The sequence below is a fragment of the Oncorhynchus tshawytscha genome, linkage group LG13 (genome assembly GCF_018296145.1).
Source record: "Oncorhynchus tshawytscha isolate Ot180627B linkage group LG13, Otsh_v2.0, whole genome shotgun sequence".
Taxonomy (NCBI): domain Eukaryota; kingdom Metazoa; phylum Chordata; class Actinopteri; order Salmoniformes; family Salmonidae; genus Oncorhynchus; species Oncorhynchus tshawytscha.
In genome coordinates this window covers 14703387-14831891 of record NC_056441.1, presented here as the reverse complement: position 1 = coordinate 14831891, position 128505 = coordinate 14703387, and the positions used below count along the sequence as shown (strand labels likewise).

The 128505-nt window shown below is 45.5% G+C and overlaps 1 protein-coding gene across 3 annotated transcripts; it reads left to right on the top strand.

Moving 5' to 3' along the window:
• The first annotated feature begins 40528 nt into the window (after positions 1 to 40528).
• Positions 40529 to 122037, top strand: LOC112259968 (cyclin-dependent kinase 6). 3 transcript variants are annotated; one of them, XM_042295221.1, is made up of 9 exons: positions 40529 to 41444; positions 42227 to 42568; positions 49286 to 49421; positions 57483 to 57650; positions 60243 to 60293; positions 91116 to 91225; positions 120824 to 120874; positions 120967 to 121102; positions 121249 to 122037. In XM_042295221.1, exons 2-9 carry the CDS (start codon positions 42345 to 42347, stop codon positions 121396 to 121398), a joined length of 1026 nt encoding a protein of 341 aa, XP_042151155.1. In that variant the 5' UTR covers positions 40529 to 41444; positions 42227 to 42344; the 3' UTR covers positions 121399 to 122037. The 3 variants fall into 3 exon arrangements, with proteins under 3 accessions (XP_042151155.1, XP_042151154.1, XP_024290456.1); XM_042295220.1 differs by having other exon boundaries at positions 42015 to 42568; XM_024434688.2 differs by lacking the exon at positions 60243 to 60293 and having other exon boundaries at positions 40534 to 41444; positions 42015 to 42568; positions 121249 to 122036.
• The last annotated feature ends 6468 nt before the right edge of the window (positions 122038 to 128505 follow it).

Here is a 128505-nt window from a genome sequence, read left to right as displayed (position 1 = left end):
GTTAATACAGGGTTAGTGTGCAGCAGCAATGGCGTCTGCACTGCATACGAGCCTCGCCCCTTTAACACATTCCACGTTCCCTCAGCTATCTTGCCCACGCACTCACCATGTGACCTACGACCGGGCCAATGACAGGAAGTAGAGGATGTCAAATCCTGCTCCCAAATAACTCAGATTCTCTTCTGTTCTCATCCACAGTACTGAACCACAGTACTGAGTCTCAGCTTGACTTTCTCACATCTAGCACTCCCTCAATACAATATATTGTCTGTCAGAAATATGCATAACTACTGCATGTCATTAGGACCATGTTGTTTGGTGTAGTGGCCTTTTATGTACAGTGATTTATCATATATTATTAATACAATACACCCTTATCATGATGTCATGGTTTTCCTTCCACAGACATTGAAGAATAATCACTTTTCCTGCACTATTACATAGAAATTGTCATACTAGATAAGCCGACTTGTTATAGGCTCACAAGTCAGTGCTTTATTTCTTTTGACCCAACTAAAAGGCTGTGAAGGCAGAAAGGGGCTCTGAGAGGAGACAGAGGGTGAGGTGAAGATTTCTGAGAGGAGACAGAGGGTGAGGTGAAGTGTTCTGAGAGGAGACAGAGGGTAGAGTAAAGGGGTTCCTATGAGGAGACAGAGGGTGAGGTGAAGGGTTCTGAGAGGAGACAGAGGGTAGAGTGAAGGGGTTCCTATGAGGAGACAGAGGGTGGAGTGAAGGGTTCTGAATGGAGACAGAGGGTGGAGTGAAGGGTTCTGAATGGAGACAGAGGGTAGAGTGAAGGGTTCTGAATGGAGACAGAGGGTAGGTAGAGTGAAGGGTTCTGAGAGGAGACAGAGGGTAGAGTGAAGGGTTCTGAGTGGAGACAGAGGGTAGAGTGAAGGGTTCTGAGTGGAGACAGAGGGTAGAGTGAAGGGTTCTGAGAGGAGACAGAGGGTAGAGTGAAGGGTTCTGAGAGGAGACAGATGGACGAGTGAAGGGTTCTGAGAGGAGACAGAGGGTAGGTAGAGTGAAGGGTTCTGAGAGAAGACAGAGGGTGGAGTGAAGGGTTCTGAATGGAGACAGAGGGTGGAGTGAAGGGTTCTGAGTGGAGACAGAGGGTAGAGTGAAGGGTTCTGAGAGGAGACAGAGGGTAGAGTGAAGGGTTCTGAGAGGAGACAGATGGACGAGTGAAGGGTTCTGAGAGGAGACAGAGGGTGGAGTGAAGGGTTCTGAAAGGAGACAGGGGTGGAGTGAAGGGTTCTGAGAGGAGACAGAGGGTGGAGTGAAGGGTTCTGAGAGGAGACAGAGGGTGGAGTGAAGGGTTCTGAAAGGAGACAGGGGGTGGAGTGAAGGGTTCTGAGAGGAGACAGAGGGTAGAGTGAAGGGTTCTGAGTGGAGACAGAGGGTAGGTAGAGTGAAGGGTTCTGAGAGGAGACAGAGGGTAGAGTGAAGGGTTCTGAGTGGAGACAGAGGGTAGAGTGAAGGGTTCTGAGTGGAGACAGAGGGTAGAGTGAAGGGTTCTGAGAGGAGACAGAGGGTAGAGTGAAGGGTTCTGAGTGGAGACAGAGGGTGGAGTGAAGGGTTCTGAGTGGAGACAGAGGGTAGGTAGAGTGAAGGGTTCTGAGAGGAGACAGAGGGTAGAGTGAAGGGTTCTGAGAGGAGACAGAGGATAGAGTGAAGGGTTCTGAGTGGAGAGAGGGTAGAGTGAAGGGTTCTGAGTGGAGACAGAGGGTAGAGTGAAGGGTTCTGAGTGGAGACAGAGGGTAGAATGAAGGGTTCGGAGAGGAGACAGAGGGTAGAGTGAAGGGTTCTGAGAGGAGACAGAGGGTGGAGTGAAGGGTTCTGAAAGGAGACAGCAGGTGGAGTGAAGGGTTCTGAGAGGAGACAGAGGGTGGAGTGAAGGGTTCTGAATGGAGACAGAGGGTGGAGTGAAGGGTTCTGAATGGAGACAGAGGGTAGAGTGAAGGGTTCTGAATGGAGACAGAGGGTAGAGTGAAGGGTTCTGAATGGAGACAGAGGGTAGGTAGAGTGAAGGGTTCTGAGAGGAGACAGAGGGTAGAGTGAAGGGTTCTGAGTGGAGACAGAGGGTAGAGTGAAGGGTTCTGAGTGGAGACAGAGGGTAGAGTGAAGGGTTCTGAGAGGAGACAGAGGGTAGAGTGAAGGGTTCTGAGAGGAGACAGATGGACGAGTGAAGGGTTCTGAGAGGAGACAGAGGGTAGGTAGAGTGAAGGGTTCTGAGAGAAGACAGAGGGTGGAGTGAAGGGTTCTGAATGGAGACAGAGGGTGGAGTGAAGGGTTCTGAGTGGAGACAGAGGGTAGAGTGAAGGGTTCTGAGAGGAGACAGATGGACGAGTGAAGGGTTCTGAGAGGAGACAGAGGGTGGAGTGAAGGGTTCTGAGTGGAGAGAGGGTAGAGTGAAGGGTTCTGAGTGGAGACAGAGGGTAGAGTGAAGGGTTCTGAGTGGAGACAGAGGGTAGAATGAAGGGTTCGGAGAGGAGACAGAGGGTAGAGTGAAGGGTTCTGAGAGGAGACAGAGGGTGGAGTGAAGGGTTCTGAAAGGAGACAGCAGGTGGAGTGAAGGGTTCTGAGAGGAGACAGAGGGTGGAGTGAAGGGTTCTGAATGGAGACAGAGGGTGGAGTGAAGGGTTCTGAATGGAGACAGAGGGTAGAGTGAAGGGTTCTGAATGGAGACAGAGGGTAGAGTGAAGGGTTCTGAATGGAGACAGAGGGTAGGTAGAGTGAAGGGTTCTGAGAGGAGACAGAGGGTAGAGTGAAGGGTTCTGAGTGGAGACAGAGGGTAGAGTGAAGGGTTCTGAGTGGAGACAGAGGGTAGAGTGAAGGGTTCTGAGAGGAGACAGAGGGTAGAGTGAAGGGTTCTGAGAGGAGACAGATGGACGAGTGAAGGGTTCTGAGAGGAGACAGAGGGTAGGTAGAGTGAAGGGTTCTGAGAGAAGACAGAGGGTGGAGTGAAGGGTTCTGAATGGAGACAGAGGGTGGAGTGAAGGGTTCTGAGTGGAGACAGAGGGTAGAGTGAAGGGTTCTGAGAGGAGACAGATGGACGAGTGAAGGGTTCTGAGAGGAGACAGAGGGTGGAGTGAAGGGTTCTGAAAGGAGACAGGGGGTGGAGTGAAGGGTTCTGAGAGGAGACAGAGGGTGGAGTGAAGGGTTCTGAGAGGAGACAGAGGGTGGAGTGAAGGGTTCTGAAAGGAGACAGGGGTGGAGTGAAGGGTTCTGAAAGGAGACAGAGGGTAGGTAGAGTGAAGGGTTCTGAGAGGAGACAGAGGGTAGAGTGAAGGGTTCTGAGAGGAGACAGAGGGTAGGTAGAGTGAAGGGTTCTGAGAGGAGACAGAGGGTAGAGTGAAGGGTTCTGAGTGGAGACAGAGGGTAGAGTGAAGGGTTCTGAGTGGAGACAGAGGGTAGAGTGAAGGGTTCTGAGAGGAGACAGAGGGTAGAGTGAAGGGTTCTGAGAGGAGACAGAGGGTAGGTAGAGTGAAGTGTTCTGAGAGGAGACAGAGGGTAGAGAGTGAAGGGTTCTGAGAGGAGACAGAGGGTAGGTAGAGTGAAGGGTTCTGAGAGGAGACAGAGGGTAGAGTGAAGGGTTCTGAGAGGAGACAGAGGGTAGAGTGAAGGGTTCTGAGTGGAGAGAGGGTAGAGTGAAGGGTTCTGAGTGGAGACAGAGGGTAGAGTGAAGGGTTCTGAGTGGAGACAGAGGGTAGAGTGAAGGGTTCGGAGAGGAGACAGAGGGTAGAGTGAAGGGTTCTGAGAGGAGACAGAGGGTGGAGTGAAGGGTTCTGAAAGGAGACAGCAGGTGGAGTGAAGGGTTCTGAGAGGAGACAGAGGGTGGAGTGAAGGGTTCTGAAAGGAGACAGGGGTGGAGTGAAGGGTTCTGAGAGGAGACAGAGGGTAGAGTGAAGGGTTCTGAGTGGAGACAGAGGGTAGGTAGAGTGAAGGGTTCTAAGAGGAGACAGAGGGTAGAGTGAAGGGTTCTGAGTGGAGACAGAGGGTAGAGTGAAGGGTTCTGAGAGGAGACAGAGGGTAGAGTGAAGGGTTCTGAGTGGAGACAGAGGGTGGAGTGAAGGGTTCTGAGTGGAGACAGAGGGTAGGTAGAGTGAAGGGTTCTGAGAGGAGACAGAGGGTAGAATGAAGGGTTCTGAGTGGAGACAGAGGGTAGGTAGAGTGAAGGGTTCTGAGAGGAGACAGAGGGTAGAGTGAAGGGTTCTGAGAGGAGACAGAGGGTAGAGTGAAGGGTTCTGAGTGGAGACAGAGGGTAGGTAGAGTGAAGGGTTCTGAGAGGAGACAGAGGGTAGAATTAAGGGTTCTGAGTGGAGACAGAGGGTAGGTAGAGTGAAGGGTTCTGAGAGGAGACAGAGGGTAGAGTGAAGGGTTCTGAGTGGAGACAGAGGGGGTAGAGTGAAGGGTTCTGAGAGGAGACAGATGGGTAGAATGAAGGGTTCTGAGTGGAGACAGAGGGTAGGTAGAGTGAAGGGTTCTGAGAGGAGACAGAGGGTAGAGTGAAGGGTTCTGAATGGAGACAGAGGGTAGGTAGAGTGAAGGGTTCTGAGAGGAGACAGATGGAGAGTGAAGGGTTCTGAGAGGAGACAGAGGGGGTAGAGTGAAGTGTTCTGAGAGAAGACAGAGGGGGAGTGAAGGGTTCTGAATGGAGACAGAGGGTGGAGTGAAGGGTTCTGAAAGGAGACAGAGGGTAGAGTGAAGGGTTCTGAGAGGAGACAGAGGGTAGAGTGAAGGGTTCTGAGAGGAGACAGATGGTGGAGTGAAGGGTTCTGAAAGGAGACAGGGGTGGAGTGAAGGGTTCTGAAAGGAGACAGAGGGTAGAGTGAAGGGTTCTGAGAGGAGACAGAGGGGGTGGAGTGAAGGGTTCTGAGAGGAGACAGAGGGTGGAGTGAAGGGTTCTGAAAGGAGACAGAGGGTAGAGTGAAGGGTTCTGAGTGGAGACAGAGGGTAGAGTGAAGGGTTCTGAGAGGAGACAGAGGGTAGAGTGAAGGGTTCTGAGTGGAGACAGAGGGTGGAGTGAAGGGTTCTGAGTGGAGACAGAGGGTAGGTAGAGTGAAGTGTTCTGAGAGGAGACAGAGGGTAGAGTGAAGGGTTCTGAGTGGAGACAGAGGGTAGGTAGAGTGAAGGGTTCTGAGAGGAGACAGATGGACGAGTGAAGGGTTCTGAGAGGAGACAGAGGGTGGAGTGAAGGGTTCTGAAAGGAGACAGGGGGTGGAGTGAAGGGTTCTGAGAGGAGACAGAGGGTGGAGTGAAGGGTTCTGAGAGGAGACAGAGGGTGGAGTGAAGGGTTCTGAAAGGAGACAGGGGGTGGAGTGAAGGGTTCTGAGAGGAGACAGAGGGTAGGTAGAGTGAAGTGTTCTGAGAGGAGACAGAGGGTAGAGTGAAGGGTTCTGAGTGGAGACAGAGGGTAGGTAGAGTGAAGGGTTCTGAGAGGAGACAGAGGGTAGAGTGAAGGGTTCTGAGTGGAGACAGAGGGTAGGTAGAGTGAAGGGTTCTGAGAGGAGACAGAGGGTAGAGTGAAGGGTTCTGAGAGGAGACAGAGGGTAGAGTGAAGGGTTCTGAGTGGAGAGAGGGTAGAGTGAAGGTTTCTGAGTGGAGACAGAGGGTAGAGTGAAGGGTTCTGAGTGGAGACAGAGGGTAGAGTGAAGGGTTCGGAGAGGAGACAGAGGGTAGAGTGAAGGGTTCTGAGAGGAGACAGAGGGTGGAGTGAAGGGTTCTGAAAGGAGACAGCAGGTGGAGTGAAGGGTTCTGAGAGGAGACAGAGGGTGGAGTGAAGGGTTCTGAAAGGAGACAGGGGTGGAGTGAAGGGTTCTGAGAGGAGACAGAGGGTAGAGTGAAGGGTTCTGAGTGGAGACAGAGGGTAGGTAGAGTGAAGGGTTCTAAGAGGAGACAGAGGGTAGAGTGAAGGGTTCTGAGTGGAGACAGAGGGTAGAGTGAAGGGTTCTGAGAGGAGACAGAGGGTAGAGTGAAGGGTTCTGAGTGGAGACAGAGGGTGGAGTGAAGGGTTCTGAGTGGAGACAGAGGGTAGGTAGAGTGAAGGGTTCTGAGAGGAGACAGAGGGTAGAGTGAAGGGTTCTGAGTGGAGACAGAGGGTAGGTAGAGTGAAGGGTTCTGAGAGGAGACAGAGGGTAGAGTGAAGGGTTCTGAGAGGAGACAGAGGGTAGAGTGAAGGGTTCTGAGTGGAGAGAGGGTAGGTAGAGTGAAGGGTTCTGAGAGGAGACAGAGGGTAGAATTAAGGGTTCTGAGTGGAGACAGAGGGTAGGTAGAGTGAAGGGTTCTGAGAGGAGACAGAGGGTAGAGTGAAGGGTTCTGAGTGGAGACAGAGGGTAGAGTGAAGGGTTCTGAGAGGAGACAGAGGGTAGAATTAAGGGTTCTGAGTGGAGACAGAGGGTAGGTAGAGTGAAGGGTTCTGAGAGGAGACAGAGGGTAGAGTGAAGGGTTCTGAGTGGAGACAGAGGGTAGGTAGAGTGAAGGGTTCTGAGAGGAGACAGATGGACGAGTGAAGGGTTCTGAGAGGAGACAGAGGGTAGGTAGAGTGAAGGGTTCTGAGAGAAGACAGAGGGTGGAGTGAAGGGTTCTGAATGGAGACAGAGGGTGGAGTGAAGGGTTCTGAGTGGAGACAGAGGGTAGAGTGAAGGGTTCTGAGAGGAGACAGAGGGTAGAGTGAAGGGTTCTGAGAGGAGACAGATGGACGAGTGAAGGGTTCTGAGAGGAGACAGAGGGTGGAGTGAAGGGTTCTGAAAGGAGACAGGGGGTGGAGTGAAGGGTTCTGAGAGGAGACAGAGGGTGGAGTGAAGGGTTCTGAGAGGAGACAGAGGGTGGAGTGAAGGGTTCTGAAAGGAGACAGGGGGTGGAGTGAAGGGTTCTGAGAGGAGACAGAGGGTAGAGTGAAGGGTTCTGAGTGGAGACAGAGGGTAGGTAGAGTGAAGGGTTCTGAGAGGAGACAGAGGGTAGAGTGAAGGGTTCTGAGTGGAGACAGAGGGTAGAGTGAAGGGTTCTGAGTGGAGACAGAGGGTAGAGTGAAGGGTTCTGAGAGGAGACAGAGGGTAGAGTGAAGGGTTCTGAGTGGAGACAGAGGGTGGAGTGAAGGGTTCTGAGTGGAGACAGAGGGTAGGTAGAGTGAAGTGTTCTGAGAGGAGACAGAGGGTAGAGTGAAGGGTTCTGAGTGGAGACAGAGGGTAGGTAGAGTGAAGGGTTCTGAGAGGAGACAGAGGGTAGAGTGAAGGGTTCTGAGAGGAGACAGAGGATAGAGTGAAGGGTTCTGAGTGGAGAGAGGGTAGAGTGAAGGGTTCTGAGTGGAGACAGAGGGTAGAGTGAAGGGTTCTGAGTGGAGACAGAGGGTAGAATGAAGGGTTCGGAGAGGAGACAGAGGGTAGAGTGAAGGGTTCTGAGAGGAGACAGAGGGTGGAGTGAAGGGTTCTGAAAGGAGACAGCAAGTGGAGTGAAGGGTTCTGAGAGGAGACAGAGGGTGGAGTGAAGGGTTCTGAATGGAGACAGAGGGTGGAGTGAAGGGTTCTGAATGGAGACAGAGGGTAGAGTGAAGGGTTCTGAATGGAGACAGAGGGTAGAGTGAAGGGTTCTGAATGGAGACAGAGGGTAGGTAGAGTGAAGGGTTCTGAGAGGAGACAGAGGGTAGAGTGAAGGGTTCTGAGTGGAGACAGAGGGTAGAGTGAAGGGTTCTGAGTGGAGACAGAGGGTAGAGTGAAGGGTTCTGAGAGGAGACAGAGGGTAGAGTGAAGGGTTCTGAGAGGAGACAGATGGACGAGTGAAGGGTTCTGAGAGGAGACAGAGGGTAGGTAGAGTGAAGGGTTCTGAGAGAAGACAGAGGGTGGAGTGAAGGGTTCTGAATGGAGACAGAGGGTGGAGTGAAGGGTTCTGAGTGGAGACAGAGGGTAGAGTGAAGGGTTCTGAGAGGAGACAGATGGACGAGTGAAGGGTTCTGAGAGGAGACAGAGGGTGGAGTGAAGGGTTCTGAGTGGAGAGAGGGTAGAGTGAAGGGTTCTGAGTGGAGACAGAGGGTAGAGTGAAGGGTTCTGAGTGGAGACAGAGGGTAGAATGAAGGGTTCGGAGAGGAGACAGAGGGTAGAGTGAAGGGTTCTGAGAGGAGACAGAGGGTGGAGTGAAGGGTTCTGAAAGGAGACAGCAGGTGGAGTGAAGGGTTCTGAGAGGAGACAGAGGGTGGAGTGAAGGGTTCTGAATGGAGACAGAGGGTGGAGTGAAGGGTTCTGAATGGAGACAGAGGGTAGAGTGAAGGGTTCTGAATGGAGACAGAGGGTAGAGTGAAGGGTTCTGAATGGAGACAGAGGGTAGGTAGAGTGAAGGGTTCTGAGAGGAGACAGAGGGTAGAGTGAAGGGTTCTGAGTGGAGACAGAGGGTAGAGTGAAGGGTTCTGAGTGGAGACAGAGGGTAGAGTGAAGGGTTCTGAGAGGAGACAGAGGGTAGAGTGAAGGGTTCTGAGAGGAGACAGATGGACGAGTGAAGGGTTCTGAGAGGAGACAGAGGGTAGGTAGAGTGAAGGGTTCTGAGAGAAGACAGAGGGTGGAGTGAAGGGTTCTGAATGGAGACAGAGGGTGGAGTGAAGGGTTCTGAGTGGAGACAGAGGGTAGAGTGAAGGGTTCTGAGAGGAGACAGATGGACGAGTGAAGGGTTCTGAGAGGAGACAGAGGGTGGAGTGAAGGGTTCTGAAAGGAGACAGGGGTGGAGTGAAGGGTTCTGAGAGGAGACAGAGGGTGGAGTGAAGGGTTCTGAGAGGAGACAGAGGGTGGAGTGAAGGGTTCTGAAAGGAGACAGGGGGTGGAGTGAAGGGTTCTGAGAGGAGACAGAGGGTAGGTAGAGTGAAGTGTTCTGAGAGGAGACAGAGGGTAGAGTGAAGGGTTCTGAGTGGAGACAGAGGGTAGGTAGAGTGAAGGGTTCTGAGAGGAGACAGAGGGTAGAGTGAAGGGTTCTGAGTGGAGACAGAGGGTAGAGTGAAGGGTTCTGAGTGGAGACAGAGGGTAGAGTGAAGGGTTCTGAGAGGAGACAGAGGGTAGAGTGAAGGGTTCTGAGTGGAGACAGAGGGTAGGTAGAGTGAAGTGTTCTGAGAGGAGACAGAGGGTAGAGTGAAGGGTTCTGAGTGGAGACAGAGGGTAGGTAGAGTGAAGGGTTCTGAGAGGAGACAGAGGGTAGAGTGAAGGGTTCTGAGAGGAGACAGAGGGTAGAGTGAAGGGTTCTGAGTGGAGAGAGGGTAGAGTGAAGGGTTCTGAGTGGAGACAGAGGGTAGAGTGAAGGGTTCTGAGTGGAGACAGAGGGTAGAGTGAAGGGTTCGGAGAGGAGACAGAGGGTAGAGTGAAGGGTTCTGAGAGGAGACAGAGGGTGGAGTGAAGGGTTCTGAAAGGAGACAGCAGGTGGAGTGAAGGGTTCTGAGAGGAGACAGAGGGTGGAGTGAAGGGTTCTGAAAGGAGACAGGGGGTGGAGTGAAGGGTTCTGAGAGGAGACAGAGGGTAGAGTGAAGGGTTCTGAGTGGAGACAGAGGGTAGGTAGAGTGAAGGGTTCTAAGAGGAGACAGAGGGTAGAGTGAAGGGTTCTGAGTGGAGACAGAGGGTAGAGTGAAGGGTTCTGAGAGGAGACAGAGGGTAGAGTGAAGGGTTCTGAGTGGAGACAGAGGGTGGAGTGAAGGGTTCTGAGTGGAGACAGAGGGTAGGTAGAGTGAAGGGTTCTGAGAGGAGACAGAGGGTAGAGTGAAGGGTTCTGAGTGGAGACAGAGGGTAGGTAGAGTGAAGGGTTCTGAGAGGAGACAGAGGGTAGAGTGAAGGGTTCTGAGAGGAGACAGAGGGTAGAGTGAAGGGTTCTGAGTGGAGAGAGGGTAGGTAGAGTGAAGGGTTCTGAGAGGAGACAGAGGGTAGAATTAAGGGTTCTGAGTGGAGACAGAGGGTAGGTAGAGTGAAGGGTTCTGAGAGGAGACAGAGGGTAGAGTGAAGGGTTCTGAGTGGAGACAGAGGGTAGAGTGAAGGGTTCTGAGAGGAGACAGAGGGTAGAATTAAGGGTTCTGAGTGGAGACAGAGGGTAGGTAGAGTGAAGGGTTCTGAGAGGAGACAGAGGGTAGAGTGAAGGGTTCTGAGTGGAGACAGAGGGTAGGTAGAGTGAAGGGTTCTGAGAGGAGACAGAGGGTAGAGTGAAGGGTTCTGAGTGGAGAGAGGGTAGGTAGAGTGAAGGGTTCTGAGAGGAGACAGAGGGTAGAATTAAGGGTTCTGAGTGGAGACAGAGGGTAGGTAGAGTGAAGGGTTCTGAGTGGAGACAGAGGGTAGGTAGAGTGAAGGGTTCTGAGAGGAGACAGAGGGTAGAGTGAAGGGTTCTGAGTGGAGACAGAGGGTAGAGTGAAGGGTTCTGAGTGGAGACAGAGGGTAGAGTGAAGGGTTCGGAGAGGAGACAGAGGGTAGAGTGAAGGGTTCTGAGAGGAGACAGAGGGTGGAGTGAAGGGTTCTGAAAGGAGACAGGGGGTGGAGTGAAGGGTTCTGAGAGGAGACAGAGGGTAGAGTGAAGGGTTCTGAGTGGAGACAGAGGGTAGGTAGAGTGAAGGGTTCTGAGAGGAGACAGAGGGTAGAGTGAAGGGTTCTGAGTGGAGACAGAGGGTAGAGTGAAGGGTTCTGAGTGGAGACAGAGGGTAGAGTGAAGGGTTCTGAGAGGAGACAGAGGGTACAGTGAAGGGTTCTGAGTGGAGACAGAGGGTGGAGTGAAGGTTTCTGAAAGGAGACAGAGGTTGGAGTGAAGGGTTAAACACCAGTGTTATTAGTCTGGTTTGGCCAGTGCTACACTCCCTACGGTGACAGCAACTCTGGACAGAGAAAAGCGGCGACACTACCTAGGCCTTCACTCTACTACACATGCACACACACTGATTTGGTGAACGTCTGGCGTTGTCCCTGTGCTGGAAATGGAAACTGTGAGAAAGAATGAGATAGTTACCTTTAAAAGAAGGATATAAAGAAACAAAACACATTATTAACAGGTGGTGGGCCTCAGCCTTGGTCACCTACATCTCTTTAGAGACACTCTTGTCGGATGGCTGCTGCGAAGATTATGTAACACACACACACTCACACATGCTCTCTCTCTCATTTTCTCTCTCTCATTCCCTCTCTCTCTCATTTCCTCTATCATTCTTTCGCTCTCTCTCTCTCTCTCTCTCTCTCATGTCCTCTATCATTCTTTCCCTCATTCTTTCCCTCATTTCCTCTATCATTCTTTCGCTCTCTCTCTCTCTCTCTCTCTCTCATGTCCTCTATCATTCTTTCCCTCTCTCTCTCTCTCTCTCATTTCTCTATCATTCTTTCTCTCTCTCTCTCTCTCTCTCTCTCATGTCCTCTATCATTCTTTCCCTCTCTCTCTCTCATTCTGCTCTCTCTATGTCTCTCTCTCATTCTGTATCTCTCTCCCACACACAACCCATCATCTCATAACCTCCACTGTAGTGAGGTCATACACCACCAGAAGTGTGAGGCAAAACAGGCTGTGTCAACAGTGGTGTTACAAGCAAGTCCTTAGTGCAGCCATTTCCCTATTAATATAGAATAAACATACAGAGTATAGAATGCATTCACAGAAACACACACACAGTTTGTTTGTCGTACACAGTTTAGCAGATGCTATAGCAGGTGAAGCAAAATGCGAACACACACAATATATGCCCACACACACATCCACTCACACATATAACTCGGGTCTCCCTCACGTGGCTCTACCCTGGTCTCCTCAGAAGACAGGGCCCGACAGTGAAAGAAACGTGTTGTTGGGAAACACACAGGTGGTCCAGGCCAAGTTTTCACTGGGATGATGTAATGCAAAGAAAGGTTTTTCCAGCTATGCAGTGGCCCATACAGATTGGAGCATTAGCCGCCCGCCAGACTGAAGGTAACGTCCTCAATGGCACCCTGTTCCCTACATAGTCCATTACACCAATAGGGCTCTGGTCAAAAGGAGTGCACTATATAGGGAATAGGATACCATTTGGGACCCATCCTGAGACAGCCAGAAGTCATTTGGCTCAGGCCTAACTGCTCTGTCACCAAACTATTCAGCAAGACAAGCCAGATGGGATTGGTTTTGTCTCTACAACCACACAGACATACTGTAGACACACAGACAGTTTGACAGACGCATATACACGCATGAACACACACATGCTCACGCACACACAATATACATGTTCACATATACGTACAGATGGAGGATCTTCATTTTATCACCCTGTCGCAGGAGACCTTAAAACCTGTAGTGTATTTGAGGTTTAAAAAGGCATACGTTTGTAATTTCCACTTTGAAAATAGACTTTCCCTGACAAAAAATGTATCAACTCCTACAAAAATGTCCATTAATTATAATCCACATAATAATTCACATTCCCTGTTCCTTCCCGCTCTCCGTAGCCGATGTGAGTAACATCTTTAAACATTCACAAGGCCGCAGAGTCAGACGAATTACCAGGATGTGTACTCCGAGCATGCACTGACCAACTGGCAAGTGTCTTCACTGACATCTTCAACCTCTCCCTGACCCAGTCTGTAATACCAACATGTTTCAAGCAGACCACCATAGTCCCTGTGCCAATAACACCAAGGAAACCTGCCTACATGACTACCGACCTGTAGCACTCACGTCTGTAGCCGTGAAGTGCATTGAAAGGCTGGTCATGGCTCACATCAACAACATTATCCTAGAAACCCTAGCCCCACTTAATTTGCATACCGTCCAACAGATCCACAGATGATGCAATCTCTATTGCACTCCACACTGCCTTTTCCCACCTGGACAAAATGCTATTCATTGACTACAGCTCAGCGTTGACCACCATAGTGTCCTCAAAAGCTCATCACTAAGCTAAGGACCCTGGGACTAAACACCTCCATCTGCAACTGGATCCTGGACATTCTGATGGGCCGCCCCCAGGTGGTATGGGTAGGTAACAACACATCTCCCACGCTGAGCCTCAACACGGGGGCCCTTCAGGGGTGCGTGCTCAGGCCCCTCCCATGACTGCATGGCCAGGCACGACTCCGACACCATCATTAAGTTTACAGTCGACACAACAGTGGTAGGCCTGATCACCAACAACAATGAGACAGCCTATAGGGAGGAGGTCAAAGACCTGGCCGTGTGGTGCAAGGATAACAACTCCTCCCTCAACATGATCAAGACAAAGGAGATGATCGTGGACTTCAGGAAATGGAGGGCCGAGCACGCCCCCATTCTCACTGACGGGGCTGTAGTTGAACAGGTTGAGAGCTTCAAGTTCCTTGGTGTCCACATCACCAATGAACTGTCATGGTCCTAACACACCAAGACAGTTGTGAAGAGGGCACGAGAACGCCTATTCCCCCTCAGGAGACTGTAAAGATTTGACATGGGTCCTCAGATCCTCAAAAGGTTCTACAGCTGTACCATCGAGAGCATCCTGACTGTATGCATCACCACCTGGTATGGCAACTGCTCTGCCTCCGACCGCAAGGCACCACAGAGCGTAGTGCGTACGGCCCAATACATCACCGGGGCCAAGCTTCCTGCCATCCAGGACCTCTATGCCAGGCGGTGTCAGAGGAAGGCCCTAAAAATGGCCAAAGACTCCAGCCACATTAGTCACAGACTGCTCTCTCTGCTACCATATGGTAAACGGTACCAGCATGCCAAGTCTAGGTCCAAATGGCTTCTTAACAGCTTCTACCCCAAGCCATAAGACTCCTGAACAGCTAACCAAATGGCTACCTAGACTATTTGCAACAGTCTTGAAGGAGTTCCCACATATACTGAGCACTTGTTGGCTGCTTTTCCTTCACTCTGCGGTCAAACTCATCCCAAACCATCTAAATTGGGTTGAGGTCATGTGATTGAGGAGGCCAGGTCATCTGATGCAGCACTCCATCAAACCCTTGAGTAAGTAGGTGTCTCCAAACTTTTGACTGGTACTATACATATTACCTCAATTACCTCGACTAACCTGTGCCCCGGCACATTGACTCTGTACCAGCACCTCCTGTTTATACAGTGCATTCGGAAAGTATTCAGATCCCTTGACTTCTTCCACATTTTGTTACGTTACAGCCTTATTCTAGAATGGATTAAATAATTTTCCCCATCATCAATCTACACACAATACCCCATAACGACAAAGCAAAAAATGTTTCAGACATTTTTGCAAATGTTTTTTTTTAAATACTGAAATATCACATTTACATACTGTAAGTATTCCATTTACCCAGTACTTTGTTGAAGCACCATGGGAGCGATTACAGCCTTGAGTCTTCTTCAAATCAAATCAAATCAAATTTTATTTGTCACATACACATGGTTAGCAGATGTTAATGCGAGTGTAGCGAAATGCTTGTGCTTCTAGTTCCAACAATGCAGTAATAACCAACAAGTAATCTAACTAACAATTCCAAAACTACTGTCTTATACACAGTGTAAGGGGATAAAGAATATGTACATAAAGATATATGAATGAGTGATGGTACAGAGCAGCTTAGGCAAGATACAGTAGATTGTATCGAGTGCAGTATATACATATGAGATGAGTATGTAAACAAAGTGGCATAGTTAAAGTGGCTAGTGATACATGTATTACATAAGGATGCAGTAGATGATATAGAGTACAGTATATACGTATGCATATGAGATGAATAATGTAGGGTATGTAACATTGTATTAGGTAGCATTGTTTAAAGTGGCTAGTGATATATTTTACATCATTTCCCATCAATTCCCATTATTAAAGTGGCTGGAGTTGAGTCAGTGTCAGTGTCAGTGTCAGTGTGTTGGCAGCAGCCACTCAATGTTAGTGGTGGCTGTTTAACAGTCTGATGGCCTTGAGATAGAAGCTGTTTTTCAGTCTCTCGGTCCCAGCTTTGATGCACCTGTACTGACCTCGCCTTCTGGATGATAGCGGGGTGAACAGGCAGTGGCTTGGGTGGTTGTTGTCCTTGATGATCTTTATGGCCTTCCTGTAACATCGGGTGGTGTAGGTGTCGTGGAGGGCTGGTAGTTTGCCCCCGGTGATGCGTTGTGCAGACCTCACTACCCTCTGGAGAGCCTTACGGTTGTGGGCGGAGCAGTTGCCGTACCAGGCGGTGATGCAGCCCGCCAGGATGCTCTCGATTGTGCATCTGTAGAAGTTTGTGAGTGCTTTTGGTGACAAGCCGGATTTCTTCAGCCTCCTGAGGTTGAAGAGGCGCTGCTGCGCCTTCTTCACAATGCTGTCTGTGTGGGTGGACCAATTCAGTTTGTCTGTGATGTGTAAGCCGAGAAACTTAAAACTTGCTACCCTCTCCACTACTGTTCCATCGATGTGGATAGGGGGGTGTTCCCTCTGCTGTTTCCTGAAGTCCACAATCATCTCCTTAGTTTTGTTGACGTTGAGTGTGAGGTTATTTTTCTGACACCACACTCCGAGGGCCCTCACCTCCTCCCTGTAGGCCGTCTCGTCGTTGTTGGTAATCAAGCCTACCACTGTTGTGTCGTCCGCAAACTTGATGATTGAGTTGGAGGCGTGCGTGGCCGCGCAGTCGTGGGTGAACAGGGAGTACAGGAGAGGGCTCAGAACGCACCCTTGTGGGGCCCCAGTGTTGAGGATCAGCGGGGTGGAGATGTTGCTGCCTACCCTCACCACCTGGGGGTGGCCCATCAGGAAGTCCAGTACCCAGTTGCACAGGGCGGGGTCGAGACCCAGGGTCTCGAGCTTGATGACGAGCTTGGAGGGTACTATGGTGTTGAATGCCGAGCTGTAGTCGATGAACAGCATTCTCACATAGGTATTCCTCTTGTCCAGATGGGTTAGGGCAGTGTGCAGTGTGGTTGAGATTGCATCGTCTGTGGACCTATTTGGGCGGTAAGCAAATTGGAGTGGGTCTAGGGTGTCAGGTAGGGTGGAGGTGATATGGTCCTTGACTAGTCTCTCAAAGCACTTCATGATGACGGAAGTGGGTGCTACGGGGCGGTAGTCGTGGGTATGAGGCGGCAGGGTAGCCTAGTGGTTAGAGCGTTGGACTAGTAACCGGAAGTTTGCAAGTTCAATTCACCGAGCTGACAAGGTACAAATCTCTTGTTCTGCCCCTGAACAGGCAGTTAGCTTGACACACCTGGAGTTTCTCCCATTCTTCTCTGCAGATCCTCTCAAGCTCTGTCAGGTTGGATGTGGAGCGCCGCTGCACGGCTATTTTCAGGTCTCTCCAGAGATGTTTGATCGGGTCCAAGTCCAGACTCTGGCTGGGCCACTCAAGGACTTTGAGTGGCTTTGTACATAGGATCATTATCCTATGTATTCTCCGGCACCAAACGGTCTTGCCAAATTACAGGGCGTATAATGCTGACCAGCCCAAACACAGGACAAACAGTCCGGAGAAAACAACAACGAGAACACTCTGGGTTAGGGTTAGGTTTTCATCAAGGATCTCTCTGTACATTGCTCCGTTCATCTTTGCCTCTATCCTGACTAGTCTCCCAGTCCCTGCCGGTGAAGAACATCCCCACAGCATGATGCTGCCACCACCTTGCTTCACCATAGGGACAGTGGCAGGTTTCTTCCAGACATGACCCTTGGCATTCAGGCAATGGAGTTCATTCTTGGTTTCATCAGACCAGAGAATCTTGTTTCTCATGGTCTGAGAGTCTTTATGTGGCTTTTGGCAAAGTCCAAGCGAGCTGTCGTGGCTTTTACTGAGGAGTGGCTTCCGTCTGGCCACTCTACCATAAGGCCCTGATTGGTGGAGTGCTGCAGGGATGGTTGTCCTTCTGGAAGGTTCTCGCATCTCCACAGAGAAACTCTGGAGTTCTGCCAGAGTAACCATCGGACTCTTGGTCACCTCCCTGAACAAGGCCCTTTTCCCCCGAATTGCTCAGTTTGGCCGGGCGGCCAGCTTTAGGAAGAGTCTTGGTGGTTCCAAACTTCTTCCATTTAAGAATGATGTAGGCCATTGTATTCTTTGGGACCTTCAAATGCTGCAGACATTTTTTGGAACCCTTCCCCAGATTGGGGAAGGGCCCAATCCAGTCTCGAACCTTCAACCTCAAGGCTTGGATTTTGCTCTGACATGCACAGTCAACTGTGGGTCTTTCCAAATTATGTCCAATTAATTGAATTTACCACAGGTGGACTTCAATCAAGTTGTTGAAACATCTCAGGGATGATCAATGAAAACAGGATTTAAATGGTCTCATAGCGAAGCGTCTGCATACTTATGTAAATAAGGTATGTCTGTTTTTTATTTTTCATAAATTTGCAAAAAATTCTAAAAACCTGTTTTCGCTTTGTCATTAAGGGCTATTGTGTGTATGATGAGGGGGAAATTAATTCAATCAATTTTAGAATAAGGCTATTATGTAACAAAATTTTGAAAAAGTTAAGGGGTCTGAATACTTTCCGAATTTACTGTACTCTCGTTATTGTTATTTTATGATTGTTCTTTAATTATTTGTCAATTTTCTCTTTTCTTATTTTTTTATATTTTTTTATTTGGATTCATTTATTGTTTATTTAGTAAATATTTTCTTAACTCTTACTTTTTCTTAAAACTGCATTGTTGGTTAAGTGCTTGTAAGTAAGCATTTCACTGTAAGCTCTACACTTGTTGTATTTGGCGCATGTGAGAAATAACATTTGATTGAGGTAATTATGTATCCTGCTTTGGGGCTGTTTTTCTACAAAGGGACCAGGACGACTGATCCGTGTAAAGGAAAGAATGAATGGGGCCATGTATCGTGAGATTTTGAGTGAAAACCTCCTTCCATCAGCAAGGGCATTGAAGATGAAACGTGGCTGGGTCTTTCAGCATGACAATGATCCCAAACACACCGCCCGGGCAACGAAGGAGGGGCTTCGTAAGAAGCATTTCAAGGTCATGGAGTGGCCTAGCCAGTCTCCAGATCTCAACCCCATAGAAAATCTTTGGAGGGAGTTGAAAGTCCGTGTTGCCCCAAAACATCACTGCTCTAGAGGAGATCTGCATGGAGGAATGGGCCAAAATACCAGCAACAGTGTGTGAAAACCTTGTGAAGACTTACAGAAAACGTTTGACCTCTGTCATTGCCAACAAAGGGTATATAACAAAGTATTGAGATAAACTTTTGTTATTGACCAATTACTTATTTTCCACCATAATTTGCAAATAAATTAATTGAAAATCCTACAATGTGATTTTCTGGATTTTTTTTCTACTTTTGTCTGTCATAGTTGAAGTGTACCTATGATGAAAATTACAGGCCTCTCTCATCTTTTTAAGTGGGAGAACTTGCACAATTGGTGGCTGACTAAATACTTTTTTGCCCCACTGTGTAGGCAGAGTTATTAAAGTGTCTATGCATAGATAATAACAGAGAGTAGCGGCAGCGTGGGGGGGGCAATGCAAATAGTCTAGGTAGCCATTTGATTAGCTGTTCAGGAGTCTTATGGTTTGGGGGTAGAAGCTGTTTAGGAGCCTCTTGGACCTAGACTTGGTGCTCCGGTACCGCTTGTCTATGACTAGGTTGGCTGGAGTCTTTGACCATTTTTATGGCTTTCCTCTGACACTGCCTTGTGTAGAGGTCCTGGATGGCAGGAAGCTTGGCCACGGTGATGTACTGGGCCGTACGCACTACCCTCTGTGGTGCCTTGCGGTCGGAGGCCGAGTAGTTGGCATACCAGGCAGTGATGCTCTCGATGGTGCAGCTGTAGAACCTCTGAGGATCTGAGGACCATTGCCAAATATTTTCAGTTTCCTGAGGGGGAATAGGTTTTGTTGTGCCCTCTTCACATCTTTCTTGGTGTGCTTGGACCATGTTAGTTTGGTGGTGATGTGGACGCCGAGGAACTTGAAGCTCTCAACCTGCTCCACTTCAGCCCTGTCGATGAGAATGAGGGCATGCTCAGTCCTTTTTTTCCTGTAATCCACAATCATCTCCTTTGTCTTGATCACGTTGAGGGAGAGGTTGTTGTCCTTGCACCACATTGTCAGGTCACTGACCTCCTCCCTATAGGCTGTCTCGTCATTGTCGGTGATCAAGCCTACCACTGTTGTGTCATCAGCAAACTTAATGATGGTGTTGGAGTCGTGCCTGGCCGTGCAGTCATGAGTGAACAGGGAGTACAGAAGGGGACTGAGCACGCACCCCTGAGGGGCCCCCTTATTGAGGATCAGCATGGCGGGTGTGTTGTTACCTTCCCTTACCACCTGGGGTGGCCCGTCAGGAATTCCAGGATCCAGTTGCAGAGGGAGGTGTTTAGTCCCAGGTTCCTTAGCTTAGTGATGAGCATTGAGGGAACTATGGTTTTGAACTCTGTCACTCTAAGCATGACGGTGCCTTTCATGACCCAATCAAAGTCCCTTTCCTCTGAAAATATGATATGGCATTTTACTTCTTTACCACTTACAGTACATGACGTAACTTGCCAGCATTCGTTGATGACTTTACAATTAGACAAGGTTTGATATGAAACACGTTCGCTTTAAAACGGTTGCTACAGATGGTGACATACAGATGTACGATCTTAATTTGAGCCAGTTTGCCACAGCATGAAATGGAATCCTGCTGCAACAGGAAATGTGAATTATTTTGTGTATTATGGACATTTTGTAGGGATTGGTCCATTTTTCATTCTGGCAAATTAAGTCTGACATTTTAAAGTGGAAATGACAAACTTTAGTAGCCTTTTCAAATCTTGAATACTCTACAAGTTTGCATCAGCAAGAAAAGGGTGATCAAATTAAGATCTTCATCTGTAACAATTACTGACATAGACAAGGTGCTTTTTTCTTACCAGTATGGCAACACTTAACTTCACAATATGTCATAACAACGAAGGGTTGCCATGCAACCAATCTGGATAATTTGCATGTGTTGGGTTACACTCTGAGAAAAGGAGGGCATTTGTTTTTCTTGTAATGTCAATGTTACCAGTCCCTGTTTTCTTACAGTATGACATAATCCAATGAAAACTGAGCTCTGGAGTCAATCTAGATGTTCATTACAGAATAGACTGAGAAACATATTACAGCCGTATTGATCAATTGGTTTAATTAAAAAGAGTGCACAACACAACCCCCCTTTAATCCTATCTATTTTCATATGAATGACACCAATAAAATAATTAGTTACGACATGAGATATGAACATGGTAATGTAGCCAGCCTATAATCATCCTCTTACTGCACCAGCAGCTCTACACATAGTTTCTCATGACTGCCTTAACATCCCTAGCTGATTTGGTGCTGTGTGCGCAGATTACTCTACAAGCCTTAAATGAACAAATCTGTCAATTATTATTTGTCCGTTTTTTCTGGGTCGTTGGTTAATTTTCAGCGGAATGTGAGGAGCAGCTGTCACCTTAACACATGAATGGAGCGATGAGGAGTGGGGAGGTCTGGGGAGGAGCGGGGAGGGAGGCATCAGACTGTATCAACAGTAGACAGCTGGGCTGAGAGGGGATAATGACAGACCAGTTAATCATTAATGAACCGTTAAGGAACAAAGAACACATCGAGAGAGAGAGAGAGAGCGAGAGAGAGCGAGAGAGAGCAAGAGAGAGAGAGAGACAGAGAGAGCGAGAGCAAGAGAGAGAGAGAGTGAGAGAGAGAGAGACAGAGAGAGCGAGAGAGAGACAGAGAGAGAGAGAGCTAGAGAGAGAGAGAGAGAGAGAGAGAGAGAGAGAGAGAGAGAGAGAGAGAGAGAGGCTGAGAGAGCTAGAGAGAGAGAGAGACAGAGAGAGAGAGAGAGAGAGAGAGATAAATTAACAACTATCTAGTAGAACCATGTAGTCCTGAGCATTCCATTTCCAGTACACTCCTAGAACCTAAAAGAGTTATTTGACTGTCCCTATTGGAGAACCCTTTGAAGAACCCTTTTGGTCCCAAGTTTTACCCTTTTGGGTTGAATGTATTGAATGTATAGGTAGAATCCTTTCCACAGAGGGTTCTACATTGAACCCTATTATCTATTTATAGCCCTATGGGCGCTGTTCAAATTGTAGTAGTGCACTATAAATAGAATAGGGTACCATTGGGGACGCATCCGAGAGCATAGCGCCTCTGGCAGGGCAGGCTAAAATGAGGCTGGCTGGGCTGGATGGACGATCCCTGCATGCCACTTGTTGATGAGAACTTTGATGTTTGGGGTGTGATTGTGTGTGTGAGGGCAAAAGTAAATACAATGGCTGAAATGTGAGGGACTCACTGTGGTGATAATGTTGGTGGTGGGGGATGAGATCCGTTTGTTTATAGTCATTGTGATGCTTGAAGGAAATTCATTTGAATCACAAAAGCCGAACAGTTGATTGCATTCCTGCATGACTACACACAGTATTTGTTGTTGTTCTCTAATGTTTGTTGGGAAACTGTTTGACCCCTGAACTCTGGAGAGTCAGGGCAATTAACCCTAAAAAGAGGGAGTGGCTATCAATCCCAGTAATGTAGATGTGGTTAATGATGGCTGATAAATAAGCACTTGTTCTTTGCTTTTATTTATGTTGTGGTTCTAAAAGTGTTAATATAGGAGGTGGCAGTCCAACGTCAGCTTTAGCTTTCACAGTGACAGCCAGGGAAAGGCTTGATGGTATCGCTACCAGATTATCCAGTTGCTGGATTTCAATGGAACCTGTTCGTGTTTACAAGCTGCTGCCTACACAACCAAATATCTTACTTGCACAACCTTTCTGGGTTTGATGAATTTGAACTCTCGCACTTGATGCAGATTCCATAGTGATGTATATATCTTCAACCTATGAATGATAAACAGTCCATATCAGTCATTACTGTACTGCAATCTGAACCAATACTCCTAATTCCTACACTATTGCCATCATGTGATTTACAGTAAATGTGGCTGTTTTAACAGATAAAATAATGAGAATAATAGTCAGTGAACAAGTCACGGAGGATGAGCAGATGTTCGGGATGGGGACTCATTTAAATGTTACACAACCCTCTCTTCGTTATGGGGTGGCAGTGTGTCAGTGTATTTTGCAGAGGTGGCAGGTGTTCCTTCAGTCCCTTAAAGAGCAGGTTTTTATGTCCCTCCTCAAGTTAGTTGCTTGGTTTCCATGGAGATCCCCAACAGAAAGAGGCTTGTTTTGAGGGGCCTGGGCCGGGAAAGGGAAGGCTTTTCTAGCTGCCTGCTCTCTGGACTTCAGTTTGGCTTGGAAAAAAGGGAAAATCAAGCCAACAAGGAAAACAACCTAACATCGTCTCCTGGTGTTATGCTGGGTATATAACAGTGGTCTTCTCTGTAGATGACATTTTTTGCTGATTGTTTACACACTGAAAGTGAACGCTGAGACAAAAGCATCAAACACTTAACTTTTGTAACCATGCCTTTAACAAAGGCACCAAAAGTACAAACACATTTTCTGCTTTGACTTTGTTTGCAATTCTGCAACACACTTGCAAAACACTACACACTGTTTCTTACATTAGACACGTTCAAGAATGAAATCTCTTGCAATCATTGGGAAAACACTTCTATTCAAAATGCAAAACATACCTGAAATTGGCAACACACACACACACACACACACACACACACACACACACACACACACACACACACACACACACACACACACAAAACACTTATACAGTAATTGAACACCAATTAGTCTGTGCCTTACCACTACAAATAGACCTCAGGTAAGATCACCTCTTTGGTGGGAACTTTACAAACATGGAGGCGGTGAGAGCAAGAGGAAGAGGTAGAGGAAGAGGAAGAGAGAGAGGAGTAGGAGGATGAGGACGAGGACAAGAACAAAGAAGGGGACCAGGCAATAGACAGAGACATATTTCAGACGACATTAGGGCCACTTTGGTGGCCCATGTCATAAATCATGGCCTGACGATGAGGGAGGCAGAGAGTCCAGCCCAACCTGAGTCGCTACACGGTAGCATCCATAACATGGACATTTAGACTGGAGAACAGGTATGTCTTCAACTTTCTACACTAGACTGTACCTATGTAATTGTTGCACATCATTCTGCATCACAGTACATTACAATGTAGTCCTACAATATTAGGTCTATGCTCCTCAGTGAACCAAAAAATAGGTATAGTGCTATGAAGTACATGTAATACAGTTTTGATGTTACTGTGTACAGTATGACAGTATAGTATGTAAAAAAAATAACCTAACCAACAACATCATATTGCATTTTCTACAGAACTGCCAGACGACCTCCTGAGGGTGGAAGGCAACGTCTGTTCACCCATCAACTGGCCATTGTCAAGCTAGTGTTGGCAAACAACACCATCCGCCTACATCAACTACGAGAGCAAATCATCACACAACATTCCATAATATCAACCGTGTCAGTATGTCAACACTCTGCTGCATCTTGCATCAACACCAACTTCTGAGGAAGCAGCTGTACAGGGTTCCATTTGAGAGGAACAGTGTTAGAGTCAAATACCTTCACAATGACTATGTGCAATTAAGTGTCGTTGTACTATACTGTAATACAGTAATGGCAGTAGATTGTGTTCCATTGGCACTGCATAGATACATTCAGACCAAGCAGTACGTGACCTAGGCAGGTGCCCCCATTCTGTAGCTTGTAGTTTTGACAGTATGTGACCTAGGCAGGTGCCCCATTCTGTAGCTTGTAGTTTTGACAGTATGTGACCTAGGCAGATGCCCCATTCTGTAGCTTGTAGTTTTGACAGTATGTGACCTAGGCAGATGCCCCATTCTGTAGCTTGTAGTTTTGACAGTATGTGACCTAGGCAGGTGCCCCCATTCTGTACCTTGTAGTTTTGACAGTATGTGACCTAGGCAGGTGCCCCATTCTGTAGCTTATAGTTTTGACAGTATGTGACCTAGGCAGGTGCCCCCATTCTGTAGCTTGTAGTGTTGACAGTATGTGACCTAGGCAGGTGCCCTCATTCTGTAGCTTATAGTTTTGACAGTATGTGACCTAGGCAGGTGCCCCCATTCTGTAGCTTGTAGTGTTGACAGTATGTGACCTAGGCAGGTGCCCCATTCTGTAGCTTGTAGTGTTGACAGTATGTGACCTAGGCAGGTGCCCCCATTCTGTAGCAGGTGCCCCATTCTGTAGTGTTGACAGTATGTGACCTAGGCAGGTGCCCCCATTCTGTAGCTTGTAGTGTTGACAGTATGTGACCTAGGCAGATGCCCCATTCTGTAGCTTGTAGTGTTGACAGTATGTGACCTAGGCAGGTGCCCCCATTCTGTAGCTTGTAGTGTTGACAGTATGTGACCTAGGCAGGTGCCCCCCATTCTGTGACCTAGGCAGGTGCCCCATTCTGTAGTGTTGACAGTATGTGACCTAGGCAGGTGCCCCCATTCTGTAGCTTGTAGTTTGACAGTATGTGACCTAGGCAGGTGCCCCATTCTGTAGCTTATAGTTTTGACAGTATGTGACCTAGGCAGATGCCCCATTCTGTAGCTTATAGTTTTGACAGTATGTGACCTAGGCAGGTGCCCCCATTCTGTAGCTTGTAGTGTTGACAGTATGTGACCTAGGCAGGTGCCCTCATTCTGTAGCTTATAGTTTTGACAGTATGTGACCTAGGCAGGTGCCCCCATTCTGTAGCTTGTAGTGTTGACAGTATGTGACCTAGGCAGGTGCCCCCATTCTGTAGCTTGTAGTTTTGACAGTATGTGACCTAGGCAGGTGCCCCCATTCTGTAGCTTGTAGTTTTGACAGTATGTGACCTAGGCAGGTGCCCCATTCTGTAGCTTGTAGTTTTGACAGTATGTGACCTAGGCAGATGCCCCATTCTGTAGCTTGTAGTTTTGACAGTATGTGACCTAGGCAGGTGCCCCCATTCTGTAGCTTGTAGTGTTGACAGTATGTGACCTAGGCAGGTGCCCCATTCTGTAGCTTATAGTTTTGACTGTATGTGACCTAGGCAGGTGCCCCCATTCTGTAGCTTGTAGTGTTGACAGTATGTGACCTAGGCAGATGCCCCATTCTGTAGCTTGTAGTGTTGACAGTATGTGACCTAGGCAGGTGCCCCATTCTGTAGCTTATAGTTTTGACAGTATGTGACCTAGGCAGGTGCCCCCCCATTCTGTAGCTTGTAGTTTTGACAGTATGTGACCTAGGCAGGTGCCCCCATTCTGTAGCTTGTAGTTTTGACAGTATGTGACCTAGGCAGGTGCCCCCATTCTGTAGCTTGTAGTTTTGACAGTATGTGACCTAGGTAGTTGCCCCCATTCTGTAGCTTATAGTTTTGACAGTATGTGACCTAGGCAGGTGCCCCCATTCTGTAGCTTGTAGTTTTGACAGTATGTGACCTAGGCAGGTGCCCCCATTCTGTAGCTTGTAGTGTTGACAGTATGTGACCTAGGCAGGTGCCCCCATTCTGTAGCTTGTAGTTTTGACAGTATGTGACCTAGGCAGGTGCCCCCATTCTGTAGCTTGTAGTTTTGACAGTATGTGACCTAGGCAGGTGCCCCATTATGTAGCTTGTAGTTTTGACAGTATGTGACCTAGGCAGGTGCCCCCATTCTGTAGCTTGTAGTTTTGACAGTATGTGACCTAGGCAGGTGCCCCCATTCTGTAGCTTGTAGTTTTGACAGTATGTGACCTAGGCAGGTGCCCCCATTCTGTAGCTTGTAGTTTTGACAGTATGTGACCTAGGCAGGTGCCCCCATTCTGTAGCTTGTAGTTTTGACAGTATGTGACCTAGGCAGGTGCCCCCATTCTGTAGCTTGTAGTTTTGACAGTATGTGACCTAGGCAGGTGCCCCATTATGTAGCTTGTAGTTTTGACAGTATGTGACCTAGGCAGGTGCCCCCATTCTGTAGCTTGTAGTTTTGACAGTATGTGACCTAGGCAGGTGCCCCCATTCTGTAGCTTGTAGTGTTGACAGTATGTGACCTAGGCAGGTGCCCCCATTCTGTAGCTTGTAGTTTTGACAGTATGTGACCTAGGCAGGTGCCCCCATTCTGTAGCTTGTAGTTTTGACAGTATGTGACCTAGGCAGGTGCCCCATTATGTAGCTTGTAGTGTTGACAGTATGTGACCTAGGCAGGTGCCCCCATTCTGTAGCTTGTAGTGTTGACAGTATGTGACCTAGGCAGGTGCCCCCATTATGTAGCTTGTAGTTTTGACAGTATGTGACCTAGGCAGGTGCCCCCATTCTGTAGCTTGTAGTTTTGACAGTATGTGACCTAGGCAGGTGCCCCCATTCTGTAGCTTGTAGTTTTGACAGTATGTGACCTAGGCAGGTGCCCCCATTCTGTAGCTTGTAGTTTTGACAGTATGTGACCTAGGCAGGTGCCCCATTATGTAGCTTGTAGTTTTGACAGTATGTGACCTAGGCAGGTGCCCCCATTCTGTAGCTTGTAGTGTTGACAGTATGTGACCTAGGCAGGTGCCCCCATTCTGTAGCTTGTAGTGTTGACAGTATGTGACCTAGGCAGGTGCCCCCATTCTGTAGCTTGTAGTGTTGACAGTATGTGACCTAGGCAGGTGCCCCCATTCTGTAGCTTGTAGTTTTGACAGTATGTGACCTAGGCAGGTGCCCCATTATGTAGCTTGTAGTTTTGACAGCATGTGACCTAGGCAGGTGCCCCCACTCTTTAGCTTGTAGTTTTGACTGAACGTGTCTGAACCAACCCATCCCCCACCCCCACCCCCATCCTTGTGTCAAAATGTAGACATTGTGGTCCTGTGTTTTGAGTTACACCATATTCACGGTACAGTGTATACATTTTCTGTAACAGAGAGTCCTGGAGTTTTATGTAGCTGCACAGCCTCATGAGTTAATGTTCATTGATGAAGCTGGATTCAATCTAGCTAAAACCAGGCGTTGGGGCTGAAATGTTACAGGACAAAGAGCCGTTGTGAATGTCTCTGGGCCGCGAGGGGGAAATATCACAGACCCGTTGTGAATGTCTCTGGGCTGCGAGGGGGAAATGTTATAGAGCCGTTGTGAATGTCTCTGGGCTGCGAGGGAGAAATGTTACAGAGCCGTTGTGAATGTCTCTGGGCCACGAGGGGGAAATATCACCTTGAGCACCGCCATTAGTCTGCAAGGAGTTCTCCATCACCGCACCACCCTCGGTCCCTACAATACTGCACACATTATCATATTTCTGGATGCACTACATAATGCAGTTGTTCAGAACGGACCAGAGCAGCCCAGGTTTGTTGTCATCTGGGATAATGTTAGATCCGACCGGGCTGCTCTGGTCAGGGACTGGTTCACCAACCACAATAACTTCTCAGTTGTATACTTACCCCCTTACTCCCCATTTCTCAATCCGATTGAGGAATTATTTTCGGCTTGTCGTTGGAAAGTGTATGACCGCCAACCACATGCCCGCCTGCCTCTATTGCAAGCAATGGAAGAGACATGCGGAGACATTGAGGTGGGGTCAGTCCAGGGTTGGATACAGCAAGGCAATATTTTCCCTGTTGTCTAGCCAGGGATGACATTGTTTGTGATGTGGATGAGGTAGTGGCCAGACCCTAAAAGAAGACGGGATCCATAAACCACCATTATTTTACATGTAATTAGTTTACAGTAACATTTTGTATTGAGTACTGTAATTCTTTGTGTTTTTTTGTTCTAAAAACATGCAATGGCAAAAAAAATAAGCTGTATATATTTTTTTCTGAAGCATTTCTATTTTTGTGTTCTTTGAAATGGTACCTGTGTGTATCATTCTGTTGCAAAAATGCCATTTTGAAAAAGGATTGTTAGGTTTTGATTGCAGAGTTTCATTTTGACAGAGGTGAAATGTTTATCGCCATGTGTTGTGTCTTATTTGGCTTGTGTGTAGAGTTTTGACACAATGAACCAAATTCCGCAACAAGTGTGTAAGAAATCGCGAAAGACTGGACTGTCCCAACCTCATCAGTCATGCTTGGATGCCCTCAAATCCATTTTTTTAAATGAACCCATTTGACATATAGCGTATGTAAAGATTTTACGGCATCATTCAGCTAGGAAATCATGATTGTTTGATAAGAAGGTATGCTAATTGAAGACCATGACTACTAAGGAAAACCCCTCTGCACTTACTGTATAATAGGCCAAGGTATCCAATATCTTTATGGGGTCCTTACCAGTTGTGAGTCAGTCTCATGGTGACAGCTGTGTTTCTTTACAATAAAGTCTCCAATCACTGCTGGACTTCCCCTTCAGTTGTCATACTGTGTGTGTGTGTGTGTGTGTGTGTGTGTGTGTGTGTGTGTGTGTGTGTGTGTGTGTGTGTGTGTGTGTGTGTGTGTGTGTGTGTGTGTGTGTGTGTGTGTGTCTCTGCTTGTGTGTGGGTGTGTTTGTGTCTCTGCTTGTGTGAGGGTGTGAAAGCTGATCTGAGGGGCAGCAGTTCTGGAGTACAGGGCTTGTGTGTAGACGAGTGGTCCTGTGTGTGGGTGTGTGTGTGGTCTGGGAGTCGGCTATCATTCTCCCCTGGATGGTTGAACAGCAGCTGCTGCCCACCCAAACCTCTCTTGGGGCAGTGGATCACACCGTTTAGGTGACAGTGTCCCCTATGTAGTGCACTACTTTTCACATGTAGACCCTGGTCAAAAGTCTAAAATAATGCACTATATAGCAAAATAGGGAGCCATGTGGGACACATAAAGGGTTTTAAACACCTAAGGTGTCCCGTGGACATCTACACCACAATAGATAACCCATTCATACTTAGTTGCTCACCTGTTACTTAGGGCCAGATTTAATCACATCTGCCAAAGCACTGCAGTGTCTTTGTGTACTAAATATGTCTGATTTCTGGAACGTTCTACCTGAGAGGAGAGTTTACCCAAAACTATTATCAAACTCCCTTTAGTTGCAGTCTGCCCAAGGATCTCGACAACCCTACAGGCAATAACATGACTTAACACATTCAAGCAAACATTTCCAATAATAGTACTTGTTTGAAATAGAAGCCTTACAATAATAGAAGAGTTGTCTTTTCAAACGTCAAACATTTCATGGACCTCAAACAGACATGGCTACATGGAGTAAGCCCCATAATTAGTACAGCAGTCTCTCAAAATGTTTGCTTGTGTAACGCTCGTCGTTGGGAGATAGAGAGGAGGACCAAGGTGCAGCGTGGTAAGTATTCATATTCTTTTTTAATGAAATCGAATACTCAAACAAAAACAACAAAACACCAGAATGAAACGAAAACAGTCCTGAACGGTGAAATACAAACACCGAACAGAAAATAAACACCCACGAAACACAAGTGGGAAAAGGCTACCTAAGTATGATTCTCAATCAGAGACAACTAACGACACCTGCCTCTGATTGAGAACCATACCAGGCCAAACGCAAAAACACAACATAGAAAACAGAACACAGACAACCCACACAAATCACGCCCTGACCAAACTAAAACAAAGACATAACAAAAGAACTAAGGTCAGAACGTGACAGATTGCAGTTGTTTTAAAGCTGGAATCCTTAATGGAGAAACAGCCACTTCCTCTTACATCATTCCACAACCGATAGAAGAGAACAATATGTGCTGCAGGTCCCCCATTTGTACCATGCTGAGCGACGCTCCTCAGCTCAGCAACAAAAACAATAACTGTGGTGGTGGGCGGCCATTAGCACTGTTTCCCCCTACTGCAGACTCCATCTTTTACCCATAAGAGTCTACGCCCTGTCTAAGCCGGGAGAGGGTGGGCTATACTAAGCTATATAGAATTGTTTAAGAAGGTCATAACAAGGATCATTTTGCTATTTGATTTTAAATGTTAAGACCCTTTGAAGTATAAACAAATATATAGGGCCTCCCCAGTGGTGCATCGCAGTGCTAGAGGTATCACTACAGACCCAGGTTCAATCCCGGGCTGTATCACAACCGTCAGCGATTGGGATTTCCATAGGGTGGCTGTGTTATATAAAAAAATATGTTTATTAAACATAAGTATTCAGACCCTTTGCAATGAGACTCAAAATTGAGCTCTGGTATATCCTGTTTCCATTGATCATCCTTGAGATGTTTACAGAACTTTATTCCACCAGTGGTAAATTCAATTGATTGGACATGATTTGGATAGGCATACACCTGTCTATATGGTCCCACAGTTGACAGTGCATGTCAGGGCAAAAACCAAGCGATGAGGTTGAAAGATTTGTCCTTGGAGCTCTGAGACAGGATTGTGTCGGTACAGATCTGGGGAAGGGTAAAAAAAATGTCTGCAGCATTGAAGGTCCCAAAAAAAACAGTGGCCTCCATCATTCTTAAATGGAAGAAATTTGGAACCACCAAGACTATTCCTAGAGCTGTCCGCCCGGGTAAACTGAGCAATCGGGGGAGAAGGGCCTCGGTCAGGGAGGTGACCAAGAACCCGATGTCACTCTAACAGAGCTCCAGAGTTCCTCTGTGGAGATGCGAGAACCTTCCAGAAGGACAACCATCTCTGCAGCATTCCACCAATCAGTGATTTATGGTAGTGGCCAGATGGAAGCCACTCCTCAGTAAAAGACACATGACAGCCTGCTTGGAGTTAGGTGGTTAGGTGCCAAAAGGCACCTAAATACTCTCAGTCCATGAGAAACAAGATGATCTGGTCTGATGAAACCAAGATTGAATAAACAAACATTGGCAGTAGAATGACCTTACTGAAGAGCTCAGTGACTTTCAACGTGGCACCGTCATAAGATGCCACCTTTCCAACAAGTCAGTTTGTCAAATTTCTGCCCTGCTAGAGCTTCCCCGGTCAATTGTAAGTGCTGTTATTGTGAAGTGGAAAAGTCTAGGAGCAACAACGGCTCAGCTGTGAAGTAGTAGGCCACACAAGCTCACAGATCGGGACCGCCAAGAGCTGAAGAGCGTAGTGTTTAAAAAAGTGTTTTCCTTGGTTGCAAAACTCACTACCAAGTTCCAAACAACTGCCTCTGGAAGCAACATCAGCACAAGAACTTTTTGTTGGGAGTTTCATTAAATGGGTTTCCATGGCAGAGCAGCCGCACACAAGCCCAAGATCACCATGCGCAATGCCAAGCGTCGTCTGGAGTGGTGTAAAGCTTGTCGCCATTGGACTCTGGTGCGGAAACACATTCTCTGGAGTGATGAATCATACTTCACCCATCTGGCAGTCCGTCAGACGATTCTGGTTTTGGCGGATGCCAGGAGAACGCTACCTGTCCCGAAGCATAATACCAACTGTAAGTTTGGTGGAGGAGGAATAATGGTCTGGGGCTGTTTTCATGGTTCGGGCTAGGCCCCTTAGTTCCAGTGAAATTATATCTTAACACTACAACATACAATGACTTTCTAGGCATGTCTGTGCTTCCAACTTTGTGGAAAAGTTTCAGCATGACAATGACCCCATGCACAAAGTGAGGGCCATACAGAAATGGTTGGTTGAGATCGATGTGGAGGAACTTGACTGGCCTGCACAGAGCCCTGACCTAAACCCCATCAAACACCTTAGGGATGAATTGGAACGCCGACTGCGAGCTAGGACAAATCGCCCAACATCAGTGCCCGACCTCACTAATGCTATTGTGACTGAATGGATGCAAGTCCCCACAGCAATGTTCCAACAGCTGGTGGAAAGTCTTCCCAGAAGAGTGGAGGCTGTTATAGCAGCAAAGGGGGGACCAACTCCATATTGTCCACATACTTTGGTCATGTCGTTTACTTCCACACATTTTTTCAACTGGTTCCGGGGGACCTTTTGACAAGTATTGTGAGTCCTGTGGTTATTCTAGACCAAAACAACAGACATGTATGTGTTCAGTTTAACGTTCTGGGTGTAGTGGGTGAGAAGTCAGGCGTAGGAAGCAGAGAGTTCAGGGTAGTGCTAATTTAATGCACAAAACGGCGAACATAAGCCAACCCCACGAAAACACAGGGTGTACAACAAAACAAACGCCCCAAACACGGGGACTTAAACTGTCCAGCAAAACCCACGAAATGGGAAACACGTAACCCACAGACGTGCACACAAGTAACAGGCTGGCTAATAAAGCCCAACTAATCAGCAAATACACAACAGGTGTAACCAATAAACAGACAAGGAGGGGGAGGAAAGAATCAGTGGCAGCTAGTAGGCCAGTGACGACGACCGCCGAGCGCCACCCGAACGGGAAGGGGAGCCAACTGCGGTATGAGTCGTGACATTCAGGAGAGTCTCACCTTTTCACAGGGGGTCATATTAGTGTGTACTGTTCAGACTCTACATACAGAAGTTGGCAGATTGGCTGTACCAACCTCAGACGAGTCTCAAGATGCCTGTCACCTTTCACCGCAGATGCGGAAGTGTGACAATGGCGGATCAAATCAAATCAAATCAAATTATGTTGGTCGCATACACAGATGTTATTGCAGATGTAGCTAAATGCTTGTGTTCCTGGTTCCAACAATGCAGCAATATTTAACAATGCACAACAATACACAAACATTTTAAGGAAAAGAATGGAGTTAAGAAATATATAAATATTTGGAAGAACAATGTCGGTGTGGCATTGACTAAAATACAGTAGAATAGAATACAGTATATACATATGAAATGAGTAAAGCAGTATGTAAACATTATTAAAGTGACTAGTGTTCCATTATTAAAGTAACCAGTGAGTCTATGTCTATGTACAGTGTATTGGGCAGCAGCCTCTAAGGTGCAGGGTTGAGTAACCAGCTGGTAGCCGGCTAGGGATGGCTTTTTAAAAGTCTGATGGCCTTGAGATAGAATCTGTTTTACAGTCTCTCAGTTCCAGCTTTAATGTACCTGTACTGCCCTTGCCTTCTGGATGGGAGCGGGGTGAAAAGGCCGTGGCTCGGGTGGTTGATGTCCTTGATTATCCTTTTTGCCTTCCTGTGACATCGGGTGCTGTAGGTGTCCTGGAGGGCAGGCAGTGTTCCCCCGGTGAAACTTTGGGCAGACCGCACCATCCTCTGGAGAGCCCTGCGGTTGTGGGCAGTGCCATGGCCGTATCAGGTGGTGATAGAGCCCGAGAGGATGCTCTCAATTGTGCATCTGTAAAGGTTTGTGAGGGTCTTAGGGGCGAAGCCGAATTTCTTCAGCCGCCTGAGGTTTAAGAGACGCTGTTGCGCCTTCTTCACCACACTGTCTGTGTGGGTGGACAATTTCAGATCACCTGTGATATGTATACTGAGGAACTTGAAGCTTTTCACATTCTCCACTGCGGTCCTGTCGATGTGGATAGGTGCGGGTTCTCTCTGCTGTTTCCTGAAGTCCATGTTCCTTTGTTTTGTTGATGTTGAGGGAGAGGTTATTTTCCTGGCACTACTCCAACATGGCCCTCAAATCCTCCCTGCAGGCTGTCTCGTCATTGTTGGTAATCAGGTCTACAACTGTTGTGTAGGCCTGATTTTGTAGGCCTGATTACCAACAATGACGAGACAGCCTACAGGGAGGATTTGAGGGCCATGTCGGAGTAGTGCCAGGAAAATAACCTCTCCCTTGATGATTGAGTTGCAGGCATGCGTGGCCACCTAGTCATGGGTGAACAGGGAGTACAGGAGGGGGCTGAGCACGTACCCTTGTGGGGCCCCTGTGTTGAGGATCAGCGAAGTGGAGGTGTTGTTTCCTACCTTCACCACCTGTTGAACAGGGCAGGGTTCAGACCCAGGGCCCTGAGTTTAATGATGAGCTTGGAGGGTACTATGTTGTTGAAGGCTGAGCTATAGTCAATGAACAGCATTCTAACATAGGTATTCCTCTTGTTCAGATGGGAGAGAGCAGTGTGAAGTGCGATGGCGATTGCATTGTTTAAATGTCTTACTCACGTTGGCCAGGGAGTACGAGAGCCCACTGTCCTTGGGAACGGGCCGCATGGCTGGTTTTGTCTATGTAACCCGTGATTGTCTGTAGACCCTGCAACATACGTCTGGTGTTTGAGGTTTTGAATTGTGACTCCACTTTGTCTCTGTACTGACGTTTTGCCTATTTGATTGCCTTACGGAGAAAATAACTATACTGTTTGTATTCAACCATATTCACAGCCACCTTGCCATGGATAAATGTGGTGGTTCGCGCTTTCAGTTTTGTGTAAATGCTGCCATCTATCCACGGTTTCTGATTTGGGTAGGTTTTAATAGTCACAGTGGGAACAACATCCGCTATACACTTCCTGATGAACTCAGTCACCGTGTCAGTGTATATGTCGATGTTATTCTCAGAGGCTTCCCAGAATATATCCCAGTCTGCGTGATCAAAACAATTATATTATTTTTTAAATTTTTATTCCCAATTTCATGGTATCCACAGGACTATCTTGTCTCATCGCTACAACTCCCGTACGGGCTCGGGAGAGACAAAGGTTGAAGGTCATGCATTCTCCGATACACAACCCAACCAAGCCGCACTGCTTCTTAACACAGCACGCATCCAACCCGGAAGCCAGCTGCACCAATGTGTCAGGGGAAACACCGTGCACCTGGCAACCTTGGGTTAACGTGCACTGTGCCCGGCCCGCCACAGGAGTCACTGGTTCTTGATGAGACAAGGATATCCCTACTGGCCAAGCCCTCCCTAACCCGGACGATGCAATGCCAATTGTGCATCGCTTCACGGACCTCCCGTTCGCAGCCAGTTACGACAGAGCCTGGGCGCAAACCCAGGTTCTCTGGTGGCACAGCTGGTGCTGCAGTACAGCGCCCTTAACCACTGCGCCACCCAGGAGGCCCCTAGATTATTATAATTGACCATAGGAAAAAAGAACGACATGGTACTGCGATATGATACTGCAATGCGGATTTGAGTGAATTGTGCCCTCAGACGTTCAGATACAGTAAGTTTGGTTATTACCAAAGCGTGAAAGTGGACTAATACAGTGAGTGTATCAGTCAAAGAGAAGAGTGAAAGCTAGGGTGCTGGTACATGAGGGTGAGAACCACATGGCTTATAAATGCACTGAAATCTATCTAGTGCGACAACAAGATTATTTTTATTCAGTCAACTTCAGTTATACAAACAATGCATAGTTATACTGTAGGTCATTGACCTGAGACCCAACCTTACAGTAGATATCTAGTTTATCCCAACAGAAGGCAGGAGAGATGATCATAGTTATACTGTAGGTCATTGACCTGAGACCCAACCTTACAGTAGATCTCTAGTTTATCTCAACAGAAGGCAGGAGCGATGATCATAGTTATACTGTAGGTCATTGACCTGAGACCCAACCTTACAGTAGATCTCTAGTTTATCTCAACAGAAGGCAGGAGCGATGATCATAGTTATACTGTAGGTCATTGACCTGAGACCCAACCTTACAGTAGATCTCTAGTTTATCTCAACAGAAGGCAGGAGCGATGATCATAGTTATACTGTAGGTCATTGACCTGAGACCCAACCTTACAGTAGATCTCTAGTTTATCTCAACAGAAGGCAGGAGCGATGATCATAGTTATACTGTAGGTCATTGACCTGAGACCCAACCTTACAGTAGATATCTAGTTTATCTCAACAGAAGGCAGGAGCGATGATCAAAACATAAGCAGTAGAGCTGGTGAGTTTTCCAACTAAGAGGTTGACGACTTTATCTCTCCAGCCAGGCTTATGATATCACTGTATCCATGCTAAGCCTCGGGTTAAAGAGACCAACTGTCTAATCACCACAACGTTCAGGCCGCTAGAAGGGTGTAAATTATGTCTTATCCATAACTACCTAACTCTCTTGCCAAGATTTGTCATAAGGTGACAGTGACGGGGACGGGGACGGTGTTGTCTGAAAACAATAGACTTGTTTTTTCATAGTATATCTCATTGAGGGTCAAAATCCAAAAGGGTGTGTCTGGTTTACAAACTACATTCCATTATTTCTGTGAAAACTATACTTTCATTACAGATTCTGTGGTATAGTGTACATGTTGGTACAAAGGTATTCACTGTGACTAATGTTGTGTTTGAACTGTCGTGTGGGAGTATTTAAATGATTAACATGGCGGTAGAGCAGGCTTCTTCTTCTTCTTGAGGGACAACAGAGAAGTTATTGAGGACTAAACTCAAGGAGCATTTAAATCACCTACTTTGTTTATCAGCTTGTGTTCCACCATTACTGTTGTTCTACACCTCTGTGTGATTACACCTTTACCTGTATTTTATAACACACAGTGGTGGAAAAAGTATCCAATTGTTATACTTGAGTAAAAGTAAAGATTTCTCAATAGAAAATTACTAAAGTAAAAGTGACTCACCCAGTAAAATACTACTTGAGTTAAAGTCTAAAACTTGAGTAAATGTCTAAAAGTATTTGGTTTTATATATAAATATACTTAATTATCAAAAGTAAAAGTAAAAGTACAAATCATTTTCAATTCCTTATGGTAAGCAAACCAGAAGGCACCATTTTCTTGTTTTACAATTTACGACTAGCCAGAGACACACTCCAGCACTCAGATATAATTTACAAACAATACATTTGTGTTTAGTGAGCATCCAGATTAGAAGCAGTAGGGATGACCAGGGATGTTCTCTGTTTAGTGAGCATCCAGATTAGAAGCAGTAGGGATGACCAGGGATGTTCTCTGTTTAGTGAGCATCCAGATTAGAAGCAGTAGGGATGACCAGGGATGTTCTCTGTTTAGTGAGCATCCAGATTAGAAGCAGTAGGGATGACCAGGGATGTTCTCTGTTTAGTGAGCATCCAGATTAGAAGCAGTAGGGATGACCAGGGATGTTCTCTGTTTAGTGAGCATCCAGATTAGAAGCAGTAGGGATGACCAGGGATGTTCTCTGTTTAGTGAGCATCCAGATTAGAAGCAGTAGGGATGACCAGGGATGTTCTCTGTTTAGTGAGCATCCAGATTAGAAGCAGTAGGGATGACCAGGGATGTTCTCTGTTTAGTGAGCATCCAGATTAGAAGCAGTAGGGATGACCAGGGATGTTCTCTGTTTAGTGAGCATCCAGATTAGAAGCAGTAGGGATGACCAGGGATGTTCTCTGTTTAGTGAGCATCCAGATTAGAAGCAGTAGGGATGACCAGGGATGTTCTCTGTTTAGTGAGCATCCAGATTAGAAGCAGTAGGGATGACCAGGGATGTTCTCTGTTTAGTGAGCATCCAGATTAGAAGCAGTAGGGATGACCAGGGATGTTCTCTGTTTAGTGAGCATCCAGATTAGAAGCAGTAGGGATGACCAGGGATGTTCTCTGTTTAGTGAGCATCCAGATTAGAAGCAGTAGGGATGACCAGGGATGTTCTCTGTTTAGTGAGCATCCAGATTAGAAGCAGTAGGGATGACCAGGGATGTTCTCTGTTTAGTGAGCATCCAGATTAGAAGCAGTAGGGATGACCAGGGATGTTCTCTGTTTAGTGAGCATCCAGATTAGAAGCAGTAGGGATGACCAGGGATGTTCTCTGTTTAGTGAGCATCCAGATTAGAAGCAGTAGGGATGACCAGGGATGTTCTCTTGATAAGTGTGTGAATTGGACCATTTTCCTGACCTGCTAAGTATTCAAAATTTAACGAGTACTTTTGGGTGTCGGGAAAATGTATGGAGTAAAAAGTACATAATTTTCTTTAGGAATGTAATGAAATAAAAGTCCAAGTTTAAAATATAATTAGTAAAGTAAAGTAAAGTACAGATACCCCCAAAAACGACTTAAGTTGTACTTAAAGTATTTGTACTTAAGTAGTTTACACCACTGATAACACATTTACCTCTTGAGTTATAACACATTTACCTCTGTGTTATAACACAATTACCTCTGAGTTATAACACCTTGACCTCTGAGTTGACACCTTGACCTCTGTTATAACACGTTTACCTCTGAGTTATATCACATTTACCTCTGAGTTATAACACATTTACCTCTGAGTTATAACACATTTACTTCTGAGTTATAACACATTTACCTCTGAGTTATAACACCTTGACCTCTGAGTTGACACCTTGACCTCTGTTATAACACATTTACCTGAGTCATTACACATTTACCTCTGTGTTATAGAGTCTTTAACTCTCTGTTATAACACATTTACCTCTGAATTATACCACCTTTACCTCTGAATTCTAATACATTTACCTCTGAGTTATAAGACCTTGACCTCTGAATTCTAACTTTATTTCCGAGTTATAACACATTTACTTCTGCGTTACAACACATTTACCTCTGAGTTATAACACATTTACCTATGAGTTATAACACATTTACTTCTGAGTTATAACACATTTACCTCTGATTTATTACACATTTACCTCTGAGTTATAACACATTTACCTCTGAGTTACAACACAATTACCTCTGAGTTACAACACAATTACCTCTGCGTTATAACACATTTAACTCTGAGTTACAACACATTTACGTCTGAGTTATAATACCTTGACCTCTGAGTTATAGCATCTTTACCTCTGAGTTATAACACCTTGACCTCTGAGTTATAATACCTTGACCTCTGAGTTATAGCATCTTTACCTCTGAGTTATAATACCTTGACCTCTGAGTTATAACACCTTGACCTCTGAGTTATAGCATCTTTACCTCTGAGTTATAACACCTTGACCTCTGAGTTATAACACCTTCACCTCTGTGTTATGCATGAATCTATAGTAATAGAATAACCACAAACAACAAATGCATAGAAGTAGAAGAGATGAATGCTGATGAATAATGAAATTAACATTCATAGACTTATAGATAGGAGATTCCCAAGCGTATGTGCCCTGTGTTTACAATTCATCTTTGCAGAGTATTTTTGAGTAATGATTTTTGAGAATAATGTGAGAAAGTTATTCATGTTTCAACGTTACAATCGCAATGAGCATGGTAATGTGTGTGTGCATGTGTGTCTGTACTTACTTACCACACACAACAGAGGAACTTCAATGGTTTGTTTTTCAGCTCAAGAAGGAGCATGCATTCTAATGTATTAGATCTGGGGGATGGCTCTCTCAGCGTTCATGTAAAGCAGACAATGATGATGCTACAATAGAAATGTCCACGTTTATAGTTATTGGTTCAGAATGCGTTGCCTGTATTGTGTGCTTTCTTTGTAATGCTAATGATGCATTTTGGATTGGCTAGGGTGGGTGGGATTGGCTACTTCAGACTCATTTTGCCCTCCAATCCCCCCCCACCCCAGATTTACTTTTTCCATTGAAATCAAATTACATTCCACATCCTGATCTTAGTTCCTTTTTTATGTCTCTATTTTAGGTTGGTCAGGGCGTGAGTTGGGGTGGGCATTCTATGTTTTGTTCTATGTTTGTATTTCTATGTGTTTGGCCTGGTACGGTTCCCAATCAGAGGCAGCTGTCAATCGTTGTCTCTGATTGAGAACCATACTTAGGTAGCCTGGTTTCGCCCTTGAGTTGTGGGTAGTTGTTTTCTGTTTCGTATCTGTACCAGACAGAACTGTTTCGGTTTCATTCGTTCACGTTGTTGTTTTTGTATTTTTCAGTGTGCTATTAAAATAATGATGAACACGTACCACGCTGCACCTTGGTCCTCTCCTTCTTCCACCAACGACAACCGTTACATGACAATCAAAAGTCTTACATTCTCAAAATGATAGCAGTACACAAGATAACTTTCTGAGGAAATGTTTGCTGGAACTTTCGTCTCCTGCTCTGATCTTCTCCTTTAAAGAAAGGTATGATACTAAGGCATCTTTCATGTGGATAATCTGACATCAAGTCTCGTCATGTTATGCTCCAGTCTAAACTATAAAGGTTCAGGTTGGACCAGGAACCAGAAAAAAGTTTTTTTTTAATGGTTTTGACGAGAAAGCATACAGCTTTTGTCAGATTTTACTTTTTGTAGCAGCTTAAGAGAACTTACTCAGCAGGTTAGAATAATTAACATAGCAGGTTAGGATAATTAACATAGCAGGTTAGGATAATTAACACAGCAGGTTAGGATAATTAACACAGCAGGTTATGATAATTAACACAGCAGGTTAGGATAATTAACACAGCAGGTTGGGATAACTAACACAGCAGGTTAGGATAATTAACGTAGCAGGTTAGGATAATTAACATAGCAGGTTAGGATAATTAACGTAGCAGGTTAGGATAATTAACGTAGCAGGTTAGGATAATTAACACAGCAGGTTAGGATAATTAACGTAGCAGGTTAAAATAATTAGGTTAATATTAGAAAAATGGTTAGGGTTAGCAAAAATAAAAATACCCAAAAACCTTTTGAAGTAAATTTGACAAAAGCTGTATCCTGTCTAGGCATGACCCACAGCTATAGGCTACTTTGTGACACTTTAATAGATTTAGAATAAAATAAAAACATTCTAAGTTATTGTGGTTATATAAGCTACCAGATACTAAATCTATTGTCACTGATTGTCACAAAAGCCCATGGATTCATTCTAAAGAACATGTAAAAAACAGAATATCCATTGACATGCATAACAAACAAAAAAGTTATTGTTGATTTAGTTTTTTATTATTCAATTATATATCGTATTATCACACCTGAAAGAGGCCTAACAGAAATCTCATAACAGTTTTGGATAAATCACTTTTCATCCCAATTTTGAAAGACACATAACACTTATGTTCATCGATATTATTTTATGTGCCATAAATTATAATAATATACATATTTTAATTGGATAATTTACATACCGGTATTTATTTTTTCCCAAAATGAATATCACCCAGGCCAGGGATGGGCAACTTTGATGGGGGCCACAAAAAAAACTCATCATGGGGGGCATCTCACATGAAGATGAAGCATTGAAAACATTGAAAATGACCACCCTCGAAGGGGTGAGTGCCTTGCGAGAATCCATACAGTCATTGAAGGAGAATCACCCCCTGACACAACCCAAGTCACAAGTCCTTGAACCGAACCTGACCTTATGGGCCAAAGGCGAGCTTGTCACCCTTCTTCCCCGCTGGTGTATTGTCAATGGAATCGTTTTCAATGGCCCGGATAGATCAAATGTTCCATTAAAATAAACGTTTCTTGCCGCCCAGATTTCCCCCCTGTGGTGCTGCTGGTTTTGACTCTGAGGTAAACCCGAGAGAGAACTATGAATGATAAAGAACCAAGGAGGGCAACATAACGAAAAAGGAGGCGGTTAGTCTTTGTAGTCGGGAGGAATGCGGAAATGTTCCTGCTCTGTGTCAAACTTATCTGAAGGGGGTCAAGGCACATTCAGCCAGCGTGGGAAAGCGAAGAAGAGACGGAGCTCACAGGCAAGCGTTGCATATCCAGGGATACATGGGGAAAAGAGTTAAAAAGGGGAAAAACTGAGAAAAGCGTGGCTTGGAGAATATATCACGCTTTTGTCCTATGACCCCCCCAAGTTGCAGTAGGCACTGTGTTTTTCTGTAAAAAAAAAAAAAAAACTCCCCCGTATTATAGTTGCTTTGCTTGAGCTGCAGTTGCAGAGGTGGTGAGCCTACTGCTGAGGGATGGGGGTTACAGAAGCTGCTCCATCCGACTACCTGTGTGGCCCGGCGTGACAGTGAGGGATCTGTGATGTGTTGTGTTTTAGTGTGAACACTTATCCAAAGGGGGCATGTTTCATAAATTCATGGACACGACCAATTGCGAATTTCACTGATAACATAAAATAAGGTAGGCTGAAATATTCATATTTTACTTTTTGTGTAGAAAAATGTATTTTGCATGAATGTACTTATTGTGATATTTTAAAAGCATGAGTTGCCAATTACGATGCTGCAATGTTTTAATTGTTGTAGGCTATTTTAAATGTTTATATATATTTTTAAAAAGTTGCCGTGCAAAAAACGCATAGCGAACAAGTTGCATTATTAAACCACAACACTATTAATGACATGGAAAATGAGAGATGTGGTTAAATGGACTATAGGAAGTTCAGACAATACAATCAGTAGACAACCACGTGCTCGCAAAAGTTTGTCGCCTATAATAAACCATAATAGACTGGAACATTTGGGAAAAGATATCGGAGGCTGGAAAAAATATTTGTATAATAATTATAACTGAGTTTGCAGAGTTTATATTGTATTCATTCAAGTTGGTTTGCTTGTTTTTCTGACTCATTCGTCTACATATCTGTGATTACGCATGAACAGAAAGATGACCTTATTGTTGTAATATGTACTGCATTCTGCATTCTGCAGAGAACTTATGTAAAATTGTTTTAAAAAACATTTTTTTTAGAGATGCCAGATGTGTGATGTGAGGTAACTAGGAGGACAAGAGATTCATACGCGTAATGAAGTGGGAGTGGATCAAGTAGAACGCATCGGGGTTCTCGTGTTGATAGTCGGAATAATACTAAACTTGATGACACAATGTTGTGGACCTCCGTTTAACCAAAAACAGACAGACATATACGATGTCTCTGCTACCTCTGTCTTCCTTTAATTTAGGCATTGCCCGCGCCAACAACTATTTTCTGTGAGGATGGCTTTGTAATAACCCTGGTTCGTTACGTTCGTTGGGATTCCCCGCAATATTCTCAACAAGAAAAAGAAAAAAGACGCAAAAATGGACAAAGAAAGTGTAGCACAACAGTACGAGCCCGTCGCCGAGATTGGGGAAGGAGCGTATGGAAAGGTGTACAAGGCACGAGATTTGAAGAACGAGGGACGCTTTGTAGCCCTAAAACGAGTTCGGGTACAGACGGAGGAGGAAGGGATGCCCCTCTCGACCATCCGTGAGGTGGCGGTACTGAGGCAACTGGAGGCATTCGAACACCCCAACGTGGTCAGGTAAGAAGAGATGGAGGGGGGTGCATCTAACAATCTCCCAGATGTTGCATTATCTTTTCAACCATATGCTATTATAACCCCTGATATGTATCTCTTTAAACAACCTGCTCTCAGAGCATTTAGTATGATCTGTATGTAATTCCAAGACACTCCATTTAGTATGATATGTTACATTTGATATGGTTACATGGGTGGATGGGTGGCCATATAATGCCAACGTCTACTAAACTATATGGAATAGTTTTAAGCCGGGGGTGGGTTGGGATGTGGGTGGGTTCTACTAAACTATATGGAATAGTTTTAAGAAGGTCTTACCAAGGATCACTAACTATTTGATCAAGAATTTTAAGACCCCTTGAAGTATGAAAAAAAAAAATTGGATGACATTTTTTTTTGTTGGCCTTACTGCTATTAGCCCATACAAATGCATTGAATAACAAATTCACTACATGGAACGATAGCTAGTCCCCCCCCCAAAACATCTGTAGGAAGTTTCTTCTGAAGCGTTTGTCCTATAGCTGAGCGATATAAGAAAGATCAGGAAAGTTAGTCTTTTTTATTTGTACATTTTTGTAACCCCATATCTTTGGCACTAAACAGTCTATATACTGTAAATACATTATATACACATATATATAAAACATTTGTGGACACCCCTTCAAATTAGTGGATTATTAGTGGACTATTTCAGCCACACCCATTGCTGACAGATGTATAAATAACTTTTGCTTTAGACAAGTCTTGTGAGGCCCGTGGTTGTCCTAGAGCAAAACTGGCATGTACGTGTTCGTGAGAGTCTCATATTTCTGCAGAGGGGTCATATTAATGTGTATCCCAAACTGTTGGGACCCTACAGACAGAAGTTGGCAGATCGGCTGTACCGACTTCAGATGAGTCCCACTTGTGGGGGTCGTAGAGCAAACAGAGAACACCATCGTGTTCGTGATCTTTCCATAGAGGGGTCACAATAGTTTGTAGGCCAAACCGTTCAGGCGCTACAGACAATTTTGTCAGAAGAGCGATTTTCGGGATGCCTCCTGGTCTAGCTCTGTCACCTTCCACTGCAGATGAGGAAGTGCGACAATGGCGGATGTGGTAGATTGACACGCATCACAATGCAAAACAGATATTTCTGTCTTAAACTGACAGATTTGTATGGAGATTTTTGTATTATACTAATTCGATTTATGCGGGGTGCGGACATCGACTCTTGGGGTTAACCTAACTCCTAAACTTAACCTTAACCCTAGCTAACGTTAGCGAGCTAATGTAAGCCATCTAGCCATAGGGCAGCAGGTAGCCTAGTGGTTACAGTGTTGGGTCAGTAATTTAAAGGTTGCTGGCTCAAATCCCTGAGCTGACAAGGTAAAAATCTGTCATTCTGCACCTGAACAGTTAAACCACTGTTTTCCAGGCGCTGAAGATGTGGATGTCAATTAAGGCAGCCCCCCACACCTCTGAAGTTGGGTTAAATGCGGAAGACACATTTCAGTTGAATCCATTCAGTTGTACAACTGACTAGGTATCCCCCTTTCCCTAGCCACCTAGCTAGAGTTTGTAACATATTGTACATTTAGCAAATTAGTAACATATTGTATTAGTAACATATAATACAAATTGTAATTCCTAACATACAGTATCAGACGAAATAGGTGATGGACATCCACAAATGAGTACACACCATACGAAACATAATATATTATACTAAATGGAGTCTTTCAGATTGAAAGATTTAAAAAAGGCTCTGAGACCACGTTGCAACCAACAAACTACTGCATAATGCTTTGCAAGCGGTATATGGAGTTGCCTTATTGACCTTTGGAAAAGTTGTTGTTTTGACCCCATTTTGATCCTGGTGATAGTATAGTGCCATACAGTAGATTGTTCATTATGTTTAATCCAGCTTGGTGTGTCTGGAAGGTTTCTTTGTGTGCAGCACCTGTGATAGACATTCTTGGGTGATATCTGTTCACCAGATTAATCAACCTAAATAAGTCATGGGTAAAGTCATCCCCATCGCTGGTTAGAGTGGAATTTCACAGAAAAGTCAATGAACTGCTGTTGGGAAGTCAATGAACTGCTGTTGGGAAGTCAATGAACTGCGGTTGGGATTGATAAGAAAGAACCATTTTGTGCATCGAGTCACACTAAGAGATACTGTATTGGGCTGATTTTGCCCCCATTCCAGTAGTCTACATATAAGATGTGTTGTTTTTAGTCCTCCAGGCCACAAGACAACATACAGGGGTTGTTATGCTTTGCAACTGTATCCTCCCATGGTCCAATTTGGAGGTCAGTTCAGTTCGGCAGAGAAACCACGTCATTTACCGGCCCAGCTCAAGGTCTAACCTTGCCATTTAGCATATAATGAGAGATTGAGTACTTTTGTATGAAACTTTTTAATAATACTGTACAAATGTTATTCTAAGCGCTGTTTGTCACACTACAGCCTCTATTATTCTCTTCAGCTGAATAAATTCATCTATTCTTCATAGAGATTCCACACATCGAAGGTTCGACAGATTTAAATGATGACACAATGTGTCCTTACTCCCTATACTTTGTGGTATGTTAATTTCTCCCATTCTGTAAAATTCTGGTTCCTATACGTTAGCCCAAGCTCAAATCCACACCAAAGGGCATCTGGTCTGGTCTCTCTGTAAAGCTAAACAACGCGGGAGAGAGTGAGCGCTGAGCAGGGTGCATTCTGGACCTACTGTGTAACTACAGGCCAGCCAACCCCTGGATGTTTAAGAATGACGCCCATTAGTCATCCCATATGTTCAGTGTCTGGCGAGAGGCTGCATTGTAGTGGAACAATCACGGTTCTGAGGGGCGTTTAACCCCAAGTTTCCAACAGGGTGGCTCGCTCGTTCTGTGACATCATGGGCGTATGGCAATAATACCTTGAATCCTCAGTGCAGGATTTACAAGCCTTTGTTAACAGGGGGTGTGGCACAGTGCATATTCCCTTTAGGCTACAAGGGGAAAAGAAAAGGACTACCAGGTGGAGCAGCTTTCCCATGCTTCACTTCAAGACAATTCACAGAGATTACACAGACATCAACTGCAATTTTACTGTTATTACTACAGACCTATTGACTCTTTCGAAATATTTGAAGCTATTGAAATACGGATTCCACTGTAAATATGACACATTTTTTATTAAATCTAAGAATTACTGCATAAAAGATATGTGGGATACGGACCTTATTGGCCCCATAGTGTCATTGAAACAATGATAGAGCGATGTCAGTGAGTGGATAAATTCCATCCACGTTCTTGTCACACACACGGATTGGTTGCCATGGTGAGAGATGCTGCTCAACCACATCTAGGGGTCGGTCATGGGCAGTCCAGACTGCTTCAGTTGCCATGACGCATCACGCGTTGCCCTGGTGCTCCTGAAGGAATCTTTGTCGTCGTCCTCGGCTCTTTGAGGTTGACACTGGACGTCTTCTCTAGGCTTTCACCAACGCTTCCCCATGGCACAACTGCCCAAATAATCTGTATGTTTGGGCTCGGTTTGTCACCTAGTAAAAATACACCCACAATGTTAATGTATTGTGTTGGATGCTCAGGAGTCGCCAAGGGTTTCCCTCTTAAAATAGATATAATGTAGCTACAACATTATTATTGGCGTTGTCAGGATGGAGGCTAAAGTATAGGGTTAGTGAGCAGGAGGCTAAAGGATATGATTAGTTAGCAGGAGGCTAAAGGATAGGGTTAGTGAGCAGGAGGCTAAAGGATATGATTAGTTAGCAGGAGGCTAAAGGATAGGGTTAGTGAGCAGGAGGCTAAAGGATATGATTAGTTAGCAGGAGGCTAAAGGATAGGGTTAGTGAGCCGGAGGCTAAAGGATATGATTCGTTAGCAGGAGGCTAAAGGATAGGGTTAGTGAGCAGGAGGCTAAAGGATATGATTAGTTAGCAGGAGGCTAAAGGATAGGGTTAGTGGGCAGGAGGCTAAAGGATAGGGTTAGTGGGCAGGAGGCTAAGGGATAGGGTTAGTGGACAGGAGGCTAAAGGATAGGGTTAGTGGACAGGAGGCTAAAGGATAGGATTACTGGGCAGGAGGCTAAATGATAGGATTACTGGGCAGGAGGCTAAAGGATAGGGTTAGTGGGCAGGAGGCTAAAGGATAGGGTTAGTGGGCAGGAGGCTAAAGGATAGGGTTAGTGGGCAGGAGGCTAAAGGATAGGGTTAGTGGGCAGGAGGCTAAAGGATAGGGTTAGTGGGCAGGAGGCTAAACATGCCTAAAGGAAATGGGTCGGAACTACACAACAACAAAAGTATGTGGACACGTGCTCGTAGAACATCTCATTCCAAATCATGTGTATTAATATGGAATTGGTCTCCTCTTTGCTGCTGTAACAGCCTCCACTCTTCTGGGAAGGCTTTCCACTAGATGTTGGAACATTGCTGCTGTAACAGCCTCCACTCTTCTGGGAAGGCTTTCCACTAGATGTTGGAACATTGCTGCTGTAACAGCCTCCACTCTTCTGGGAAGGCTTTCCACTAGATGTTGGAACATTGCTGCTGTAACAGCCTCCACTCTTCTGGGAAGGCTTTCCACTAGATGTTGGAACATTGCTGCTGTAACAGCCTCCACTCTTCTGGGAAGGCTTTCCACTAGATGTTGGAACATTGCTGCTGTAACAGCCTCCACTCTTCTGGGAAGGCTTTCCACTAGATGTTGGAACATTGCTGCTGTAACAGCCTCCACTCTTCTGGGAAGGCTTTCCACTAGATGTTGGAACATTGCTGCAGGGACTTGCTTCCATTCAGCTGCAAGAGCATTAGTGAGGTCGGGCACTGATGTTGGGCGATTAGGCCTAGCTCGCAGTCGGTGTTCCAATTCATCCCAAAGGTGTTCGATGGGTTTGAGGTCAGGGCTCTGTGTGGGCCAGTCAAGCTCTTCCACACCGATATCGACAAACCATTTTTGTATGTATCTCGCTTTGTGCCTGGGGGCATTGTCATGCTGAAACAGGAAAGGGCCTTCCCCCAAACTGTTGCCACAAAGTTGGAAACACATAATCATCTGGAATGTCATTGTATGCTGTAACATTAAGATTTCACTTCACTGGAACTAAGGGGCCTAGCCTGAACCATGAAAAACAGCCCGAGACCATTATTCCTCCTCCACCAAACTTTACTGTTGGCAATATGTATTGGGGCAGGTTGCATTCTCCTGGCATCCTCCAAACCCAGATTAGTCCATCGGACTGCCAAATGGTGAAGAGTGATTCATCACTCCAGAGAATGCTTTCCACTGCTCCAGAGTCCAATGGCGGCAAGTTTTACACCACACTAGCCGACGCTAGGCATTGTGCATGGTGATCATAGGCTTGTGTGCGGCTGCTCGGCCATGGAAACCCAAACTCGCAACGAACAGTTATTGTGCTGACGTTATTTCCAGAGGCAGTTTGGAACTCAGTAGTGAGTTTTGCAACCAAGGACAGAACTTCTACTTTGCCACTGAGCCGTTGTTGTTCCTCAACGTTTCCACTTCACAATAGCAGTACTTACAGTTGACTCTAGCAGGACAAAAATTTGACAAACTGACTTGGAAAGGTGGCATCCTATGACGGTGCCCCGTTGAAAGTCACTGAGCACTTCAGTAAAGCCATTCTACTGTCAATGTTTGTCTATGGAGATTGCATGGCTGTGTGCTCTATTTTTATATACCTGTTTGCAACAGGTTTGGCTGAAATAGCAGAATCCACTCATTTGAAGGAGTGTCCTCATACGTTTGTACATATAGTGTATGCCTGCTTGATGTGTAACCTTGTCTGAGACCTGAAGCGTTTGCGTTTGCTCCCCGATATATTGCCTAGGCTTTAGCTCAGTGGACTAAGAGGTCTTGTGGCATCAAGGAGACCTGGATTCAAGTTTCACGCTTTAATGTCACGTGCACAAGTACAGTGAAATGCCTTTCTTGCAAACTCTAAACGCAACAATGCAGTAATCAATATCAGCCTGGCCGGTTACAGTTGCATGTTTTTAATAAGGAGAATGCCAAATCAATCACTCTGTCAAGGTGTTCAACTCTCAACGGATCCTATTGTGGTTACTGTACTGTGTAGTCCGCTATTGCACACATACTGGAATAAGGGCTAGGAGATCATGTTGCCAAAATGTCCATCAGTCACGAGTAAGGAATTTCAGATCGGTTCCTTTCGTTTAGCTAACAAGGCCCAGTATGTGAAAGCATTGCTTGCATTCTTTCAAAACTGTCAGGAAAACTAGTCTGGGCCTGGTTTCCCAAAAGCATTGTAAGGCTAAGTTCATTTTAGAACCATAGGATCCTATGCTTTGGATGATTTTGGGAAATTGGACCCTGGACAGTTAACTGACACTATGAACAAATCCCCCCCCAACTGAAGCTACATTGTTTAAATAGATTAGATCTCTCCCAGGTATTGAATTATGCTAGGGATCCTATCAAGTGTCTATCTATATTTCAGAAGCCAGTTTAGATGGGAAAATATGGTTTGTCATAGATGGTGGTTATACATGAAAATACTTTGTTATTCCTCTTAAATTAAAGACGGATGACTTTATAACCTCTATTTACTTGTGAACTACTTTATGGACTACTTGTGATCCTTTTACAAACCCTTTATAGATAATTTTATATAAGTGTTACCATAATATCTGACTGACATTAACAATGCTAAGCAGCAGTATTCACTCTGCCTCTCTCTCTCTGCAGACTGTTCGATGTGTGTACTGTGTCTCGGACCGACCGTGAGACCAAGCTGACCCTGGTCTTTGAGCACGTTGACCAGGACCTGACCACGTACCTGGAGAAGGCACCTGATCCTGGGGTGCCACCTGAAACTATCAAAGTGAGTCTGTCTAGGGGCAACTTCTTAGTAACTTCACACTAAATTGAAAATGCCCTACTCTATTCGTAAGGTCTATGAATATGTGGACCTTGTTTTTGCAAAGTATCCTGGGAATATTTCTTCCTGGCCCAGACAGGAACCGAGGATGGAACTCCCAAACATCAGACAGCATTCAGGCTTTTTGAAGGGCAGCACATGTGGCATATTGGGTCCTAATTAGAGGGCCTCGGCTTTTCTATTTTCATTCTGGTCCCTCACTTCACTCTGTATCTAAAGGAGGAGACGCTGTGTGTGTGTTTTATTTGTGTGTGTGTGCGTCTGTGAGTGTGTGTAATCATATGGATTGACAGAACTAGGTGACACTGACAGAAGGCATTTCTTTATGTGCAGTGTCTCATCGTGTGTCCAACCTCCTATAGGCTAAAAAATTGCCTTCAGGGCCAAACACACTAACAAACCATAAGTCATCTTGAATATCAGACTAATCCGGAAGTAATCCAGTTATTTGCTGGGGTGCATCTGAAATGTCATCCTATTCCATGTACACTGTATAGTGCACTACTTTTGACCAGGGCCTATGCACTATGTAGGAAATAGGGTGCCATTTGAAACACAGACCCAGTATCTGCAAACAGTAGGAAGCGGAAGTGTTGGCAACCTCTTTCCCTCTCGACAGTTAGTCTCTCTCTCTATTTATTAACCTCTTTCCCTCTCGACAGTTAGTCTCTCTCTATTTATTAACCTAACCTTAGCCAAATACATTTAAACTCAGTTTTTCACAATTCCTGGCTTTTAATCCTAGTAAAAATTCCCTGTCTTAGGTCAGTTAGGATCACCACTTTATTTTAAGAATGTGAAATGCCAGAATAATAATAGAGAGAATTATTTAATTCAGCTTTTATTTATTTCATCACATTTCCAATGGGTCAGAAGTTTACATACACTCAATAAGTATTTGGTAGCATTGCCTTTAAATTGTTTAACTTGGGTCAAGCGTTTCGGGTAGCCTTCCACAAGCTTCCCACAATAAATTGGGTGAATTTTCGCCCATTCATCCTGACAGAGCTGGTGTAACTGAGTCAGGTTTGTAGGCCTCCTTGCTCAGTTCTGCCCACAAATTTTCTATAGGATTGAGGTCAGGGCTTTGTGATGGCCACTCCAATACCTTGACTTTGTTGTCCTTAAGCCATTTTGCCACAACTTTGGAAGTATGCTTGGGGTCATTGTCCATTTGGAAGACCCATAATCTGTCTGAAAACAATTGTTGGAAAAATTACTTGTGTAATGCACAAAGTGGATGTCCTAACCGACTTGCCGAAACTGTAGTTTGTTAACAAGAAATTTGTGGAGTGGTTGAAAAACGAGTTTTAATGATTCCAACCTAAGCATATGTAAACTTCCGATTTCAACTGTTCATACTACCTCAACTAACCAGTGCCCCCGCACATTGACTCTGTACCGGCACCCCCCTGTATATATTGTTATTTTTTACTGATGCTCTTTAATTACTTGTTACTTTTATCTCTTATTCTTATCCGTATTTTTTTAAACTGCACTATCAGTTAGGGGCTCATACGTAAGCATCTACAGGTCTACACCTGTTGTATTCGGCGCATGTGACTAATCAAATTTGATTTGATTTGAAAGCAAGCATGGAAGACCACTTTTTGAGCGGGAGAGAGATCCCATTCCATTTCCTTTTGGAAAAGCTGACCACGACTCCATTTTGTTGCTCCCTGCCTATAGACAGAGACTAAAACAGGTAGCTCCCGCGCTCAGGTCTGTTCAACGCTGGTCCGACCAATCTGATTCCACACTTCAAGATTGCTTCAATCACGTGGACTGGGATATGTTCCGCGTTGCGTCAAACAACAACATTGAAGAATACGCTGATTCGGTGAGTGAGTTTATTAGCAAGTGCATCGTATCCACAGCAACCATTAAAACATTCCCAAACCAGAAACCGTGGATTGATGGCAGCATTCGTGTGAAACTGAAAGCGCGAACCACTGCTTTTAATCAGGGCAAGGTGACCGGAAACATGACCGAATACAAACAGTGTAGCTATTCAAACAAGCTAAGCGTCAGTATAGAGACAAAGTAGAGTCGCAATTCAACAGCTCATACACAAGAGGTATGTGGCAGGGTCTACAGTCAATCACGTATTACAAAAAGAAAATCAGCCCCGTCGCAGACCAGGATGTCTTGCTCCCAGACAAACTAAACAACTTCTTTGCTCGCTTGAGGACAATACAGTGCCACTGACACGGCCCGCTACCAAAACCTGCGGACTCTCCTGCACTGCAGCCGACACGAGTAAAACATTTAAACGTGTAAACCCTCGCAAGGCTGCAGACCCAGACGGGATCCCCAGCCGTGTCTTCAGAGCATGCGCAGACCAGCTGACTGGTGTGTTTACGGACATATTAAATCAATCCTTATCCCTGTCTGCTGTTCCCGCATGCTTCAAGAGGGCCACCATTGTTCCTGTTCCCAAGAAAGCTAAGGTAACTGAGCTAAACGACTACCGCCCCGTAGCACTCACATCCGTCATCATGAAGTGCTTTGAGAGACTAGTCAAGGACCATATCACCTCCACCCTACCTGACACCCTTGACCCACTCCAATTTGCTTACCGCCCAAATAGGTCCACAGACGATGCAATCTCAACCACACTGCACACTGCCCTAACCCATCTGGACAAGAGGAATACCTATGTGAGAATGCTGTTCATCGACTACAGCTCGGCATTCAACACCATATTACCCTCCAAACTCGTCATCAAGCTCGAGACCATGGGTCTCGACCACGCCCTGTGCAACTGGGTACTGGTCTTCCTGAAGGGCCACCCCCAGGTGGTGAGGGTAGGTAACAACATCTCCACCCCGCTGATCCTCAACACTGGGGCCCCACAAGGGTGCGTTCTGTGCCCTCTCCTGTACTCCCTGTTCACCCACGACTACGTGGCCATGCACGCCTCCAACTCAATCATCAAGTTTGCGGACGACAGTACAGTGGTAGGCTTGATTACCAACAACAACGAGACGGCCTACAGGGAGGAGATGAGGGCCCTCGGAATGTGGTGTCAGGGAAATAACCTTACATTCAATGTCAACAAAACAAAGGAGATGATCGTGGACTTCAGGAAACAGCAGAGGGAGCACCCCCCTATCCACATCGACGGGACAGTAGTGGAGAGGGTATTAAGTTTTAAGTTCCTCGGCGTACACATCACGGACAAACTGAATTGGTCCACCCACACAGACAGCGTGATGACGGAAGTGAGTGCTACGGGGTGGTAGTCGTTTACCTCAGGAGGCTGAAGAAATTTGGCTTGTCACCAAAAGCACTCACAAACTTTTACAGATGCACAACCACCGCCTGGTACGGCAACTGCTCCGCCCACAACTGTAAGGCTCTCCAGAGGGTAGTGAGGTCTGCACAACGCATCACCGGGGGCAAAATACCTGCCCTCCAGGACACCTACACCACCCGATATCACTGGAAGACCATAAAGATCATCAAGGACAACAACCACCTGAGCCACTGCCTGTTCACCAGAAGGTGAGGTCAGTACAGGTACATCAAAGCAGGGGCCAAGAGACTGAAAAACAGCTTCTATCTCAAGGCCATCAGACTGTTAAACAGCCACCACTAACATTGAGTGGCTGCTGCCAACATACTGACTCAACTCCAGCCACTTTAATAATGGAGAAATTGATGTAAAAAATGTATCACGAGCCACTTTAAACAATGCCACTTAATATAATGTTTACATACCCTACATTACTCATCTCATATGTATATTGTACTCTATACCATCTCCTGCATCTTACCATCTTTATGTAATACATGTATCACTAGCCACTTTAAACTATGCCACTTTTATATGTTTACATACCCCACATTACTCATCTCATACAGTATGTATGTACTGTACTCGATACCATCTACTGCATCTTGCCTATGCCGTTCTGTACCATCACTCATTCATATCTTTATGTACATATTCTTTATCCCTTTATACTTGTGTGTATAAGGTAGTAGTTGTGAAATTGTTAGATTAGATTACTTGTTGGTTATTACTGCACTGTCGGAACTAGAAGCACAAGCATTTCGCTACACTCACATTAACATCTGCTCACCATTTGTATGTGAAAAATAAAATTTGATTTGATTTTTATTTTCAACATCCAAACAGCAGCTGGAGCGATGAGGGACAATGAAAAACGATCAAGTACAAGATGACAGTGGCACCGTCCCTTTTATTTCCATGACAGTGGACACTGCACAGTAACACTCCTCCAGACCAGAGGACACCAGATTGCAGACCCCCACCCCCAGACCCACCGTATGGTAATTGATCAAAGAGGCTCCGGGAATCAAATGAGCTGGAAGGACATGAAGCAGCCGGTCTCTGTCCCGCAGCCTCCCCCAACCTAACGCTGGGCTAACGCTGGGCTTCGTGCCCCTCTACCCCCTCCTCCACCCCCAGATCCCCCGTCCTTCCCCGTCTCCAGGCCTGGCCCTATAAAGGCCTGGTTAATGAAGCATTACACTAACTGGCAGATGTCCTGTATTGTGACATGGTTACAAAAAACAATATGACTGCGTCTTGCTTATTAGCATGACAACAGGGACTGCACTAGGGGATGCCATGTTTTCACTGCTTTTTCTCTGGGCTACTTTTTTCTTTTTTTTCTTGGGTATCGCTTGCCTTGTGTTTCCTAGCTAGCTATCTCTGGTGGAGGTGCTGTCATAGACAGTTAGTGTGTTGGGCAACTCGTTGCTCTGTGTCACGTCCTGTCACATTGGTTTGCAACAGGTCAGGTGTTTTCTCATACCATCTGCAGACTGGAGACTAGATATTAATGTCAGTCTGATAGTTTGACATTATCCCCAGCCCTACAAACTATTAATTGTTATTAACAACTCAAATCTATTAACTCTTGACAAGCAACGGCTTGTCATTCATCATTCATCTTCACCTGTATCATCTACTACTGAATGACTGTTATAGGAATGAACAGAAGCAGGGAGAGGAGATGAAGTGCCATGGGGGCCTTGTTGTTTGTATGTTTGTCCTCAAGTCACACTTCTGAGATAATTGGGGTTTTGTAGGAAATGCTGTTGAAAGGAAACATGTCGCAAATGGCCATTTAAAGCAAACAGAGAGGAACTCATGGGGGTGATGCCATTGTATCAACTCACTAAATAACTGCCGCTGTCTGTTGGCCTCCTAGTTTACGGGTGGACGGAGATGCAAAAAAAGAAGGCCTGTTTACGCTCTCTGGCTGACCTGCGCAAGGGACTCTCAGACACACTGCCTACGCATGCACACACACACACCGCACACACACACCGCACACACACACCGCACACACACACCGCACACACACACACCGCACGTGCACACACACACACACCGCACTCACACACCACACACACACACCACACACAAACACACCGACACACACACACACACACCGCACACACACACACCGCACACACACACACACACACACACATTCCCTCTGCCCTGTCTGTTCTCTATTCCGTGCAGAGGCTCCTGTCCCCTCCCCTTAGCCCTGGTCAGCCCCGCCCGTTTGAAAATGTTTTCTGCTTGAGTGTGCAGACCATTGTTTCACCTCTTTTAATCACTCACCAGCTGCTAGGGTCAGAGAATGGAGCCCCTCCCCAGGCCCAGGTCCATGTCACTTGTGAGGTCTTGGCGACGGGTTTCAGGGGGGGGGGGGCACCGCTGCCTGCTGCAACCCCAGCAGTAGGCCGATTCATGTCGAGACTGGGAGAGAGAGTCCCTCTTTCTCTCTCTTTTTCTTTCCCTGTGTTTCTTTTTTAATCTTCCCCCATCTCTCTGTCTCTATCACTCAAACAGCCCCCACCTCCGCTATCACCATCAGTTCAGTCCTTATGTTGTTGTGCAAGTTCCACCAGAGAGTGGGTCGTTGAGCCCTTTCAGTTTAGCCCTCCTCTCAGACTCTTCCTTCAGTTTAGCCCTCCTCTCAGACTCTTCCTTCAGTTTAGCCCTCCTCTCAGACTCTTCCTTCAGTTTAGCCCTCCTCTCAGACTCTTCCTTCAGTTTAGCCCTCCTCTCAGACTCTTCCTTCAGTTTAGCCCTCCTCTCAGACTCTTCCTTCAGTTTAGCCCTCCTCTCAGACTCTTTCTTTCTCTCTCGTTTTAACTTTATTTCTCTCTCCCTGGACTGAGTGCTTGTGGGCATTAGGGCCACTGTGGGGCCATTCCTGGCTGCAGCTAGAAAGAGTGGATCTTCAATGAACAATCCACCTCAGCTCCAGTCCAGCCAGATGCAGGAAGAGAGGGAGGGAGGCAGAGACAGGCCCACCACCAACAGATCAAGGGTGTACCCAAACGGCACCCTATTCCCTATGTAGTGCACTACTTTTGGACCAGGGCCCAAAGATCAGAACTACACCCTCACAGCAACGTGTATTTCCTGCTCTGCTCTCCCTCCACAATTTGTGTCAGTTATCAACATCTGCCACACTTGGGATTCAAAGGGATACGTTCTCTTTTCTTCCTCGTCGACAAGCTGCTGCACCACATGCAAGGCCTCAGTGATTTCACTTCACTCTGTGGGACTCTTCATTTAGGTTTTCAGTGTTCTGAGACACGTTGGCTGATTTAGAAGAGAAATAAACGATGTTTCTTACTATCGTTACCTTACAGATTACAGTGATGTGCATACTGTACACACATGATGATGAAGATAACGGAACCATCCAACACCAATGTGCATCAACCAAAACACAGATTTTAAAAATGACATTTTGTTTTAGTACGTTTGAACCCTCTATGTCAAGGATATCATGTGTCTTTTTTCAGTGTCCATGTGTCCGTAAAATTTTATCCATGTGTGTTGTTGAAAAATCCATGTCATGTTATACCTGTTAAAACTGTCACTGTGTCTGTGTCCATGTGTCATGACTGTGTCTGTGTTGTCAACCTGTTAAGACTGTGTCTGTGTCCATGTGTCATGTTGTACCTGTTAAGACTGTGTCTGTGTCCATGTGTCATGTTATACCTGTTAAGACTGTGTCTGTGTCCATGTGTCATGTTGTACCTGTTAAGACTGTAGCTGTTTTCGAATACCCATACTAAAATACTGTATACTACATACTTAATGAGTATATACTACATACTATATGCTATTAGTTTACAGTATACTAAAATTAACTAACGGTATCCTTGTAGTTGAGTGTACTAGTGCTTCGATGTGTCTACCGGAATTTGATACTGTTGCTTTTCAACTTCTTGCTAGCTTGTTAGCTTGTTAGCTTGTTGCAAGACGTTTTACGACTTCTTTAACAATGTCCATTGAGAACGCACAAAGACTATACCACTTAGCTAAGCTAAGAATTACGTGAAAAATCAAGTCAATAAATGTTGGGTTGTTTAGTTAGATAGCATATAGTTAATATACTGGCAAGTTTGAAGTATTAGTAGCCAACTAACGTTAGGCAGATAGCTAACATCTGGTGCATACAAGCAACTACTGTAATGAAATGCTATGCAGTTTGTAAAGCTAGCGAAGCTAACAAATTGTCAAATTACATTGCCCAACAATTTCTTAACGTTTGTTATAATTAGTTAAAGCAATGAATTTGTATACTCTCTCGTCGGACTTTGGCTGCATATTTTCCGCCATTTTCTTCAAATCTGAAAACGTTGTGAAGCCACGCCCATTTTCTGAAGAGTTGCATTTATGGGCCCTAAACGCACGGAAATGGTGTTCACTGCTAGAGTACTTCGTATTTTGACGAATGTAGTACGACATCCGTAAACTTTTAGCATACTACATATATTCATACTATGAACAATAAGCATACTACATACTAAATGTATGCCACAAATAGTATGGTTAGTGCTGTTAGTGTGAGCATTCGAACACAGCTTGTGTCTGAGTGTCCATGTGTCATGTTGTACCTGTTAATACTGTGTTGGAATGTCCATGTGTCATGTTGTACCTGTTAAGACTTGTCTTAAGACCTGTCTGAGTGCCCATGTGTGTTGTCTTAACAGGATATGATGTACCAGCTGCTGCAGGGACTGGACTTCCTGCACTCACACCGTGTGGTTCACCGGGACCTGAAACCCCAGAACATTTTGGTCACCAGTGGAGGACAGATCAAACTGGCCGATTTTGGCCTCGCCAGGATATACAGCTTTCAGATGGCCCTGACCTCTGTGGTGAGACCTTACTGTTATAAACCTGTTATAAACTGTTATAACACGGATGATAAACACATTTCAGATGGAACTGACCTCTGTGGTGAGAACCTTACTGTTATAGCACAGATAATATACACATTTCAGACGGAACTGACCTCTGTGGTGAGAACCTTACTGTTATAAACCTGCTATAAACTGTTATAACAATGATACTATACACATTTCAGATGGAACTGACCTCTATAGTGAGAACCTTACTGTTATAAACTAGAACATAAACTCTTATATCAGCCAATATAGATGATGTACTGAGTAGAGACTATGCCTGACCAGGATATTAGTGCTGAGCGATTAGAGCTTTTTGAGGTTGATTCGGTTTCAGTTATTTTTTTAAAAATAATCACAGTTTTCAGTTTCGGTTCAATATATTTTTTAGCATGAAATGCACTATGCGTTATGAATAAAACATGTAATAGTGACTGCACATTACTGCTTATCACTTATTAACCATCGTTTATTCATATTACTTTAATCAAATATTTCAGTTGTTTTGTATATTATATATTTGTTTTATATGATGACTTTATTATTTAATTCCAAGTCATCATCTCATCTCTATAGAGCTGCTGCCTATGTTGTCTGACAAATTCACTGTTTTAGTAGTTCTTCAAAGTAAATAAGGCATACTTTTATGACTACTGAATACCACCTATCAATCACTTAGATTAGATAATGTATTTTCAGGTAGAGATACTGTACCTCGCAAAGCAAATGCTCTTTATCTGTCTCGATAGCGCGTTCCTCTCTTCTCTCCCTCTCCATGTCTGCCCCACACCAGAGAGGAGGTGGCAAAGCGAGAGGTTTCACTCCCCCAAAAATATGTCCAATATAAACCCAATGTGTTTCTATGGGCTTATTTTGGACCTAGCTTCTGCCTTTCCGTCTTTGGGACAACGACTCCCATTGTTAGGGCGGAGATATGAGCATCAGTCAACACTCTACCCCATATTGACAAAGCAAAAACAGGATTTTAGAAATGTTTGCAAATGTTTTAAAAATATAGCATTTACATAAGTATTCAGACCCTTTACTCAATACTTTTGTGAAGCACCTTTTGGAAGCGATTATGTTCTTGAGTCTTCTTGGATATGACGCTACAAGCTTGGCACACCTGTATTTGGAGAGTTTCTCCCATTCTTTTTTGCAGATCCTCTCAAGCTCTGTCAGGTTGGATGGGGAGCGTTGCTGCACAGCTATTTTCAGGTCTCTCCATAAATGTTTGATCGGGTTCAAGTCCGGGCTCTGTCTGGGCCACTCAAGGACATTCAGAGACTTGTTCCGAAGCCACTCTGCGTTGTCTTGGCTGTATGCTTAGGGTCTTTGTCCTGTTTGAAGGTGAACCTTCGTCCCAGTCTGAGGTTCAGAGTGCTCTGGAGCAGGTTTTCATCAAGGATCTCTCTGTACTTTGCTCCGTTCATCTTTGCCTCAATCCTGACTAGCATGACTAGCATGATGACTAGCATGATGCTGTCACCGATTATGGTCATTGTAGTTAATTACCACATTTTCTTCGCAAAACTATGTTGAATATTGGCCTATTGGAAACTACGACTCCCTACTACATATCACAGTTTTGGTGTGATCTGATTTCTTTCTAGAGAAAGTGCGTATTGAGCTCATAAAAAAATGTATTTCAAATAATTGAACCGACGTCGGTCAGTTAGTTGTTTAAAAAACAAACCTCTTGTGGCGAGCATCTTAAAGGAATAATCCACTTAAAACCACAAATTCCTATGATTTACATAAATAATTCAAATATGTGAGAACAATCTGTTGTGAAAAAAATATAGCATTTTGTCGTTATAATAAGTTAGTAAGCAATATGTCAAAATTTGACTACCCACAATGCAATGCTCTCTCTAGAAAAGCTGTTTAGCTCGCTAGGTAGCTATCAAGAAAACATAACCACACGCAAATAATACCAAAGTCAATATCAGCATGTGAAGTAGTTAGCTAGTTGTAATCCCTAAAACAAACTTCACTATCAGTTTAGGAGTTACAATATCACCATGTTCAACCTGGTAGTATAGATTGCATTTCTAGCACAAAGCTGTGTGAATCAGGTTGCAATGGCAACGCTCAAGGGCCCTGCGAGCCTGCAAGCAGGGAGAGGAGAACACAGTTTTGCGCCATGGTAGTTGAAGGAAGAAAGGATATGAATGTGATGGTGCACTCTGCACTTTGGGGACATTTAAACAAAATATATACTCTGTTGTGATGATATAGACAGATGGATTTGTTCTGGAGAAGTTTGCTCGTACCATCTATTGGCTTATTTGGCCATCTGGACTGCAGGTAATTGTTTTAAAAGCATTATGAAATGTGAGAGTTTGTTATCCCCTATCTCCAGTGACGGGAACCTTGTCTTGATGACGTATCACGTCACATTTCATTTTCAGGGTGGATTATCTCTTTTATACCAGTACACACACTGTGCTCCGTTTTTATGACAACCCCCAATAAGTTCCTGCTTTAACGTTATAGGATAGAATAGACTATATCATGTCAAATACATAGTTCACATACTTACAAAACGTTTTTTTTCCTCAGTTGGCACTTTTGGGACTATTCCAGTTTTACAGGGCAAACCAAAACCTGAAGGTATTTCACATACTGCTACATAATGTATAGCCAGACTGATTCCTCTTCCTACAGTTTCACTAGCCAGACTGATTCCTCTTCCTACAGTTTCACTAGCCAGACTGATTCCTCTTCCTACAGTTTCACTAGCCAGACTGATTCCTCTTCCTACAGTTTCACTAGCCAGACTGATTCCTCTTCCTACAGTTTCACTAGCCAGACTGATTCCTCTTCCTACAGTTTCACTAGCCAGACTGATTCCTCTTCCTACAGTTTCACTAGCCAGACTGATTCCTCTTCCTACAGTTTCACTAGCCAGACTGATTCCTCTTCCTACAGTTTCACTAGCCAGACTGATTCCTCTTCCTACAGTTTCACTAGCCAGACTGATTCCTCTTCCTACAGTTTCACTAGCCAGACTGATTCCTCTTCCTACAGTTTCACTAGCCAGACTGATTCCTCTTCCTACAGTTTCACTAGCCAGACTGATTCCTCTTCCTACAGTTTCACTAGCCAGACTGATTCCTCTTCCTACAGTTTCACTAGCCAGACTGATTCCTCTTCCTACAGTTTCACTAGCCAGACTGATTCCTCTTCCTACAGTTTCACTAGCCAGACTGATTCCTCTTCCTACAGTTTCACTAGCCAGACTGATTCCTCTTCCTACAGTTTCACTAGCCAGACTGATTCCTCTTCCTACAGTTTCACTAGCCAGACTGATTCCTCTTCCTACAGTTTCACTAGCCAGACTGATTCCTCTTCCTACAGTTTCACTAGCCAGACTGATTCCTCTTCCTACAGTTTCACTAGCCAGACTGATTCCTCTTCCTACAGTTTCACTAGCCAGACTGATTCCTCTTCCTACAGTTTCACTAGCCAGACTGATTCCTCTTCCTACAGTTTCACTAGCCAGACTGATTCCTCTTTCTACAGTTTCACTAGCCAGACTGATTCCTCTTCCTACAGTTTCACTAGCCAGACTGATTCCTCTTCCTACAGTTTCACTAGCCAGACTGATTCCTCTTCCTACAGTTTCACTAGCCAGACTCCATAGTCTCAATCAGGATATGTCTGATTAAGCCAGACTGCTCTTTATTATCAGGTATTTACTGTAGATGACAGTCAAGTTTTGTATTGGGAGTTGGATTGTGTGCGGTACATTCCCAGTGAGGCTATTCTTCCTTTTGATATCAGGTATTTAGATAAGAGGTGAAATAACAGAGGTTATGAATTGAGACTGTGTTACTTCCCAATGTAAAGCATCATTTTATAGACTCCTTATCTACCTCAGCCCACTCCAAAACAAAATACGTTCACCTGGTACAAACGACTGAATTCAGGCCCTTACTCTGAAAACCTCATCTCTCTCTTTCACCTCCTCCCTTCTTCTCTCCTTCCCTCTCTCTGTCCATCTTTATCTCATTTTCTTATCCTCTTTTTCTGTCGTTTAGTGCACTCTTTTTTTAACCAATTGGGTGAACGTCCACTTACTGTATGTGTGGTTGCGTCCCAAATGGCTCCCTATTTCCCTTCTAGTGCACTACCGTTGACCAGGGCTGATAAGGCCCATATTGCACTATAGACATATAGTGAATAGGGTGTTATTTGGAATACAGATTATGTTTTACTGAGCTGGTCGACCATTGAGAAGAGAAGTATCCTGAGTGGGAGGTGAAAGGGAGACTATAAAACATTGGTACATGAGGCCACAGAAGGACAGAGCGAGAGAGAGAGAAGGCTCTCCTGAGACACAGATGAAAAGTGGCTAATGTGATGTAGCGGGCACTGAAAGGGCACCAGTCGGCAGGCAAGAGAGAAGAACAGTAAACGATATGGTGTAAAGTGAGAACGAAAGGAACGGCCGAAGAGAATCCCTGAAGTGAAGTGGACGTGACAAGGATGAAATGGATAAAGAGAGAGGGAGCTACGGGGGACAGAGAGAGATTGAGTCAGAGATCCCCTCCTCCTTCCTTTCTTCCGTCAAGGCTTTGAAGTGGGACTGTCTTGCACAGCCAGATCGCTCCAAGTTGACTTAGAAATTGTCTTGAGGACGTCAGGAAAGGCCTTCAAAATTACCCACTGGGGGCAACAGTGAGCAATATTACCTGGACAGGGGTGGCGGATGGGTGTTGGCCCGTGACTTCAGATCTGAAGGTCACATGTTCAATCCCAGTGGTAGACACTTGTTGTTTTAACTCTATCCCAAACCTTAACCCTTAACTTAACCATTCAGAATGAACACCTACACTTGTTGTTTTAACTCTATCCCAAACCTTAACCCTTAACTTAACCATTCAGAATGAACACCTACACTTAATGTTTAACTCTATCCCAAACCTTAACCCTTAACTTAACCATTCAGAATGAACACCTTAACATAATGTTTAACTCTATCGCAAACCTTAACCTAACCATTCAGAATGAACACCTGAACATAATGTTTAACTCTATCCCAAACCTTAACCTAACCATTAAGAATGAACACCTGAACTTAATGTTTAACTCTATCCCAAACCTTAACCCTTAACTTAACCATTCAGAATGAACACCTTAACATAATGTTTAACTCTATCCCAAACCTTAACCTAACCATTCAGAATGAACACCTTAACATAATGTTTAACTCTATCCCAAACCTTAACCCTTAACTTAACCATTCAGAATGAACACCTTAACATAATGTTTAACTCTATCCCAAACCTTAACCTAACCATTCAGAATGAACACCTTAACATAATGTTTAACTCTATCCCAAACCTTAACCCTTAACTTAATCAAATCAATCAATCAAATTTGATTTATAAAGCCCTTTTTACATCAGCCGATGTCACAAAGTGCTGTACAGAAACCCAGCCTAAAACCCCAAACAGCAAGCAATGCAGATGTAGAAGCACGGTGGCTAGGAAAAACTCCCTAGAAAGGTAGGAACCTAGGAAGAAACCTAGAGAGGAACCAGGCTCTGAGGGGTGGCCAGTCATCTTCTGGCTGTACCGGTTGGAGATTATAAGAGTACATGGCCAAGATGACAAGCAGGGTCAAATAATATTAATCACAGTGGTTGTAGAGGGTGCAACAGGATAATGTCAGTTGGCTTTTCATAGCCGATCATTCAGAGTTAGAGACAGCAGGTGCGGTAGAGAGAGAGAGTCGAAAACAGCAGGTCCGGGACAAGGTAGCGCTTAACCATTCAGAATGAACGCCTAAACTTAATGTTTAACTCTATCCCAAACCTTAACCTAACCATTAAGAATGAACACCTAAACTTAATGTTTAACTCTATCCCAAACCTTAACCCTTATCTTAACCATTCAGAATGAACACCTACACTTAATGTTTAACTCTATCCCAAACCTTAACCCTTATCTTAACCATTCAGAATGAACACCTAAACTTAATGTTTAACTCTATCCCAAACCTTAACCCTTATCTTAACCATTCAGAATGAACACCTACACTTAATGTTTAACTCTATCCCAAACCTTAACCCTTATCTTAACCATTCAGAATGAACACCTAAACTTAATGTTTAACTCTATCCCAAACCTTAACCCTTAACTTAACCATTCAGAATGAACACCTTAACATAATGTTTAACTCTATCCCAAACCTTAACCCTTAACTTAACCATTCAGAATGAACACCTACACTTAATGTTTAACTCTATCCCAAACCTTAACCCTTAACTTAACCATTCAGAATGAACACCTACACTTAATGTTTAACTCTATCCCAAACCTTAACCCTTAACTTAACCATTCAGAATGAACACCTACACTTGTTGTTTTAACTCTATCCCAAACCTTAACCCTTAACTTAACCATTCAGAATGAACACCTACACTTAATGTTTAACTCTATCCCAAACCTTAACCCTTAACTTAACCATTCAGAATGAACACCTTAACATAATGTTTAACTCTATCCCAAACCTTAACCCTTAACTTAACCATTCAGAATGAACACCTAAACTTAATGTTTAACTCTATCCCAAACCTTAACCCTTAACTTAACCATTCAGAATGAACACCTTAACATAATGTTTAACTCTATCCCAAACCTTAACCCTTAACTTAACCATTCAGAATGAACACCTACACTTAATGTTTAACTCTATCCCAAACCTTAACCCTTATCTTAACCATTCAGAATGAACACCTACACTTAATGTTTAACTCTATCCCAAACCTTAACCCTTATCTTAACCATTCAGAATCCCATGACTCCTGATCCGAAGGTCGCATGTTCGTTATTAGTTTTCATCTGTATTGTTGTGTACCACTTATTTTCTTTGGTGCAAATAAATTTAACCTGACCATATTCCCAGCGATAGACACTCATTTTTAAATATATTTTTTTAATCCTATCCCAAGCCTTAATGATTAGTTGATTATTTGAATCAGCTTTGTAGGCCTAGGGCAAAAACCAAAATGTTCCCCCCTTTGAGAAACCCTGACTTAACCATTTGGAATGATGCGGAGCAGGAGGAGAACACCAGGGTGTCAAAATCTACAACATTTTAGTTGGGAGCAACTTCGAAATTTGACGTTTGAAGAAACATGGAAAAATGTCAGAATCTGAAGTTAAATTGGTAAAACTGTGAGATGTTGTTGGGTTTTGCACTGGGCTCTGATGTCCAGATGTAGCAGGACAGAGGAGAACATACGGGGCTCTAAACGGTCTGAAAGGGAGCGATGGGAGCAGGGAGAGATGAGGCGTTTTAGATCAGCAGACCTTAAGGGTATTTCAGGACTACCTGAGGACATTCAGGACTACCTGAGGACATTCAGGACTACCTGAGGACATTCAGGACTACCTGAGGACATTCAGGACTACCTGAGGACATTCAGGACTACCTGAGGACATTCAGGACTACCTGAGGACATTCATTTGACATTATCTGTGGGAATTGTGATGTGAATAGATATTATATATATATAGTATTATGTTACTAATACAAAATAATGTCTAGAGTAGACATTGTTTTATTTCTAAATGTTTTAGCATCAACTTTGCTAAGCACTACCTAGAGAAGTAAACAGACAGTCAAGTTAAGATCCAATGTGTTACCTGGCCTGGCCAGACTCAGGCATGCTGTCAGTCATGTGGTCTCCCTCTGTGGTTCTATTTCCTTGTCAAAAACTGGTGTTTGACTTGCTTTATGACAGATGAGACATGGTCACTTCATGTTGGTTTGTCAGTTAGAGCTTCTGTTCAGGAAATTCACCTGGGAATCCACCTTAGGCATCGGGGACAGAAATACTATGTGTGTGTGTGGGGTGGAGTGCAACATGAGCACGGGACCTTTGTTCCAGATTATTGTTGCTGTGTGTGTGTGTGTCTGTCTGGAATCCCCCTATCTCCCTCCCCAGTGCTGTGTCTCCTCTGACACAGATAAAGAATGCACTGCCGTTACTGTACTCTCACTATGCAAAAACACAACCCATTCACAGTGCTAGACGTACCCACATACACGCACAAACAGACACACACACACTCAAACACACGTGTGCACACCAACAGACACACACACGTCACATACACACACAAACACACACACACACTCAAACACACGTGTGCGCACAAACAGACACACGTCACATACACACACACACAGGCGTGCTAACACATGCACACCGACACACACACACAGGGGCATTCAAACACAAACACACACGCACACAGACACACTCAAACACACACACACACTCCTAGCAGGATTTCTCCCTTTTTTTCTGACAGTAAAGTATGGTACCCACCAGTGACCAATAAACTAGGAGAGACTCGTTTAGACATGAAGATGCACAGTTACAGGCAGAAGGGGCAGCCAAGCAGCCCAGGTACATACAACTCATTACTACACCTGGCTCCCCTTAACTCATTCCAAACTACCAGGAACCTGAGAAATGCCGTCTCTGAATAGAAGAAGATATGACTATTCTGTCTCCATCACAGTCAGGATATGATTCATAGTCTGCTTTCTAACAGAGTAGATGAGAGCTGAACAACTGATACTGGCAGTTGACGGTTTATGAGAATTTAACTTCTCTTTTATGTGTTGTATGCATGTGTGTGTGGTGGTGCTGCTCCCCTCAGAGGCCCCCTGATATTTCCTGCCATTGAGTCCCACCTCTACCCCTCCACCATCCACCACTGAGTGAAAGGGTGACTCATGGACCACCCATCGGGTGGCGCAGAGGTGCAGATCAGGCTGACCCGGGGAGTAGCCAGGGGTTCGATGTTTGGTTGATTGTTTTATATTGACCTCAGCCTCCTGACACCTGATTGTCTGTCTCTGAGTGACAAGCTGATTTGTAAAGCTGTAGAGTTAAGCTGACGGCTTAGGAAAGAGGAAAAGAGATAACCAAGTGCTTTTTCCTCCCATCAAACTGAGGACTATCAACCTTTTGCTTTTGTCATAAGATACCTGCATAAGTAGCACATTGCGGGGGAAATGTTTTTAAAAAAACAAAATATTTTGGCTCCTAAATCAAAAGCTTTGACATCTTGTTCCCCCATACCAGACCTAACCCCTAATGGTCTATTTCCTCAAAGCATATTTATAACAATATAGCGCCTCATCATTAGAATTGATTTGGCCTGTGGGGGTTTCCTGACTGTCTGTCCATTCATACCACGGCCAGTCATTGTAATGGGAATCAGACTGATTGGATTGTCCCATGAAAGCCCTTAAGCTAGGTCTCTTTCTCAGGCGTACACACACACACACACACACACACACACACACACAAATGCTCTCAGAGATGCATTGTGTGTGCTGTGTTGCTTCAGGGATAATTTATTCAGACTGATTGTTGTTACATATTTGCAGCTACCAGGATTAACTGTGGTCGTTGTAATACCCAGGGTGAAGAGACATAGAGACAGGTGATAGTGTGGGTTATGTTTCTCAACATAGATGCTAATATTGGATCCTGTCAATATACCCTTTTGAGTTACAGGTCACATTTTATGACTTTAACTCTCATCCCATAGTTTCCCCTTAAACCAGACTGAATAGGAATAATGTTGTCATTCTAATGATGCATCTATTAAGATACCTAAATATGTGCTCTTGCATAGCGTGACATGAATACGCTACAGATATGCTATGGATATACTGTATTTCATTAACCTTTAATAAAGTTGTTCGGGATCTGTTCTAACATGTTCATCAAATGCTTCTAGATGTGTAATGAATGTGTTATGGACGTGTAGTCAAAGTAATCTTTACCAATTCCTCTTTTCATTTTTCCTAGCCTGGTCCCAGATCTTTTTGGACTGTCTTGCCAACTCCTTTTGCTATCGTCACAGAGTTGGTAAAACAGTGAAAACAGATCTGGGACCAGGCTACACTTTTTCTGTCTGCCATGATTGTTGTGAGTAGCACGGCTCCACAACAAGTAGTGCTGTTGCCGTGGGAGTCATCTGGCCAATGAATTCCTCATGTTGGTAATGAATGACTTCCTCAAGTTGGTAACACCTAGTGACCGACCAGCCGACCACCGCTCAGGTCAGCTGGCTGCTTGCTGCTCCAACCCGCTGGCTTGCTCGCTAGCCTGCCTCATTCTGAATGTTCTTTGAATGTTCCCTAAGGATGAAGTAGCCTGGTCCAAGATCTGTTCTGGTCATACAGCACAATAGGATCTGGTACCAGTCTACAGATAAATTATATCTGTGGCAGGAAGATGTGATTACTGTTACTCGGTGATGAGTCATACAAGCAATGATTTATTTATTTGACATTTTGCATGATGAAACCTCTTGATGTACAATCTCGTTTTCAAGAGTAAAAGAAAGTCAATACAATTCTTAGCAATAAGAATAATATGGCAACTACTGTCTAGTAATAACAACAATTAAATAATAATAATACAAATATAAAAACTAGTATAAAAAGTTGTTGTACAACTACTACTACTAATACAACTAATAAAAACTACTGCTACTACTACTAATACAACTAATAAAAACTACTGCTACTACTACTAATACAACTAATAAAAACTACTACTAATACAACTAATAAAAACTACTGCTACTACTACTAATACAACTAATAAAAACTACTGCTACTACTACTAATACAACTAATAAAAACTACTGCTACTACTACAACTAATAAAAACTACTGCTACTACTACAACTAATAAAAACTACTGCTACTACTACTAATACAACTAATAAAAACTAATGCTACTACTACTAATACAACTAATAAAAACTACTGCTACTGTAACGGTTCTCTTGTGATGAAGGAGAGTCGGACCAAAATGCGGCGTGTAGATTGCGATCCATGTTTAATAAACAAACGTAAAACACGAATCGATACAAACACTACAAAAACAAAGAACGTAATGAACGTAACGAAAACCGAAACAGCCTATACTTGTGAAAACTAACAAAGACAGGAACAAGGACACTAAGGACAATCACCCACGAAACACTCAAAGAATATGGCTGCCTAAATATGGTTCCCAATCAGAGACAACGATAAACACCTGCCTCTGAGAACCACTTCAGACAGCCATAGACTTAACTAGAACACCCCACTAAGCTACAATCCCAATACATACACACCACATACAAAAACCCATGCCACACCCTGGCCTGACCAAATAAATAAAGACAAACACCATTATACTTTGACCAGGGCGTGACAGAACCCCCCCCCCCTAAGGTGCGGACTCCCGGACGCACCTCAAAACAATAGGGAGGGTCCGGGTGGGCGTCTGTCCATGGTGGCGGCTCCGGCGCGGGACGTGGACCCCACTCAATCAATGTCTTAGTCCCTCCTCCTCGCATCCCTGGATAGTCCACCCTCGCCGCCGACCATGGCCTAGTAGTCCTCACCCAGAACCCCACTGGACTGAGGAGCAGATCGGGACTGAGGAGCAGCTCGGGACTGAGGAGCAGCTCGGGACTGAGGGGCAGCTCGGGACTGAGGGGCAGCTCGGGACTGAGGGGCAGCTCGGGACTGAGGGGCAGCTCGGGACTGAGGGGCAGCTCGGGACTGAGGGGCAGCTCGGGACTGAGGGGAAGCTCGGGAGTGAGGGGAAGCTCGGGAGTGAGGGGAAGCTCGGGAGTGAGAGGAAGCTCAGGCAGGTTGATGGATCTACCAGATCCTGGCTGGCTGGTGGTTTCGGCAGATCCTGGCTGACTGGCAGATCCTGGCTGACGGTCGGATGCTGGCTGACTGGCGGATCCTGGCTGACGGTCGGATCCTGGCTGACTGGCGGATCCTGGCTGACTGGCGGATCCTGGCTGACTGGCTGGGATCCTGGCTGACTGGCGGATCCTGGCAGATCCTGGCCGACTGGCAGTTCTGGCGGATCCCGGCCGACTGGCGGATCTGGTTGACTGGCGGATCTGGAAGTTCTGTTGACTGGCGGATCTGGAAGACTCGGCTGACTGGCGGATCTGGAAGAGTCTGGTTGACTGGCGGATCTGGAAGAGTCTGGTTGACTGGCGGATCTGGAAGAGTCTGGTTGACTAGCAGATCTGGAAGAGTCTGGTTGACTGTCAGATCTGGAAGAATCTGGCTGACTGGCAGATCTGGAAGAATCTGGCTGACTGGCAGATCTGGAAGAATCTGGCTGACTGGCAGATCTGGAAGAATCTGGCTCACTGGCGGATCCTGGCCGACTGGCGGATCTGGAAGAGTCTGGTTGACTGGCAGATCTGGAAGAGTCTGGTTGACTGGCAGATCTGGAAGAGTCTGGCTGACTGGCAGATCTGGAAGAGTCTGGCTGACTGGCGGATCCTGGCAGACTGACGGATCTGGCTGCTCCATGCTGACTGGCGGCTCTGGCTGCTCCACGCTGACTGGCGGCTCTGGCTGCTCCATATAGGCTGACAGCTCTGGTGGCTTCTTACAGACTGGCAGCTCCTTGCAGACTGGCAGCTCCTTGCAGACTTGCAGCTCCTTGCAGACTGGCAGCTCCTTGCAGACTGGCATCTCTGGCTGGCATATCTGGCTGCTTCATGCAGACTGACATCTCTGGCTGCTTCATGCAGACTGACAGCTCTGGCTGCTCCATGCAGGCTGGCAGCTCTGGCTGCTTCACATAGGCTGAACAGGCAGGAGACTCCAGCAGCGCTGTGGAGGAGGAAGGCTCTGGCAGCGCTGGGCAGACTGGCTGCGCTGGGCAGACTGGCGGTGCTGGGCAGACTGGCGGCACTTGCGGCGCTGGGCAGACTGGCGGCGCTGGGCAGACTGGCGGCGCTGGGCAGACTGGCGGCGCTGGGCAGACTGGCTGCGCTGGGCAGACTGGAGGCACTGGCGGCGCTGGGCAGACTGGCGGCGCTGGGCAGACTGGCGGCGCTGGGCAGACAGGCGGCACTGGCTGCGCTGGGCAGACTGGCGGCACTTGCGGCGCTGGGCAGACTGGCGGCATTTGCGGCGCTGGGCAGACTGGCGGCGCTGGGCAGACGGGAAGCTCCGGCAACGCTGGAGAGGAAGGCTCTGGCAGCGCTGAACAGGCGGGACGCACTGTAGGCCTGATGCGTGGTGCTGGCACTGGTGGTACTGGGCCGAGGACACGCACAGGAAGCCTGGTGCGGAGAGCTGGCACTAGTGGTACTGGGCCACGCACCTCCGGGTGAGTGCAAGGAACAGGACACACCGGGTTGTGAAGGTGTACTGGAGACCTGGTGTGTATAGCCGGCATCAAATCCCCCGGAACTCCAACACACGTTTCAAGCTGAGTACGAGGAACTGACACGGGTGACATCGGACAGCTAACACGCTCCTCAGGGCGAATGCCGTACATACTATGCCAAACCAACAGCTTTCTCTCTACTCTGTCCAATACATCCTCAACACTCTCAGACTCAGCACTCAGCTTTGCCGACAGCTCCAATTCCATCCATGGCTCCTTACGGTAAACAGGGGGAGTTGGCTCAGGTCTGACTCCTGACTCTGCCACACTCTCCCTGTGCCCCCCCCCAAGAAATTTTTTGGGGTGCCTATCGGGCTTCCAGCCGCTCTGCCGTGCTAGCTCCTCATAATGCCGCCTCTCTGCTTTCGCTGCCTCCAGCTCGGCTTTGGGGCGGCAATATTCCCCTGGCTCTGCCCAGGGTCCTTTCCTGTCTAGGATCTCCTCCCAAGTCCATTTCTCCAAATAGTGCAGCCTCTCCCACTTCTGCTGCTGCTGCTGCTGCCTCTGTTGCTTCTCCTGCTGCTGCCTTTGCTGCTGCTGCTGTTGCTCCTGCTGCACCTGTCACTTCTCCTGCTGCTGCTGTTGCTGCTGCCTCTGTTTACCACGCTGCTTGGTCCTTGGTTGGTGGGTGATTCTGTAACGGTTCTCTTGTGGTGAAGGAGAGTCGGACCAAAATACGGCGTGTAGATTGCGATCCATGTTTAATAAACAAACGTAAAACACGAATCAATACAAACACTACAAAAACAAAGAACGTAATGAATGTAACGAAAACCTAAACAGCCTATACTTGTGAAAACTAACAAAGACAGGAACAAGGACACTAAGGACAATCACCCACGAAACACTCAAAGAATATGGCTGCCTAAATATGGTTCCCAATCAGAGAAAACGATAAACACCTGCCTCTGATTGAGAACCACTTCAGACACTAAGCTACAATCCCAATACATACACACCACATACAAAAACCCATGCCACACCCTGGCCTGACCAAATAAATAAAGACAAACATCATATACGTTGACCAGGGCGTGACAGCTACTACTAATACAACTAATAAAACTACTGCTACTACTACTAATACAACTAATAAAAACTACTGCTACTACTACTAATACAACTAATAAAACTACTGCTACTACTACTAATACAACTAATAAAAACTACTGCTACTACTACTAATACAACTAATAAAACTACTGCTACTACTACTAATACAACTAATAAAACTACTGGTGCTACTATTAATACAACAAATAAAAACTACTGATACTACTACTAAGACAACAAAGAAAACGATGTACCTAAACGATGTACTAGTACCGTACGATTGGCAGCACTCATTCAACACTTGAAGAGAATTAGATTTGGGACCATTTGAGTGTGATTTGACTATCCCTAAATGACCATGATTGCACGTCTTTCAGTTAAAGTATGAGTTGAATGTTGTTGGTGGGGAACACCATTACATTTTTTTCAAGGAATAGAATCAAAACCGGGAACGAAAGTGACCTATACTGTTCCGGAGCAGAACCGTCATTTTAAAAGCATGGTAACCGGTATCAGACCTCAGGAAAAGACCCAGATGCAGACAGTTCAAAATAACAAGAGTTTATTACAACAACAGGGGGCAGGCAAGCGACAGGTCAAGGGCAGGCAGAGGTCAGTAATCCAAAGCAGAGTCCGAAAGGTACAGAACGACAGGCAGGGTTAGGGTCAGGCAGAGGTCAGTAACCCAGGGCAGTATCACAAGGTACAAAACGGCAGGCAGGGTCAGGGCAGGCAGAATAGTCAAAACCGGGGAAACTAGAAAACAGGGACTATAGAAAGCAAGGATTATAGAAAACAGGAGTACAGGAAAATGCTGGTAGGCTTGACGAGATAAGACAAACTGGCAATAGACAAACAGAAAACACAGGTATAAATGCACAGAGAATAGTGAGGAAAATGAGAGACACCTGGAGGGGTGGAGACAAGCACAAGACAGGTGAAACAAATCAGAGTGTGACAACCGGTTAATACTGTTCTTTTACGTTCCGGGAATTTTTTTCAGTCCCACAAAAAAACGCAACAAAGCGCCTATGCAAAGCCCTCTCTCTGTCGATTAGAAACTTATTCCAGTGTCTGTCTGCCTGCCCGCTGAAAATGTTCACCAGTGCGTGTAGGCTACCTGCCCCTCCTAGCTGTAGCCTACTGATGTTACAAGTGTGATTCAGAAGATAGGGAGAGAGATTTTTTTTATTCGAGAAGAATGGATCAACTTTTTCAATATTATGTAGTTAGGAATTACTATAGATTTCACATTGGATATATTAACTACAGAAACGTAAGACAGGTTTTTAATTCTGGTCTCACTCTGCACACACAAGCTTGTTAGCTAGCTAGCTTCTCTGGTCCAACGTTAAGCCAACTCTGAAGTTTAAAGTTATTAAAAGTTTCTCCATAGAAGTTGCTCCTCCTTAGTATAATTCAGTGGGCCTAATTCCGATAATGCATGTCATCACAAGATGCCCATAGCATCAAGCCAAGCCTCTTCCTGCACCCTCTCTCGATCTCTCCTCACCTGCAAAATGTCAGTTGCGTCTCACACCCTACACGTGTCTTTCCGTCATGCATGTACACAAATCACTCCGTAGCCAGCTCCATAGCAAGCTGCTCTATGCGTACTGCATGATTGGTGAAGTAGTTTGTCGAGCTAAATGTAAAAAAAAAACAATTTCAGAGGTTGTTCCTTTTCAAGCATCTGTAATCAGATGTTTTGTACATTTAGCTCAACATTAAATTACTTTTAACCTGTTCAGAACTTTATTTTGCTGGTCGGAAAAGTGGAACGGAATGAAAAAATGTATAATTCTGTTCAGAACGAAACCATTGGAAAATATTGGTTCCAACCCCTGGTACTTTGTCTTATTACGATCCAGACTTTGATTTGAAGCCAGTCGGATGCCCATTTTGCTTATGAAATGATTGGTTTCTATTTCTCCATCTTGAATTGCATGGCCGTGCAAGTAATAAAAATAAAGCAATGCATGTTTCTCTCTTGAGACCCAATACCTCAACAGCTCATTTTGGTTTGTGAGGATCGAGTAATAAAGAAAAGCTTTAAGAATTTCTCAGTCATAGCAAAGGATGAATCTCATGGAGGGTTTTGTCTGAATCCAGCCGTTTGTGTTCTCACTGCCAGACAATGTGCTTCCACTCTGAACAGACACTCGGGCAGCAACTCTGCTCAGTTTGGAAAGGGAAAACCCCACACAGCACGCAGGAGAGCACGTGCATCCCTTTCTGGGAATGTTTAGATATCTCCTCAACGGTTCGAGGGGGGGGTGACTTCCCTCTCTCTCTCCATGCTCCCAACTGCAGCGGGAGAAGGGGGTTGTCCCCAAACACACACACAAGGATATGAATACATGTACACACACACAGACGGATATGAACACATGCACACACACACAGCGGCTGAGAGCACAATACACAGTGAACATCTTATTTGGTATTTCCTGTGTAACCACTACCAGGTAGCGCACGTCCTGCACTTCAGGCCCTGTCTCTATTAATTGTTGATGGGCTCCTGGCCATGTTCCAGGTGGGGAAAAGGGGGACTGATTGGGGGTGAGGGAGTCAGGAGTGGTAGGGGGGATATTAAAGCCGTGCCTGTACCAGCATTGAATAAAAGAAAATGACAGCATATATGAGGAATTTTCCGACTAATGATGTGCGGATGTGGTAGCTAGGCTGGGGGAAAGAGGCTGACTGTGCTGTCTTTGTTCGATGAGAGAGGGCCCCATGCAGCATTCCTGTACGCTGTGCATATTTTGGCAACTGTTGCACTCTGTTTTTTAACTGTATACAGTTTATGCTGTTGCTCTCTACTGTAAGCTTGTCACAAGCTGTAAACAGTTAAAACTCTGACTTTAAATCTTCTTCCCTTCCTTGGCCTGCTGTCAGGGTGTTGTTGTCTTCCTTGGCCTGCTGTCAGGGTGTTGTTGTCTTCCTTGGCCTGCTGTCAGGGTGTTGTTGTCTTCCTTGGCCTGCTGTCAGGGTGTTGTTGTCTTCCTTGGCCTGCTGTCAGGGTGTTGTTGTCTTCCTTGGCCTGCTGTCAGGGTGTTGTTGTCTTCCTTGGCCTGCTGTCAGGGTGTTGTTGTCTTCCTTGGCCTGCTGTCAGGGTGTTGTTGTCTTCCTTGGCCTGCTGTCAGGGTGTTGTTGTCTTCCTTGGCCTGCTGTCAGGGTATTGTTGTTGTCTTCCTTGGCCTGCTGTCAGGGTATTGTTGTTGTCTTCCTTGGCCTGCTGTCAGGGTATTGTTGTTGTCTTCCTTGGCCTGCTGTCAGGGTATTGTTGTTGTCTTCCTTGGCCTGCTGTCAGGGTATTGTTGTTGTCTTCCTTGGCCTGCTGTCAGGGTATTGTTGTTGTCTTCCTTGGCCTGCTGTCAGGGTATTGTTGTTGTCTTCCTTGGCCTGCTGTCAGGGTATTGTTGTTGTCTTCCTTGGCCTGCTGTCAGGGTATTGTTGTTGTCTTCCTTGGCCTGCTGTCAGGGTATTGTTGTTGTCTTCCTTGGCCTGCTGTCAGGGTATTGTTGTTGTCTTCCTTGGCCTGCTGTCAGGGTATTGTTGTTGTCTTTATTGGCCTGCTGTCAGGGTATTGTTGATGTCTTTATTGACCTGCTGTCAGGTTATTGTTGATGTCTTCCTTGGCCTGCTGTCGGGTATTGTTGATGTCTTTATTGACCTGCTGTCAGGTTATTGTTGATGTCTTCCTTGGCCTGCTGTCAGGGTATTGTTGTTGTCTTCCTTGGCCTGCTGTCAGGGTATTGTTGTTGTCTTCCTTGGCCTGCTGTCAGGGTATTGTTGTTGTCTTCCTTGGCCTGCTGTCCGGGTATTGTTGATGTCTTTATTGACCTGCTGTCAGGTTATTGTTGATGTCTTCCTTGGCCTGCTGTCAGGGTGTTGTTGATGTCTTCCTTGGCCTGTGTCAGGGTATTGTTGTTGTCTTTCTTGGCCTGCTGTCAGGGTATTGTTGATGTCTTTATTGACCTGCTGTCAGGGTATTGTTGATGTCTTTATTGGCCTGCTGTCAGGGTATTGATGTTGTCTTCCTTGGCCTGCTGTCAGGGTATTGTTGTTGTCTTCCTTGGCCTGCTGTCAGGGTATTGTTGTTGTCTTCCTTGGCCTGCTGTCAGGGTATTGTTGTTGTCTTCCTTGGCCTGCTGTCAGGGTATTGTTGTTGTCTTCCTTGGCCTGCTGTCAGGGTATTGTTGTTGTCTTCCTTGGCCTGCTGTCAGGGTATTGTTGTTGTCTTCCTTGGCCTGCTGTCAGGGTATTGTTGTTGTCTTCCTTGGCCTGCTGTCAGGGTATTGTTGTTGTCTTCCTTGGCCTGCTGTCAGGGTGTTGTTGTTTTCCTTGGCCTGCTGTCAGGGTGTTGTTGTCTTCCTTGGCCTGCTGTCAGGGTATTGTTGTTGTCTTCCTTGGCCTGCTGTCAGGGTATTGTTGTTGTCTTCCTTGGCCTGCTGTCAGGGTATTGTTGTTGTCTTCCTTGGCCTGCTGTCAGGGTATTGTTGTTGTCTTCCTTGGCCTGCTGTCAGGGTATTGTTGTTGTCTTCCTTGGCCTGCTGTCAGGGTATTGTTGTTGTCTTCTTGGCCTGCTGTCAGGGTATTGTTGTTGTCTTCCTTGGCCTGCTGTCAGGGTATTGGTGTCTTCCTTGGCCTGCTGTCAGGGTATTGTTGTTGTCTTCCTTGGCCTGCTGTCAGGGTATTGTTGTTGTCTTTATTGGCCTGCTGTCAGGGTATTGTTGTTGTCTTCCTTGGCCTGCTGTCCGGGTATTGTTGATGTCTTTATTGACCTGCTGTCAGGTTATTGTTGTTGTCTTCCTTGGCCTGCTGTCAGGGTATTGTTGTTGTCTTCCTTGGCCTGCTGTCAGGGTATTGTTGTTGTCTTCCTTGGCCTGCTGTCAGGGTATTGTTGTTGTCTTCCTTGGCCTGCTGTCAGGGTATTGTTGTTGTCTTCCTTGGCCTGCTGTCAGGGTATTGTTGTTGTCTTCCTTGGCCTGCTGTCAGGGTGTTGTTGTCTTCCTTGGCCTGCTGTCAGGGTGTTGTTGTCTTCCTTGGCCTGCTGTCAGGGTGTTGTTGTCTTCCTTGGCCTGCTGTCAGGGTATTGTTGTTGTCTTCCTTGGCCTGCTGTCAGGGTATTGTTGTTGTCTTCCTTGGCCTGCTGTCAGGGTATTGTTGTTGTCTTCCTTGGCCTGCTGTCAGGGTATTGTTGTTGTCTTCCTTGGCCTGCTGTCAGGGTATTGTTGTTGTCTTCCTTGGCCTGCTGTCAGGGTATTGTTGTTGTCTTCCTTGGCCTGCTGTCAGGGTATTTGTTGTCTTCCTTGGCCTGCTGTCAGGGTATTGTTGTTGTCTTCCTTGGCCTGCTGTCAGGGTATTGTTGTTGTCTTCCTTGGCCTGCTGTCAGGGTATTGTTGTTGTCTTTATTGGCCTGCTGTCAGGGTATTGTTGTTGTCTTCCTTGGCCTGCTGTCCGGGTATTGTTGATGTCTTTATTGACCTGCTGTCAGGTTATTGTTGATGTCTTCCTTGGCCTGCTGTCAGGGTGTTGTTGATGTCTTCCTTGACCTGCTGTCAGGGTATTGTTGTTGTCTTCCTTGGCCTGCTGTCAGGGTATTGTTGTTGTCTTTCTTGGCCTGCTGTCAGGGTATTGTTGATGTCTTTATTGACCTGCTGTCAGGGTATTGTTGATGTCTTTATTGGCCTGCTGTCAGGGTATTGTTGTTGTCTTCCTTGGCCTGCTGTCAGGGTATTGTTGTTGTCTTCCTTGGCCTGCTGTCAGGGTATTGTTGTTGTCTTCCTTGGCCTGCTGTCAGGGTATTGTTGTTGTCTTCCTTGGCCTGCTGTCAGGGTATTGTTGTTGTCTTCCTTGGCCTGCTGTCAGGGTATTGTTGTTGTCTTCCTTGGCCTGCTGTCAGGGTATTGTTGTTGTCTTCCTTGGCCTGCTGTCAGGGTATTGTTGTTGTCTTCCTTGGCCTGCTGTCAGGGTATTGTTGTTGTCTTTATTGGCCTGCTGTCAGGGTATTGTTGATGTCTTTATTGACCTGCTGTCAGGTTATTGTTGATGTCTTCCTTGGCCTGCTGTCCGGGTATTGTTGATGTCTTTATTGACCTGCTGTCAGGTTATTGTTGATGTCTTCCTTGGCCTGCTGTCAGGGTATTGTTGTTGTCTTCCTTGGCCTGCTGTCAGGGTATTGTTGTTGTCTTCCTTGGCCTGCTGTCAGGGTATTGTTGTTGTCTTCCTTGGCCTGCTGTCAGGGTATTGTTGTTGTCTTCCTTGGCCTGCTGTCAGGGTATTGTTGTTGTCTTCCTTGGCCTGCTGTCAGGGTATTGTTGTTGTCTTCCTTGGCCTGCTGTCAGGGTATTTTTGTTGTCTTCCTTGGCCTGCTGTCGGGGTGTTGTTGATGTCTTTCTTGGCCTGCTGTCGGGGTGTTGTTGATGTCTTTCTTGGCCTGCTGTCAGGGTGTTGTTGTTGTCTTCCTTGGCCTGCTGTCAGGGTGTTGTTGATGTCTTTATTGACCTACTGTCAGGTTATTGTTGTTGTCTTCCTTGGCCTGCTGTCCGGGTATTGTTGATGTCTTTATTGACCTGCTGTCAGGTTATTGTTGATGTCTTCCTTGGCCTGCTGTCAGGGTGTTGTTGATGTCTTCCTTGACCTGCTGTCAGGGTATTGTTGTTGTCTTCCTTGGCCTGCTGTCAGGGTATTGTTGTTGTCTTTCTTGGCCTGCTGTCAGGGTATTGTTGATGTCTTTATTGACCTGCTGTCAGGGTATTGTTGATGTCTTTATTGGCCTGCTGTCAGGGTATTGTTGTTGTCTTCCTTGGCCTGCTGTCAGGGTATTGTTGTTGTCTTCCTTGGCCTGCTGTCAGGGTATTGTTGTTGTCTTCCTTGGCCTGCTGTCAGGGTATTGTTGTTGTCTTCCTTGGCCTGCTGTCAGGGTATTGTTGTTGTCTTCCTTGGCCTGCTGTCAGGGTATTGTTGTTGTCTTCCTTGGCCTGCTGTCAGGGTATTGTTGTTGTCTTCCTTGGCCTGCTGTCAGGGTATTGTTGTTGTCTTCCTTGGCCCTGCTGTGTTGTCTTCCTTGGCCTGCTGTCAGGGTATTGTTGTTGTCTCCTTGGCCTGCTGTAATTGTTGTTGTCTTCCTTGGCCTGCTGTCAGGGTATTGTTGTTGTCTTCCTTGGCCTGCTGTCAGGGTATTGTTGTTGTCTTCCTTGGCCTGCTGTCAGGGTATTGTTGTTGTCTTCCTTGGCCTGCTGTCAGGGTATTGTTGTTGTCTTCCTTGGCCTGCTGTCAGGGTATTGTTGTTGTCTTCCTTGGCCTGCTGTCAGGGTATTGTTGTTGTCTTCCTTGGCCTGCTGTCAGGGTATTGTTGTTGTCTTTATTGGCCTGCTGTCAGGGTATTGTTGTTGTCTTTCTTGGCCTGCTGTCAGGGTATTGTTGTTGTCTTCCTTGGCCTGCTGTCAGGGTATTGTTGTTGTCTTCCTTGGCCTGCTGTCAGGGTATTGTTGTCTTTCTTGGCTGGTCTGTCACATAGAAAGGGCAAACATATAGGGTCATGAGGTTTTCCTGGTCAGGGCCTAGTTACACATTATTACATATGACAGTTAGGGTCAGGAGGTTTCCCTGGACACATGCCTGACCAGGTAAATCTCTTGGCCCTAAAGCATTGGAAGAAACCTGCTGTCTCTCTGTCTGTCTCCATTTTGTCCTTAGCCAAGCATCTGGTGGATCAGGTCCCTTTAAAGGAGTCTGTGTGTCTGGCCCTGCATGGTATAAACAATGTGTTAAAGGAGTCTGTCTGTCTGGGGGCCCTGCATGGTAGAAAACAATGTATTAAAGGAGTCTGTCTGTCTGGGGGCCCTGCATGGTAGAAAACAATGTGTTAAAGGAGTCTGTCTGTCTGTCTGTCTGTCTGTCTGGGGGCCCCGCATGGTAGAAACAATGTGTTAAAGGAGTCTGTCTGTCTGTCTAGGGGCCCTGCATGGTGGAAAACAATGTGTTAAAGGAGTCTGTCTTTCTGGGGGCCCTGCATGGTAGAAAACAATGTGTTAAAGGAGTCTGTCTGTCTGGGGGCCCTGCATGGTAGAAACAATGTGTTAAAGGAGTCTGTCTGTCTCTGGGGGCCCTGCATGGTAGAAACAATGTGTTAAAGGAGTCTGTGTGTCTGGGGGCCCTGCATGGTAGAAAACAATGTGTTAAAGGAGTCTGTGTGTCTGGGGGCCCTGCATGGTAGAAAACAATGTGTAAAAGGAGTATGTCTGTCTGTCCGGGGGCCCTGCATGGTAGAAAACAATGTGTAAAAGGAGTATGTCTGTCTGTCCGGGGGCCCTGCATGGTGGAAACAATGTGGCCATCAGGACCAGGGTTTCTGTTCCTGTGTTTCAAATGGCCCTATTCCCTATGTAACACACTGCTTTTAAAAGTACCCAATTGATACCTGACTCAAGTAAAAGTGAAAGTCACCCAGTAAAATACCACTTGCGTAAAAGTCCAAAAGTATTTAGTTTTAAATATACTTAAGTATCAAAAGTAAATGTAATTGCTCAAATATACTTACACTCAGACATAATTTACAAATGAAGCATTTGTGTTTAGTGAGTCCACCAGATCAGAGGCAGTAGGGATGACCAGGGATGTTCTCTGTTTAGTGAGTCCACCAGATCAGAGGCAGTAGGGATGACCAGGGATGTTCTCTGTTTAGTGAGTCCACCAGATCAGAGGCAGTAGGGATGACCAGGGATGTTCTCTGTTTAGTGAGTCCACCAGATGGTTCAGGGAAGGCAGTATGGTTGACCAGGGATGTTCTCTGTTTAGTGAGTCCTCCAGATCAGAGGCAGTAGGGATGATCAGGGATGTTCTCTGTTTAGGGATGTCAGGGAGTCCACCAGATCAGAGGCAGTAGGGATGACCAGGGATGTTCTCTGTTTAGTGAGTCCACCAGATCAGAGGCAGTAGGGATGACCAGGGATGTTCTCTGTTTGTGAGTTCAGAGGCAGTATGGTGACCAGGGAGTCCACCAGATCAGAGGCAGTAGGGATGACCAGGGATGTTCTCTGTTTAGTGAGTCCACCAGATCAGAGGCAGTAGGGATGACCAGGGATGTTCTCTGTTTAGTGAGTCCACCAGGACCAGGGATGTTCTCTGTTTAGTGAGTCCACCAGATCAGAGGCAGTAGGGATGACCAGGGATGTTCTCTGTTTAGTGAGTCCTCCAGATCAGAGGCAGTAGGGATGACCAGGGATGTTCTCTGTTTAGTGAGCCCACCAGATCAGAGGCAGTAGGGATGACCAGGGATGTTCTCTGTTTAGTGAGCCCACCAGATCAGAGGCAGTAGGGATGACCAGGGATGTTCTCTTGATAAGTGTGTGAGTTGGACCATTTTCTGTCCTGCTAAGCATTCAAAATGTAACGAGTACTTTTGGGTGTCAAGAAAAATGTAAAAAGAACGTTATTTGCTTTAGGAATGTAGTGGAGTAAAAGTAGAAGTTGTCAAAAATATAAATAGTCAAGTAAAGTACAGATACTCCCAAAGCTACTGAAGTAGTACTTTAAAGTGTTTTTTACTTAAGTACTTTAGACCACTGGAGAGGGGGGGAAAGAGGGGGGCAACAAGAGAGAGAGAGGGGGGTAGGCGGATGTGCTTGGTCATTGAGGCTTGCCTTGGAGGATCCACTGTTCTGCCTTCCTGCCTGCTCTCTGTGCTGCCTGTTCTGCCTTCCTGCCTGCTCTCTGTGCTGCCTGTTCTGCCTTTCTGCCTGCCTGGTCTCTGTACTGCCTGTTCTGCCTTCCTGCCTGCCTGGTCCCCGTGCTGTCTGTTCTGCCTTTCTGCCTGCTCCCTGTGCTGCTTTCCTGCCTGCTCTCTGTGCTGCCTGTTCTGCCTTTCTGCCTGCTCTCTGTGCTGCCTGTGCTGCCTTCCTGCCTGCTCTCTGTGCTGCCTGTCCTGCCTTTCTGCCTTCCTGAGCTTTTATACAGGCTGTTAGCGCAGAACAGACAGATGAATACGCAGTGAAAACCAAGAAAGAGAAGGTTGCTGTACCAAAACATAGTAGCATTCAGATTGAGTGCCGTGTAGCTTCCCAGCCTTTCAAAGATGACATGACAATGCTTTTCCATCCAGACCTGAACTCGCAGTGGCCAGATGACCTTGAGTTCTTTGACACACTAGTCAGAGTTAGGAAAGGTGTTTTTCCAGTTATCCTGCTTGATGTCTCTAACCCCACTGACCACGACATTGCCCTGCTAGGATGCACAATAATCGGTACAGTACAAACCATTATGACTGTGTTACCTGCCCAAGTCTTTGAAAAAACTGTCACCCCAGCCACAGTGAATCACACCAGCGTTCGAACCCCATGTACTGCTGCTGAACAGTGGGATCCACCAGTAGGTTTAACTCACCTAACCGAAGAACAGAGAGAGGTTGTTAGGCAAATGCTTAGAGAAGAGTGTCACTCCTTCTCCAGATCAGACAATGACATTCCTGCCTGCTCTCTGTTCTGCCTGTTCTGCCTTCCTGCCTGCTCTGTTCTGCCTGTTCTGCCTTCCTGCCTGCTCTCTGTACTGCCTGTTCTGCCTTCCTGCCTGCTCTCTGTGCTTCCTGTTCTGCCTTCCTGCCTGCTCTCTGTTCTGCCTGTTCTGCCTTCCTGCCTGCTCTGTTCTGCCTGTTCTGCCTTCCTGTCTGCTCTCTGTACTGCCTCTTCTGCCTTCCTGCCTGCTCTCTGTGCTTCCTGTTCTGCCTTCCTGCCTGCTCTCTGTTCTGCCTGTTCTGCCTTCCTGCCTGCTCTCTGTTCTGCCTGTTCTGCCTGCTCTCTGTTCTGCCTTCCTGCCTGCTCTCTGTTCTGCCTGTTCTGCCTTCCTGCCTGCTCTCTGTTCTACCTGTTCTGTCTTCCTGCCTGCTCTCTGTACTGCCTGTTCTGCCTTCCTGCCTGCTCTCTGTTCTGCCTTCCTGCCTTCCTGCCTGCTCTCTGTTCTGCCTTCCTGCCTGCTCTCTGTTCTGCCTTCCTGCCTGCTCTCTGTTCTGCCTTCCTGCCTGCTCTCTGTTCTGCCTTCCTGCCTGCTCTCTGTTCTGCCTTCCTGCCTGCTCTCTGTTCTGCCTTCCTGCCTGCTCTCTGTTCTGCCTTCCTGCCTGCTCTCTGTTCTGCGTGCCTGCCATTTATTATCCAGTGTGCAGCAGAGAGAGAGAGTTGGGCCGGACGGGATGAATACTTTCAGCAGAAAGGAATGCCCAGAATGTTGTCCTTTAATCTGGAGTCAGCCAGCCAGGCTGCTTTATCTGACCGCCTCTGTTCTGTTAGCAGGCAAGCAGCAGCTTCACACAAGCAGAGCTAAAGGAGAGGCCTGTCTACCTGTCTGTCAGTCAGGCTAGGGAGGGAGGGAGAGAGGGAGCGAGCGAGCAAAGAGAGAGGGAGGAGAGGAGGGACAGGGGAGAAAAATAGTGGCTACAGAGGGAGGAAAGGAGGGACAGTACGGAGAAAAATAGTTTCTAGAGAGGGAGGAAATGAGAGAAAGTGAGATGGGGGATATTTTATGAGTTTGATTTTAAAAAATGGACCAAGTTAATTGAGTATAGCCTTGACTCATGTTTTTTCTTAAAGGAGCAATCTGGTATTCAAACAACAAACAAATCAATCAATCAAATGTATTTTATAAAGACATTTTTACATCAGTAGTTGTCACAAAGTGCTTTACCGATACCCAGCCTAGAACCCCAAACAGCAAGCAATGCCGAGGCAGAAGCACAGTGGCTAGGAAAAAGTACCTAGAAAGGCAGGAACCTAGGAAGAAACCTAGAGAGGAACCAGGCTCTGAGGCGAGGCCAGTCCTCTTCTGGCTGTGCCGGTGGAGATTATAATAGTACATGGCCATTTAGGCCAGATCATTCTTCAAGACGTTCAAACGTTCATAGATGACCAGCAGGGTCAAATTATAACCACATTGGTTATACAGGGTGCAACAGGTCAGCACCTCAGGAGTAAATATCAGTTGGCTTTTCATAGCAGAGCATTCAAAGGTCGAGACAGCAGGTCCACAGGAAGGGGAGTGAGAGGGAGTGAGGGAGAAAGAGAGAGGGGAGAAACAGCAGGTCCACATGAAGGAGAGGGAGGGAGTGAGGGAGAAAGAGAGAGGGGAGAAACAGCAGGTCCACAGGAAGGAGAGGGAGGGAGTGAGGGAGAAAGAGAGAGGGGAGAAACAGCAGGTCCACAGGAAGGAGAGGGAGGGGGGAGGTGAGGGAGAAAGAGAGAGGGGAGAAACAGCAGGTCCACAGGAAGGAGAGGGGGGAGTGAGGGAGAAAGAGAGAGGGGAGAAACAGCAGGTCCACAGGAAGGAGAGGGAGAAACAGGGGGAGTGAGGGAGAAAGAGAGAGGGGAGAAACAGCAGGTCCACAGGAAGGAGAGGGAGGGAGTGAGGGAGAAAGAGAGAGGGGAGAAACAGCAGGTCCACAGGAAGGAGAGAGGGAGGGAGAGAGGGAGAAACAGATGAGGAGAGGGGAGAGGGAAACAGCAGGTCCACAGGAAGGAGAGGGAGGGAGTGAGGGAGAGGGAGGGAGGGAGAAACAGCAGGTCCACAGGAAGGTGAGGGAGAAAGAGAGAGGGGAGAAACAGCAGGTCCACAGGAAGGAGAGGGAGGGAGGTCCACAGGGAGGGAGGGAGGGAGGGAGGTGAGAGGGTCCACAGGAGGGAGGGAGGAGAGGGAGGGAGGGGAGGGAGGGAGGGGGAGGGAGGGAGGGGAGGAGGGAGGGAGGGAGGGAGGGAGGGAGGGGGAGGGAGAAACAGCAGGTCCACAGGAAGGTGAGGGAGGTCCACAGGAGAAAGGGAGTGAGGGAGAAAGAGAGAGGGGAGAAACAGCATGTCCACAGGAAGGAGAGGGAGGGAGAAAGGGAGTGAGGGAGAGGGAGGGAGGGAGGGAGGGAGGGAGGGAGGGAGGGAGGGAGGGAGGGAGGGAGGGAGGGAGGGAGGGAGGGAGGGAGGGAGGGAGGGAGAAACAGCAGGTCCACAGGAAGGTGAGGGAGAAAGAGAGAGGGGAGAAACAGTAGGTCCACAGGGAGGGAGGGAGGGAGGGAGGGAGGGAGGGAGGGAGGTGAGAAACAGTAGGTCCACAGGGAGGGAGGGAGGGAGGGAGGTGAGAAACAGCAGGTCCACAGGAAGGTGAGGGAGGGAGGGAGGGAGGGAGGTGAGAAACAGCAGGTCCACAGGAAGGAGAGGGAGGGAGGGAGGGAGGTGAGAAACAGCAGAGCCGGTGAAACAGGGCAGACTTCCATAGCTGCAGGCAGGACATCAGAACTGGACCTAGCAGGTCCGGTGAAACAGGGCAGACTTCCATAGCTGCAGGCAGGACATCAGAACTGGACCTAGCAGGTCCGGTGAAACAGGGCAGACTTCCATAGCTGCAGGCAGGACATCAGAACTGGACCTAGCAGGTCCGGTGAAACAGGGCAGACTTCCATAGCTGCAGGCAGGACACCAGAATTGGACCGGGGACAGGGACAGACAGGCGTTGTCAGGCCAGGTAGTCCTGAGGCATGGTCCTTGGGCTCAGGTCCTCCAGCTGCTCTGTTGTTTCAGAGTGAAACGTATATGTGCTATAGTGAGCGAGACATAGGAATGTGTGTTATGGGGGACTCGGACAGAGGTCTATACTGGAATAGAGAGGGAATAGAGAGGGACAGATACATATAAGGGTTATATGAGAAATGTTCAGATATTTTATAGAAAGAGGGAGGAGAGAGAGGAGAGAAACAGAGGAAGAGGTATGTGCTTAGCTTAGCAGCACTGATAGTGGCCAGAAGAAAAAACACATTTTCTGGGTCTGCATAGGGTCATAGGTCAAGGATGCTTGGAAAGGGAAAGACCTTATAAATCACCTTCGATTGGTACTTGCAGCATATGTCATTTGTTCATGAATACCAAATGATGGTCCTTTAACCATGATAACGCATTTAACCAACTCCTCTGACTATAATTTCCATGGAATGCACTGCATGCCATACCAAACACATCAACATCTGGGACGCGGCTCTGGCTCTCTAACCGAAATCATTACTGTGTGTTTCAGGAAGTCTTCGCCACACTAATTCTGCATGGTAACAACACTTCCTGCTGTGTCTATCTGTGGCCTGGCCTTCAAATAACGACGCATATACTTAAGCCCTCACATCAGTTAGTGTTGACTATGTGGTTCTTCCTAGAAGTCTGCTGGAGTGCAGTCTAGTTGTGTTGTTGTGTTTGAGAAAGATGCAATGGAAAATAGACACAGGCGTCTGTCTCTCTCGAAGAGACGTTACCACAGGAAAGGGTTTGATTGGGTTTGATATTGCACACATGCATCTATCCACGTGTTATATAGTGATATCTGTCTCTCGGTCTGTGGTGGTATTTTCCCCCGAGTGCACAGTCATTTCATTTCCAGGTACCCTTTTGGTCTGAAATATGGATGCTCACATCAACACTCAATTCAGTTCAAGGGTTTGTATATAACATAGTTATGATGTAAGTCTGTGACAAGAGAGAGAGAGAGTTAGATATATGAGATAAGATATATGAGAGTTAGATATATGAGATACCTCATCCCCATATTGTTAGTTATTTATTTAATTTTTGCTCCTTTGCACCCCAGTATCTCTACTTGCACATTCATCTTCTGCACATCTATCACTCCAGTGTTTAATGCTAAATTGTAATTACTTCACCACTATGGCCTATTTATTGCCTTAACTCCCTAATCTTACCTAATTTTCACACACTGTATATAGACATTTCTATTGTGTTATTGACTGTATGTTTGTTTATTCTATACGTAACTCTGTGTTGTTGTTTGTGTCGCACTGCTTTATCTTGGCCAGGTCATAGTTGTAAATGTGAACTTGTTCTCAACTGGCCTCCCTGGTTAAATAAAGGTGTTCTCAACTGGCCTCCCTGGTTAAATAAAGGTGTTCTCAACTGGCCTCCCTGGTTAAATAAAGGTGTTCTCAACTGGCCTCCCTGGTTAAATAAAGGTGTTCTCAACTGGCCTCCCTGGTTAAATAAAGGTGGGAAAAAAGAAATAAAATGAAACTTCACAAGATGACAGCGATGACATTTAATGATCCTGTCAATTAGGCAGTACAACGACCACTTCATGCATGCTTTTTATGAACTCAACACCCCCACACATGAAAATAGGTTTCAGTGCTCTAAAAGCTTTAATGGCCTGCCTGAGTTCTTTTTTAGAATGAGTCATGTGCATCTCATCTCGGGTCACGTGACACGAGCCAACCAACACTGTTCACAGCTTCAACTTCCTTTATGTTTCCACTTAGCCAGGAAGAATGAACTGAGAAAGTGTCATCTTAGCATATGTGGCTGTAAAAATAGCATCTGACCATTCTATCAATTCGCAAGAAGAACATGAGGTTTTGTAATGGACTTTAATCAACCTCGTCACACACCCAACACCAGTGAACTCTCTTTCAGATACCCAATGATAGTCTGCTACATAACTGAATTCCTTAAAGTTATTTATGATTTGCCAGCATTGTACCACCCTGCATCCCACTACTGACTTGCTTCTGAAGCTAAGCAGGGTTGGTCCTGGTTGGTCCCTGGATGGGAGACCAGATGCTGCTGGAAGTGGTGTTGGAGGGCCAGTAGGAGGCACCCTTTCCTCTGGTCTAAAAAAAACATCCCAATGCCCCAGGGCAGTGATTGGGGACATTGTCCTGTGTAGATTGCTAAGAGGATGGGATTTTAAATGGGTGTCCTGACTCTTCGTGGTCACTAAAGATCCCATGGCACTTATTGTAAGAGTAGGGGTGTTAACCTTGGTGTCCTGGCTAAATTCCAGATCTGGCCTTCATACCATCATGGCCACCTAATAATCCCCAGTTTACAATTGGCTCATTCATCCCTCTCCCCTGTAACTATTCCCCAGGTTGCTGCTGTAAATGGGAATGTGTTCTCAGTCAACTTACCTGATAAAATAAAACATTTCCATTCAGACTAGGAGTCAGATAAATCTATAAACCAAACATAATCTACTAAGCCTAATTGAGTGATCATATTATTTGACTCAAAGTCAACCCTCAACACAGCTACTGCATAAATATTATACACTTGCACACTGTCATGGGATGTCATTGTCCCAAAGGTACAGTCCACATTAGTAAGGCCAACGGTGAACCTGCAAACTTGTAGTAACTGGTCTGTTACCAAACCGCAGTGCAGGCTTAGTTTTGTTCATAATTCTCTCACTGTGTTGGACAAACATGCAAGGCATTTGGAAAACATTGGTCTTTGCTAACACTGTGATAAGCAGAGAGAGCGAGGGAGAGAGAGAGAGCAGCAGCGGCTGCCGGGGCCTCGGGCCAAACGACCGCCGTAGGAAAAACTGGAGAGGGAAAGCACCTGGAAGAAGTCCACGTTCTCGCGAGGGGTCACTGAGTTTTGTCTGGTGGTTTTCCCTACTGTAGCTGTTAACAATGCTGCTTTTCCTGTGGGCTAACAGTGAGTCGACACAGCTCCCAGCAGAGTACAAGCACAGGGTTAGAAACTGGGAGACATGTGGGGAGCAGCTCTGGCTCTGGCACAAAATGGCTGCCTGCCTGCTAATTTCCCAAGTGGGCACTGCTACATGTTAGTAGAGCAAGAGATGTTCCACACTCCCTCCTCGAGCATCGCAAAGCACTTTCAAACCTGATGTCCGCGGGGGAAACACAATATGAATACAATGTAGTAGCAGTTTTCTAAGAGCTAAGTTGTACTGGGGTTTGTTTGAGTATGACAGCTGAGTCCTGTGAAAGCAGGGGATCTTGTTGTAATGGACACACACACACACACACACACACACACAGGGACCAGTGCTGAGTTCCCTGATGGCTCACTATGGAAACACTGTGTGATCTGGGCATACCAAAACAGGAGCGCTCCCAGAGACCTGCCCTGCCAGATATGATTTCATACCTTATGTAACCCTGAGACAGGGGCACAGAAACGTGGGTGTGTGCGTGTCATTTGGCATTCTCAGGTAAAACACTTAGAGAGAGGACTGTGAGGGAGGAAAGAGGGAATGTGTCTCAGGTATCAGGAGTGCTCTGGCCTCAGCCCCTCTTCTCCTTCTTTCTTCCTCTCCTCCTCTTCTCCTCTCCTCCTCCTTCTCCTCTCCTCCTCCTCTTCTCCTTCTCCTATCTTCCTCCTCTCCTCCTCCTCTCCTCATCTTCTCCCCCTCTCCTCTTATCCTCCTCTTCTCATCTTCTTCTCTTCTCCTCTCCTCCTCCTTCTCCCCCTCCTCTCCTCATCTTCTCCTCCTCTCCTCTTATCATCCTCTTCTGATCCTTCTCCTCTCCTCCTCTCCTCATCTTCTCCTCCTCTCCTCTTATCCTTCTCATCCTTCTCCTCTCCTCCTCTTCTTCCCTCCTCCTCTCCTCCTCTCCTCTTATCCTCCTCTTCCATCCTTCTCCTCCTCTTTTTCCCTACTCTTCTCATCCTTCTCCTCTCCTCCTCTTCTCATCCTCTTCTTCTTTCTTCCTCTCCTCTTCTCCTCTCCTCCTCCTTCTCCTCTCATCCTCTTCTCCTCTCCTCCTCCTTCTCCTCTCATCCTCCTCTCCTCCTCCTTCTCCTATCCTCTCTTCTCATGCTTCTCCTCTCCTCCTTTCCTCATCTTCTCCTCCTCTCCTCTTATCCTCCTCTCCTCTTCCTTTCCTCATCTTCTCCTCCTCTCATCCACTCCTCTTATCCTCCTCTTCTCATCCTTCTCCTCTCCTCCCCTCCTCCTCTCCTCCTCTTCTTCCCTCCTCCTTTTCTCAGCCTCCTCCTCTCCTCCTCTTCTCCTCCTCTTCTCCTTCTTTCTTCCTCTCCTCCTCTTCCTCTTCTCCTCTCCTCCTCCTCTCCTATTCTCCTCCTCTCCTCATCTTCTCCCCTCTCCTCTTATCCTCCTCTTCTCATCCTTCTCTTCTCCTCTTCTCCTCTCCTCCTCTCCATCTCTCCTTTCCTCATCATCTTCTCCCCCTCTCCTCTTATCCTCCTCTCCTCCTCCTCTCCTCCTCTTACCCTCCTCTCCTCCTTTCCTCATCTTCTCCTCCTCTCCTCCTTTCCTCATCTTCTCCCCCTCTCATCCTTTCCTCTTATCCTCCTCTCCTCCTCTTATCCTCCTCTCCTCCTCCTTTCCTCATCTTCTCCCCCTCTCCTCATCTTCTCCTCTCCTCATCTTCTCCTCCTCTCCTCCTCCTCTCCTCATCTTATTCTTCTTCCCCTCTCCTCCTCTCCCCCTCTCCTCATCTTCTCTTCTCCTCATCTTCTCCTCTTCTCCTCTCCTCCTCTCCTCCTCTTCTCCTTATCTTCTCCTTTCATAGTGTGGGTGAAGCCTGTGGTAGAGGAAGTAACCTAATGCATACCAGAGGGTCACTTTTTATGTCTGTGTATTGGAAGAACATGTGAGAGAAGGGTGTGTGTCTGTATGTTGTGTGTGTGTGCGTTGTTACAGTATGTGTATTATGTGTGTATTAATGTGTTGATTGTGTATATTCATGTGTGTATTAATGTGTTGATTGTGTAATATTAATGTGTGTATTAATGTGTTGATTGTGTGTATTAAGGTGTTGATTGTGTGTATTAATGTGTTGATTGTGTGTATTAAGGTGTTGATTGTGTGTATTAATGTGTTGATTGTGTGTATTAAGGTGTTGATTGTGTAGTATTAATGTGTGTATTAATGTGTTGATTGTGTGTATTAATGTGTTGATTGTGTGTATTAAGGTGTTGATTGTGTAATATTAATGTGTTGATTGTGTGTATTAATGTGTTGATTGTGTGTATTAATGTGTTGATTGTGTGTATTAATGTGTTGATTGTGTGTATTAATGTGTTGATTGTGTGTATTAATGTGTTGATTGTGTGTATTAATGTGTTGATTGTGTGTATTAATGTGTTGATTGTGTGTATTAAGGTGTTGATTGTGTGTATTAATGTGTTGATTGTGTGTATTAAGGTGTTGATTGTGTAATATTAATGTGTGTATTAATGTGTTGATTGTGTGTATTAATGTGTTGTGTAATATTAATGTGTGTATTAATGTGTTGATTGTGTGTATTAATGTGTTGATTGTGTGTATTAAGGTGTTGATTGTGTGTATTAATGTGTGTATTAATGAGTTGATTGTGTGTGTGTGTGTAGGTGGTGACGTTGTGGTACAGAGCCCCAGAGGTGTTGCTCCAGTCCAGCTATGCCACCCCAGTTGACCTGTGGAGTGTGGGCTGTATCTTCGCTGAGATGTTCAGGAGAAGGTGAGTGGTCCTGGTACACACACATACTGGGAGACACTGCACATTGACCTTATGTCATCTGTGACATCTTTTCAAGCCCTCTAGATGTGTCAAACTCATTCCACGGAGGGCAGAGAGTCTGTGGCTTTTCACTCCTCCCTTGTACTTGATTGATTAATTAAGGACAGTGATTTGTAAGGAACTCCCCTCACCTGGTTGTCTATGTCTTAATTGGACACAAATTAAAAGGAGAAACCAGAAACCAGCAGACCCTCGGCCCTCCATGGAATGAGTTTGACACCCATACTACACTCTTAGAAAAAAATATGCTATCTAGAACCTAGTGATGCACCGATATGACATGTTTGGCCGACACCGATATCCAATATTTTCCTTGCCAAAAAAACCCCAATATCGATAACTACAATTTGAGCGGCCTTTTAAGCATTCTAGTACAGTTAAATAGTTCATACACACACAGCGGTCTAAGGCACAGCATCTCATTGCAAGAGGCGTCACTACAGTCCCTGGTTCGAATCCAGGCTGTATCACATCCAGCTGTGATTGGTATGTGGGCGGCGCACAATTGTCCCAGCCTCATCCGGGTTCGGCCGGGGTAGACTGTCATTGTAAATAAGAATTTGTTCGTTTTTTTAATTTGACCTTTATTTAACAAGGCAAGTCAGTTAAGAACAAATTCTTATTTACAATGAGGGCCTAGGAACAGTGGATTAACTGTCTTGTTCAGGAGCAGAATGACAAGTTTTTACCTTGTCAGCTCAGGGATTCAATCTAGCAACCTTTCGGTTACTGGCCCAACGCTCTAACCACTAGGCTACCTGCCGCCCCAGTTCTTAACTGACTTGCCTAGTTAAATAAATGTTACACAAACACACACACCACACTGACCAAAAAGTTATTTTGTTGGCATTTACCTATGTCCCCATTACCAGTAAGACATAATCAAAACCTATTTCTTTCACTTTCTGTGCTGTTTCGTTGTTCATTTGTTCAGTCGTTTCATTCTCAACCAGGATTTCATCATACATGTCAAGCAGTGAAGTTTCAGCTCTGTCTGTCCGTGGTCTCTCTTCCTCGGTGCCCACTGACACTGTGTCCATTTCCGTCTTGTCCAGCTCTGTCTGTCCGTGGCCTCTCTTCCTCGGTGCCCACTGACACTGTGTCCATTTCCGTCTTGTCCAGCTCTGTCTGTCCGTGGCCTCTCTTCCTCGGTGCCCACTGACACTGTGTCCATTTCCGTCTTGTCCAGCTCTGTCTGTCCGTGGCCTCTCTTCCTCGGTGCCCACTGACACTGTGTCCATTTCCGTCTTGTCCAGCTCTGTCTGTCCGTGGTCTCTCTTCCTCGGTGCCCACTGACACTGTGTCCATTTCCGTCTTGTCCAGCTCTGTCTGTCCGTGGCCTCTCTTCCTCGTTGCGCACTGACACTGTGTCCATTTCCGTCTTGTCCAGCTCTGTCTGTCCGTGGTCTCTCTTCCTCGGTGCCCACTGACACTGTGTCCATTTCCGTCTTGTCCAGCTCTGTCTGTCCGTGGCCTCTCTTCCTCGTTGCGCACTGACACTGTGTCCATTTCCGTCTTGTCCAGCTCTGTCTGTCCGTGGCCTCTCTTCCTCGTTGCGCACTGACACTGTGTCCATTTCCGTCTTGTCCAGCTCTGTCTGTCCGTGGCCTCTCTTCCTCGTTGCGCACTGACACTGTGTCCATTTCCGTCTTGTCCAGCTCTGTCTGTCCGTGGCCTCTCTTCCTCGTTGCGCACTGACACTGTGTCCATTTCCGTCTTGTCCAGCTCTGTCTGTCCGTGGCCTCTCTTCCTCGTTGCGCACTGACACTGTGTCCATTTCCGTCTTGTCCAGCTCTGTCTGTCCGTGGTCTCTCTTCCTCGTTGCGCACTGACACTGTGTCCATTTCCGTCTTGTCCAGCTCTGTCTGTCCGTGGCCTCTCTTCCTCGTTGCGCACTGACACTGTGTCCATTTCCGTCTTGTCCAGCTGTGTATTTAACATTTCACGTAAAACCTGTTTCTTGTCTCCATCGAAGTATTCTTTCAAATGACTGCTCGACTTGTTGACTGCTCGACTTGTTGACTGCTCAATCCACACAGCAGACATTGTGGGCTATGTTAGGAATGCTGTGTTGCACGTGTAGTGCAACATTTTCTGTGGCGTCATTGCGTCATGTACTTACGTTATATATATATAGGTCAGCTTTGACATCGGTTTTGCACATCGGTGTTAAACTAGACATCGGGCCGATGTCGATGTTGGCATTTTTAGCTAATATCGTCCGATTCCGATATGTTCACCGATATATCGTGCATCCCTACCTGAAAGGGTTCTTCAGCTGTCCCCATAGGAAATACAAGCTTGGCGCACCTGTATTTGGGGAGTTTCTCCCATTCTTCTCTGAAGATCCTCTCAAGCTCTGTCAGGTTGGATGGGGAATGTCGCTGCACAGCTATTTTCAGGTCTCTCCAGAGATGTTTGAACGGGTTCAAGTCTGGGCTCTGGCTTCGCCACTCAAGGACATTCAGAGACTTGTCCCGAAGCCACTCCTGCATTGTCTTGGTCGTGGGTTTAGGGTCATTGTCCTGTTGGAAGGTGAACCTTCACACCAGTCTGAAGTCCTGAGCGCTCTGGAGTAGGTTTTCATCAAGGATCTCTCTGTACTTTTCTCTGTACATCTTTCCCTCGATCCTGACTAGTCTCCCAGTCCCTGCCACTGATAAACATCCCCATAGCATGATGCTGCCACCACCATGCTTCACAATGGAAATGGTGCCAGGTTTCCTCCGGACGTGACGCTTGGCATTCAGGCCCAAGATTTCAATCTTGGTTTCATCAGCCCAGAGAATCTTGTTTCTCATTTTCTGAGAGTCCTTCAGGTGCCTTTTGGCAAAGTCGAAGCAGGTTGTCATGCCTTTTACTGAGGAGTGGCTTCTGTACGACCACTCTACCATAAAGTCCTGATTGGTGGAGTGCTGCAGAGATGGTTGTCCTTCTGGAAGGTTCTCCCATCTCCACAGAGGAACTCTGGAGCTCTGTCAGAGTGACCATTGGGTTCTTTGTCACCTCCCTGACCAAGGCCCTTCTCCCCTGATTGCTCAGTTTGGCCCGGCGGCCAGCGCCTCTAGGAAGAGTCTTGGTGGTTCCAAACTTCTTCCATTTAAGAATGATGGAGGCCACTGTGTTCTTGGGGACTTTCAATGCTGCATAAATGTTTTGCTACCCTTCTCCAGATCTGTGCCTCGACACAATCCTGTCTCAGAGCTCTACGGACAATTCCTTCGACATCATGGCTTGGTTTTTGCTCTGACATGCACTGTCAACTATTGGACTTTATATAGTCAGGTTTGTACCTTTCCAAATCATGTTCAATCAATTGAATTTACCACAGGTGGACTCCAATCAAGTTGGAGAAACATCTCTAGGATGATCAATGGAAAAAAGGATGAACCTGAGCGCAATTTCAAGTTTCATAGCAAAGGGTCTGAATACTTATGTAAATAAGGTATTTCTGTTTTTCATTTTTAATACATTTACATTGTGGTTATTGTGTGTAGATTGATGAGGGAAAACGTTTCTTAAATACATTTTAGAATAAGGCTTTAATGTAACAAAATATGGAAAAGGGGAAGGGGTCTGAATGCTTTCCGAATGCACTGTAGAACTCTCTTTACATAGGATTCTATATGGAACCCAAAAGGGTTCTACTGGGAACCAAAAAGGGTTCTCCTATGGGGACATCCAAAGAACTGTACGGGAAATGTGTAAGAATTCCACAACAGAACTCTTTTGGAGCATTTTTGCAACATTTGCCAAAGTCGGTCCCCAGGACCCCAAAGGGTGCACGTTTAGTTTTTTGCCCTAACACTACACAGGTGATTCAAATCAAAGCTAGATTATTAGTTGATTATTTGAATCACGTGTGTAGTTCTAGGGCAAAAACCAAAACATCCACCCCTTGGCGTCCCGAGGACAGAGTTTGGGAAACACTGCTGAAGACAGACCGGTTGCTTCCGGCAATGTACCAATGCTCCAGCTTAACAACATCTGTATGTAACAGATCGTCAGTTTGGCATAGAGGAACTATGCTCCCCACATCCCCCTGAAACTAAATAGTAGCTATCAAGATGAAGATCATGGAGGATGTTTTTAATAGGTGCATTTCTCAAGTGGCTAGTTTGCATCAACTACCTTCACTAAAACCACTGCAAAGGTTTTGCCTGCAAACTTTGGTTTCGAGGCATGTCTGTCTTGTGATTGGTTGGGATAGTTGTCTGTCTCAAGAGGACCCTCCCCAGATTTTTTGTTGTTGTTGCCTTTTCAAAGTTACCAAGACAGTCCGTCATGATTCCCAGACCCTAGTCACTGCTTTTGCCTAGTGTCTGGTTTCCAAAGCCTGCCTGTTTTGGAAACAGTTTGTCAAATTTCTGCCCTGCATTTGGAAGAGCTGTCCTTGTAAACTGTAAGTGAGCACACAGTTTTTGGAATTGTGAAGTGGACATGTCTTTTAGGTCAGTTTGAAACTGCTAGAGCTGTCCTAAACAGACCTAGGAGTGAAACCGGCTCAGCCACGAAGTGTTCGTCGGGAGCTTCATATGGGTTTCCATGGCCGAGCAGCCGCACACAAGCCTAAGATCACCATACACAACTCCAAGCGTTAACTGGAGTGGTGTAAAGCTCACCGCCATTGGACTCTGAAGCAGTAGAAATGCGTTGTCAGGAGTGCTAAATCACACTTCACCATCTGGCAGTCCGACAAATCTGGGTTTGTCGCATGGCATGAGAAGGCTACCTGCCTGAATGCATAGTGTCAACTGTAAAGTTTGGCGGAGGAGGAATAATGGTATTTGGGCTGTTTTTCATGGTTCAGGCTAGGCCCCTTAGTTCCAGTGAAGGGAAATATTAACGCTACATTGTGCAATGACATTCTAGACAATTCTGTGCTTCCAACTTTCGTGCAACAGTTTGGGGAAGGCCCTTTCCTGTTTCAGCATGAAAATGCCCCCTTGCACAACGCGAGGACCATACAGAAATGGTTTGTCAAGATCGGTGTGGAAGAACTTGACTGGCCTGCACAGAGCCCTGACCTTAACCCCATAAAATACATTTGGGAACGAATTGGAACGCAAACTGCAAGCCAGGCCTAATCTCCCAACACCAGTGCCGACCTCATTAATGCTCTTGTGGCTGATTGGAAGCAAGTCCCCGCAGCAATGTTCCAACATCTAGTGGAAAGCCTTCCCAAAAGAGTGGAGGCCGTTACAGCAGCAGAGGGTGGCCCATCTCCATATTAATGCCCATGATTTTGGAATGAGATGTTCGAGGAGCAGGTGTCCACATACTTTTGACCATGTTGTGTATCTCTGACCACAGGTACAGAAACCCATGGGCACTTTTTGCAATGTTGATCTCCAGACTAGAGGTCGACCGATTATGATTTTTCAACGCTGATACCAATACCGATTATTGGAGGACCAAAAAAAAGCAGATACCGATTAATTGGCATATTTAAAATAAAAAAAGTTTTTTAAAATATATATATTTGTAATAATGACAATTACAACAATACTGAATAAACACTTATTTAACTTAATATAACACATCAATAAAATCAATTTAGCCTCAAATAAATAATGAAACATGTTCAATTTGGTTTAAATAATGCAAAAACAAAGTGTTGGAGAAGAAAGTAAAAGGGCAATATGTGCTATGTAAAAAAGCTAACATTTAAGTTCCTTGTTCAGAACATGACAACATATGAAAGCTGGTGGTTCCTTTTAACATGAGTCTTCAATATTTCCAGTTAAGAAGTTTACGGTTGAGGTTATTATAGGAATTATAGGAACTATTTCTCTCTATACCATTTGTATTTCATATACCTTTGACTATTGGATGTTCTTATAGGCACTTTAGTATTGCCAGTGTAACAGTATAGCTTCCGTCCTTCTCCTCGCCCCTACCTGGGCTCGAACCAGGAACACATCGACAACAGCCACCCTTGAAGCATCGTTACCCATCACTCCACAAAAGCCGCGGCCCTTGCAGAGCAAGGGGAACAACTACTCCAAGTCTGAGTGAGTGACGTCGCCGATTGAAACACTATTAGCGCATACCCCGCTAACTAGCTAGCCATTTCACATCGGTTACACCAGCCTAATCTTGAGAGTTGATAGGCTTGAAGTTATAAACAGCTCAATGCTTGAAGCATTGTGAAGAGCTGCTGGCAAAACGCACTAAAGTGCTGTTTGAATGAATGCTTACGAGCCCGCTGCTACCTACCATCGCTCAGTCAGACTGCTCTATCAAATATCAATTCATAGACTTAATTATAACATAATAACACACAGAAATACAAGCCTTTGGTCATTAATATGGTCGATCCGGAAACTATAATTTCGAAAACAAAACGTTTATTCTTTCAGTGAAATATGGAACCATTCCGTATTTTATCTAACGGGTGGCATCCATAAGTCTAAATATGGCTGTTACATTGTACAACCTTCAATGTTATGTCATAAATATGTGCAATTCTGTCAAATTAATTAGGGTCTTTGTTAGGAATAAATGGACTTCACACAGTTCGCAACGAGCCAGGCGGCCCAAACTGCTGCATATACCCTGACTGCTTGCACAGAACGCAAGAGAAGTGACACAATTTCTCTAATTATAATAAATTGATGTTAGCAGGCAATATTAACTTAAAATATGCAGGTTTAAAATATATACTTGTGTATTGATTTTAAAGAAAGGCATTGGTGTTTATGGTTAGGTTTGGTGCAACGACAATGCTAAATCATCACCCGTTTGGCGAAGTAGGCTGTGATTCGATGAGAAATGAACAGACACCGCATCGATTTATATGCAACGCAGGACAAGCTAGATAAACTGGTAATATCATCAACCATGTGTAGTTAACTAGTGATTATGTGAAGATTGATTGTTTTTTAGAAGTTTAATGCTAGCTAGCAACTTACCTTGGCTTCTTGCTGCCCTCGCGTAACAGGTAGTCATCCTGCCACGCAGGCTTCTCGTGGAGTGCAATGTAAGGAAGGTGGTTAGAGCGTTGGACTAGTAACCGGAAGGTTGCAAAAACGATTCCCCAAGCTGACAAGGTAAAAATCTGTCATTCTGCCCCTGAACAAGGCAGTTAACCCACTAGGCCATCATTGAAAATAAGAATGTGTTCTTAACTGAATTGCCTAGTTAAATAAAGGTGTGGGGGAAAAAATCTGCCAAATCGGTGTCCAAAAGTACAAAAGATTAATCGGCCATTCCGATTAATCAGTCGACCTCTACCCCAGACCTAGTGCAGTGATTTCATAAAACTGGAAAAGTAAAATGTACTCAAAAACGACTGTCAACTGCATTTATTTTTAGCAAACTTAACATGTGTAAATATTTGTATGAACATAACAAGATTCAACAACTGAGACATAAACTGAGCAAGTTCAGTGAGACATGTGACTAACAGAAATGGAATAATGTGTCCCTGGACGAAGGGGGGGTCAAAATAAAAAGTAACAGTCTGGTGTGGCCACCAGCTGCATTAAGTACTGCAGTGCATCTCCTCCTCATGGACTGCACCAGATTTGCCAGTTCTTGCTGTGAGATGTTACCCGACTCTTCCATCAAGTCACCTGCAGGCTCACAGACATTTCTGGGGGGATGCCCCTAACCCTCACCCTCCGATCCAACAGGTCCCAGACGTGCTCAATGGGATTGAGATCCGGGCTCTTCGCTCGCCATTGCAGAACACTGACATTCCTGTCTTGCAGGAAATCACGCACAGATCGAGCAGTGTGTCTGGTGGCATTGTCTTTGCTGGAGGGTCATGTCAGGATGAGCCTGCATGAAGGGTACCACATGAGGGAGGAGGATATCTTCCCTGTAACACACAGTGTTGAGATTGCATGGAATGACAACAAGCTCAGTCCGATGATGCTGTGACACACCGCCCCAGAACATGATGGACCCTCCACCCCCAAAACCGCTCCCGCTCCAGAGTGCAGCCCTCGGTGTAAGGCTCATTCCTTCGACGATAAACGCGAATCCGACCATCACCCCTGGTGAGACAAAACCGCGACTCGTCAGTGAAGAGCACTTTTTGCCAGTCCTGTCTGGTCCAGCGATGGTGGATTTGTGCCCATAGGCGACATTGTTGCCAGTGATATCTGGCGAGGACCTGCCTTACAACAGGCCTACAAGCCCTCAGTCCAGCCTCTCTCAGCCTATTGCGGACAGTCTGAGCACTGATGGAGGTATTGTGCATTCCTGGTGTAACTCGGGCAGTTGTTGTTGCCATCCTGTACCTGTCCCGCAGGTGTGATGTTTGGATGTACCGATCCTGTGCAGGTGTTGTTACATGTGGTCTGCCACTGCGACGACGAACAGCTGTCCGTCCTGTCTCCCTGTAGCGCTGTCTTAGGCATCTGACAGTACGGACATTGCAAATTATTGCCCTGGCCATATCTGCAGTCCTGCATGCTCCTTGCAGCATGCCTAAGGCACGTTCACGCAGATGAGCAGGGACCCTGGGCATCTTTCTTTTGGTGTTTTTCAGAGTCAGTAGAAAGGCCTCTTTAGTGTCCTAAGTTTTCAGAACTGTGACCTTAATTGCCTACCGTTTGTAACCTGTTAGTGTCTTAACGACCGTTCCACAGGTGCATGTTCATTAATTGTTTATGGTTCATTGAACAAGCATGGGAAAGTGTTTAAACAGGGTCCTGAAAAAGGGACATTTATTTTTTTCCTGAGTTTATAAAGTTTGAAAAGTAAGGGATAGTGCATTTATGAGTTACATGAAAAACCCAACTGCTGTATGTTTTTCATGGAATTACTCGACTTCGGGATTTCCTCACTAATATTGACTGGAAATATGATTTCTACTGGTACAGTTTTTGTCAGTTTGGTTATCAATAAAATTCTGCCACAGTTGGCTGTGGTTGCAGGCAGCAGAGGATTCACTTTCTTGATATAGGTATTTGACAGTTAGTGGTGTAACATAATTCTTCTACTGAAATCCCAAGCTGTTCAATCCTCCCTCACATCAGTAAAATAAATGCAATGATAAAGAGTCAAGTTGCAGCCTCTTTCTGTAATGTATATTTCTTTGCTGTAGGGTTTACTTATATATTACTGTTTTGTGTTTGTGATGCATATGAGAGAGAGTCACTGGTGTAAAAGAGAAGCGGTCAATAGTAGTGCACTAAATAGGAAATAGGATGCCATTTGGGACACAATCATTGTTGTGGTTAGGGAGCAGTGCCAACAGGTCTGTAATTTATGTTTCCTTTCCCAACCGTCTGTCCTTACAACGAGACACACGTCTCCCCCTCTCACTAACGACGGATATGTGTGTGTGTGTGTGTCCGTTCATTATGGTGTGGATGCGTGCATGTGTTTGGCATGTGTGTGGCGTGTGTGTGTGTTTTTTACAGTACGTGTGTGTTTTGTACAGTGTGTGTGTGTACAGCACATGTGTTTTGTACAGTATGTGTGTGTGTGTGTGTACAGTACATGTGTGTGTGATTTGTACAGTATGTGTGTTTTGTACATGTGTGTGTGTGTATGTTTTGATTTTCCCGCTGTAGCCCGATGACTGATTATGGCTGATAATTCCCCATTGTCCTGGAGAGGATGTGGTGGGCTGTGTTTTCCCATAACACTGATGTCACAGGCAGAACACTGAGGACGGACAAATGGACCGATGGGAGGGAGGAGAGGACAGATCTCTGTCTTGGGATGACGATATCCTGTCTCTGTCACGTCCTGACCATAGAGAATCCTTATTTTCTATGGTGGAGTAGGTCAGGGTGTGACTGGGGGGTTAGTCTAGTTTATATTTTCTATGTGGGGTTCTAGTTTTGTTTTCTATGTTGGTGTTTGGTATGATTCCCAATTAGAGGCAGCTGGCTATCGTTGTTTCTAATTGGGGATCATGTTTAAGTAGAATTTTTCCACCTGTGTTTTGTGGGATATTGTTTATGTGTAGTTGCATGTCAGCACTCCATTGTCGTCATGTTTCGTTGAGTCTTTATTGTTTTATTGTGTGGTTCACTTATTTCTAAGAGAAGATGTGGAACCCAGATAACGCTGCACGGTTGTCCGAGTATGCTTCCAACGATTATGACAGAATATCCCACCACAATGGGACCAAGAAGCATGCCCGGGAGGAGATGGCAGCCTGGTCTTTGGAGGGGATCGAGGAGAGAATATCCTGGACTTGGGAGGAAGTCTTGGCAAGACACGAAAGCCTGCCGTGGAAAGAGACGCAAGGAGAGAAGGGAGGACAGCGACGACGCCGGGGTTCGCTGCCAAAAGACAGACCGGGGGCACATGGGGTGGTCGGTGGAACCGGGGAGTGAGCCAGAGCCTGTGTGGGAGTCGATAGAAGAAGGTAATGAGAGATACCGGAGTATGCTGCAGCGCAGGCGCCTTCTCAGCCCGGCACCATCTGTGCCAGCTCTACGCACCAAGTCTCCAGTATGCCTTCTCAGCCCAGCACCATCTGTGCCAGCTCTACGCACCAAGTCTCCAGTATGCCTTCTCAGCCCGGCACCATCTGTGCCAGCTCTACGCACCAAGTCTCCAGTATGCCTTCTCAGCCCGGCACCATCTGTGCCAGCTCTATGCACCAAGTCTCCAGTATGCCTTCATAGCCCAGTACGTCCTGTGCCAGCTCCTCGCACTTGCCGTGCGAAGTGTGTTAACTTCTTGGTTACTGGGGGGCAGTATTGAGTAGCTTGGATGAATAAGGTGCCCAGAGTAAACTGCCTGCTACTCAGCCATAAAAGCTAGAATATGCATATAATTTGTATATTTGGATAGAAAACACTCTGAAGTTTCTAAAACCGTTTGAATGATGTCTGTGAGTATAACACCGATGTCCAGGCCAGGGCCAGTGTCCAGTCCCGCTCCATGGCAGAAGTCTTCCTCTGCACCGATGTCCAGGCCAGGGCCGGTGTCCAGTCCCGCTCCATGGCAGGAGTCTTCCTCTGCACCGATGTCCAGCCCAGGGCCGGTGTCCAGTCCCGCTCCATGGCAGGAGTCTTCCTCTGCACCGATGTCCAGCCCAGGGCCGGTGTCCAGTCCCGCTCCATGGCAGGAGTTTTCCTCTACACCGATGTCCAGCCCAGGGCCGGTGTCCAGTCCCGCTCCATGGCAGGAGTCTTCCTCGGCATCTAGGACCAGTCCAGACACAGTGTTCAGCCTGGGTCCATGGCTGGATCTGCAGGATGAGCGGGTGCTTCGGCCCGCACCAGAGCTACCACCGACATTAAACACCCCCTCTAACCCTCCCTTTTGGTTTCAAGTTTTGCGGCCGGAGTCCGCACCTTTGGGGGGGGGGGCGGGGTATTGTCACGTCCTGACCATAGAGAGTCCTTATTTTCTATTTTGGAGTAGATCAGGGCGTGGGGGGTTAGTCTAGTTTATATTTTCTATATGGGGTTCTAGTTTTGTTTTCTATGTTGGTGTTTGGTATGATTCCCAATTGCACGTTGGTCCGAGTATGCTTACAACGATCGTGACAGTCTCTCTCCGACAGCATCCTGAGTGATATTGCAAACCCTGTGGCTATGTCCCATAATAGGGCTCTGGTCAGAAATAGTACACTATTATATAAGTAATAGGGTGCCATTCAGGACATGACCAATGTTTCATGTAGTTGGGAATTATCATGGTCATTGAAGAGGAATTATCATGGTCATTGAAGGGGGAATTATCATGGTCATTGAAGGGGGAATTATCATGGTCATTGAAGGGGGGAATGATCATGGTCATTGAAGGGGAATTATCATGGTCATTGAAGGGGAATTATCATGGTCATTGAAGGGAATTATCATGGTCATTGAAGGGGAATTATAATGGTCATTGAAGGGGAATTATCATGGTCATTGAAGAGGAATTATCATGGTCATTGAAGGGGAATTATCATGGTCATTGAAGGGGAATGATCATGGTCATTGAAGGGGAATTATCATGGTCATTGAAGGGGGAATGATCATGGTCATTGAAGGGGAATTATCATGGTCATTGAAGGGGAATTATCATGGTCATTGAAGGGGAATTATCATGGTCATTGAAGAGGAATTATCATGGTCATTGAAGGGGGAATTATCATGGTCATTGAAGGGGGAATGATCATGGTCATTGAAGGGGAATTATCATAGTCATTGAAGGGGAATTATCATGGTCATTGAAGAGGAATTATCATGGTCATTGAAGGGGAATTATCATAGTCATTGAAGGGGAATTATCATAGTCATTCAAGGGGGAATTATCATGGTCATTGAAGGGGAATGATCATGGTCATTGAAGGGGGAATTATCATAGTCATTGAAGGGGAATTATCATGGTCATTGAAGAGGAATTATCATGGTCATTGAAGAGGAATTATCATGGTCATTTATCATGGTCATTGAAGGGGAATTATCATGGTCATTGAAGGGGAATTATCATGGTCATTGAAGGGGAATTATAGTCATTGAAGGGGAATTATCATAGTCATTGAAGGGAATTATCATGGTCATTGAAGGGGAATTATCATGGTCATTGAAGGGGAATTATCATGGTCATTGAAGGGGAATTATCATGGTCATTGAAGAGGAATTATCATGGTCATTGAAGAGGAATTATCATGGTCATTGAAGGGGAATTATCATGGTCATTGAAGGGGAATTATCATAGTCAATGAAGGGAATTATCATGGTCATTGAAGAGGAATTATCATGGTCATTGAAGGGGGAATGATCATGGTCATTGAAGGGGAATTATCATGGTCATTGAAGTGGAATTATCATGGTCATTGAAGGGGAATTATCATGGTCATTGAAGAGGAATTATCATGGTCATTGAAGGGGAATTATCATGGTCATTGAAGGGGAATGATCATGGTCATTGAAGGGGAATTATCATAGTCATTGAAGGGGAATTATCATGGTCATTGAAGAGGAATTATCATGGTCATTGAAGGGGAATTATCATAGTCATTGAAGGGGAATTATCATAGTCATTGAAGGGGAATTATCATGGTCATTGAAGGGGAATGATCATGGTCATTGAAGGGGAATTATCATAGTCATTGAAGGGGAATTATCATGGTCATTGAAGAGGAATTATCATGGTCATTGAAGGGGAATTATCATAGTCATTGAAGGGGAATTATCATAGTCATTCAAGGGGGAATTATCATGGTCATTGAAGGGGGAATGATCATGGTCATTGAAGGGGGAATTATCATAGTCATTGAAGGGGAATTATCATGGTCATTGAAGAGGAATTATCATGGTCATTGAAGAGGAATTATCATGGTCATTGAAGGGGAATTATCATGGTCATTGAAGGGGAATTATCATAGTCATTGAAGGGGAATTATCATAGTCATTGAAGGGGAATTATCATGGTCATTGAAGGGGAATTATCATAGTCATTGAAGGGGAATTATCATGGTCATTGAAGGGGGAATTATCATGGTCATTGAAGAGGAATTATCATGGTCATTGAAGAGGAATTATCATGGTCATTGAAGGGGGAATGATCATGGTCATTGAAGGGGGAATTATCATAGTCATTGAAGGGGAATTATCATGGTCATTGAAGAGGAATTATCATGGTCATTGAAGGGGGGAATGATCATGGTCATTGAAGAGGAATTATCATGGTCATTGAAGAGGAATTATCATGGTCATTGAAGGGGGAATGATCATGGTCATTGAAGGGGGAATTATCATAGTCATTGAAGGGGAATTATCATGGCCATTTGAAGAGGAATTATCATGGTCATTGAAGGGGGAATGATCATGGTCATTGAAGGGGAATTATCATGGTCATTGAAGAGGAATTATCATGGTCATTGAAGGAAACTCAGGAAAATATATTGGTTGTCCACGCCAAACCTGTAATTGTAACCAGCTCCATAGCGATTCTCTTTTACTCTCTAACTTCACTCCAGTCAGACAGAACTTATTTACAGTGTATCTGACAATGGATACGTTCATAGATTGACCCATAGATGGATCAGAGATGGATCTTAGATTAGAGCATAGATTGGACCATAGATTGGATGTGATCATGACCATGTATAGTCCCCGTAGTCTGTCTTACTCTCCGTCTCGCTCCCTACCTCTCTCTCTGTCTCGCTCTCTTTATCTCAATCTCTTTGTCTCTCTCTCTTTATCTCTCTGTCGCTCTCTCATCTCTCTGTCTCTCTCTCTTTATCTCTCTTTACCGCTCTCTCTGTCTCAGTCTCTTTATCTCAATCTCTTTGTCTCTCTCTATCTCTGTTGCTCTCTCATCTCTGTCTCTCTCTCTCTTTATCTCTCTTTACCTCTCTCTCTGTCTCGCTCTCTTTATCTCAATCTCTTTGTCTCTCTCTTTATCTCTGTTGCTCTCTCATCTCTCTGTCTCTCTCTCTTTATCTCTCTTTACCTCTCTCTCTGTCTCTCTCTTTATCTCTGTTGCTCTCTCATCTCTCTGTCTCTCTCTCTCTTTATCTCTCTTTTGTTTAAGTCAAATTTCTACACATTTCAATGGAAAGAGATATTATCTATGACATCGTCAACATTAGGAGCGTTGCTTTAGCAGCTGTGTGCATGGCTGCATACGTGCATGAGTACGCCGGTGGCGTACATCAGTTTCATTGGGCCGCTGCGACTTCCTACAATTCAAAATATTTTGCCATATGCTGAGAGAATTTTGTATTTTAAAAGTTTATTTCCTGCTATTCTACACATTTTTCAATGTGGCTGAGAGAAGCAGTTTTACAGCAAATCTTTTGTATTTCAAAACATTTCTGCCATGTGGCTTATGACCTGTTCATATGCTACCTGGGGGGTGCCAGTGGCGTGCATATATGCTTGTGTGTGTGTGCGGTTTTGTGCGGTTTTGTGCGGTTTTGTGCGTGTGTGTGTGGTTCAGAGCCCCAAGTTGTGATCAGGAGAGTTATGAAGGGAGCAGAAAAACATCATCCATTTAATGACCTGAGGGGGAAAAAAATATTCAATGTGTTGTTGTAGGTTTAACCTTCACCTGGGAAATTACTTTATGACATTTAAATGTTGGCACCAAAAACATTAAGGTCTATCGTGGTTTGACAGTAGCTTGGTAGATTTAACTACACCCACCCATGGCTTAACCTTTTGTGTCCCAAATGGCACCCTATTCACTATATAGTACATTACTTTTAACCAGAGTCCTATTGGGGGGAATAGGGTGCCATTTGGGATGCAGGCCCTTCCTCACAGTACCTTACTAACACATCAATGAGTGTTCTGACAATGCTACTCTAACTATGCTAACACACCTATGGCTCTCTTCACACTATTCACCTGTAATCACACTCACACTGACTCACTAACACACCTACAGTGTGTGTGTGTGTGCGTGTGTGCATGCATGTGTGTGTGTGTGTGTGCATGCATGCGTGTATGTGTGTGCGTGAATGCATGCATGTGTGTGTGTGTGTGTGTGTGTGTGAGTGAGTGATGACAGTAGAGGCTAGGTGGGGGCACTTGTGATTCTCCCTGTGACACAATGAGCCGTAAAAGCATGTGTGTTCAGGACCTGGCTCCTGGCCAACTCTGCCTGGTGGTAGACGATAGGCCCTTTGATGTCTATGAACAGCACCCCTCATTCTCTCTAGCTCTCTCTCTCTCTCTCGCTCTCTTTCACTCTGTCTGTCTGTCTCTCTCTCTCTCTCTCTCTCTCTCTCTCTCTCTCTTTCACTCTCTCTCTCTCTAGCTCTCTCTCTCTCTCTTTCACTCTCTCTCTCTAGCTCTCTCTAGCTCTCTCTCTTTCTCTCTCTCTCTCTTTCACTCTCTCTCTCTCTCTAGCTCTCTCTCTCTCTCTCTCTCTTTCACTCTGTCTATCCTGCAGGTTATTAAGGTGGCTTTTTTTTAAAGGCCACCTGTTACAGATTAAAGGGCACCTGGGAACTGCCTCTGACTGAGAGAGAGAGAGAGAGAGAGAGAGAGAGAGAGAGAGAGAGCTAGAGAGAGAGAGAGAGTGAAATGTAATTATAGTTGGATAAATGCCATGGACTTATACAGGAAACTACCATCTACATCAAAACCTTCAAACCAATTCAACATTTCTTACCTAAAACCTTGATTTTTGGACAAAATTACCTGAATGGACTATTACTACTACCAAGGACTATTGAGAAAAAACTTCTAACAAACCAAAACCTGCAGAAGAAACAACCTGGAAACACAAAACTGGGTGAGTAATGTTCAGTCTGAACCTACTTTCTGAAGACAAAAAGTAAAAGACAATCATCTCTAGGTAATTGTGTTATATAAAGCTAAGTAAGTAAGTATACTGAGCTACCAAGCTGCTAGGAAAGAACAGACTGGCGGCAACTTCAATTAGCACTGAAGTGTGAAGTGAGAGGTGTGAAAACTCTTGAGCCTAACAATGGCAGCAGAGTTTAACAGCCTCTCCCACCCAAATGCAGAGACATTTGAAGCCCCCTGCGCCATGCCGTATCCCTGTACAGATGTCATCACAGTACAGTAGCCCTTGACTATTAAAAATAACACTGCACGGAATAAGTACAAAAAAATGCTCCTCAAGGACATTCCAGAGACTCCAGGACAGTTTGAAGAGGTGTGACCAGACTCACTCAGGATGGGGCAGTCGTCACCGAGAGAGAGCTTTTCCTGCTGTGCTCTCTCTTAGATCCCATACAAGTCCTGCTGGAACTGCTTGAGGATGCCCTGCACCATTACTGTCCCAGACTTGTACACGTTGACAGAGGTTGTTTCAATGTTTGCTGGCTGCCACATAGAGGGGAACGTAAGCAACTTAATTCCCACACAGGCCATCCTCTGGCACAGTGCTATAAGAACACACTACCCCTATGTCAAGAGAGAGGGTATTGGCCCAGGGTGGAAACTCAATACTAGACATTGAGGAAATTGAAACATCCTCTGGCACAGTGCTATAAGAACACACTACCCCTATGTCAAGAGAGAGGGTATTGGCCCAGGGTGGAAACTCAATACTAGACATTGAGGAAATTGAAACAACCTCTGGTGCAGGGCATCCTCAAGCAGTTCCAGCAGGACTTATGGGATCAAAGAGAGAGCACAGCAGGAAACGCTCTCTCTCAGTGACGACTGCCCCATCCTGAGTGAGTCTGACCACGCCTCTTCAAACTGTCCTGCAGACGAGGATAGTCCCCCCTCCAGCACTGAACACACCCAAGTCCCACAACTGCACTGCTCCTCTATCATTGAGAGGGATCCATTCTCAGAGCTGGAGAGAGACATGGTGGTCCACACAATCCAGACAGAACACACCCAAACACAACGTTCTCCAACACACAAGTGGTTATCTCCACCCTGCTACCACAAAAAGATATTCACCTTGTCACCATACAGCGGGTGAACACAAGCATTTCCAGGGACTGTGCCTCAAAACCTAATGTCTACCTGGCCCTCCACCCTGGACTTGAACACCTTTTACGACCAGGTCCACCTCTACAAGGCAGCAATCCCAACTTTTGCCAGGACCCTGAAGGACGTCACCCTGAACCGCAGCCCCAGCACCTCACACAGGACCCTCACTGACCTGCAACACCCCCTCCTGAAGGACCTGCACCGAGAGAACCCACACCAAGAGGACCTACACCCAGACCAAAGATTTACCAGCCACACCCCAACCTGCTGTGTGACCACATTAGAGACACATATTTACTACAGATTATACAGACCCACAAAGCCTTTGAAAACAAAATCCAACATTAATAAACTCATATCTGTTAGGCGAAATACTGCAGTGTGCAATCACAGCAGCAAGACATATGACCTGTTGCCATGAAAAAAGGGCAACCAGTGGATACTTAAGAACTACAGTACATGGAAATCACAGGGCAGATATCATCAAATTAGAAATATTTAAATACAGTCATTCAAAAATAAACATTAGTGATATTTTTGGTACAGTTAGTAGTTTTACTCACATTCACATGACTGGCAGCTACTGTAGTATGTCAATACCACCACATTCAGTAGACAGAGAAGTCCCCAGTCTCTCACTGTTGACTGTTGTCCTCCACCACCATTACTCTACTGTAGTAGACAGAGAAGTCCCCAGTCTCTCACTGTTGACTGTTGTCCTCCACCACCATTACTCTACTGTAGTAGACAGAGAAGTCCCCAGTCTCTCACTGTTGACTGTTGTCCTCCACCACCATTACTCTACTGTAGTAGACAGAGAAGTCCCCAGTCTCTCACTGTTGACTGTTGTCCTCCACTACCATTACTCTACTGTAGTAGACAGAGAAGTCCCCAGTCTCTCACTGTTGACTGTTGTCCTCCACTACCATTACTCTACTGTAGTAGACAGAGAAGTCCCCAGTCTCTCACTGTTGACTGTTGTCCTCCACTACCATTACTCTACTGTAGTAGACAGAGAAGTCCCCAGTCTCTCACTGTTGACTGTTGTCCTCCACTACCATTACTCTACTGTAGTAGACAGAGAAGTCCCCAGTCTCTCACTGTTGACTTATCCTCCACTACCATTACTCTACTGTAGTATGTCAATACCACCACATTCAGTAGACAGAGAAGTCCCCAGTCTCTCACTGTTGACTGTTGTCCTCCACTACCATTACTCTACTGTAGTAGACAGAGAAGTCCCCAGTCTCTCACTGTTGACTGTTGTCCTCCACTACCATTACTCTACTGTAGTAGACAGAGAAGTCCCCAGTCTCTCACTGTTGACTTATCCTCCACTACCATTACTCTACTGTAGTAGACAGAGAAGTCCCCAGTCTCTCACTGTTGACTGTTGTCCTCCACTACCATTACTCTACTGTAGTAGACAGAGAAGTCCCCAGTCTCTCACTGTTGACTTATCCTCCACTACCATTACTCTACTGTAGTAGACAGAGAAGTCCCCAGTCTCTCACTGTTGACTGTTGTCCTCCACTACCATTACTCTACTGTAGTAGACAGAGAAGTCCCCAGTCTCTCACTGTTGACTGTTGTCCTCCACTACCATTACTCTACCGTAGTAGACAGAGAAGTCCCCAGTCTCTCACTGTTGACTGTTGTCCTCCACTACCATTACTCTACTGTAGTAGACAGAGAAGTCCCCAGTCTCTCACTGTTGACTGTTGTCCTCCACTACCATTACTCTACTGTAGTAGACAGAGAAGTCCCCAGTCTCTCACTGTTGACTGTTGTCCTCCACTACCATTACTCTACTGTAGTAGACAGAGAAGTCCCTAGTCCCCAGTCTCTCACTGTTGACTGTTGTCCTCCACTACCATTACTCTACTGTAGTAGACAGAGAAGTCCCCAGTCTCTCACTGTTGACTGTTGTCCTCCACTACCATTACTCTACTGTAGTAGACAGAGAAGTCCCCAGTCTCTCACTGTTGACTGTTGTCCTCCACTACCATTACTCTACTGTAGTAGACAGAGAAGTCCCTAGTCCCCAGTCTCTCACTGTTGACTGTTGTCCTCCACTACCATTACTCTACTGTAGTAGACAGAGAAGTCCCCAGTCTCTCACTGTTGACTGTTGTCCTCCACTACCATTACTCTCCTGTAGTAGACAGAGAAGTCCCTAGTCCCCAGTCTCTCACTGTTGACTGTTGTCCTCCACTACCATTACTCTCCTGTAGTAGACAGAGAAGTCCCTAGTCCCCAGTCTCTCACTGTTGACTCATCAAAGGTTTCCCCCCAAATGCTTCCATCTTTTATTCATAGCTTTTTGAAGAAAGAAAAATCTAGTTTCACACTGACTGACACACACTGACAGCCCTGTAAGTACAATTTGTTTCAGGAATTTGAGGCAAATATCATGCAAGTCTGCATCTGCATGGTTTAGATGGAAAAGTGAATGACACAGAGAGAGGTGTTGACATTCCGCTAATGTAAAGGTTGGACGTGTTATGTTAATGTAATCAATGCAGGAGGGGACTCATATCCTTGTTTACGTTCTCATAGTGCGCTGGCACATTGACACACCAAAATCAAAGGCATAACCTCATACGTACACACACACACAGATTTCACTCACAGACACACGTGCACATGAACATACATGCACTCCCTCCCAAACTCACACACACATAATCTCACTCTTCCACACACACATAGTCTCACTCTCCCACACACACATAATCTCACTCTTCCACACACACACAATCTCACTCTCCCACACACACATAATCTCACTCTCCCATGCACACATAGTCTCACTCTCCCACACACACACAATCTCACTCTCCCCCACACACATAATCTCACTCTTCCACACACACACAATCTCACTCTCCCACACACACATAGTCTCACTCTCCCACACACACATAGTCTCACTCTCCCACACACACATAATCTCACTCTCCCATGCATACATAATCTCACTCTCCCACAGACACAGAATCTCAGTCTCCCACACACACAGGCAGGCAGATACACATTCCAGAGGTTGTATGGAATGTGGGACAGAATGGTTGGCCCAGTCCTATCCCTATATCACCTCCCTGTCTAGTCCTGGTAGTCTCCTGACTGTGTAATTATGTTAAACCCATTTTCTCCCCACAGTCACCTGGCACTACCTTGTCATGTCTGCACCTTTATGTAATGTGTTCCTAATGTTTCCATTTTGTATCTCCCTTCCAGACCACTATATCCAATCCTTTCTCCAAGGCCTTACCTCCATATTCACCTCCATCCAAACCCTTTCCCCATATTCCTCTGTGTGTGTGTTCATGTTCCTCTGTGTGTGTTCATGTTCCTCTGTGTGTGTTCATGTTCCTCTGTGTGTGTTCATGTTCCTCTGTGTGTGTGTGTTCATGTTTCTCTGTGTGTGTTCATGTTCCTCTGTGTGTGTTCATGTTCCTCTGTGTGTGTGTGTTCTCTGTGTTTATGTTCCTCTGTGTGTGTCCATGTTCCTCTGTGTGTGTCCATGTTCCTCTGTGTGTGTGTGTGTGTGTTTATGTTCCTCTGTGTGTGTCCATGTTCCTCTGTGTGTGTGTGTGTGTGTTCATGTTCCTCTGTGTGTGTGTTCATGTTCCTCTGTGTGTGTGTGTGTGTTCATGTTCCTCTGTGTGTGTTTATGTTCCTCTCTGTGTGTGTGTTTATGTTCCTCTGTGTGTGTTTATGTTCCTCTCTGTGTGTGTGTTTATGTTCCTCTCTGTGTGTGTGTTCATGTTCCTCTGTGTGTGTTTATGTTCCTCTGTGTGTGTGTCTATGTTCCTCTGTGTGTGTGTTCATCTTCCTCTGTGTGTGTGTTCATGTTCCTCTGTGTGTGTTCATGTTCCTCTGTGTGTGTTTATGTTCCTCTGTGTGTGTGTCTATGTTCCTCTGTGTGTGTGTTCATCTTCCTCTGTGTGTGTGTTCATGTTCCTCTGTGTGTGTTCATGTTCCTCTGTGTGTGTCCATGTTCCTCTGTGTGTGTGTCTATGTTCCTCTGTGTGTGTGTCTATGTTCCTCTGTGTGTGTGTCTATGTTCCTCTGTGTGTGTGTCTATGTTCCTCTGTGTGTGTGTTCATGTTCCTCTGTGTGTGTCCATCATCTTCATTTCCTCATTGCATTCTGACCGATACTCCATGGTGGCAACAGAAATCCTAAACCAGCCAGTCCTTCAGAAAACTTCCTCATACAGTCCTTCATTTTATAAGTTTGTGTGTGTATGTGCGTGTGTGTGTGCCTGTGTGTTTGTTTGCAGTGTCAGCCCTGTGAGAAGCCAGTCATCCATTCAAACCAGCAAACCACTCCTGGTTTAAAAATGGACCTCTTGGAAATATCTCTCATGCTTGTTTTGGCATGATGACATTGTTTTAGGTGATGTTTTCCATCTAAAGGCAGAGAACTGGTTTGGTCTGATCTTTATGGTTCAACCCTCAGACTCTCAACATGCCCACCAAGTATTTGACGCATTACAGTAACAGCATACAGGAATACCCCGTGTAGTGAGCCATTGAGGTAGGTGTGGTTAGAGGGGGTGTATTGGTCAGGATGGCATCTACTTGGTGAAATAGGGCATAGTTCAGTTCCAACATTTTTTATGCTAGGTTTGTATAGAATGCTATGGAGCACCCTTAACCTGTCAAAGTATGTGACAACATAATTGCTGTCACTGTAAAATGTGCAAACTACCATCAAATCGTTCTGCCTGTGTCTAATATTCAATGTCTTGTAGGGGAAATGTGGGTGTTCAACTATGCAAAGGTTACAGCAGTTTTTCTGTTCAGTGAAGTACTGTAGCTACAGAGTAAAGAAATAACTACACCATCACTACCTCATTTCACAACATGCTGCATTACATTGACAGAGTACTCTCTCTCCTTCTCTCTCTCCCTCTATCCTTCTCTCTCTCCTTCTCTCTCTCCTTCTCTCTCTCCTTCTCTCTCCCTCTCTCAATCCCAAGGAGCAGTGCAGTCATGACTTATCCATGTGTAATTACTGTTAAAGAACTATGTTTGCAGTGGTACTGTGTGTTATTTTGTCAGTCATTGCATGATAGCACATGAGAAGTGAAGTGCCTTTGAGCACATTCTCTCACGACAGAGAGATTCTTTGCCTCTTTGAAGGCTGGAGCGGAGGGTTTAGGTTTATATTGCTCTCCCAGCTAGTCTCTGTTAGAATGATTCAACCGTTCTTTCACACAATACGGCACAGCTCGCCCACCCCCTACCTACCACCGCACAGGCACACACAGACACAGACACACACACACACACACACACACACACACACACACACACACACACACACACACACACACACACACACACACACACACACACACCAGAAGGCCCACAGAGAGCTAAGGCAGACACACACACACACACACACACACACACACACACACACACACACACACACCAGAAGGCCCACAGAGAGCTAAGGCAGACACACACGGCTGAGAGATAAATAGGCTTTTTTTCTCCCCGTTGTTTGGTTGGGAGCAGCGGTCGTTTGAGCTGAGAGCCTGTATGTGGGAATGAAGACTGTTGGAATTTGTGTGGGTGCCAGGGGAAGCATGCCCGCCCACGGCCGTCCAGGACGGCCCAAAGCCACAGGAACCACCAGCAGGCCTGCTCCTTCCCTTCATCCCCAGCCTCTCCACCTCCTCCCTCCCTCTTCTCACACACGGTAAAAAAAAAAATGTAGGCCCAAACATAGCTCCAACCTGAGAAAACATATGCAAAAATGTAGTCAACTTAAAATTATGCATTTGCTCACATTGTCTCACATGTTTATTCAACTAGAAACTATCAGGGCATCTTATCTAAAAAAAAAATGGCTGCAGAACAACTTACACAAATACTGCTTTTTCAACTTACATATTTGACACACTATACATGATTACATTGTGCATTTTCATTTATACAGTAATTAACATTTCCTCACTTAGGATTTGAACTCTCAACCTCCTGGTTCGTAGTATTCCAATCGTCCAATTGATTTCCCCTGTATTGCTACACTTGACACTTCCAAGTAAATATCAGCTCTGTTAAAAATACACTCAAGAAAACTATTTGATTAATAGTGATAGTGATTAAGGAGTACCATTAAAACAGAGTAATATGTCCCACCAACATTAGACAACTATACAGAAAAAGTCAATCAAATAATTGATGAGAGAATAGCCAGATGAACTGATATTTGTCACAGGCATGGTGGCATTGCAGGAAAATTGAAATGCTGTGAACCAAGAGGTTGTGAGTTCAAATCCCAGTTGAGGACATGTTGAATAATAATGACAGTATAAATGAACATGCACAATGTAATTATGTGTAAAATACTGTATGTAAGTTGAAAACATTAGAATTAAGTATGGGACAACACATTTTTTTTTTTGGTAGTGTCGAGTAAAACATAATCCTGTGGAACCAGTTACTCAAGAATACTTATTTTTTTACAGTGCAGACTTAACGCTGCTGGGCCTTGAGCATGCCTTCCTCCCATGTGCTGCTGAAACAGTCCTCTGTACTCTCTTGTCTGCTCCGCTAGTATCTATTTATCCTGCTACTGGTCACTATTACTCCTGCTTAGATGTATAATTTACAACTAGTATATCACCATCGGTATTTATATATTCCTGCTACCAGTCATTTCCATCCTTCTTTACATGTACATCCGCCTATCACGCCTGCACTGACACGCTGACACACTAACACCCTCACACACACACACTCACCACCACACACCACTTATGCTGCTGCCATACTGTTTACTATTATTATTATTATTTCTCCTGCTACCAGTCACTTTCTCCGAATCCCCCTCCTACATGTCCATAGCTACAGTTGAAGTCGGAAGTTTACATACACTTAGGTTGTAATCATTAAAACTCGTTTTTCAACCACTCCACAAATTTCTTGTTAACTTCTTGCGTCGAGCCATCCCGGATCCGGGATCGTGAATACAGCCTCAAGCTCATTACCATAACGTTAACTATTCATGAAAATCGCAAATGAAATGAAATTAATATGCTAGCTCTCAAGCTTAGCCTTTTGTTACAACACTGTCATCTCAGATTTTCAAAATATGCTTCTCAACCATAGCATAGCAAAACAAGCATTTGTGTAACAGCTAGCGCAGCTAGCGTAGCATTTAGCTTTAGCATCAGCAGGCAACATTTTCACAAAAAACAGAAAATCATTCAAGTAAAATCATTTACCTTTGAAGAACTTCAGATGTTTTCAATGAGGAGACTCTCAGTTAGATAGCAAATGCTCAGTTTTTCCTGAAAGATTATTTGTTTAGGAGAAATCGCTCCGTTTGGTGCGTCATGTTTAGCTACGAAAAAAACCTGTATCCAGGAGTGTAATTATCCCCGCAGCTCATTAGCATAACACAACGTTAACTATTCATGAAAATCACAAATGAAATGAAATTAATATGCTAGCTCTCAAGCTTAGCCTTTTGTTAACAACACTGTCATCTCAGATTTTCAAAATATGCTTCTCAACCATAGCAAAACAAGCATTTGTGTAACAGCTAGCGCAGCTAGCGTAGCATTTAGTGTTAGCATCAGCAGGCAACATTTTCACAAAAAACAGAAAATCATTCAAATAAAATCATTTACCTTTGAAGAACTTCAGATGTTTTCAATGATGAGACTCTCAGTTAGATAGCAAATGCTCAGTTTTTCCTGAAAGATTATTTGTTTAGGAGAAATCGCTCCGTTTGTTGCGTCACGTTTGGCTACCAAAAAAACCTGAAAAATCACTCATCAAAACGCCGAACTTTTTTCCAAATTAACTCCATAATATCGACTGAAACATGGTAAACGTTGTTTAGAATCAATCCTCAAGGTGTTTTTCACATATCTCTTCATGATATATCGTTCGTTGAAAGCCTCCTCTCTCCTCTGAATCACTGGATGACTGCGTGCAGCTTGTAGATTACGCACCAATTTAGACAAAGAACACCGGGCGGACCCCTGGTAAATGTAGTCTCTTATGGCCAATCTTCCAATGATATGCCTACAAATACGTCACAATGCTGCAGAGACCTTGGAGAAACGATAGAAAGGGCAGGCTCATTCCCGGCGCATTCACAGCCATATAAGGAGACAATGGAAAACAGAGCCTCAAAAATTCTGCCTGGTTGAAGTTTCATCTTGGTTTCGCCTGTAGCATGAGTTCTGTGGCACTCACAGATAATATCTTTGCAGTTTTGGAAACGTTAGAGTGTTTTCTTTCCAAAGCTGCCAATTATATGCATAGTCGAGCATCTTTTCGTGACAAAATATTGCGCTTAAAACAGGCACGTTTTTTAATCCATAAATTAAAAGAGCGCCCCTTATATCCAAGAAGTTAACAAACTTGTTTTGGCAAGTCGGTTAGGACATCTACTTTGTGCATGACAAGTAATTTTTCCAACAATTGTTAACACTTATAACATTTACATACACGAAGTAGACTGCGCCTTTAAACAATTTGGAAAATTCCCGAAAATTATGTCTTGGCTTTAGAAGCTTCTGATAGGCTAATTGACATCATTTGAGTCAATTGGAGGTGTACCTGTGGATGTATTTCACGGCCTACCTTGGCTTGACATCATGGGAAAATCAAAAGAAATAATCCAAGACCTCAGAAAAAAATTGTAGACCGCCACGAGTCTGATTCATCCTTGGGAGCATTTCCAAATGCCTGAAGGTACCACGTTCATCTGTACAAAACAATAGTACGCAAGTATAAACACAATGGGACCATGCAGCTGTCATACCGCTCAGGAAGGAGATGCTGTCACACCCTGACCATAGTTTGCTTTGAATGTTTCTATGTTTTGGTTGGTCAGGGTGTGATCTGAGTGGGCATTCTATGTTGGATGTCTTGTTTGTCTATTTCTATGTCTGGCCTGATATGGTTCTCAATCAGAGGCAGGTGTTAGTCATTGTCTCTGATTGGGAACCATATTTAGGTAGCCTGGCTTTCACTGTGTGTTTGTGGGTGATTGTTCCTGTCTCTGTGTTTTGCACCAGATAGGGTTGTTTTTGGTTTTCCACATTTATTGGCTTTGTTAGTTTATTCATGTCTAGTGTCTTTATTAAAAAACATGAATAACCACCACGCTGCGTTTTGGTCCGCCTCTCCATCACCTAAGGAAAACCGTTACAAGATCACCCACCACAACAGGACCAAGCGGCGTGGTAACGGGCAACAGCAGCGAAAAGAGGAATGGACATGGGAGGATGAGTTGGATGGTAAAGGACCCTGGGCACAGCCTGGAGAATATCGCCGCCCCAAAGAAGAGCTGGAGGCGGCGAAGGCGGAGAGGCGCTGGTATGAGGAGGCGGCGTGGATGGAAGCCCGAGAGTCAGACCCAAACATTTATTGGGGGGGGAACACAGGAAGTGTGGTGAAGCCAGGTAGGAGACCTGCGCCAACTTCCTGTGCTTACCGGGGGGCTGGAGAGACCGGGCAGGCACCGTGTTATGCTGTGAAGCGCACGGTGTCCCCAGTGCGGGTGCATAGCCCGGTGCGGTACATTCCAGCTCCGCGTATCGGCCGGGCTAGAGTGGGCATCGAGCCAAGTGCCATGAAGCCGGCTCTACGCATCTGGTCTCCAGTGCGTCTCCTTGGGCCGGCTTACATGGCACCAGCCTTGCGCACGGTGTCCCCGGGTTCGCCTGCATAGCCCAGTGCGGGCTATTCCACCTCGCCGCACTGGCAGGGCAACCGGGACCATTCAACCGGGTAAGGTTGGGCAGGCTCAAGAGCTCCAGTGCGCCTGCACGGTCCGGTCTATCCGTCACCACCTCCACGCACCAGCCCTCCGGTGGCAGCCCCCCCCGCACCAGGCTGTCTCTCCGGCTCATCCTTACAGAGGCTCCCGCCTGTCCAGCGCTGCCAGAGCCTTCCTCCTCTCCAGCGCAGCCGGAGTCTCCCACCTGTTCGGCGCTACCAGAGCTCCCGCCCCTCAGTCCAGAGACGCCAGAGCTACTCAGTCCAGCGCTGCCAGAGCCTTCCTCTCCAGCGTTGCCGGAGCTTCCTGTCTGCCCAGCGTTGCTGGAGCTTCCCGTCTGCCCAGCGTTGCCGGAGCTTCCCGTCTGCCCAGCGCCATCTGAGCTTCCCGTCTGCCCAGCGCCATCTGAGCTACCCGTCTGCCCAGCACCGTCTGAGCCACCCGTCTGCCCAGCGCCGCCTGACCCACCCGTCTGCCCAGCGCCGCCTGAGCCACCCGTCTGTCCAGCGACGCCTGAGCCGCCAGTCTGCCCAGCGCCGCCAGTGCCGCCAGTCTGCCAGGGGCCGCCAGTCAGCCAGGTGCCGCCAGTCAGCCAGGGGCCGCCAGTCAGCCAGGGGCCGCCAGTCAGCCAGGGGCCGCCAGTGCCGCCAGTCAGCCAGGGGCCGCCAGTCAGCCCAGAGGCGCCAGAGCCCCTCAGCCAAGAGCCCCTGCCCCTATGTCCAGAGCCTCCGCCCCTCTGTCCAGAGCTTCCGCCCCTCTGTCCAGAGCTGCCCCTCAGTCCAGTGGGGTCATTTAGAGGGGTCGCCGTGGTTAGGAGGCCACGGAAGCAGACAATAAGGCGGACTAAAACAATGGTGAAGTGGGGTCCGCACCCCGCACCAGAGCCGCCACCGCGGACAGACGCCCACCCAGACCCTCCCCTATAGGTTAAGGTTTTGCGGCCGGAGTCCGCACCTTTGGGGGGGTACTGTCACATTCTGACCATTATTTCCTTTGTTTTGTATTTATTTAGTATGGTCAGGGCTTGAGTTGGGTGGGCAGTTTATGTTTGTTTTTCTATGTTTTGGGGTATTTCTATGTTTCGGCCTAGTATGGTTCTCAATCAGAGGCAGGTGTCATTAGTTGTCTCTGATTGAGAATCATACTTAGGTAGCCTGGGTTTCACTGTGTGTTTGTGGGTGATTGTTCCTGTCTCTGTGTTTTGCACCAGACAGGGCTGTTTTTGGTTTTCCACGTTTATTGTTTTGTAGTGTTCGTGTTTATCTTTGTTTATTAAACATGAATCAATATAATCATGCTGCGTTTTGGTCCGCCTCTACTTCACCCCAAGAGAACCGTTACAGATGCGTTCTGTCTCCTAGAGATGAACGTACTTTGGTGCGAAAAGTGCAAATCAATCCCAGAACAACAGCAAAGGACCTTGTGAAGATGCTGGAGGAAACCGGTACAAAAGTATCTATATCCACAGTAAAATTAGTCCTATATCGACATAACCGGAAGAAGCCACTGCTCCAAAACCGCCATAAAAAAGCCAGACTACGGTTTGCAACTGCCCATGGGGACAAAGATCATACTTTTTGGAGAAATGTCCTCTGGTCTGATGAAACAAAAATAGAACTGTTTGGCCATAATGACCATCGTTATGTTTAGAGGAAAAATGGGGAGGCTTGCAAGCCAAAGAACACCACCCCAACCGTGAAGCACGGGGGTGGCAGCATCATGTTGTGGGGGTGCTTTGCTGCAGGAGGGACTGGTGCATTTCACAAAATAGATGGCATCATGAGGGAGGAAAAGTATGTGGATATGTTGAAGCAACATCTCAAGACATCAGTCAGGAAGTTAAAGCTTGGTTGCAAATGGGTCTTCCAAATGGACAATGACCCCAAGCATACTTCCAAAGTTGTGGCAAAATGGCTTAAGGACAACAAAGTCAACGTATTGGATTGGCCATCACAAAGCCCTGACCTCAATCCTAAATATGCAGGCAGAACTGAAAAAGCATGCGTGAGCAAGGAGGCCTACAAACCTGACTCAGTTACACCAGCTCTGTCAGGAGGAATGGGCCAAAATTCACCCAAATTATTGTGGGAAGGTTTATATACACTGTACTTGAGCATGTGACAATAAAACTGGAACTTGGTCACAACAGCCAGGAAAGCCAATTCTTTACAGTAGAACCGATTGAGGGTTGGACTGGTTATGTCCGTTATCAATGATGTCTGCACAGTAGGAATGTGTTATTTTGTGTTGAGGGGATGGAGACAGCACGAAGGCTGCTTGTCACACCACCACAGCTCCCATGGATTTATGAAGGACAAATTAGAATTGATGAAGTTGAACTTGGGATCTTTAAAAAAAAAACTAATTTATCTAATTCATTGAACACAGTTTGTTATTTCATCTTCAGTTATATTGACATGTGCTCTTCTTCTCCCAGACCTTTGTTTCAAGGAAACTCAGATGTTGATCAGCTGGGCAAGATTTTAGAGTAAGTACCATGTTGTACGTCATATTTACAGTTTTAACATTGTTATTATGATGATGACGGTAATGATGACGACGATGATGATGATCCTTCAGTGTGGTCGGGGTTCCCTCGGTGGAGGACTGGCCCCAGGAAGTAGCCCTACCACAGAGTGCCTTCTCCCCACGACCCCCTCAGCCAATCGGAGAACTTGTCCCTGACATGGATGAGCTGGGGAAATCCCTTTTACTCGTGAGTATCAGACACACACACACACACTCACTCAAAAATACAGTACATACTGTTTCAAATGGATTTGTCTGAAAGGAATGAAACTCACACTTTTTTCTTTTTGTTAAGGAAAATGTTATAATAATATATTTGTTTTCTCCATGCAGCAATTCCTGGCTTTTAATCCCTCCAGAAGGATATCAGCATTTGCTGCTCTGACCCACCCCTACTTCCAGAGTGTGGATAGTGACACTAAGAGTGTGTACGCCCAGCCCATTGGCAGCAACAAGCCCACCCTGGAGGAGAGAGCTGCCTGACAGCCCCCTGGCCCAGGACTGGACTGGCCTGACAGAGAGGGAGAGAAAGAGAGGGATGGACACAAAGACTGAGAAAGAGAGCAATAAACAGAGACATTTGATTCCAAAAGGCAACCGTGCTGTCTTCCACAATTTACCAATTTGAATGCTGCTTTTTAGGATACTTTTATTAAAAAAAGTTTAAACAATGCAAGGACCCCTGAAGCTGAGATGTACTGCCACCAGAAGAGAACCTCTGGATGTCCAGGAGCTGCTGCCTCTTGTCTCTCCTTCCTTAGCTTGAGAAGAGGCTCCTCGGTGGGGGAACACCAAGCACCAAGGGTAGGTCGGCATGGACCTCACCTGGAGCTCACCTTCACAACAACCGAGAGAGATGACACACGTACACACACATTTTAATCCAATGCAGGAGGACCTCACACACTGCCTAGTGCTACTTCTGGTCCATAGATATCACTGCCACCTACAGGTTGTCCTGTGTTACTGCAGGCCAGAGCAGGATTTCTGATGGGCTTCATCTTATCAAATCAAATCAAATTTATTTATATAGCCCTTCATACATCAGCTGATATCTCAAAGTGCTGTACAGAAACCCAGCCTAAAACCCCAAACAGCAAGCAATGCAGGTGTAGAAGCACGGTGGCTAGGAAAAACTCCCTAGAAAGGCCAAAACCTAGGAAGAAACCTAGAGAGGAACCAGGCTATGTGGGGTGGCCAGTCCTCTTCTGGCTGTGCCGGGTGGAGATTATAACAGAACATGGCCAAGATGTTCAAATGTTCATAAATGACCAGCATGGTCGTATAATAATAAGGCAGAACAGTTGAAACTGGAGCAGCAGCACGGTCAGGTGGACTGGGGACAGCACGGAGTCATCATGTCAGGTAGTCCTGGGGCATGGTCCTAGGGCTCAGGTCCTCCGAGAGAGAGAAAGAAAGAGAGAATTAGAGAGAGCATATGTGGGGTGGCCAGTCCTCTTCTGGCTGTGCCGGGTGGAGATTATAACAAGATATAACTTATATCTTATAAGACTTTGACCGGTGCGAACAGGAAAGACTGAAAATATGTCACTTTGAGTTCCTCTTATGGCATCCGTACTTCAGTGTCATAAACTGTAGTGAAATCTGATTGACTCCATTCGAGACTCTATGTATGACCTGATGCACAGGGCATAGTAAAGTGACTGTTGAATGAGAATAAGGTTGACGTACGCACTATTCAGCGCAATTACATTTGGCATAAAAGCATGATTCTGTATTTCCTAACTTAATTTTAAAGTTATTGACAGTTGATGTCTTATTTTCTATTTTGTCTTAATTTTATTGGACTTTAACAACATGTGGGGATTTAAATGTAAATCTCTGGTAAGATCTAGAAAGAATACAAGGTAATATCCAAGGGAGGAAAGGTTTGACAATGTGAGGCATGTAGGATGGTATAGAGCTAGATACTGCACTAATACTGTCAGTAGTTGTGAATGCTGGTTTTACTTGCATATCCAGCACACTGACATGTGTAGCAGGATAGTTGTAAGGTCAGTGCAGGTGTGGGTCAGTGAAATGTTCTTCGTTGGGAGATTTTTTTAGAGAGAAAAGGCAGGCTGATACGTCGGATTCAGAGGAGGTTCAACATTGTACCTGCTTCATTTAGACTGAGTCTGTAAGGGTTACATAGAAACATATAGGGGTTCATGTTGAAACACACAGCTGTTCTGTGTTAAGAATGGTTGTTTTAATACCCTACATATTATGCTCACTTTGATTCAATATGACTAGCTAGAGTGCTTTCAGAGTTGCTCCCTCTGTGGGATTGGAACTAGTCAAGGAAAATAGTTTGTTTGTAAAACTTCTTACTGCACAGCAATACATCTAGACCATAACTTTCCCTCTGGTATATCTAGTGCTGCTAGCACACAAATACACTCAGGATCTTATTAGAAATCAAATCAGAAATCATTCTGACACACTTTGCACATTCATGATTAGACTGCATCAACTGTTTCATTGGATGATGTTAATGGCTCAACTGTTTCATTGGATGATGTTGATTGATCAACTGTTTCATTGGATGATGTTGATTGATCAACTGTCTCATTGGATGATGTTAATGGATCAACTGTTTCATTGGATGATGTATGATGTTAATTGATCAACTGTTTCATTGGATGATGTTAATTGATCAACTGTCTCATTGGATGATGTTAATGCTACAACATGATTGTGCTTCTATAATCATATTACAGAATTCCTGACCGTGTGAATCCAACTACACGTTTGCTATGATACAGTATGTTTGATATCTTACTTGTTTTTCAGTGTCGGGGCGCATATGGTTTAATCTAATACACGATAAAAATAAAAAAACACATGAAAGAATTTTGGACTGAGCTCCCCTCTCCATGTAGATGTAGAGTTGTTTTGCCCTCATCTCTGTCCTGTCAGAAGATTCATGCCATTGGTGGATACATTGCAGACTTCATATTACAACTCTGTAGAAATAGGGATTGTCAAGCTTTCTTGGTATCGGTCAGTTCAACGTCAACTGCCCTAATAAGTAGACTGTCATCATTGTAGTCTACATTATATAAACTTGAAGCGATCAATGTATGTTTTTATTTGGTTTAAGAGGTTTATTGGTCATTTGTAACTTAAAACATGGGACAGGAATACTTTTGTCTATGTAATATAAAATAATAAAAGTATACTTTTTTACAGCCACCTACATGGGGTCTGCCATACATTTCCTATGATTGCAGAAATGCACCTATGATAGCTCTGTATTGCAAATACCCTTTAGCCAATGAACAGTACTGAAGCATTTAGTAATTTAGCCCATTTTCTAAGCTCCAAGGATGAAAGTAAAGGCCACAAATGTATTTGAAATGTCCACATGTGACATGGTAACTTCATTTAAATGATGATATGGAGGTAATGGGCATTATGTTTACATGAATAAATGCCATCAGTGATGATTGCTTCATGTTGCACCATTTGAATAAAAAATATGCTTTGTATATGTGAGCGTTCTTATTTGGGATTCATGCAAATAACAAAATAATATTGTGATTAATATTGAATTGGGTTGTATTAAGCTGTGGAATGTATGGATATTTTGTTGTGGTATTTAAATGTTAACAGGTGAAGCTGTGAAAAATGCTGAAAAGGCACATTTTCCTGTGATAGTTTCTGATGTACAATCTGTAAAGAATGTGTATGTTTCTATTTTACATTTCGGTTACTGGTCCAGCGCTCTAACCACTAGGCTACGCTGCTGTGTATCAAGAATGGTCCACCACCCAAAGGACATCCTGCCAACTTGACACAACTGTGGGAAGCATTGGAGTCAACATGGACCAGCATCCCTGTGGAACGCTTTCGACACCTTGTAGAGTCCATGCCCCGAGGGCAAAGGGGGGTGCAACTCAATATTCTGAAAGTGTTCCTAATGTTTTCGTGTGTATAGACAGTATGGACAGTATAGGAATAGAAAAGGTGTGTACAGTAGTTATATAGGATGAGCCTTGACTGGAATACAGTATATACATATGAAGTGTGCAAAACAGGATGTAAACATATTCATGTGATCAGTGTTCCATGTCTATAGTTGAAGTCGGAAGTTTACATACACCTTAGCCAAATACATTTAAACTCAGATTTTAGCCTAATTCCTGACATTTAATCCTAGTAAAAATTCCCTGTCTTAGGTCAGTTAGGTTCACCACTTTAGTTTAAGAATGTGAAATGTCAGAATAATAGTAGAGAGAAAGATTTATTTCCACTTTTATTACTTTCATCACATTCTCAGTGGGTCAGAAGTTTACATACACTCAATTTGAATTTGGTAGCATGGCTTTTAAATTGTTTAAATTGGGTCAAACATTTCGGGTAGCCTTCCACAAGCTTCCCACAATAAGTTGGGTGAATTTTGGCCCATTCCTCCTGACAGAGCTGGTGTAACTGAGTCAGGTTTGTAGGCCTCCTTGCTCGCACATGCTTTTTCAGTTCTGCCCGCAAATTTTCTATAGGATTGAGGTCAGGGCTTTGTGATGGCCACTCCAATACCTTGACTTTGTTGTCCTTAAGCCATTTTGCCACAACTTTGAAGTATGCTTGGGGTCATTGTCTATTTGGAAGACCCATTTGCGACCAAGCTTTAACTTCCTGACTGATGTCTTGAGATGTTGCTTCAATATATCCACATACTTTTCCTCTCTCATGATGCCATCTATTTTGTGAAGTGCACCAGTCCCCCCTGCAGCAAAGCACCCCCACAACATGATGCTGCCACCCCCGTGCTTCACGGTTGGGATGGTGTTCTTCGGCTTACAAGCCTCCCCATTTTTCCTCTAAACATAACGATGGTCATTATGGCCAAACTGTTCTATTTTTGTTTCATCAGACCAGAGGACATTTCTCCAAAAAGTACGATCTTTGTCCCCATGTGCAGTTGCAAACTGTAGTCTGGCTTTTTTATGGCAGTTTTGGAGCCGTGGCTTCTTCCTTGCTGAGCGGCCTTTCATGTTATGTCAACATAGGACTTGTTTTACTGTGGATATAGATACTTTTGTACCTGTTTCCTCCAGCATCTTCACACGGTCCTTTGCTGTTGTTCTGGGATTGATTTGCACTTTTCGTATCAAAGTATATTCATCTGTAGGAGACAGGACGCATCTCCTTCCTGAGCGGTATGACGGCTGCATCCTCCCATGGTGTTTATACTTGCATACTATTGTTTGTACAGATGAACGTGGTACCTTCAGGCATTTGGAAATTGCTCCCAAGGATGAACCAGACTTGTGAAGGTCTGCAAAAAATAATTCTGAGGTCTTGCTGATTTATTTGGATTTTCCCATGATGTCAAGCAAAGAGGCACTGAGTTTGAAGGTAGACCTTGAAATAAATCCACAGGTACAACTCCAATTTACTCAAATTATGTCAATTACCCTATCAGAAGCTTCTAAAGACATAATTTTTATTTATTTTTTCAAGCTGTTTAAAGGCACAGTCAACTTAGTGTATGTGAACTTCTGACCCACTAAAATTGTGATACAGTGAATTATAAGTGAAACAATCTGTAAACAATTGTTGGAAATATTACTTGTGTCATGCACAAAGTAGATGTCCTAACCGACTTGTCAAAACTATAGTTTGTTAACAAGAAATGTGTGGAGTGGTTGAAAAATGAGTTTTAATGACTCCAACCTAAGTGAATGTAAACTTCCGACTTCAACTGTATGTATATAGGGCAGCAGTCTCTAAGGTGCAGGGTAAAGTAGCGGGTGGTAGCCGGCTAGAAACCGTGACCAAGGTTCAGGACAGGGTACTGGGGGGTGGAGGCCAGCTAGTGGTGACTGTTTAACAGTCTGATGGCCTGGAGATAGAAGCTGTGTTTCAGTCTCTCTGTCCTAGCTTTGATGCACCTGTACTGTCTACGCCTTCTAGATGGTAGAAGGGTGAACAGGCCGTGGCTCGGTGGCTGGGGTTTTTGAATATATTCTTGGCCTTCCTTTGACACCAGGTGCTGTAGATGTCCTGGAGGGCAGGCAATGTGACCCCGGTGATGCATTGGGCTGACCACACCACTCTCAGTTGCCGTACCAGGCAGAGATACAGCCCGACAGAATGCTCTCGATGGTGCATCTGTAGAAGTTTGTGAGGGACTTAGGGGCCAAACCAAATTTATTTAGCCTCCTGAGGATGAAGACGCACTGCTGTCAGTGTGGAGTGAACATTTCAGGTCGTCAGTGACCTTGGCCAGTACTGTCACCTCCTCCCTGTCGGCTGTCTCATTGTTGTTGTTAATCAGGCCTACCACTGTTGTATCGTCAGCAAACTTAGTTGGCAACGTGCATGGCAATGCAGTCAGGAGTGAATAGTGAGTACAGGAGGCGGCTGAGCACGCACCACTGTGGGGCCCCCTTGTTGAGGATCAGTGTGGTGTAGGTGTTGTTCCCTACCTTCACCACTTGGGGTCGGCCCGTCATGAAGTCTAGGACCCAGTTACACAGGGCAGGGTTCAGACCCAAGGCCAGCATTCATACATTTAACATTGTAAACTAATCTCTTCTATACTGCATATCAAAACAACAACGCATGATATAGTATAACGTAACACATTTTATTATTCATAAACAGTTAAATTTACTTCTCTCACTACTGCTTATTTAATTACCACCAGATGGTGGTAAATAGACACAATATATCACGTTTAAGAAGTGTTATTATAAGTATGCTTCCTGTCAGTTCAGGTGTGATTCTGAGTTCCTAACTTCAGAGTAGTTCCTCTACGTGCTGCCTGAGTAGGGTCCTTAGTCCGAGTCTGAGACCCAGATGGCTCACTATTCCCTATTCTTCTTTTGACTTGGGCCCATAGAGCTGTGGTCAAAAGTAGGGCACTACTGTATATATATGTTACCATTTGGGACGAATCCAGCGAGACCAAGCACTGATAGCAAGCTGATATCCCCAGTAAATGCAGATCACCCTATCTGCAGTAAGCATAGGATAAGCCTACCCAGTTCTTATTGTGGTGTCTTCTGTACTTCAGCTACGGGTGTTTTATTGGTTGTTGTAAAAGGACATGCTCAATGAATCCAATGAAACCCTTATCTTGATTTAAAGGATTTAGGCATTAGTATTTTTTCAATTATAGCTAATTGTTCATGAGGTGCTGTTTGTGCAGATTACTTATCTTGTGTTTCTCTATTATTAGTGGTGTTCTCTGTTGAAATTATATTTGGTGTACAATACAATGATGATATGTGTTTTTCAGGTGAAACAGCTACTGGTTTTGGGGGAATCAGCATTCGCCATATTATTACTTTTCTAGCGAATTATTGGTCTTGCTACATAACATCATGTCTAGTCTATGTCCATTATGTAGTCTGCCCTTACATTTGTACAGTACCACTTTTAAAATAAAATGCATTTCATATATTGTGATTCAAAGCTGGTCTGAAGCAGGTTGTTGATGCATAAGCATGAATCCTAATTTTCTCAATGCCCGTTTTTGCGATTATGATAGTGTTGCCAAGAACCACATTTTAGGTAATATAGTTTGGCACTATATTCTCTCTTAGAGGGATGGGGGATATTTCTATTAAAAAAGTA

Coding starts and splice junctions, on each gene's coding strand:
- LOC112259968 (XM_042295221.1), top strand. CDS start 42,345: ATGGACAAAGAAAGTGTAGCACAACAGTACGAGCCCGTCGCCGAGATT. Junction 42,569..49,285: donor GAACACCCCAACGTGGTCAG/GTAAGAAGAGAT, acceptor CTCTCTCTGCAG/ACTGTTCGATGTGTGTACTG. Junction 60,294..91,115: donor GGGCAAACCAAAACCTGAAG/GTATTTCACATA, acceptor GTGTGTGTGTAG/GTGGTGACGTTGTGGTACAG.